Source organism: Hypanus sabinus, unplaced genomic scaffold (assembly GCF_030144855.1).
Source record: "Hypanus sabinus isolate sHypSab1 unplaced genomic scaffold, sHypSab1.hap1 scaffold_417, whole genome shotgun sequence".
In the NCBI taxonomy this organism is placed as follows: Eukaryota; Metazoa; Chordata; class Chondrichthyes; order Myliobatiformes; family Dasyatidae; genus Hypanus; species Hypanus sabinus.
The window spans coordinates 263,950-408,128 of NW_026781296.1; the positions used below are offsets into that span (position 1 = coordinate 263,950).

General features: G+C 43.6%; 1 protein-coding gene across 1 annotated transcript; it reads left to right on the plus strand.

Moving 5' to 3' along the window:
- The first annotated feature begins 22,065 nt into the window (after positions 1-22,065).
- On the plus strand, positions 22,066-93,508 carry LOC132388816 (NACHT, LRR and PYD domains-containing protein 3-like). The gene is given in 15 exon segments (XM_059961238.1): positions 22,066-22,215; positions 46,721-46,879; positions 49,266-49,285; positions 49,944-49,996; positions 51,491-51,568; positions 51,882-51,974; positions 53,104-53,274; positions 54,452-54,511; positions 62,742-62,828; positions 64,681-65,605; positions 65,607-66,344; positions 66,346-66,414; positions 68,162-68,332; positions 68,474-68,641; positions 93,352-93,508. Coding segments are annotated over 15 exon segments (3,099 nt in total).
- The last annotated feature ends 50,671 nt before the right edge of the window (positions 93,509-144,179 follow it).

The following is a 144,179-nucleotide window of genomic DNA, read 5'->3' on the forward strand; positions in this document are numbered from 1 at the left end:
CCTGGTACTGTGTTAGGAAACCGAGCGTCTATACATCTCTTTCATGGGCGGCGTTTACGATGTTTCACCGCATTTTAACCCCTTGTGTACCATTCTTTCTGATTTTGCTATTCAATATTCTGACTGTCAGGCGGATTCTAGCGGCCAGTCGAGCTCGTAGGGGGCTCCGGGGACAAAAGAGTGGAGAGAAAGAAAATGACCGGGAGATGGAGAACCGACGGAAATCCATCGTTTTGCTCTTCAGCATAACCGGTAGTTTCATATCGTTGTGGTTGACGCAGGTGGTGTTTTATATCTACGAACGGAGTTCAAAGAGTTTTGTTTATTCTGTCACAGATCCCCGTTACATCACAGTATATACAGCAGCAATGCTTCAGGTTCTCAGTTCCTGCACCAATACTTGCATTTACGCCCTGACTCAGAGCAAATTCCGTGAGGAACTAAAGAATGCGGTGAAGTACCTATTGAATCCGATTTTGAAACGATGAAACGTTAAAAATAATTCCTGTAAGTCGCTACCATTCAGTTGCCTCCATGCTTCCTATTTTCTGTTTATACTTTGGTGAAGGTAAACAATGTGATCAGCTGGGTTACAAATCAAACTCGATAATATCTGCTGATGCTCGTAATACAAAACAACACACACACAAAATCAGAGTCCCGATGAAGGGTGTCGACCCGAAACGACTAATTACTGTTTTCAAAGGTTCTGCTGAGCTCCTCCAGCATACTGCCTGTTCTTACTAAAATGTTTCTCTGGCGTCAGCCCTCCATTCGCACGATAATATTGTTGCTTGAAATAAAGCCTGAGACATGCAAGGATTTGTATTCAGACATTACTTGCTCGATATGACGCTCAACTGACGTCCTTCATTCAAGGGTTTACTCCTGATTTGTCGTTCCGTAGAGTCAATCCAGTTCATCTGAAGCGGGTAAAATCTGAGCGTACACGTGACCAATAGGCAATAGGAATGATAGTCGAAATTCTGAAACAGCGACACATGCATTAATGGAGCCTAAATTATTGGAGATAATTCTTCGGGACTGAATTGTTGAGTTGTCGCTGAAAGAAAATTAGGGCAATTCTATGGCTTTCTGTGGGTAAGTCGTGCCTTACGGACAACTTGATTTTCTTTGAGGAGGTGGCAAAGCAATTTCAGCTGTGGATGCTGGGTATATGCAATTGTCTGAGGAGCCTGACAAGAGTCCCCGTCACAGACCCATTCAGAATGTCACAAGGCCTGGGATGTATCAAAGCATGGCTGATTCGATTTGCAATTATTCTGCCCATGAGGCACCTACTGGTTATAGATGGAGCATTTCCAACAAATGTGTTATGGAGCCCTGCTATTTGTGATTTTTGTAAATGACTTTGAAGAGGAAGTGGATAGCTGGGTTACTTAGTAGCAGGATGGGGAACCACGTGGCTTAGCTGCTCCAGCTCGGGGCATTGGAATTCTTCATTCAATGACGGCTTCCTCTGGAAGGAGTCTGTGTGCACTCTGGGTCTCCATTCCCCGGCCAAATTTAAATAGAGTAGATTACCTGGTCATTACAGATTACCGAGCGACGAGGCTAGAATTAAATCGGGGTTGCTGGGTGCCGTGACTCACTGTGCCTGAAAGAGCTGTTTCCGCAGTATGCTTAATTAAACAAATAATAAATCAATAAATAATAGGAAGGTTGGTGGTGTTACGAATAGCGTAGAACGTGTTCCTAGGTTATAACCAGACACTGGCACGTTGCAAAACTGGGCTAAGAAATGGGAAATGGAGTTCCATCCGGGAAAATGTGAGGTACTACGGAATGAAAGGTCAAGCTGGATTACAGAGTACAGATGGCAGAAATCAGTCACAATATAGAAAAACGGGCGGGATTTGATCTTCGTGCTTTGGAAGCCCACAAATTCCTTAAGCTTTCCTCCTATGTTAATTGTGCGGTTATGAAAACTTTTAATGTGTTGGCCTGCATTATTCCGGGCATTAAGTTGTCAAGCCACGTGACATTATTACCAATCTGTAAAACTCTGATTCACCACACGGAATACAGACAGACAGACATACTTTATTGACCCCGAGGGAAATTGGGCTTCGTTACTGTCGTACTAACCAAGAATATTGAGTTCCCTTCGGGTCGCCTGATTATCGGAAATATCCACACGGAAATATTAGAGAATCCGCAAGGACCCTTTTCTTCCCGGGCGTCTCTAAAACCTGGTCGCTAGTCCTCGATGCCAGGCACCCAACACAGCACCGAAACAACTGTTGTTCTCCAGGCGCGTACGTCTGAGGATTGCACACTCCGTTCCCACCAAACCGGTCGAGATTAAGATATCTCTCCCGGCCAGGCTCTGGATTTTGTGAATCCTGTGTCACTTAGAGCTCATTGCTAGGAAGTTACAGACCACACATTGTAAATAATTAAAGGATGTATAAAATAAATATCAACTTAAATAAAATATTTCTAAATCCGATAAAAGCAAAACAAAAGACTAATTATAATTAAAATGACAAAAACGCAAACTTTGGAGCTCAGCTCGCCCATAAGTCATATGCGTCGATTGTGAGTAGTCTCCCGCACTTTGCTCCATCGATCCATGGTCATCACGGGATCGAATCTACGACCCGCTGTTTCCTCTTCATCTCACGATGATCAAAGCCAAAGGCTCACACCGGTGTCAGGCACAAAAATAATAATAATAAATAAAATAAAAATAAAAATAAAAAAAATCCATCCCCAGCCTTCCCTACTGATTGGAATGCTCACATTCCTCAGTATCGTTCATCTCTGAAAACCCAAACACTGTTTCTACAAAAGACCTACAACGTTAGCTGTGAAACCTTTACTAGGGAGTTACACTCCCCACAAGCTAAACAGAGTCATTTTCCCATGACTTTTAGATAATTGATCCCCCTTCATGAATAAGCCCGAGTTTGAAAGGAATTTCGCTGTGGCAGTCCTTCTGATCCAGGTGAAAATGGCAGTTACATACCTCAATATGAAGATTAGCACAACACACAGCTTTCCGGTGCGACCTTGTCCAAACTATCTGGGGAACTCCAGACTCATCATCTAGTTCTTCGGTCGCATTCCAGTTTTTTTTTTTCTGTCTACACGGGTTGTGTCTCTCTATCTGTTACTATCGCCTCCAGATAACTCAGGACCCCTTGTCGTTTGGCTCATCTCAGCTTCAGCTCCAGTTATTCTCCAGTCCAGTCTCCCGTAATTTTCGAACCGAAAACTTATCTGCCACTGCTAGATCCCGCCATTTCACCGGCATTAAAGTTGGTGGAGTTGGGAATCTCTTCAACTGTATTCACGGAGTTTGCAAAAGGCAGCATACCCTTTTGCCCATCCTCTGAATGGGCAACACATTCAGTAGTTCGGTCCTGCCCAGATCTTTTCGCTGCTTGCCCTTCGATTTCCCACGTCGCCGAAGAGTCCTATTACTGAGTGTTGGGACGATGTCAGTCTCAGGCTCAAAACGCACCGCTTGTCAAGGAGTCTGAAGGCGTTTCCGATAGAGAATCTTAACAGGCCCATTCCCATTCTGTGGTACACCCGGGAAACTAATAGGTTTAGCATATGACTCTCCCTCCACAGGACCCACCCGTGCAACGATCAACCAACTGACGCATCCCAGGTTAGCCAAGAGGACTCCGTCTCCAGACATGAGCTAGGAAAACCGAACCGTCTGATCGTAATTCTTTCGACTCCATCAATATTGCTTGGTAACCGCGACCTCCGCTAGTTCATGGGTCATTTTCAGTTCCTTCCAGATATCAGAGAAAAACATCAGACCTCTTTTATTGTGAAAACCCTACCCGCCAGTCCAGAAACAGAGGTTACGGTACAGCATCGCCTCGCGTCCAAACATCTGGTAAAATTGCGAGTACCTGGTAACTTCACTCACAGCAGTTGTCCAGATGCCAAAAATGTTGAATCCCACTGTTGTTCCAACTGATCTACAGAGTTCCTAGCGCGTGTAGTAATGACCGTTTGAAGCGCCTGGGCGAAGAATCACCCTAAATGTGAGAAGGGTTGTCCTCGACTTGGAGCTCTTGGCTGTCCCGCGATCGAAACTTAAGATCAGGGGTCACGCGCCTTTGTTGCAGCCCATAGACTTTGGAACAGCATTCCCCTACCTATCATATCTGCCCCCTTCATCGACTCTTTTAATTCCAGGCTCAAGGCTTACTTTTATTCACTAGCGTTTGACTCCTTCTGATATGGCTGATTTTTGGCTTGTGCCTCGGCCATTTTGTTGTTTCTTTTGTGCCCATAAGCTGTTTGCCTTGTTGGATATGTCTGTGTTTCTTGTATTAACGATATTAGATATTTGCTCTGACCTGTACAGCACTTTGGTCAACGTGTGTTGTTTTGAAATGTGCTATATATATAAAGAAACTTGACTTGACTTCCTACTGCTCTCCATCCTGGCACTTATCCCTGCAGGCGTTACAAGTGCCACATCAGCATCTATACTTCCTCCATCACCAACCACCATTCATTGAAATCTGTCCTTCTACGTCACACATTCATAACAGGTTCTATCGGTATGGCGACCCGTACATTGGTGAGTCCCAATGTAGATGTGGTGCGGCATTGTCGATCGTTTTCAGTCACCCTTTGCAATCCACGACCCTTGCACTGGCGAAATGACGCGTCAAAAATTCTAGGAATTCCTATCCGAATGCATAATAAGCCAGTCTATAATCATGGAATCCAGGCTGGTTGGTAAATTGAGTTTCAGACTGCCTTGTAATAGGAGGCACAGATTCACGGTGGAGACTTATCATATTTTATTCGGCAATGTGTACCGGGAGCAGTGATCGTCCGGACAGCACCCCCAGCGTCTGGAGCAATTACCACTTTTGCAGGGAAACCTCGCCACCTCAGAGATCCCATACGAGCCAGACGCATGTTTTGGCGAGAAATATATCTCCATCCGTCCCTGTTCTTCGGTCTACCACTTTTTCATTCGCTGCTTAAAAGGCTGCAATCGTACAGAAGTGAAGTTAATTGGTTCCATCTGAGGAGCTATTGGAGACAAATAATAAACGATGACTGGGTCACAACGCAGATATCGGAGAAGTAAATGAAACCAATACTGGCGTGGATGTATTAATCAATTAATCCGATGTATTGATTAATGAGACTGTTCGCTATAAAATAACAGTAGGAATTGACTGAACAGCTGTCACAAAAATGAGAAGCTGTTCAGATTTAGGGATGATAATAATTCACAAGAAAAGCTGAATAAAACGGTGAGACTGGCGCAGTCAGTCTCACAAATGGTATTCAAAGTGCAAGTGCGGAAAGCGTGTTTCAGCGCTGAGATCATCTCAAATGAGCCGAGGGCAACGCATCAGTAAGAGGGTCACACTGGATACAGGGAGACCGACGGCCGCTCATCGATACCAGCACCACAGTGGATACAGAGAGGTGAGACTTTATTTCCAATGATCCGAGAGTCGCTCCTCGGTACGAGATCCTCAATAGGCACAGAGTCGTTTACTGCAAAAGCAGAAAAAAGTGTGGTTGAAATGAACACATCCAAATCCACACACACTTAGATTGGTGACAAGGTCGAAAATCAGCAGACACTGAATGGAGAAATGCGACAGAGATTGTTCTGGAGTCAGAGATTAATACCGCACAGAAAAAGGCTGTGCCGTCCACATAGATCATCCCTCTGTGATCCTTCATTATGTCCCAGTAATCTGCACCCTCCTTCCGACTCTCATCCTCATACCTGGACAACCTTCACTGAAATGATATAATTGAATCTGCATCTACCACTTACGTTGGCAGATCCTTTCACATTCCTCGACTCTCTTAGCGTGTCAGCATTAGCACTTACCCCTCTTGTATATTCAACTTTCACCCCACATCAATGAAGCAGTTTTAGATTCACTCAGAGGATGTGGAAGATATGCGAGCAATCGCCCTTTCCGTAATTCTCACAAATGTGTATACTTCTATAAGATATGCATTCATTTCCCTGCCGTCAAGGGAATAAATTCCAATTCAACAGTTCCTTCTAATTCTGGTCTTCAGTTCCTGTATTCTTTTTTTCAGATTATCGGTACACGCATTGAAGCTAATTGACATTATAAAACGGTAGGTAGGTGGACGGAGCAGCCCACGCTATTGTATCTACGGCCTCACCAACGTTTTGTTCAGATTCAACATAACGTCCCAACTCCTGTACTCATGTGAAGGGCAATGGGATTAGAGCTCAATAGAAGCCGATCTTCCCGTAATGCTGCTTTCCTGGAATTATCGATCTGTATTCCCAGGTCTCCTTCTGCACGCTAATTTCCAACTATTCAATGGGCTTCTTAACCTGTTGTATCTATCCTCACAAAGAAGACGAACTCATAATCGTCACCATTAAATTCCATCGGTCATTGTCAACCCATTTTCCAGACAGTAAACATCAATCTACAAGCTTGGATACATTTTCCGGCTATGCACAATGCCTCCAACCTAGTATTCGTCCGTAATTCTTCTCATTCAGTTTCCTGCCTCTACAACTGAGTCATTAACATACATGATAAATCACAACGAACCAATCCCTGCAGTAGAATTGTCACAGTCAAAGAATCAGAGATCTCCTCTCAATCCGTCCACAAGCCGCATCTAAATTCGTGTGGGCCCGTAACATTTTATTATCAAAGGTCCCTGGAATATTGCTGTCAATCTCTTTAATATGCTCAGAAGAACATACGGACAATGTGTTTTATTGTGATGCAGGTCAACATTTGTTACTCTGACATTCGTCATTCAAAAGATTGGAAAAGAATACAACAAGCGACAGAAAAAATGAACCTATCTCCCCCTTCAATAAATTGTCCGCCATTTCACCTGCTGAGCCGGTGTCCCGCCCTCAATGTCAGAAGCGAATGTGGTTCAAAGAATGTGACAAAATACATGTTTGAAGTTGATTGTCCATGTTGATTTTTCAAGATAACTGTTCTGTTGGTAACAACAATGGTCAGAAAATGTCCTATTTCAGCGGCTGACGTCAGATAACTTGGAAAGTACATTCGTAACGTTAATGTTATCTTATGTTTAAAATTTATTAACGTAACAGCCCTTGGGGATACGAATTCATGGCATGGTGACAGAGGGAAAAAATACTTTAATGTAGTTGTTTGTGTCGCTGGCTGTCACTCCTGCGACTGATGCGATAAGCACACTAATTGCCTCAGTGGAATTAAGCTAAATTGCATATAACGCTGCCGCCAGTCCATATGAGTATCGGAACTTTCCGTGCAACTGAACGCTGCTTCTTATGGAATTTGGTTTATCCAGCGATTTTCTACATCGCGGCTATTTTCTATCCGGCAATCGTAGCGATCGGTGTCCCTGATAAGATACTGGAGCTGGTCACTAATTGTATGGTGCTGTCGTCATCTTGATTTCGATCCACTGCACTGTTTAGAGTTTTACTAAGCACAGATGTTACATTCGTCTGAAATGTGTTTCCAGAACTGAGGATTCAAGCATCTGATAGTTTTGTTATTCAGCTTCCAAATTGGTTCTATGTGATGTTTTTTACTTCTTTTGTCAATGACGTTGCTGCCGATATTGCCATAGTTCCATGCTTTCACCTTGCTCAGCTTTCTGAACCGATAGTGGTCGCATCTCCAGATCAGAAGCTTTTCCAATTGACCGGCCAGTCGGATATCGACAGACATGTCTGCTCGTCCATAATACGTTGAATTATAATTTATGCAACAAATCTCAAGATTTCACTACTAATAACAGCTTCAGCTATTTCACCTCAAATAATGGAAATTCTGTTGTTTACAGAGCGATCGAACTTCACAAGTACGGGAGTCGTGGAAATCAGATGCCCGGCTCTAATCTGTCGGAAAGTCGCCATCCCACTGCTAATTCTGTCCGTTATTGTCCAGCCGGAGATTACGGTCAGAATCCGCACAAATTGAATTTCTGTTGCTCACTTCCCAAAAAAATAAATCATACCCTCTGTAGCATTGGAAAACTGGTCGACATTCAGACATTCGCAGCTAACGATATTTCGGTGCTGATCTTTTTTTTCTCTCTCCAAATTTCTTGCAGTTAATTTAACGGCCATTGTGATCCTATCTCGGGGAAAATGCGGACTCTCCAAATGCATCACCCGTTACCTGGTTGGAATGGCAACAGCGGATATGATGGTGGTTATAGTTTTCGCTTTAGTGGAACAGACCAACAATATCTACATTTATTCCAGATCCCTGTTCATCTCTCCTGTATACGCAACGACAATTGCATTGTTTATTATGACGAGGGACTGTTCTGTTTGGTTTACAGTCAGTTTTACCTTTGATCGTTTCATCGCAATATGTTGTCGAAACTTGGGGAACGATTCTGCACTGAGAGAACAGCAACGGTGGTAATGGTGACCGTGGTTATAGTGAGCTGCGGGAAAAGTGCCCCGTTTTACTTTGCTGTTGAACCTTACGTCATCATTGACAACGTGCCGTGGCGTTGCGCCCTCACAGATGAATACGCTACTTCACCCGTGTGGAAAGGACTGGAATTACGAGATGGCATTTTAAACCCGTTGCTACCAATCGGACTAATTCTTATCGTCAATGGGTTAACAGTAAGACATATAATTGCGGCAAATAGAGTCCGCAGATGGCTTCGGAACAGCAGCGATAAACAGGAAGATACTGATGTGGAAAACCACAGAAAATCTATGATTTTGTTGTTTGCAATTTCAGCTAATTTCATATTGTTTTGGATGCCCTATCCAGTTCGTTCACTGAAATGGCAAACGGAAAATTACTATTACCTGGACAGGTATTTGAGTTCACCCGGTACATATACTACAGCAATTTGGGTACATGTTGCAAACTCTCAGTGTGTGTACCAATACTTGTATCTATACACTGACACAGAGGAAATTCAGACAAGAGCTGAAGGAAGGAATGAAGTATGTTTTTACGTTAAATGGACGTCTGTGTAGATAACGCCCACATCAATTGGAATTCAGCGGAGTTTTAGAATAACACAGTTGGAATAAATCATCAGGTTTGGCAAATACGTCATAAATACAAACAAACCTTTGACTGGTCATCCTGAAATGAATAAATTCCAAACTATCACAGAGACTTGACAATCATTCGGGAACCGATACCATGGCATGAAAGTCAGGACTAACACGCTCCAGGATAGCGTCTTCCACCAGGGCATCAAACTGATTAACTCACACTAATCTGAGTGTTTTTCTATCTTATACTGAATGTTTTATTTATTATAAATTCTTATAAATTACTAGGATTGCACATTGCACATTTAGAAGGAGACGTAACCTAAAGATTTTGTACATCATGTAAGAGAAGGATGTAAGAAATGAAGTCAAGGCAATCACAAGGGGAGGAATGACTTCCGGAATGTTGGGGGTTCATATGTTTCAAACTGCTCATAGCCGTATAATGAAGAGCAAAGGGAAAGCTTTTTAAACACAGGGAGAGTGGGATATATCACATCTGTGGAAAGAAAGGACGCTGTGGTTGGATTGTTGGTTAATAGACCGTCAGTGGAACTCGGAAGGGAAGAAACACTCGTTCGAGAGTATTCTATATAGAGTTCCCATCAACAAAACGGAAACAACACACAGACACAGAACAGGAGATAGATGTTGCATTGGTGCTTATATTAACACAGGCAACGTAAACTTCACTGATATTCATCTGCAATTCCTCTGTTTAAAAGGTTTAAATGTGTTGAACACTTACCCAATAGGCTGGTATATGTCTCGGGGAAAGGGAGATCCAACCACTCACCAACCCCACCTCCCGTACACGCAGGTGCTGTGAGAATCAAGTTTATGCCGCACGCACACACAAACAGTCTCAAACGTGCACCAGATACCGTTACAGAATACACTTTAAAGGTTTTACTAAAACTAAAAGAGTTCTATGCAATAAAGTATATATGAAGGAAAAAAAAAATAAAGCAAAAGGCGCCAACTGATCAAAGTTCAGTCAGTTTAGGGCACATTGTTGGAGCTCAAGCATCGAAACATTCGACTCCTCGTCACTTTCCTCCGACCTCCACGTCCTCGCACGTGGGACCACCCCCGGTGGTCGACCGAGCAGCGCAGCGCACGTCCACCTTCCTCGTCGTCTCCTTCCCGCCTCCCCTCAAAGGACCGAGAAACCCCCCAAGCTCACAGCCCCACAAGACTAAATAATGCTCCTCATTGGTCAACAAATGAATACAATCCCCATCTCAGCAAGTCCAAAGCTAAACAACTGCGAGAAAAAAAAAACACTTATTAGACATAAAAGCATTCCAACTGTAGAAAACCAAAGAAGCCATTTTGATAACATACACAGTATATTTTATATTCTCCCCCCACCAGCAAATGTCATGCCCTCATGACATTACCAGAGTTCCCCCAGGCTTCTTGCAACACACAAACGCCAACTCAGGTGCAGAAAGCAGCGACATAACTACCCAGAGCAGTAGAAATCACACTCGGTTCTCCTGGCACCACATACGTCAACCACTGGGGGGCGCCTACTCCTCTGAGATCTCCGTACCCCTTCTGCCCAGCCTTCCGCCTCACTGGGCTCCCTCTTCACCTGCGAATCCTCTGCCTCGGACACCACAGGTATACCTGTCAGATCCCCACTCACTCCCTCACGGGGGTCCCCCTTCACCTGAGAACTCTTTGGCTCTTATTCGGGTTCCACCCTCTCTCCGCCCAATGCTGGCTGGCTCCCCATCTGACCTTCAACAGCTTCCCTCCTCTCGCCCAACTCTGTAGAGGAAGGGCCAGGAGCCTTCTCTTCTGGTACTGAAACGCCAGCGAATGGGAGCAGAGGCCACTCATCTGAGTCGTCTTCTTCCGAATCGGTATCCATTACCAGGTTAGGGACCCGTCTCGGCTCTTCAGCAGCGGGCTCTTCCCTCGCTCCGTGCCCCCGGAGAGTCCTTGTACTAGGCACAGACTCGCTCTCTGGCTCCTTGTCCACCCGCACTGCTTGACCCAGGGGCAACTGGTGATTCCGATGGAGTACCTTGATAGGCCCATTCCCATCCTCAGGTTTCACCCGGTAAACTGGTAGATTCGGCATCTGGCTCTCTAATACATAAGGGCTGGCCGCCCATCGATCTGCCAACTTGTGCTTACCAGGGAGTACCAAATTCCATAAAAGGACCCGGTCGTCCGGCAATAATTGGGCAAACTTAACATTTTGAACATATCACATCTTATTCCTCTGATCTTGTTTAGGAGCCGCCGCCTCAGCCAACTCGTACGCCCTCTGTAACTCCCTCTTCATATCGGACACATACTTTAGATAGGAATTCCCGGGTAATTCACCCATTTTAGTCCCAAAACACAGTTCAATGCGCATCCCCGCTTCCCGCCCGAACATCAGATTGTAAGGCGAGTACCCTGTAGCATCATTGCGATTCCAATTGTAACAATGGACCAAATGTCCAATATGACTACTCCACTTATTTTTCATTCCAATCTCCAGCGTTCTGAGCATATCCAACAGGGTCCTGTTGAACCTCTCTGGCTGAGGATCACCCTGTGGCTGGTAAGGGGTAGTCCTCGATTTCTCAACCCCAAGCATAGTCAGTAATTCATGGATAAGACAGCTCTCAGAGCTCCGCCCCTGATCACTATGGAATCGCCTGGTAAGGCCGTAATGAACAAAATATTTCTCCCATAACACCTTCGCCACTGTCGTCGCCTTCTGATCCTTAGTGGGAAATGCCTGAGCATAGCGAGTGTAATGATAGGTGATGACTAAGACATTCGCGGTTTTGTTGGTGTCAGGTTCAATCGACAGAAAATCCATACACATCAGGTCCAGAGGTCCCGCACTCTGCAAGTGCGACAGTGAAGCCGCCGACGCTGGCAGGGTCTTCCTCCGGATGCAACGACTGCATCCCCTACTCTATTCCTCGACCTCCCCATCATCCGGGGCCAGTAGAACCGGTCTCTGAGTAATCCATAGGTCTTTTCCACCCCCAAGTGTCTAAAATCATCATGTAAGGCCTGGAGTACAGTCTGCCGATACTTCTCCGGCAGGACCAGATGCCAACGGCGGGGTTGGTCCGGAGGCGCCGTTACCCGGAACAAGATTTGGTTATTTAACTTTAACCGTGACCACTCCTTCAATAACAGAGGCACGGATGGGTGTTTCGCCTTTTTAGCAAACTCCACATCCCCCTACTCTACCGCTCTCCACACAGTGCCAAGACCCGGGTCATTCTGCTGAGCAGCTGCCACTTCCCCCGGACTCAGTTCTAGCAACTGTTCAGTCCGCAGTGCGGTCAGGTCGCAATAAGCTAGGAGTATGGCGTCGTCAAAAACCCCCAAATGGTCCACGGCTCGCTCCAGCTTTCCTCTTCCCTCGGCCTTCACGGTGAGAGCAAACTGAAACATCGCCTTCACTCCAGGGGCAGGGACACTCTCCCACTCCTCGTCCTTCTCCTGTTCCGCCGGCTCCCGACGTGACAAAGCATCCACATCGACATTCTTTCTTCCTGGGCGGTACCTCAGGCTGAACTCATATACCGACAAGGCCGCCAGCCACCGATGTCCTGCAGCATCCAGCCGAGCCGAATTCAAAATATATGTGAGAGGATTGTTCTTCGTTCTCACCTCAAACTTGGTTCCGTACAGGTAATCGCTCAGCTTGTCCACCACCGCCCACTTCAGCGCCAGGAACTCCAACTTGTGAGTGGGATAGTTTCCCTCAGCGGGCGACAAGCTGCTGTTGAAAAAGGCTACTGGTCTCAAAGCTTCCATGCTCCTGGTACAGAACTGCTCCTAAACCCTCTCGGCTGGCATCCGTGTGCAGCAATATGGTTTTTGGGGATCGGCAAACGCCAGCACCGGGTCCTGGGGCAGAGCCCTTTTCAGAGATCGGAACGCCTCTTCACATTGATCATCCCATCTCGAGCCACAAGGTTCCGCAGGGTTCCAGTATCCTCCAGCGTCCTGCCTCCGGTTCCCCGTCCACTTCTTCCCCACCGGGAGATAGCCACACAACAGCTGAGTCAACGGGTGACACACTTTGGCGTATCCTTTCACGAATCGGCGGTAATACCCACAGAACCCCAAAAATGAGCGCAGAGCGCCCACTTTCTGTGGTCTCGGCCTGGTGGTCATGGCCTCTATCTTGGTTGGATCACTAGCCACTCCATCTTGCGAAATGATATGGCCAACGTAGCTGACCGACGACTTGCAGAACTGGCATTTCTCCAGGGAAAGCTTCAGCCATTCTTCATTAATCTGGCTTAATACCTTTAACAGTCTCTCCTCATGTTCCTCCAAAGTCGATCCAAACACTATCAATTCGCCCAGGTACACCAACACCTCCAACAGATTAATATCCACCACAGTTCTCCCCATCAGCCTCTGGAAGGTGGCTGGGACCCCGATATGCCTCGGGGCAGTCGTTCGGACTGAAAGGACCCCAGCGGGCAGATAAAGGCTGTCTTCTCTTTATCGCCCTCACTCTTTGGGTTCTGGTGATACCCACTTCTTAAGTCCAGCACACTGAACCACTTCGCACCGCTCAGGCAGGCCAGCGCATCCTCGACTCTTGGGACAGTATATTGATCAGGGACAGTTCGCCGATTCAAAGTCCTGTAGTCAGCACACATGCACACCCTCATATTCTTCTTCCGTGACACCATTATTGGGGACGCATAAGGACTTCCGGACTCAGCTATGATTCCGGCTTCCTTCAATTTGCACCAGTGCTGCCGCACGTCCTCAACATCTGCTGGGGCCAGCCGCCGGGATCTCTCTCTCAGAACGTGGTGTCCCCCGTCACCCGGATGGTGTGGTGAGTTCTTTTGGAGCAGCCCACGTCAATCTCGCCCCGAGAAAAACATCCTTCCATCTTCAGCATCTTCTCCACTAGCCTGCGTTTCCACTCAGGCGACACAGGGGAATTCCCGAAGTTAAAGGCTTCAGCGGTCAGCTCCCTACGATTTTCCGATCCCTCCCCGTTAGGGGTCCTCACTGGTGCGCTAGATATTACCGTCACCGGGAACAGATGTGTCAGCGGCATTCCCCTCCTAAAGGTGATTTCTCTTGCCGTAGTGTTCCTGACACTTACGGCTATACGCCTCGCATGTACCAACCTTGGTCTCTGCACTTCGGGCCTCACCAGCGCCCCCGCAGGAAATAATGTCTCCCCTTCAAGATCGTCCGGGCGATTACGTATTAGCGTCTACCAGCAGGGCTTCCCCTGTAGGCACTCCGAGGAATCTGGGGGTCCCCATCACGAGTGCTACCTCCCCTGGTAGGATCACCGTGGGCATCGCCTGCGTACACCACACCGTCCCTCGTTTACACTCAGGGTCCAGCCCTTGGGGGGGGGGGCAACCTCTTCTTCCAATACCGCTCGAAACACTGGATGCACCGAGAGGGTCTCCAGAAAGTGCCCCCCCCCTTTCTCCTTACAAGCTCCCAGGAGCCGTCGCACAAAGGGGGAGTTAGTCCCCTCTAGGAGGACAGCGCCACCGGTTTCCAGCGGGTCAGGACACACCAACACCAACGTCTCAATAGCTTCGGACACTCCCACATCGCCCTCCGAGAACTCCAATCTCAGCGATAGGTACCCATCGTACGGGTAGTCACCCTCGCTCACATCCCAAATCTGCAGGGCGTCAAATGGAGTTACGGGCAAATGCTTTAAATATTTGTTGCAGAACGACCGGTACAATAAGGTCAACTGCGATCCCCTATCAAGAACAGCTTTCGCGCAAACTCCCTCTATCCGTAGACACTCACTGGCACGGGGTCCTACCAGCCCATCCAGAACAGAGGCGTGGGCACCCGGTTTCCCCTGGCTGATCTCTGGGAACGTGTTCCTCCAGAGGCTAAAGTCTGTTCCCTCACTGAGACTCTCCTAAGTTTCCCGACACCTCTCCTTTCCTAGCCGCAGGGGTCTTGCCTTCCGCGGGACTCTTTGTCTTTCACAATCCCACCTGAAGTGTCGCTCTTCACCACAGCTATAGCACACCCTTGGCCGCCCACAGTCCCGCCTGAAATGCCCCTCTTTCCCACAGTTAAAGCACACTCTGCCTGCCGCCCCTCCTCTCCCAGGACGGCTCCCGCTCCCAACCCACTGCACTGGTCGCCCCCGGGAGTGGGTACCTCCCCTGTCCTTCCCCTCCAGAGGGGGGTCTCTACTCTCCTGGGATTTGTCAGCCCTCCACCCAGCCACCACTTCCTGTATCGCTGAGGATCGCTCCCAGAAGCTCGAGCCCCTTTTCCGCCGCAACGCTCTCTCTTCCTCCCGCAACTCTCTAATCAGTTGCCCGAACGATGAAGGGGGACCTTTCCTATAAGCCTACGGGATAGTCCACGCCACCTTATCTTCCTTCAGAGAGCCACTGAATATCTGACTCATCCTCACGCTAGCCACGTCAGGCGCCTTCACTACCCCCCGGCGCCGTAACCCCGTAAGCATCCCCTCCATCCGAAATCTGTACTCGGAGAGTTTTTCCCCTCTCCGTTGTTCCAGGCGTTGGAACTCTGCTAAAAGCAGCCAGGCTTCCCCTGACAACCCAAACGCTCCCTCCAATCCTTCTATGCATTCCTCCACTGAAGCCCCAGGCTTCTCAGCTTTCGAATCCCGGAATGTGTTGCCTGCCGAACCCCTCAATCTTCTCACCAATCGCAGCCTCTTCTTCTCCTACGAGCCTGGCCACTCCTCTAACATCAAAGACGTCCGCTCAATCCAGGTCTCATAGTCCATCTTCCCGTCCGGAGTAGGCTTGGCTCCGGAGAACACCCCCAGCTTCAGCCGTGGCCTCTCGGACACTGCCACCAGGGAGTTAAGTGCGGCTGCCAGCTCCTAGGCTTCCCCCCTACCTGAGGGGCAGGGCCTCGTCACGCCTCCGTCCTCCGACTTGCCTTCTCTAGTGCCGGGCACCTCTCTGGGGGACACCTCTGGCTCCAGCTCCTCCTCCGGTGTCTCATCATCCTCATCCGCGGAGAGGGTGTGGAGCACCCACGGCCACGCCTACCCCGGAACACTGACCGTCGCTGGCAGTTCCAACGTAATGACATCAACACTTTTACGAACCAACACCCAGCTCTTGACCCACCTCTGGACTCGACCTCTTTACCACACCGTCTAGCTACTAATTCTACCTAACCAATACCTTTTAGAAAACATAACGCCTGCACTAACGCATCTCCTGAAACTCGAAAATCTACTCCGCTTACTACACAGGCATACTGCACTAGTAAATCCGCCAACTCGCACCAGTTAACAACCTTATCTCTCTCCATCTCCACACTGCTGCCTGCGCGATTCCACAGCCTTTGTCAAATTAATCCCGGACGAGCCCCAACAAATGTAACACACCCAACAGGCTGGTAAATGTCTAGGGGAAAACGAGATCCAGCCACACACCAACCCACCACCCGTACACGCAGGTGCTGTGGGAATCAAGTTTATGCCTCACGCACGCAAACAGTGTCAAATTCACACCAGACACCGTTATGAAATACACTTTAAAGATTTTACTAAGACTAAAAGAGTACTAGGCAATACAATATATTTGAAAAAAAAAAGAAAAAGCAAAAGGCGCCAACTTATCAAAGTTCAGTCGTTGGAGCTCAAACATCGAACCATTCGACCCCTCGTCACTTTCTTCCGACCTCCACGTCTTCGCATCTGGGACCACCAGGGTGGTCGACCTAGCAGTGCAACGTACGTTCACCTTCCTCGGCGTCTTCTTCCCAACTCTCCTGAAAAAACCGCGAAAATGCCCCAAGCTCCCAGCATCACAAGACAAAATAACATTCCCCATTGGTTAACAAATGAATACAATCCCCATATCAGCAAATCTAAAGCAAAACAACTTCGAGAGAATCATTTATTAGAGAAAAAGAAGCATTCCTACTCTTAACAAACCAAAGAACCCATTTTGATTAACATACACCGTCCATTGTACATTGTTATTTCAAAACTGTAAGTAGGCGTCCAGAACAGCCCACGATATTCTATCGACGGCCTCACCAACATGTTTTACAGCTTCAACATAACGTCCCCACTCGTGTACTCAGTGATCTGATTGAGAAGGCCACTGTGATCAGAGCTCAATAGGAGTCGACCTGCCCGTGACGCCGATTTCCTGGAATTATCGATCTGTATTGCCAGGTCTCTATTTAAATACTGCACACTAAAGTCCACATTTTCAATATGTGCACCGAAAACTGTTGTATCTTTCCTCACAACGCTGACCATCTCACATTAAATGTATTAAATGTCTGCCATTTTTCAGCCCATTTCCTAGCCAGTCAACATCATACGACAAGCTTGGGTAGAGTTCGTGGCTGGAACCACGCCTCCAACTTAGGTGTCACCCGCAATCCTTCTGATCTAGTTTTCTATAACGACATCTAAATCATTAACATGAATGTTGAAAAAAAAATAATGGGTCTAACACCAATCCCTGCACTGCACTTGTCAGAGTAAAAGAAGCAAACATCCACTCTGTGCTGATCGAGATAAGAAAGTTCGTCAATCCGTCCAAAAGCCGCATCGAAATTCCTACGGGCACGGAACAATTTTTTGATAATCGAAGGTCCCTGGAATATTAATCTCTATCTATTGTATATGCTCATAAGAACATACGTACAACGAGTTTTATTGTGATAAAATAATAAGCTGTTACTGTCATCAGCTATTACTGCGACGTTTGTCATTCAAATGACACGAAATGACTAAAACAAGCGACTGAAATCAATGATCCTATCTTTCACCTGCCGAGCTGATGTCCCGCCCTGAAAATCAGAAGTGAATGTGCCTGGAGGAAAATAAGTCTGTTTGAAGTTGATTGTTCATTTTGATTGTTCAGGATGACTGTCTGCATGAGACAGAGAATGAGATCACATGATCAGAAAATTTCCCAGTTCAGCCGCTGACGTCAGATGACTTAGAAAATACATTGGTAACGTTCGTATTACCTTTTGTTTAAAAGTTAATAATTTGTAACATCTCTTGGGGATATGAATTCATGGCAAGGTTACAGAGTGAGAAAACATTTCAATGTGAGAGTTTGTACTGCTGGCTGTCCCTCATGGGACAGATGTGATAACCACACTAATTGCCTCATTGGAATTACTCTGAATTGCATATAACTCTGTAAAACAAACCACCAGTCCATAAGAGCAGTGGGAAAGTTCCGTGCAACTGAATGCTGCATCTGACTGAATATGGGATATCCAGCGATTTATTACATCGCGAGTGCATTCTATCCTGCAATTGTAGCGATCGGTATCCCTGGTAAGATACTGGAGCTGGTCACTCTATGTGCGGTGCCGTCGTCTCCTAGCTTTTGTTCCGCTGCACTGTTAGGACTTTTACTGAGCACAAACGCTACCGTCATTTGAAATGTGTTTCCAGATTTGAGGATTCAAGCATCTGATAGTTTTATTATTCCGTTTCCATATTTTCTTTTTTCAATGCGATGTTTTTATTTCTCATTCTTTTGTCAATTACATTGGTGCTGAAAATGTCATAGTTTCACAGTTTCACCTTGCTCGGTTCGCTGAACCGATGTTGGTCGCTTTTCCAGATCAAAAGTGTTTTTTTTTTCAACTGAACGGCCTGTCGAATAACGGCACTCAGGTCTGCTCTTCCGTAAGCCCTTAAACTATAATCTATGCATTGAATCTCATATTTCCAGTACAAATAATCGCCTCAGCTATTTTAACTGAAATAGTGGAAAAGGTGCTGTTTATGGAGAGATCGACCTTCACCGGTAGATGAGTCGTAGAAATCAGATCCTCGCCTCTTAACTGTCGGACAGTCGCCAATGCACAGCCACTTCTGTCCATTATTGCCCTCCGGGGGAATGCACCGACGGAGTCCACACATATTGAATTTAAGTTTTATCACTTCCAATAATTATATACCATTCATAGCAATCAGACATTTGGAGCTACCGATAATTCTGTGTTGTATCTTTCTCTCCAAATTTCCCGTAGTTAATTTAACGGCGATTGTGATCCTATCTCGGGGAAAATGCGGACTCTCCAAATGCATCACCAGTTACCTGGTTGGTATGGCAACAGCGGATCTGATGGTGGTTATCATTTTCGCTTTAGTGGAACAGGCCAACAATATCTACATTTATTCTAGATTCCTGCTCATCACTCCTGTATGCGCAGTGACAAATGTATTTAAGGTTGCGACGAGAGACTGTTCTGTTTGGTTTACGGTCAGTTTTACCTTCGATCGTTTCATCGCAATATGTTGTCGAAAGCTACGGGAACGATACTGCACGGAGAGAACTGCAACGGTGGTTATGGTGACTGCGGTTATAGTGAGCTGTGGGAGAAATGTACCGTTTTACTTTGCCATTGAACCTTACATCATTATTGACAACAAACCGTGGCGTTGTGTCTTCACTGCTGAATACGCTACTTTACCCGTGTGGAAAGGTGTCGAATTACTGGATACCATTTTAACACCGTTGCTACCAATCGGCTTAATTCTTGTCTTCAATGGGTTAACTGTGAGACATATCATTACGGCAAATAGAGTCCGCAGAGGGCTTCGGAACAGCAGTGATAATCAGAAGGATACCGAGGTGGAAAACCGCAGAAAATCGATGATTTTGTTGTTTGCAATTTCAGCTAATTTCATCTTATTTTGGATACCATATCTAGCTTATTCCCTGAACTGGCAAACGGTAAATTATTTTTATCAGGACCGATATTTGAGTACCCCGCTATACATCCTACAACAAATTGGGCTCATGCTACAAATGCTGAGTATGTGCACCAATACTTGTATCTATACACTGACACAGAGGAAATTCAGAAAAGAGCTGAGGAATGGACTGAAGTATGTGTTTACATTAAATGGCCATCTGTGTAGATAACGCCCGCCTCCAATGGCAACTCAGCGGAGTTTTCGAATAAAACAGTTTTAAATATGAGTAGGTTTGTCATACTTTCAAACAATCATTTGCCTAGTCATCCAGAAATTGCAGACTCCACGGATGATAGCATATTTCCTGCAGTTAAAGTAGGAAAACTGGACAAACGTTCATTGAGCTGACATGATTGTTACATGTGTTCTAGTAGACTCCAATCTATCACGGAGAATGGACAGTGGCAATGGTGGGAATACTTCTGAACTTCCCCGGGTTCAGATGTTTCAAAATGCACAGAGTCCGGTAAAGAGTGCAAATAGAGTGTCATTGAAACACAGAGAGTATGACCGTAGCACAGCTGTACAAAGGAAACAAACCATAGAGAGATTATTTTTTGATAGACTGTGATCTCAGAAGCAGAAAGGGAGCAATCACTCTTTTGAGAGTATTCTGTGGAGACCACACACTCTGCCACCCTTTCAACAAGATACAATAAAACATGATTAAAATCGGGATAAGCGAGGAACATTTCGGGAGATAGATTTTGAACAGTGCCATATTAAGACGGTTCTTATCCCAGCCAAGCTAATCTGCATAATATTCATTGGCACGTCGACAGGTTAAAACACAGTGTGTTTTCAATATGACAGAATTTCTCAGTTGCTTCTCGGAAGGTGTCCTGGGATAAAAAGAGTGCATCCGAAAAAGAGAATTGTCCATTCAGGATCTCGTAACTTTTACTATAGCCTTACATGGGATAGAAGCTGATAGTATGGAATGTATTTAATTGATGCAATTAGGTAGGAACTTGGCAGCGCAATTTGGGAAACGGACAACTGTGTAGATAACGTCCAGGTCAAACTGTAATTCAGCAGAGTTTTTGATAAAACAGTTTTTTTTTAATTGAGTAAGTTTGGAAAATATGTCATGTTCAAACAATATATCCTTGGACATCCTGAAACTAATAAATATCAAACTATAACACAGAATTAACAATCATATGGGAAATGGTACCACAGCATAAAAAGACATGACAAACAGTCGCCGGGACAGTTTCATTCACCAGGCCATCAAACTGATGAACTCACGCTGATTTGAATGTATTTCTATGTTACATTTATTGTTCTATTTATTGTAGATTACTAAGATTGCACATTGCACCTTGTGACGGAGACGTAACGTAAAGAGTTTTTACTCCTCATGTATGTAAAGGATGTAAGAAATAAAGTCAATTCAATCACAAATGAAGGAATGACATCGGGTTTTTCGGGGTTCAGATGTTTCAAAATGGTCATAGTCGGGTGGAACAGTTCAAACTAAGTATCTTTGAAACACTGGGAGAGTGTTGTAGTATTACGACTGTGGAAAGGGGGGACACGCTGGGACTGTAAGTCAAGAGACTGTGAGTAGAACTCAGAAGTAGGACGGGAACAAACAATCGTTTGGTAGTATTCTGTACAGGGCTCCCATCAACTAAACGGAAACAAAACAAAGAGACAGTGAGAGATCGGGAGATAGATTATGGACAGGTGCCATATTAACACGATTGTCGTCAGAGGTAAGTTAAACTGCACTAATATTCATTGGTACTTCTTTTTATAAGGTTTAGATGTGACAGAATTTCTCGGTTACGTCCGGGAAGGACTGCTGGCACAATAAGTGGCAGGCGGTCTAGCGAACAATCCATTTTGGATCCAGTACTAGAAATTTAAAGGGATCAGCAAAGAGATCTCTCCGCGGGTCAGCATTTCAGGAACGATAGAGCAGAGTTATTCGATATTTACTTACACCTTACACTGAGATAGGAACAGACGGTATTGTAACTATTTAATTGATACTATTCGGTAGGAACATGGGAGCTGAATTTCGGAAGTGTTATGTTACTTCAAATAGACAAGAGAAATATGGAGATTGTTAATGGAGCACTTGAATGGGGTTCAGTACTGGCTTGCTTCATCGAGGCGGGGAACGCATGGCCGTGTTAAGTAGCCGTGGTTGATAAGAGATATGGACCATCTCTTCAAGAAGAAGAATGAATATGCTAAGGTTTGGGATGAAAGGATCAGACAGGGCTATGGAAAGTCACAATGCAGCCAGAAGGAATTTAACAATGAACTCAAAAGGGGACATGAGAAGGCCTGCGAGCCGCATTAAGGGAGACGAATGCCAGGAGATGACGAGGTCGAGAGAGTGGGCGAGATCAGCGATAAAGGAGGAATAATGTGCCTGGAGTGCAAGGAGGCAGTGAAGGCCCTTATTGATACTTTGCTTCTGTATTCAGCGGTGACTGCGACCTTGTTGAATGTGGATACAGTAAAAAAGGCAAATGCCTTTATCCGTTTTTTTTTTCTTTAGCAGATGTGTTGGGGCATGTAGATACTTAGAATTGCGAACTTGAAACTGGATAAACATGAATATCAGCCATTTCTCGGTGCTAGAAGGGAGATAATCCAGGTAATTAGAGAAAGCAAGCCGCAGAAGTCGTACAAGAGGTTTGGAGAATGGCAAATTATATTTCTTCGTTCAAGAAATGTAATAGAGATAGCTTGAGAATTACAGGCCAGTGAGTCTTCCAGCAGTAGTGGGTAAGGCATTGGAGAGGTTCCTTAGAGACGGTATTTACGGAGAAACGTATTCTGTTTTTGGATAGTCAGCATGGTTTTTTGTCCCTTATGAGCCTGAATGAATTAAATGTAAAAGTGAAAAGTAAGCAGCTGAAGTTAAAAGTGTCGGTGAGGGCTATATTAATCTTGTCAGGTGTTAGACTGGGCTCTCATTAGTACACGCATTTAAAAGTCATGTGGCCTGGGATCTTGTGAAAACTGGCTGCACAGATTCAACACTGGCTAAGCAAGGGAAGGCCCATGAAGTAATCGATGGAGTGTATTCTGCCTGGAGGACAGTGGCTAGAGATGTTCCGCAAGGAAGGTATAATCTTCAGTTCAGTTTACAACTTTATCTAGACTCTGCTATTACAGTGTTCTGAGAGACAGACATTAATTTGATAATCCTACAGGAATTGGGCAATTTATTGAGTTAGGGAAGATTTTGAAAGAAAAATACTGAATTCGGACTGAAACTGCACGTTATCTAAACTGAAATCACCTTTACTTATTTTACAGGGCAGATGCTACGATTACATCGAAACATTATTTTCCAATGGAACCCTGCAACTCAAAATCTGCATTTAACAGTAATCAGCAGCACCATTAGGTGTTCCCCAATTGAACCGGCCTCCCAGATTGTGAATTTCAATTTGACAATTCAATCCAATTTGTCTTAATATCAATTTAGCATTGAACGGCGGGTTTATCGTACCAGGAATAGTTAAACTTATATCTCGCGCACTTTAGCCTTGACTTTACATGGCCAAAGTGAATTCCGTGTCTCCCTCTGAAATCAATAGCACCGCAAACAACCGTAAGAACGCACTCTAAAGGCGCAGGTAAGGCATAACAAAAATCTGAGCTCGAACGTTCCTTACTTCATCACTGTCGCCAGTAACTTGGGTATATAAAATAAGCAGTTAATTGCAAGAGTGAAAATCCTTATCAAATATTCCAAATAACAAAGGGAAAAGCTGATGTAGATGGTTGCGGCCCCCATATACTATGACTTGATGCAATTTTGGAAACAGAAGCATCTCTGATATTCACATGTCCCTGCCAGTTTATTTGAACCAACGAAGCAGAAATTTACAGACAGTGAGATCCAATTCTGAAAGAAAGGATGGATTCAAATATATTTTGAATACATCCTAACAATCACACGACTGGACTGCCGTTGATTCAGGCATACATTACCATTGTTTCTCTTTGAAATGAACTCACAATTTTTTTATTACTGTGCAATATTTTATATTCTCAGTGCGTTTACACTTTAAACTCTCGCAGAGCATCATATCATTTTAAGTATTGAACAGTTAAGAAATAATGCATAATTAGAATCAACAACATTTAAGAAATCCTTCCGAGCGAAAGCAAAGAGACGCTGGTAGCTATGTATCGTACGCAAGTTAATATTCAACATATTGAAATCATGTCGTAAGCACGTGACCAAATTTCCAGCGACTTAAACCTGCTCTCACTTCCAGTCACTAACCGGAGATGGGATTGTTACTAAATGGATGATTACTTTTATAGGATCATGCTTAATAATCACCATTACAACCGTTGAAGTAAGAAATTTGGACACAGTATGGAGACCGTTGCCACACGGACCTCGAATCCGAACCTATGGTCTTTACATTCTTAGTAATAGTGTGAATGTATATTCCTTTAGTGTGATGCCTCCCTTATAATGGGAAGCAGGAACTTAGGATGATGGCGCCTAACGGAGACTGCTTTGCTTGCATCTTCGGGAAAAGCTCAATTTCTATTTTCAAAAACTCTTTAAATTCATTTACAGAGCTCTTTTGAAGACTCTGGCCTGGTGTTGCACTCCACAGAATCATGTACAACTACGAAAGGGATAGATAAGATAGTGGCAGGAAAGTTATTTCCACTAGTAGATGAGACTGGAACTTGGGGACCTCTCCTCACGATTCGGAGATGTAGATTTTGGACGGAGATGATGAAGAACTGCTTTTCCCAAAGAGTCATGAATCTGTGGAATTCTCTGCTCACTGAAGCAGTGCAGGCTAAATATATTTATGACAGGTTTGGATATATTTTTGCATAGTTGGGGAATTAAAGGTTATTGAGAAAAGACAAATCAGTGGGGATGACTCCATGGTCATATTGTCCATAATCTCATTAAATGGCGGAGCTGGCTTGATGGACCAAATAACCTACCCCTGCTTCTATTTCTTAAGTTCTGTTTTTATGTTTGCCGCTCATCTGGTTACATTCAGATAGCACGTCAAGCAGAATGCTCTGCTAATACCCAAAAGTAACTCTAGCTTTCCTATCCTTGTATTTTCGACAGAGGTCGAATGTTATGTCTATAATTCTGAGGCTTTATGATGCTGCTATGCGTTATGGCCTTTTGTCATGTTTGTATACAAACACAGTCCAATCAATTTCGTTTCCTCTGTAGTACCTGGACAGTGCATAGCTCTCCGTTGATCAGTTGAATTTAACAGCTCAGTAAGGTTGTCCCCGGCCAGTAATGTATATCATGATAAATATATCTCAGGTGTTGAGGCGTAAAGTATGCAGTGCATGTTATTTATTCTTTCAGATACTAGCCCCTGTTTCCTTCCATTGCTACTTTCGTTCTTGTCCCCAATGGGCAAGCCGGTGGGAGTAGCGGCAACAGTACTCGGTTCTTTAGTTTCTTCTGGCAGGAGATTTTTGGAAATGGGCTGCCTATCATCGTCATAATCAAACGGAGCTGCATCACTACGCCCAGCACAAACGTCCGATTTCAAATCTCGGGCTTGTTTCCCATTTCCCTGTCAATAGAGATGCGGACCCAGCGGCTTTTCTATCTGCTTTCGCCACTCAGTTTGATCACCAGTATTACATTTCTTTTCCGAGAATGACTTCGCTATTATGTTCAAATATATTCAAATCAGCAGAGATGTCATTAAATCCTTCCAGATCACTGCTAGATAATCTGCTTCCTATCGCACACTCCATTCTTTTACATGTTTTCTAAAACTGATTCAAATGCATTATTTACAAGCTCCACGCACCCACACTCCTGACAAATATTTTGCCTTCTCATTAAGTTTGCCAGCTTCTCTTCAAGAAGGGTCATCACTTTATAGAAACACGATTGCTTCTTCTGATCAATCGTTCTGTACTTCGGCTTGCTGCCGCAATTCAACCCAGTTCTCAATTAAACATCATTTTGCTCTGGCTTCGTTTAACTTCGTTGCCTCACATTTTCCCACGGGTAACCATCCATGTCGTTATCATAGCGTTTTTATTTGCCTTCATACTCCCGTGACCAACGATATTCCCACACTGAGGAGAATTCCGCGTGATCTACTTCTGCATCACAACAAATATGAAAAAAAGACATGAACTGAGTGCGATCATTTGGTTATGGGAGACTTTAATTTCAAAGATATTGAGTGGGTTAACCCAGTGACTAACGGATTACAAGGAAGTGAGTTCAGAGTGATTGATTTTTTTTGACCCTGTATGTGAAAGCAACAGGGGAGGCCTGACAAGATTTGAAATTATGTATAGAATTTTGAGTACGGAAGCTATTGTGCCTTCCGGAGCAAGTGATCCAAACATTGTTAGTCTCGAATTTGCTTTTCGGGGAGTACATCAATAAAAGCTAAAACTATTAAATTGCATTTCATTAAGGCAAAGCTTTGAAGATGCAGCTCAGAATTCAGAAGGTAAGCTGGAAGGAACCGCTTGATGTTGAGTCAGTTGAAGAAGAATGGGGATCAATTTAAAAGGGTAAACGTCGAGCCGGAAACGGTAAAACCTAAGTTCCTCAGAAGCAAAAAAGAAATTCCAAATTTCAAGTTTCAATAAAGTTCGAATTTCAAAGTAAAATAAATTGTTAAAGTACATATATGTCACCTGAGATCTGTAGGCATTTTTGCAAATCATTATAATGTAGTGTAGTCCTTCGTTAGTCTCGGTAGATCATGGATTTGCACCTTCAAAAGTTTTCTTTTTGTATTGAAGACCGGCAGTTGCCCAAGCTGCAAGTCTCTCCTCTCCACGCCTCCAAGTGCAGGGCATTAGGACCTATACAGCTTGGCACCGGTGTCGCCGCAGACTAATGTATGGTTAAGTGCCTTGCTCAAGGACAAACACATAGCCTCAGTCAATGATCGAAGTAGCGGCCTTCAGATAAATAGAGGAACACCTTAACCACTTGGCCACGTGTCAATAGAAATCTATAGACTAGTACATGGATGAATAAAGATATACGTAAAATATTGAAGAAAAGTTAGCTAGAGAAAAGTTAGTATTGCTGTAAACATTCGGTCAAATAAACATATACGAGCTGTAGCCGTGGGAAATTCAGATTGTCAAAATGCAGATTGTGAGGAATGTTGCAGGCAACCCTAAAAATTTACTCCGACGATATTTTTCCAATAACTTAGTAATAAAAAAAAATTCAAAGAACCGGTAACGAGTATTAGGAGTGATAGTTAGGTGTTAAATTATGCAGAGAAGGTCAAAGCCAATACTCTTAATTCATATTTGGCTACTGTATTCATCTGCGAAGATGTTAGCAATATGCCAATGCAAGAGAAAAAAATAAGGTTGGTTTTTACTGTTGTCTCAGCAGGGGAAGCAGCAGAGTAGACGTCTTTGTTTACAACTGTGTGGACTCTGAACTGATTCTTGCCCTTATATAATCTATTCACAGCATTTTAATGTCGACACGAGCAGCTTCAGGTAACGACCTGCTAAAGCTGAAAACATTCTGAAACAAGTGGTTATTCGATTGTCAAGTGCATGGAATCTGAACTGATTCTGGTTCTTGGGCAATGTAATCATAACAGCGGAATGCGGTTATAAGGAACTCCAGGTCAATGACTTGCTAAATCTAAGTTCATTCTCAGAGGAGTAGCTGTACTCGGAGGAGTAAAATGCCAGATCTACTGAAGAAGCAATCTGCAATCTCCTTTGTCTCTATTTGAGTAGCCTTATTTAACTGGTTTGGACCAGTCAGAGTTGAAAAAGACAAATACACAAGGCTGGGTTTAGACAACGTTGGATGTTGCCCTGTACAATGACTAGTAAGAAGGTGAAGCACTTAGGTCAGTTGACTTTGAGACAATAGGATTTGGATACCGCTTTTTCCGGGTAATAACTTTTCCATTCATTGACTGTTCATGGAGGGTTTGCGTTTCTAGTAGGGTGCACACAGGTGGATAGTTTGTGAAGCCACGTGCTTTTTAGCTGAGTCAATAAAAGGTACATGTCGGCATATGCAAGTCTCTGTGCCTCACTGACCATTATTACAAAGGGTGGTACTTTCAACAGAATTGGCGTATTGGAGGATGGGGGTGATCTGGATGATAAATCTGAGTGATCTCCGGGATATTTGAGTCGGTCCACGTGGGTGAGGTACAAAGACATCTGCGGTGGGGTAGCTAGCGGTTACTAACCCAGATGTTTAATGCAGGGAATAAGGAAACTCTGCAAGTCGGAAGGACTTGGATTGTTTTAATTCGAGGGGATAGATCTAGAAATACGTGTTGAGGAAGTTATCGCAATATGAGGAGTTTCTCTTACCCTGCCTCTGAAACTGCTGGGGATGCCCTGAGGAAAATCTTCCAAAGGGTGCTGTAAACAATTACAAAAGAAAACAGTAGCAGATGGCTGTCTAAATCCGTATTTTATAGTTACGACGCAGGTTAGAATCGGAAAAAGGAAAAGGAAGACAATATAAAGTGGAAGCCAGCGAGAGAGGTTACAGCAGGAAGTCCTAGGATGTCAACATAAAGCAGACGCCGAGCGAAATAGGTTAGAAGGAGAACACAAAATGTTTCAAAAGGAGGTAGAATATTTTTTTGGGAAAGGGTTACACGGTTTGAGAGGTATGGACTTGTTTCATATGAACCAGTTTCAGATGAAGTGTCAGAAATGACAAAGGAAAATGGAAGCTAGAGCAAGCAGGCAATCTAGCAAAGTGTTAAGTGGAAGGATTAGGGCAGGCGAAATGGAAAACTGTCCATCCAGGATCTTGTACCAGAAAATGAAACGGATCAGGTGACAGGTCTCTTCATTGGTCAACTATTGGACATTTTCTATCACCTTACACTGGGATAGGAGCTGATTGTATGGAACGTATTTAGTTGATTCTACTAGGTAGGAAGTTGGGAGCCTAATTTGAAAACGGAAAACTGTAGATAACGTTCAAGTCCAATTTCAATTCAGCAGAGTTTTTGAATAAAACACTTTCAAAAAATGAGTAATTTTGGCAAAAATATCACAGGTTTAAGCAATCATGTCCCTTGTCATCCTGAAAAGAATAAATTCCAAACTACCACACAGACTTGGCAATCATCCGGGAAAACCTACCGCAGCATAAAAGCCAGGACCAGCAGCCTCCGGGACAACTTCCTCCACCAGGCCATCACACTAATTAACTCACGCTGATTTGAGTGTATTTCTATGTTACATTTATTGTTCTTTTTATTATAAACTACAAAGATTGCAAATTGCACCCTGTGACGGAGACGTAACACAAATAATTATACTCCTCATGCATTTGAAGGATGTAAGAAATACATCAAATACATTCAACCAAAAAGGAAGGAATCAATTCCTGGTTTTCGGGGTTCAGATGTTTCAAAATGTTCATCGCTGGGTGAAACAGTGTAAAAGAAGTCTCTTTGAAACACAGTAAGAGAGTGATAGTATCACAGCTGTGGAAAGGGGGGCCACTGTGGTGGGATTGTGTGTTACTAGACTGTGAGCAGAACTCAGAATTACGACGGGAACAAACACTCCATCAACAAAAGGAAAACAACGCACAGAAACAGTGACAGATCGGGAGGTAGAGATTGGACAGGTGCCATATTAACACGAATTTTGCCTGTGGTAACTTAAACTGCACTAATATCCATTGACACGTCCTCTGTTTAAAAGGTTTAGGTGCGACAGGATATATCGGTTATGTCCGGGAAGGACTCCTGGCATAATAAGCAGGCAAGATGTCTGCGACCTAACCTTTCTAGTACTGGAAAATCGAAGGGATCAGTTAACAGGGCTCTCTGCGGGTCAGCATTTCAGAACGATAGACGTTTTTCGATGCTATTCGACGTTTTCTAATACCTTACACTGGGATAGGAACAGGCGGTATAGAATGTATTTTATTGATACTATTCCGTAGGAACCGGATCCGAATTTGGGAATTGATGTGTTCCTTCAAGTCTACAAGAGAAAATCGGAGATTGTTAAGGGAACACTCGAGGGGTTTCAGTATAGGCTTATTTCTTTGAAGCGGGGAACGAATGGCTGTATAAAGTAACCCTGTTTGATAAGAGATATTTACTAGAGTGAACATCCTTACCAAATATTCTAAGCCAGATATGAGTGATTGCCGCCCCATATACGACGAGTGATTGCGGTCCCATATACGAATACTTGATACAATTTCGGAAAAATAGTAAGCAGTCTCTGATATGCACATGTTGCTACACATTTATTTCAATTAATGAAGCAGACATTTGCAGACAGTAAGATCCATTTGTGAAAGATTTGATTCAAATATCTTTCCAGTACAATCCTAACAGCCATACGACTAGTCTTCCATTGATTTAGGCACGCATTACCACTGTTTCTCTGAACTGAACTCACAAATATTCAATGCTTGTGCAATAATATACATTCTCAATGCGTTCACAATTCACAATGCACAGCATGACATATATTTAAGTGTTGAACAGTTAACAAATAATCCGTAATTGGAATCATACAACATTTAAGGAATACTTTCGATTTGAAAGCGAAGGGACGCTGGTAGTTTTATATCATACGCAGATTAATATTCAACATATTGAAATCATGCCGTAACCACGTTACAAATCTACAACGATTTAAACGTACTCTCACCTCCAATCACTTACCAAAGATGGGATTGTGACTAAATGAACGATTTGTTGTATAGTATCACGTTTAATAATCACTATTATCACCGTTGAAGTAACAGTGTCACAGGGACGATGGAAGTGAACCAAAGTGCAGGACACCGGCACGTAGGTAGTATTAACAGAAGTGGGTTCAAGGTTATCAATTTCAAAGTTATCAATTATCAATATCAAAGTTGCATGTTGTAATACACCATGTAATACCATCCCCTACCTTGCCATTGACAACAGTCCCTTAATCCTAGCTCAGAAGTAAATTAGTGTATTTACTAATAGTTGCAAGCAAGGCCGGGGAATGGGTCGAGGGGAGCCAAGGAGTGAGAGAAGCTGAATCGGGGATCGAACCCGGGTCACGACAGCAAGACTCGGGAGTCTTTAGGCAGAGTAAGGATGTGGATCAGGGGATGTGCGTGGCCGGGAAAGAACAGACGGCGGAATGCCCTACTCCTATTAACACGGGGGAGAATGAATACAGGTAACCAGCGGGGGAACGGAACTCAGCATATAAAACACAATTCATAACTCGGATTAGTGGCAAACGACCGGCAATACTCAGCCGAACACGAAGACGACAAAACCAAACAGCGACGGACAATTCGCATCTTAACTCGGAGAAGCGGTAAACGGCTTTGTTCTGCAGCACCTAGACAGTGCACTGCTCTCCCGTGATCAGTTGAATTTAACAGTTCACTATGGTTGTCCACGGCCAGTAATCAATATCTCTCAGGTGTTGAGGCACAAACTATGTCGTGCATGTTAAATTGGTCTTTCAGATTCCTGCCCCTGTTTTTCTTCCATTGCTAATTTCATTCTGGTTGCCAATGGGGAAAGCGGTGAGAGTAATGGCAATAGTACTCGATTGTTTGGTTAAATGCTGGCAGGAGATGTTTGGAAGTGGGCTACCTATCGTCGTAACCTTGCGGAGCTGCTTCACTACGTCCAGCACAAGCGTCCTATTTCAAATCCAGCCCGTTTCCCCCTGAGTAGAGATGCTGGACCAACAACTTTCGTATCTGCTTTAGCCACTTAGTTTGATCGCCAGTATTACGTTTCTTTTCTGATAATGACTTCGGCATTCAAATATATTCATAATCAGTAGAGATTTTACTCAATGCTTCCATGTCGCTACAAACGAGTCTACTTCTTATCACTCTCTCCTTTCTTTAACAAGCCTTCTAAAACTGATTCAAATGCATCATTCTCACCTGATACTCTATTACATCATGGTCATTAGATAGTCACACAATGCCTACTAACATTATGTAACAATATGTTCTGATATCTAGTTACAGCGTGACCATTGATTGCAGGGCATCACCACTGATAGCGGCATTGTGCTGAAGAGCATTTTTTTATATATAAAGGGGATATTGATACGGTTTTATGGCCATGAATCTTGTTTCCGTTGTGTCCATCATGACGTTGGACAAGCAATGAATTTACCAGTATATTTGAAGATGGTTCTAAATAAGCAGTGACATTCTTTGTGTGAGAGTTTGTGGGACCGAATGTGATGACATAACAACATTGCAGTATTGGTGGAACTGGACAGGCAGAGACATTATCCATGTTGTCGGTGGTGTGTCAGAATAAACATTGATAACACCATGTGGTCTCTGATATCCCTATGGTCTGTGACAGTCCTGTTCATTACTGGGAAAGGAGGGAAAATAATCCCAATGGCCTCCTCAGCCCAGAAAGGGAATAAAATTATCGATCTCGTAAATGTAATCCTTCTCAACGTATCTATCTGTATATCTATCTATTAATGCAGATATCGGTCTACTTAAATGCACACATTGGCAATAAACTGAAAAAAAGAAACTTTCTTTGAAAGAGCCACGAGTGACGATTTCTATGGAGAATTCCTCGGCTGCAGCGGTAGCCATGACGCCTTATTTTTCTTGTTCTGACTTCGCTCTCCATGAAGCGTTGCTGAACCGCCTTCCTGGGTGTTGGATTTGTAGTTGATCTCATCCGCCGAGTCCAGGAAGTGGCTTCACATGCTGGGGTAGCAAATCCCTAACCCATGGGAGTTCCAGTCTGGCGGCTAACCTCACCTATTTAGGCCGCCTGTCGAAACGCCGGACCAGGGATTGCCACTGTCGGAGGCAAACAGTTACCTGGAGCCACCGGTAAAAGCTGGGTGTCAGGAGAGAGCGAAAAGTGGATGAGCGGCAGCTGGTAGAGTCCGACAAGCCCGTCACCAGAGATGCAAAGAAGACACTGTCTACAACATTTTAAAATGACAGGTCTTGGAGATTTTATTTTGGCATGAAACTTGAGCTGCTAATTATAGAAATATTAATTATTGATCTCTTTCATAGCATGTATAACGTGCTCTAAATAAGTATCAAATCTGATCGTTGGCAGAACACAATGGCACTCTGTTAACGGCAGGGAGTTTTTAAGCGGGTAAAATGAAGCAAATGTATATGTGTTCATGAGGGTGGAAGACCCACGTTTCACTGAGCCATTGGTAATTCAATACTGGCTGTAGTCGATGATATTTAGCGTAATACATGTATAAGATATTTATTTGACCATTCCAAACTCCACATTTTCTGGACGACAATGACATTCACCGGAGTCACAGCACTTGAAATTTCGTTGCAGAGTTGGCGGAACAACACTTGCTAGCACGTAGGCCCGTGTTCTAAGCTACCTCCCATTGAAGATCCAGAAAAAAACATCCGAACAGGCTTGAAATTTGGTGCAGTTTCCTTCATTCTCATTTACTTCAGATAGTAATCGTCATTATTTTGCAGGGGTTTTCATTGCATTTCCACAATATTTGCCTGACCTGCGATTGACAGAATGACATTATTACCCTGAAACGTAAGTATTTCTCGACATGAACATTTCACTTTCTGGAGAATTTACCCTTAACTTCTTCCAGCGTCACAGAAACATAGAAACATCGTAAACCTACAGCACAATACAAAGCTCTGCAGAACATGTCCTTACATGAAAAAAATACCTTGAGTTACCCATAACCTGTTTATCGGAGCTCCATGTACCTGTCCAGGAGTCTCTTAAAATACCTTATCGTATCCACCTCCACTACCGTGGCCGACAGCCCATTCCTTACACTCACCACTCTCTGCGAAAATAATTTACCCCTGAGATCTCCTCTCAACCTACTTCCAAACACATTATAACTTTGCTCACGCCTGCGAGCCATCTCAGCCCTTGGAAGAAGCCTCTGACTATTCATAGGATCAATGCCTCTCATCCTTATACAACTCTATCAGGTCACGTCTCATCCTCCGTCGCTCCAAGTAAAAAAGGCCGAGTTCAATTAACCTGTACTCATAAGGCATGTTCCCTAATCCAGGCAAAAATTCGTAAATCTCCTCCACACAGTTTCTTTGGTTTCCACATCCTTCCAGCTTTCCTCCTCTGTAAATTCATCCGTCTTCAACGGGAATCTTAACACGATACAATTCCCTACACGGCCCCCTGTCCGTCCCGCGGTTGCCGCAGGTATTATGTCACTCCCTTGTTCACTATCCCTCCCTACTGATCTCCATTCCGGCACCAATCACTGCAAGCGTTACAAGTGACCTACCTGCAGGTACACGTCGTCCCTCATTCCACATCGGTGAGACTCAATATTCTTTCCGGTATCGCATTGTGGAACACTATCACTTTGCATTCACCCTCCAAAATCGATGCTTTTTGATTTAGCGAATGAGCTTGTAAACATACCCCTGAGTTCCTATCCAGATAGATCCGCGTCCGGTCTATAGGAATGGAGATCAGTGAATACCAAGTAGATTAGCAAACCGAGTTTCGAACTGCCTTGATGAATAGATTCACGTTGCAGACTTGCTTTGTAAATCGCCTCTTAAAATATCCTACTTTTTTGTCCACAGACGAGGCGGAGGAAGAGTATGATGGGATATACCACACTTTATTCTTCAGCAAGCCAATGCGAATGTTGATGCCATCCAGCAAAGGACCCCGCTTCATCACATTTCATTCTGCAGTGTGTACGTGGACAGTGCTCGTCCAGGCAGCACCTCCAGTGTCTGAGCATTGACCACAGTTGCAGGGGAACTCGCCATCTCAGAGTCCCCGTGAGAGTCAGAAAACTGCATTGCCGAGAAAAAAAAGTCTCCGTCCGTCACTGTTCTTCTCTCCCTCTTCCCATTCGCTTCTTGAAAGACTGCAATCCTGTAGAAGTTAATCATTGCCATCGCAGGAGCGATTGGAGACCGATAATAAATGATACCTTGGTAACAACACACATATCGGAGAAATCAACAAAACTAGTGCGACGGTGAATATATTGATCAATGAACGGGATGTAGTGATTCATGGCGCAGTGCACAATAAAATGACGGAGTAGGATCTGAAAGGAATTGCTATCGCAGCAAATGACAACTGTTTCCGAGTTCCTGATAGAACATAAATTACAAGAAAAAAGGTGAATCACACGGCGAGGCTAGCATAGTCAGCCTCACAAATTGTATTCAAAGTGTGAGAGGAAAAGATATTTGAGAAATTCCCAGTGAAGCCGAGGGTCACACATGAGTACGAGTTCCACAATGGATACAGAGTGGTGAGTCAGCCCACGGTGATGATATCAGCTCCACGATGGATACAGACAGTCGTATTATCCTCCGGTGATACCTGATCCGCAGATCGCACATCGATACCAGTTCCACGATAGATAAGACGTGAGAGTGCACGTTTCACAGTGAATGCAGAATGGTGAGACTCTGTTTATCCAATAAACTGAGGGCCGTTCATAAGAACGAGTTCCACAATAGGCAAAGAGTAGTTTGTACAACAAACGAAGAAGGAAATCAGCTTGAGAAGTGAGCTTGGACACACCCCACTGTTCTGCTCATAATTAGATTCGTGACGAAAATAAGAAGACACTGAATGGAGTAATGGGACAGAGATAGTCAAGAAGCCACAGATTATTACTACAGAGAAATAGGCTCTGCCGTTCATCTAGGTCATCCCTCTGTGATCCTCCGCCTCGCCCCATATATCTGCACCCTCCGTCCCACTCTCATCCACGTACCTACACAACCTTCACTGAAATGCTACAGTTGAATCCACATCTACCAGTAACGCTTGCAGTTCCTTCCACACCCGCTCGATCCTCTGAGTGAATAACTTCTGCCACAGTACCTGTCTAAAAGACTCTTAAAAAGATCCTGTTGTATCTGTTTGCACCAACGCCACCAGCACTGCATTCCACGAGCATACCCCTGATATATCCACTGTACCAATTTCCAAGCACATTAATACTATCAGCACCGATAAGCATAAAGATACTGATGTGGAAAACCGCAGAAAATCTATGATTTTGTTGTTTGCAATTTCAGCTAATTTCATATTACTTTGGATGCCCTCTACAGTTCGTGCCATGAAATGGCAAACGGAAAATTACTATTACCTGGACAGATATTTGAGTTCCCCGGCAGATATACTACAACAATTTGGATACATGTTGGAAACTCTCAGTGTGTGCACCAATACGTGTGTCTATACACTGACACAGAGGAAATTCAGGCAAGAGCTGAAAGATGGAATAAAGTGTATATTTACGTTAAATGGTCATCTGTGTAGATAACGTCCACTCAAATTGCAATTCAGCGGAGTTTTAGAATATAACAGTTGGAATAAATCATAAGATTTGGCAAATATGCCAAAAATCCAAAACAATTTTTGCCTGGTCCTCCTGAAATAAATAAATTCCAAACTATCACAGAGACTTGACAATCATCCTGGAAACGGTACCACAGATGCCAGGACCACCAGGCTCCGGGACTGCGTTCCCCCCCCCCCACCCCCAGGCCATCAGACTGATTAACTCACGCTGATTTGAGTGTATTTCTCTGTTACACATTTTTTCCCAGTGGAACCTTGCAACTCAAGATCAGCATTCCAAAATATTCAGCAGCATCCTTTGTTGCTTTCCGAACGAGTCAATCTCCCAGAAAGCGAATTTCAATTCTCAATTCATGTACGCACAGATTGGTCTCATGTAAATTTATCTTTGAACAGCGGACTTGTCGTTCCCGGAATAGATACATTGATATCTCAATCATTTTAAGCTTGGGGATGGGGAAAACGTGTTCCCCTCTGAAATCAGTACCACAGCAAACAAACACCAGAACGCAATCGAAATACGCAGGTAAGGGATTTATTTCAACCAATGAAGCAGGCATTTGCAGACAGTGAGATCCTTTTGTGAATGAAAAGTTTAATTCAAACATCCTTTCAATGAAATGCTAACAATCAGATAGCTGCCTTCCCTTCCTTCACGCACGCATTACCTCTATTTCTCTTTCAAATGAACTCACAAATGTCCGGTCCTTGAGCAATATTTTACATTCTCAGTCCATTCACACTTTGAACTATCGCAGAACGTTTAAGTGTTGAACAGTGAACAAATATCTGTGGTTAGAATCATACAGCATTTAAGACATCCTTTCGAGTCTAAAGCAAAGTGCGGCTGGATCGTCCGCAAATCATTCTTCAACGTTTCTAAAAGATGACGTCACCGCATCACCAAATCTCCAACGGCTTCAACGTTTACTCACCTCCAATCACTGACCAATGATAAGATTGAGATGATATGAACGTTTTGTTGTATATTATCAGTTGTAATAAACCCCGTCATCACCGTTAAAGTAACAGATTTGTAACTGAAGCTGGAGGCCGCAGCTGACGTCGCGAAGGATGAATGGAAGCATTAAGAAATCAATGCAATGATTTATAAACGTGATTCGGAAATCCATACCGGCAAGGAAAACCAACACAGACCATCGTGCAAAGTAGTTTCCAAGTAGTTACTGAAAACGAATATTACGTAGGAATGGAAATAAGAATATAGCATGCATCAAATTTTCGAAGCAAGCATTGCCCACTGCGCCTGCTTAAAAAATCGGAAATCCGAATGAGAGTAAGCAGTGGGTGGAAACTTCTCCCGCTAACACAACAAAGACCAGAGTAAAAATCCTATTGGAAAGGATATTCACTTGCTGGGAACTACACCAGAGTATCAAACCGGAGCAAAGCACGCATTTCACTGCCCAGGTAACGCAAGATGTCATGGCTTTTTTAGGGATCACACAGAGATATCACATACCCTATAGACTACAGTCCATTGGAACTGTGGAAAGGATAAATCGAACACCAAAGAATATGATTGCCAAAATGGTGCAACAACATGAAGCAGGGCAGGTAGTTTTGCCTTTTGCGATGATATTAAGGAAAACGGTGGCAGCTTCAACAGGCTACACCCCTTATAAACTCGTGATAGGAAGAGACATGGGAGGTTCAGAGGTGTTGTTCGAATTGTGTGTGTTGCTTTGGATTTCCAGCATCAGCAGATGTTTTCGTGCTTTTATACATCAGCAACGTGGCCATTTGTCCGTTGCTAACACGACGTTAATTAGTCCATTGTGTGTCTGTTCGGATCTGTGTTTTTGTTTGTGTGTGTGTGTATATGGGTGCGTGTGTGCGCTCGCGCGCGTGCTTGTTTGTGTGTGTGTGCGTGTGTGTGTGTGTGTGTGTGTGTGTGTGTGTGTGTGTGTGTGTGTGTGTGTGTGTGTGTGTGTGTGTGTGTGTGTGTGTGTGTGCGTGTGTGTGTGTTCATGTTTATTTGTGGCCAGGAAGGTCTTGAAGCATTGAAGGCCATTTCAAATTAGGAAACCACAAGGGCAGAAGTTCGATGGTGGTGCACGTCGTTTATATATGTAACAAAGCCCTGAAATCTGTAAATGTGGCTGCTCCGTAATGAAGTCAGTCTTCCTCATTAGGGCTCCTGAATTATTTCCACTATATGAATCACTGCTGAGATAATGTCCAACAATTTTTGTGTAGTTGTCTTCAATCGGCCGAATGCTTATATCAGAGTCAATGGTGTTGAATTAGTTTGTTTCTTCAAGTAACTGTAACTAAGGAAGTTAGTCAGCGGTGCAACCATATCTCAGGAGACCGATACTTTGTGTAAATCAGGACCGCTTTGACTAAATCACCTCAAAGTGTCTTCCCCAGCTGTGAATTCGGGAGTAACAGAATTTATATATTCCCCCTGAAATGGTGTATCCATTCATCTGGCGGGTATAGGACGTTTCCTGTCCTTTTATTTCACCCTTTGGAACTCCCGGTAAACAGCAGTGTCATCTGTCGTTGGAGGGATTTGAAGTTTAATTCCAATGTTGTGATTGCTTCTGTCGCTGCTTTCCACTGTCACCTGTCCAGTCCCGGTGTCCTGGATTTCAGGAATGGAATGGAGACACCGGGAATGTGTATCCTGTGATCTGGATCGAAAACAAACTGCTGCAGTAGTTTAGCGAATCGGCTAACATCTTCCAGCTGTTTGTATTCAATTATGCGATGTTCGGGTTTCTGTGCTCTTTGGTCTTTTTGCAGCTGCACTGTATTTAGGAATATTGGGTTTACACAGCCCGCTGAGATGAAACGAGTTGTTTGTCTGCAGTTGTACTTGAGCGGTTGTAAATGAAACCATCTTTTGGTACTAGGAAGTTAGTAAATGTGAAGAGTTTTATTTTTCTCAACTTGCTGCTCCCTGTCTCTCTTCCAGCAAACTTGGTGGCGATTGAGATCCTGCTTCGGGGAAAGTGCGGTCTCTCCAAATGTGTCACTCGCTACATGCTGGGAATGGCAGCGGCCGATCTCCTGGTCGTTACCTCCGATCCGCTGCTGGAGTGGACTGCATCGTTTTATTTTCCCCGGTCATTCCTTTTCATCATTCCTGTGTCCAGTCTCAGTGGATGGTTGGTTTTAGCGAGCACGGTGATCTCTGTCTGGCTGACTGTTACTTTCACCGTCGATCGATTTGAGGCTATTTGCTGTGAGAAGCTGAAAGCAAAATATTGCACCGAGAGAACGGCGGCTGTGGTTATCGGGACAGTGAGTATGCTGGCCTGTTTGGAGAGTGTCCCCTGGGGCTTTGTATACGAGCCTTTGGTAATAATTGATGGTGTTCCCTGGGATTGAGCTCTTCCATCGTTTCGAAATCTGTCCCGCATGGGCAGCATTTCAGTTGTTTCGCACCATTTTAACCCCTTGTGTCCCATTCTTTCTGATATTGTTGTTCAATATTCAGACTGTCAGGCGGATTCTCTCGGCCACTCGAGCGCATAGGGGGCTCCATTGTCAAAAGAGTGGAGAAAATGACAGGGTCGGGGGGTTGAGAACTGAAGCAAATCCACCACTTTGTCCTTCAGCATATCCTGTAGTTTCATATTGTTGTGGGTAACACGGGTGGCATTTTATATCTATCAACGGATTTCAAAGAGTTTTGTTCATTCTGTCACGGATGCTCGTGACATCACAGAAGAGACTTCAGCAATGCTGCAGGTTCTCAGTTTCTGCACCAAAACTACTACTTACTCAGAACAAATTCCGAGAGGAACTAAACAACGTGGTGAAATACCCATTGAATCGGATTTTTATGAAGAGTTCGAAAACGAACAATGAGATGAACGGAGATACAAAGCAAACATGAGAAAAGTTTCAGATCCACGAAACACAAAAACAACACACACAGACAATAGACAATAGACAATAGGTGCAGAAGTAGACCATTTGGCCCATCGAGTCTGCACCGCCATTCTGAGATCATGGCTGATCATTCACTATCAATACCCAGTCCCTGCCTTGTCCCCATATCCCTTGATTCCCCTATCCATCAGATATCTATCCAGCTCCTTCTTGAAAGCATCCAGAGAATTGGCCTCCACCGTCTTCCGAGGCAGTGCATTCCACACCTCCACAACTCTCTGGGAGAAGAAGCTCTTCCTCAACTCTGTTTTAAATAACTGACCTCTTATTCTCAATCCATGCTGTCTGGTACTGGACTCTCCCAACATCTGGAACATATTTCCTGCCTCAATCCTATCAAATCCTTTAATTATCTTAAACGTTTCAATCAGATCCCCTCTCAATCTGCTCAATTCTAGCGTGTACAAGCCCAATCTCTCCAATCTCTCTGCGTAAGACAGCCCTGCCATCCCAGGAATCAACCTAGTGAATCTACGCTGCACTTCCTCAATTGCCAGAATGTCCTTCCTTAAACCTGGAGACCAAAACTGTACACAATATTCCAGGCGTGGTCTCACCAGGGCCCTGTACAAATGAAAAAGGACATCCTTGCTCTTGTACTCAATTCCCCTTGTAACAAAGGCCAACATTCCATTTGCCCTCTTCACTGCCTGTTGCACTTGCTCATTCACCTTCATTGACCAGTGAACTAGGACTCCTAGGTCTCTTTGCATTTCTCCCTTACCTAACTCGACGCCGTTCAGACAATACTCTGCCCTCTTGTTCCAGCTTCCAAAGTGGATAACTTCACATTTATTCACATTGAATGACATCTGCCAAGTATCTGCCCACTCACTCAGCCTATCCAAGTCTCTCTGTATTCTCCTAACGTCCTCTTCGCATGTCACACTGCCACCCAGTTTAGTAACGTCAGCAAACTTGCTGATATAGTTTTCAATGCCCTCATCTAAATCATTGACATAAATCGTAAAGAGCTGTGGTCCCAATACAGAGCCCTGTGGTACCCCACTAGTCACCTCCATCCAGTCTGAGAAACACCCATTCACTGTTACCCTTTGCTTTCTATCTGCCAACCAGTTTTCTATCCATGTTGAAACCGTGCCCCCAATGCCATGAGCTCTGATTTTACTCACCAATCTCCTATGTGGCACCTTATCGAATGACTTCTGAAAATCTAGGTACACAACATCTACTGGCTTACCCTCGTCTAACATCCGTGTTACACCCTCTAAAAACTCCAACAGATTAGTCAAGCATGATTTGCCCTTGGTAAATCCATGCTGGCTCGGCCTAATCCTATTTCTGCCATCTAGATGTGCCACTATTTCGTCCTTAATAATGGACTCAAGCATCTTCCCCACGACTGACGTTAGGCTAACGGGGCGATAGTTCTCCGTTTTCTCCTTCCCTCCCTTTTTGAAAAGTGGGACAACATTAGCCACTCTCCAATCTTCAGGAACTGATCCTGAATCTAAGGAACATTGGAAAATGATTACCAATGCATCCGCAATTTCCTGAGCCACCTCTTTTAGAACACTCGGATGCAGACCATCTGGACCCGGGGATTTATTAGCCTTCAGTCCTACCAGTCTACTCATCACAGTTTTTTTCCTAATGTCAATCTGTCTCAATTCCTCTGATATCTTATGACCCTGGCCCATCCATACATCTGGGAGATTGCTTGTGTCCTCCCTGGTGAAGACAGATCTAAAATGCATTAAATTCTGTTGCCATTTCCCTGTTTCCCATAACAATTTCTCCCAATTCATTCTTCAGGGGGTCAACATTGTTCTTAACTATCTTCTTTCTCTTCACAGAGCGAAAAAAGCTTTTGCTATCGTTTTATATTCCTAGCTAGACTGAGCTCATACCTGATTTTTTCTCTCCGTATTGCTTTTTTAGTTAAGATCTGCTGTTCCTTAAAACTTTCCCAATCATCTGTATTCCCACTCATCTTAGCCCTGTCATACTTCTTTTTCTTTAATGCTATACAATCTCTGACTTCCTTCGTCAACCACTGTGGCCCCTTCCCCCTCGTTGAATCCTTCCTTCTCATTGGAATGAACTGCATTTGCATCTTTTGTATTATGCCCAAGAATATCTGCCACTGCTGATCCACTGTCTTTCCTGCCAGGGCATCCGCCCATTTAACATTGGCCAGCTCATCCCTCATGGCTCCGTAATCTCCTTTATTTAATTGCAACACTGACACCTCTGATCTGCCCCTATCCCTCTCAAATTGTAGATAAAAACATCATGTTATGATCACTACTTCCTAATGGCTCCTTTACTTCAAGATCACTTATCAATTCCTGTTCATTACACATCACCAAGTCCAAAATAGCCTCGTTCCTGGTTGGCTCAAGCACAAGCTGTTCCAAAAATACATCCCTTAGACACTCCACAAACTCCCTATCCTGGGGTCCAGCACCTACCTGATTCTCCCAGTCCACCTGCATGTTGAAATCTCCCATAACGACTGCATTACCTTTAGCACATGCCAATGTTAACTCCCTAATCAACGTACCCAATATCCACGCTACTGTTTGGGGGCCTGTACACAACACCCATTAGGGTCTTTTTACCCTTACTGTTCCTCAGCTCAATCCACACAGACTCTACTTCCCCTATTCCCAAGTCACCTCTTGCTAAGGACTGAATTTCATTCCTCATCAACTTGGCCACCCCACCCCCTCTTCCCATATTTCTGTCTCTACGATAGCACGTATACCCCGGTACACTCAATTCCCAGGCCTGATCCCCTTGCAGCCATGTCTCCGTTATCCCAACAAAATCGGAGTTCCCCATTTTCATCTGAGCTTCAAGCTCATCTGTCTTATTTCTGACACTACGCGCATTCAAGTATAGAATTCTTAGCCCATTCCTCCTCTCTTTGCTTAAAACACTGTCTACTGTACCTAACCCAGCTCCTTGAACGTCCATCGGGCAAATTCCACCCTGAATTTTGATGACCTTCTCAAGATCACCCAAACCTTGTACACATTTAACCCCATGCACCTTCTGACCACCTCTCTGGATCTGGATCCCTGCCCCCTGCAAATCTAGTTTAAACCCCCCCGAGCAGCACTGGCAAATACTCTTGCAACAATGTTAGTACCCCTCCGGTTCAGATGTAGACCATCCCTTCGAAACAGATCCCAATGTCCCTGGAACAAAGACCAATTATCCAAAAATCTGAACCCTTCCTTCTTGCACCATGCTCTCAGCCTCGTATTAATGTGCATAATCATTCTATTCTTCGCCTCACTCGCACGTGGCACAGGTAGCAATCCCGAGATTGTCACCCTGGAGGTCCTGCCTTTCAGCTTCACTCCTAACTCCCTGAACTCTCTAAGCAGGACCCCCTCACTCACCTTACCTACATCATTGGTCCCTACATGGACCACTACATTTGGGTTCATGCCCTCACTCTCAAGAATAGCCTGCACCCGATCTGAGATGTCCCGGACCTTGGCACCAGGGAGGCAACATACCATCCGAGACTCCCGATCTGCCCCACAAAATCTCCTATCTGCCCCCCTAACTATAGAGTCCACTAAAACTATCGCTCTCTTCTCTTCCCTCCTCCCCTTTCTAGTTGAGAGTTCAACCTCTGTGCCAGAGGCAGGACCACTACAACTCATTCCTGGTAGGTCATCCCCATTATCAGTACTTATTGTTAATGGGAATGGCCGCAGGGGCGCTCTGCTCTCTCTGCCTGCTCCCCCTGCCTCTCTGGACCGTCACCCATCTGCCTACTTCTTGGTTTTTTGGTGTGACTACCTCCTGATAACTCCTATCTATCTCAGCCTCCACCTCCCGAATGATCCGTAGTTCATCCAGCTCCTGCTCCAACTCCCTAACTCGGTCTGATGGGAGCTGCAGCTGGACGCACCTTTTGCAGGTGTGGTCATCAGGGACAACTGTGTTGTCCCTGACCTCCCACATACTGCATACAGAGCACACCACTGCTCTGACTGTCTCCCCCATACCTGAACTGGATTAATAGAATAAGTCTAAAAAGCACCTAGTGACCTTACCTTCTTCCCCTCAGCGAGCAATCACACAAGCTTACCGAAATCCCCTTACGCCGAAGCCCACTTAGCCAAAGCCCAGGACTCTGCTTCCACGGACTTCCACAGAGTCCTGATGAAGGGTGTATGTCTCTGTTTACTCGTTTCCATCGATTTTACCTTTGCACAGATTCTCCCTCCCTTAATAAATTGAACGTTCAAGCGAGCCTGTTACCCCTGCTTCTAGGTTTTGACAACATTGCCTCATCCCTGAGTAAAATACCGTCTGTATCTAACACTCCTGCTCCCGTCATGACCCGTTCTTATCTGCACTCTCTTTTCCTCAACCTTCCCTACCTGTAGGTTCACAGTCCCTCTGCCACGTTCAACTGTCCTCCAGATAGAGAACGTTAACTGAGTTTTAGAATAGCAGGCACCATACGGTAAGAATGCAGATCATTACTGCAGCCGCTGCCAGAGCGGGAGGATGCACGGCTTCACAACATCTAGCACGATACCGTAAAGGCACAAACCTTTATAACTGCCGTCAGCATTGCTGTAAGGAGACAGGCCTTTACAACAGATGGACACACAATACTAGAATTTTAACTACTTTACAACTTAAACAAAATACCATCAACTATTGTTCGCGATAGGGAGAGAGCACATCTGTGCTTGAGCGCCAGGAGGGCGCGCAACAGTGAGCCGAAGTCAAAGACAGCAGGCGAGTGATAGCGAGAGAGAGGCAGATACAACTAACTCTATCAGGAAGGGGGTATGACAATATTCTCAGACGTGTGGATAACAAGGAGGAGGAGATTTCAGGACAACGAACAGTAAGTTGGATAAATCCTCTGGGGGATATCGTCAATGAGGCATCCGACGCACATGCAGGCAACCATGCAGTAAAAAATTGTCATCATGGTCAGGGCACACATAGTGAGCTGAGGGGACCAACCCAATCTCTAAAGCAATCTCTTTCTTCGCCTCTTCCCCCAGTCAGTCTTCCGGGACCCCAACCCTGGACTCTCGCTCCCAGTCTCTCTCGCTCTCTCCAGTGTCTATTTCCCATCCCAATCACCGCAATCCCTCTCTCTCCTCTGTCTCTTTCTTTCAGTTTTATTCCCCGTTTTCCCCACGTCTCTCTCCTCGATTCTCATTCTCCCAGCAGCTTTCTCCAGCATCGCTCTCTCCCCCTCCCTCTCAGCCCACTCTTCTTTCATTCTCTCTCCCTCCATCTCTCACCATGCCCTTCATGCTCCTCTAGTCTCTTTCCCTCCTACTCTCCTCGTCCCTCTTTCCCGTCTATAACTCACTGAATCTTTCGCCGTCAGACTTTGATAATCACGGGTAGTGATGAGCATTTAAAAAACACAGTAGGTTTTCTTAATTTTCATCTTTTCATAAACACTCTTGTTCTGCAAGGAATTAGAGATGGTGAGGACACGAAATTCATTTTCAGTTGCAGCGACTTAGGCAGATTGACTGGTGACGTCACAGAGGCATCCCTGGCGGTCGCTCGTCTCCGGCGGCCTGGCCAAGGCTGTGTCTTCAGATTTTCCCACCCTTCCTAAATGAACTGCACTGGGCACAGAGGTATTGTCACAACGATGTTTCCATGATGCATACATGGTTCCTGTGGAGTTACTCTTCCGATGGCCCAATTCAATCGGGAGCAAGAGAGGAGGCAATTTACAGGCCTGTGAGTGCGATTAGAAAGGGTCGTTCGAGGGCTTTCCGCTTTTGTCCTGCGGCCCAGTTGAATTGGGACGTAGAGTGGAGGCTGCTCTCGGGACCGTGAGGGTGACTAAGAATAAAGCTGCTCTCACGTTTTTGCGGGGTTTGCTTGCTGCCAATTAGAAAGTGAAAAAATATATAATAAAGCAGGGACACGCCGAAAGGCCATTTTGTGATTGGGCCAGTGCTGTTCATACGTCCCTCCCCACTGATCTCCCTTCTGGCACTTATCTTTGTAAGCAGAACAAGCGCTACAGCTGGCCTTAACAATTAGGGTCCCAAACTGCCCTTCCAGGTCAGGCGACATTCTGCACGTGCTTCCAGTGTGGCCTTCTGTAAGTCGGTTCGCGAGCACCTACGCTCTGTCTGCCTGAACCAGCGGGATCTCCCAATTGAATTCTACTTCCCATTCCCAATCCGATATACCCATCCATGGTCTCCTCAACTGTCGAGATCAGGTCACGGAGGAACAACACCTTATAATCCGTTTTGGTTGCCTCCGAGTTGAACGTCGATTTTTCAAGCACCCACTTCAACATTCCCATGAACTTACCCCTCTCGTATGTTATATTCTTGACCGCCTGTCCCCTTCCTCTGCTGCTCCTCCTCCACCCATTTTTTTCTTTCTCCCATGGCCTCCGGTCTCTTTCACCAATCAAATTCCCAGCTATTGGCTTCATCCAGCTTTCATCTATCGCCTGGCGTTTCTCTCTACTCTTTCCGCACCTTTCAAATCCAGTCCTCAGCCTTTATTCTCCAGTCCAGCCGAAGGTCTCCGGCCCGAAACGTCAGCTACTTTTATTTTCCTTAGATGCTGCCGGATCTGCTGAGATTCTCCAGCATTTCGTGTGAGTCTTGCTCGGATTTCCAATATCTTCAGGGGTCCTCTTTTTGGAGTGGAGAGGATTCATCGAGAACAAGCTTCATTCTTCATTCTTTCTCTGTTAGTGCGGATTATCCCCGTCAGTTTTTGTTCTCTTTTTCGGAGATGTTGATAGTCCGCAATTATCTTCCGGAAAATCAGGTCTTCAGCAGGTGCACCAAGCTGTATTTCTTCGTGCAAATCAATAAGGAACTGAAATTTCAGCTGGATGATCATCGGTTGATAAGGGACACTGAGGAGGTGATAGATAATGGCTGCAAGGAGGTGAGCACCCCAAAGTTTCAGGATGCATGCACCTGAGTGAGTGTCAGGAAGTGGAAAGGAAATGAGCAGGCAGTGACCTCCCTCGGGTTCAGGTATAACCCACCCCTTTTGTAGAAGAGATACCAATGATCCAGAGATTTAAACTGCAGCTTAATATCAAGAAAATGAATCTCGGGGTTGTACATGTTGTCAGATATTTACTTTGATAGTGCATTTGCTTTGAACTTTTACTTTGAAAAGAGAAATAATTTATGTTTCAACGTGTTTAGTTCCGCACTGCACAGATCCTCGATGGACACCGGAGGGACCGGCGGCGACGGAGCGCTGAGGTCATAGTTCAGCGGTGATGATAGTGGATCAGTTGTGATTCAGACGTGGAAAATAACTGAGAGGTCAAATGAACTCCTTTAAATTCAATAATCCCGCAGCAAGACAAATCCAGTGAACTGAATGTCCCGAGTTTCTCCATCACTTACTGAGGAGATGTACGTGTAAATGAAATATGACGGATGCAAATTCATCAGAAATGGCTGTAGAGATTTGTGACATATCACTAAATGTATATATGTGTGTGTGTGTGTGTATGTGTGTGTGTATATATATACAATGTCTGAAATACATCTTAGGGAAATATTTGATTGATGATGAACTTCAATAAAAATATATTCCAAAAGAAGATAAATGGAATATGATTGCTGCTGTGATTTGGTCACTGATCCAGGAAGTGAGCAGTCATCTGAAGGGGACGGGCGCTAATATCTTGCTGTCGCCTTTGACCGGTTGTTATCTCTGGGAGTTGATAATCTCAGCACAGGTGTGACTTTGACGATCACTGTAATCGGGTGTAACTGGGTGCACCTGTTGAGGATAGCTTTATTATCGGGATACCCCTGAGAGCAGGCAGCTGGCGCACAGTTAAATCACAAGAAGGGGAATGTCCAGTGTTCAGAAAATGAAATATGCATAACATTTCATGATATTTCACAGCGTCCTTCCTTCTGATGCCTCTTTGTAATACCTCCACAGCGGTCTTTGCCCTGAGCAATTTGAGCAAATTGGAATTTATTGTCTGACAATAAACTGGTTCCAAGGTGAAGAATAAATCAAAGCACCGAGAACAACCGAACAAAACCAAATGCAGGTTGCGAGTCCTCTCGGCAACAGATCGAATTTACTAGAGAAAACTTGGCCGTTGCTATCATGCACTGAATTAATATTTCTGACTCGGAACACATGTTACCAAGACTCATTCATGTAAAATGAGTATTTGCGTGGTTTGAGAAAAGCGTCATGAAACAGTGTAGGGCTCAGGATATAAAGGGTGAAGTTCAGGTTTTGAGTGTTGTGATCTGAACATTGCTCAGGCTGTGTTCACCGACCGTTCGGGTCTATATTCGCTGTAAAGCCGCTGATATCACAGTTCAGCTGTGATCATACAGAATGGAGGAACAGCACTGAGAGGCCCAATGTCCTGATATTAATTCAACAATACAGCAGAACATTCTGACACATAAGACACCCAGTTGATTTAATGTTCAGGAGTTTTCTATCGATCTCTAACGCGGTAGGTGTATGTGTAAAGTAAATGAGATATCAGGTAAATTCACAAGCGCGAAATGGTCGTAATTTGATAGGATTGCGGCTGTGATATGGTCACGTCTTTTCAGTATGTGAGCAGTATGTGAAGGAGAAGGGGGTTCATATTCTGCTATCGACTGTGACCATTAGCTATCTGCGAGGGATAGTAATCTCGGCATGTTTGCAGCCAAACTGGCCCATCACTCTGATGGACCACCAGCGGACACATGCGAAAAGGGGCTTTATAAACGGGCTAACCTTGAAATCAGTGTAGGTATAAGCAATGGGAGTGCAGTTAAGACTGGAGGAACGAAGAATCCAGTGTACATAACAAAATGTGTTCCAAAGGGAAAATATCTGTCCACAGCTCGCAGAGCTCTTCCTTCTGCGTTGCCTGCGCAGTAAACCCACAGCGGTCTTTGACCTGCGCTATCGCTGGAGTTTATAGTCTGGCAATAAACTAGGCCCAAGGTGCATAATAAATCAAAGCGCCGACAACAGCCGAACAGAACCTGGATGCCGGTTCTGATTCCCCTGTGGAGAAGATCAAATTTTCCAGTGTGTTACTAATTGCAATCGTGCATTGAAGTAGTAAGTCGTGCTGGAGCCATATGTTAGAAATACGCATTCAAGCAATGAAAATTATTGTACGGTTCAACATACGCATTGTGGAATAGGATGTGGCGTTATGTTCTGAAAAGCAATCGGTTTATGTTTATGAGCATGTTATCAACTGACCCTTGCTCAGGGTGTGTTCGCTTACACTTAGGGCACATAAAATTCAGCTGCTTCAATTTGCTGCGACCAGACTCAGGAGTTCAACACGAGGTAAGAACAGAGACTATACGGGGAAAAGTCATGGTGTTTCAATGCGCCCACTCGTCACGGCAGTCTGTGTAGTGTTGCTGACAAGTCAATACGGTCTCTAAAATTGCACGCCTTTATGGATCTGTGTTTTTTCTGTATGCGTATTATTTTAGTAATGACAGGGTACAGCTGGCAGTGATATTTAATATAAACCTTCTCCAAGTAAATCCACTGGCTGTTAATAAAAACTTATGGAAGTGAGCGCTTTACTATGTTCTGGACCTAATGAAGTGGACACTGAGTGTATGTTCGGGGCGTTATGCTGCCGCTGCCCGTCCACTTCAATGTTCGGAATGTTACGTGCAAAAATCATTTTCTGCTGCTTTCCTATCACACTGAATCAGCCTGACCGATCTCCTGGATCTCTCTCATTAGCGCGATGTTTGACCCACAGAATCGCCAGACACTGGATTTGATTTTTCTTGCTTGTTTTTCGCACAAATCTCGGTAAATGAAGTGAATACGTGAATGTCCGAGGGGCTGAACAGTTTCTGAGAAACTGGCGCCAACAAACATCCCACGGTCAAAGACACTTGGATCACATTTGTTCCCTATCTTGAAGAGAACCCTCGATATTTGTTGACCATGTCTGCATGACTTTTCTTTTGTTTGTTTTCAGCTGCCGCCACCTGCTTCGCTGGTATATATATCTACCTAATAAATTGGCCACTGGTAGCATTTCCAATCCAGGCAGTCCTCCCCCATCTCGAATATGTGCATTTTTGAGATCGAGACTTAATTATTGCCGATTCCTCTGTTGCCCTGCTTTGAAAAACATAGCAACTGAACGGTCCAATTCTGTGCGGGGCTGGGGCTGTCCGGGTGCGGTGGGTGGAGAAGGGCATCAACTGATAAATTCGTCTTTTTGTTTCTGATTATAAAATGAAAGTAATACTTACTCCGGAGTGCACATTTACCCACAAAACTGGTAACGGACTCAAAGGTATCCGAATGGGGAGACCCATTACAAGGTAGGTTACTGAGAAATATATATATTTTAGTCACAAAACAAGAGATCAGCGAGTGTTGGAAATCCCGAGCAACACACACAAGACTGAGCAGGTCATGTAGCAACCAGGCAGATGAAGAAGCAATCGACGTCCCGATGATACGTCTCGGTCTGAAACGTTGACCGTATGTTCTTCTCCATAGATGCTGTTTGATCTGCTCAGTACCTCCAGAAGTTTGTGTGTGCTTCTCTCTAACTTTCAGTCAAGTTTTTTCTATGAAATATAGTCATTTCACAGTGGCAAAAACAAACAAAGAACTGTTCAATAAGCTTCAGATGTTGCCGAAATATTGTCCGGAGAATTACGCTGACCACACGGGGACTTAAATCTATAATTTCTCTGTTGGGTTGCTTGTGAAGAGAGTCTCCCTTCATTGCTTGTGAACTGCAAGGAGACTTATTCACAGTACGCAACACCACAACAACCATTCCGAGGCAGCGCCCCACCCCTATCCCCACTTCGCGTGTCATCCTGATCCTCTGGTCAGTGATTTTATCAAGGACTGGTGACTGTCACTGAGCAGTCAAAGCGTCCTCTCGGGTGCAACGAAATGAGATAAGCGATGCATACAGGTAGCGCTCCATGTTACTGGTTTTGTACACACCCTAATAAAACGTCGAAATTTGTCGCATTACTGATGTAGAGTGGCATTCATATAGTCTTGTTTAATTTAGTAAGATATATTTTTACAGTCAATTGTAAAAATTTTATTCATTAAATAATTAAAATAAATCTTAAGTAAGGAAAATGCGAAATGTAAACGAGTATACTGGAAGTGTTCGGCAGATTCCGGTAACAGCTGTGGGCAGGTTCAATTCTGATTATAGTTCCTCGACCTGAAATATTAACACACGGTCTGTCTTTTTGAATAATCCCAGCATTTAAAATTGTTTTGAATATATTTTTGTCAATCTTGAATGTAACAATCTGCTGATAACCGGATGAAATGCTCCAATAATTCTTGGTCGCAATTTAGGGGCTGAATTCCAGCCAGTGAAAATATGGTGGTTTAAGGCAAGACAGGATTGAGCCGCTATGCATTGCCTCAAACGAGATATGTAATCGTCGATACTTCATAATTTTTTTAAAAATGGAAGGAACCTCTGAGAAACAGGGTGTTCGAGAAATGTATACAATTTGTCATTGAAATTTATAGATGAGCCGAGGTCAGTGAAAGTGTTTGAGCGCTCGCTGCTGGACCAGATGTCCTTTGAGCACCATAGCGCCACTAGAGGTAGGTGGGCTCAAGAGGTGCGTGTTTCCTTCTCTGGAACTGCAACCTGCATTGACGTTCTGTTGACTTGACAAGCCAGTGTGACACCTGACTCTTGATCCATGCCGCGGGATGGGAAGCTCATCCAGTAATCCGGCCATGGAGTATATTTCAGAAGTTGTATGATTGGTGTGTGCAGGAGGATCAGGCTGCATCATCATTTCATTGGAGAGGACTATGCTTATATGGCTGTATGTTCTTCGGTACGCATATCCGCTTTCTCCATTATACCTAAATTATTTCCTGACCCTACTCCCGGTTTTGTTTCTTGCAGGGAACTACAATCTGTTAACACCTGTCTTCACAATGGCTGATGCAGCTGCCGATGGACGAGAGTCAGTGGAATCAACATCAGAAAAACACCCGGGTACATAGCCATCCTGTCATTACCACCAAAGTGGCCAATCGTATATTTGATATCCATTCTGTCTCTGATAGATATTTCGCTACATCCTAGGTCAGTTTAAATCTGTCGCCAGCGTCTCTTCGAGTCTCACCTTTGCATCCAGACTTAGGTCATACTGAAACATGGATATGTTACATTATTTCCCTCATGAAAATGGCTATTCTGATTTGATCGTGCACTGTTATCAATTCAAGTGGTACCACCTGTCACTTCATCTGGTAAACAATCCATTTATGCCTACTCTATGTACTTCCACCCACCAATTCGTGTCCATATTGTTACTTTATCCACAACCCCTCGTGGTTTACGCTTGCCTGCTTATCTATGCTGTGTTCATTACTGAAATTCCTAATGGTCTATATTCTCTGGTCTCGCCTTATCTATCCTGCTCGTTGCATCCTCAAAAATATTCCAATGGATTCAGTCAGCGTGATTTCAGTTTCACAAAGCATTGTTGAATTTGTTAGGTCTTTTGAATTTTCTCCTGATACAACTTCGACAATGGACAAGAATTGTTCACACCACTGATGTCAGACGAAGCAGAATGTTGTTCCTAATCTTCTCTTTAACTTTTACATTTAAACGGAACTGTGTAATGTTAACTACCTCAAATCATTCCGATTGTCTCACTCTGCCTCTGCTTTAAGGTGCTTGGGTCACCATTTATAACAACTTTGGCCGTTGAAGCATGTAAATGCAGGTGGTATTAATGAGAATTGAGAGATACTAAAGCCGATCCAAGGTGCAACTCCAAGCTAAACCTCATGAACTACTCATACACCTCCAATTTCTCCACTCAGTAGCTAGATTACCAAAATGCAATGTTCCAAGGCTCAATTTACGACCCGATCTCCACGGGACGCCACTTTCAATTCATTAAATTTCTTGGAATTGGATCCATATTTCTCAGTGCCATGTCTTTCGCTGTGTAAGCCCTTCCCTGATTTCTGCTTTCAAATGGTTAAACCTGTGTGTGTCTATTCATAATTGTGTTTGGTAACATGGCGCACCGACCTTAGGTTCTAGATAGAAAAGTGCTGACCAATTGAGATTCGACAATGTCTCTATATTCCGTCGCTTTAATTCACAGGTCCGAGCTCAGGAATCTCCGAACTCCTGGCATACTGGAACGATTTCAAGCTGCTGCAGTTGATTGACTTCTACCGGGACAGGCTGGAGCAGGCGATCGAAGGAGTGGTGCACGGAATGAGCCTGGCGTTAACGTTCAAGGATGAGCTCAGTGGAGAGGAACATCGGGTAAGTGAGCAGGAGAATGGGTTTGAATTTTCACACGTCATGATTGTCAGAAATCTGAATCATCGGCAGTTAAAGTAGATAAATAGACAACTGGTAAATAAGTAGTGAATAAACAATAATAGAATTATGAATCTGAACCAATGATGGAAAAGGGATGAATATGTCCCCCAGTCTGGTGGGTTATTGTTTATTTTTACAGCGAGGGAAGCGGATAACAGGTGTATCGGCGTAACATAATAGATAATAAATGGAAATATGGTACGATATTTCAGTTTAGGAAGATCGCAGAGCGTGACCGCAGGATTTCGGTGAGAACCTGGGCATTATCGGCGGATGCGACAGGTGCTTGTCATTGTTCAAATCTGGGTGGAGATGCTTGTTTTATAATTTGTCACTGGAAACTGTTTCAGTCGTGGTATACTACCTTGCTGTGATGTAATCACTGATAAACCGCCACCAGATAAGGCAATGGAAAGACAGTAGGTGCCAGCCGCCATCATGTTAGACACTGGCAGACTGAGACGATTAATCGCATCATCTTTTCTGTAACTTCCCCGAGGCTGATCTCTCTGTATATATACATATAAAAAAAAAACTTCATTGACTTCTTCGTTCATCTGCTTTACAATAAATCATACTTTATGGTTTCTTCTTGACACTGTCAAAATAGATTAGGGATTACTTATGGGTTAGGAATCACGGGAAGGAAGCTGTCACGGATTAACCAGGATCCCATTGACTGGTGGGACATGTTCACGGAGAATGTCCCTCTATGTGCTCTGCTCTGAATGTACAGTCCATCTCCAGAGAGGATCGTCTTCCGGCCGTGTGATCCCGATAAAGAGCACATCATTTACTTCTCATTCTCTGTGAATCTGTCAGTCCCCAATATGTTCATTTCTACACTTGACAGAAAATCTCTGATCTCGCTGATAAGGGAGAGTGGGCGGACAGTTCTAAACTCCTCCTGAGCCTGGTGATTGAGAGAGGCTCCCGCGCCCGGAGGGTGATGTGGGAATCGTTTGTGAAAATGCGGAACGGCGCCCCAAAGTTGGACAAAATACTGAAGGAAATACAGGAACATGGTGCGATATCAGAGATTAATCACAATTTGGATATAAACAACACAAACTTAATAATTTGAGATATTTCATTTCACCAAATTGTTTAAATTTATACAGGGTGTGCACCGTACGAGAGATCAAACCCCAATTTACGGGAGATTCCCAGTCAGCTGAAAGGTAGGTGAAGAAACAGCTGTTTCCACCAACGGCTGATACTTGTGCAGGGCCGTTATGTTGATGAGCCACGGAGCTTTGAACAGGGAAATGTTGTCATTGTGACACAGCACATAGTAAGGCACATGGAAACATTGCCTCCAATGGAAAAGTTTTCAAAAGACATAATGAGCAACGAGGCAGACAGTTCGGGGCTTGGGAAATGTGGGGACTGCACGCTGGTGCCTGGAACTACAGCTGTCTCCACCGGGGTCAGAGCAGACAAAGGAGCGATCCGGTGGATGGGAAATCTGGGAAATCTCTGCACCACAAAGTGTCAAACCGCATCCTACCTGCCTCTTTCCCCCTTTCCCACTGCCGAACATCCCTCGTCCTAAATCATTTCTCTAAATACCGTCTGTCCGCACAGATCGTAAATTTTTCGAGTTGGATATCGATTGAAGTTCTAGTCACAGAGTAACAGCAACAGCTTCCCTTTAAATATAAATCCAGGCAATATTCCTACAAATCTGTCCAATCCCAAAACAGCAAATGTCACGCAGTCTGTTCGCATCTGCAGTCTCTTACTGCGAACAATGGACAGCCCATCGGGAGACAGTGTCAGTGACGGTGAGGAGCGGGGGAGGTGGAGGTTGAAAAATCCACAGAACGGAATTTCATGTCTTCACTCCGGTGTGTGATGAAAATTGTCGGAGAGTAAGAGCTGTCAATTAGATTAGGGAAACCCGGTGTTTTGTTAATGTGGCGAAAAACTAAACAAATCGATAAATAATGTTGAGACACCTTTAATTGCGCCAGACTGATGAGAAGCTCACTTCATTCATAAGTACATTGCGTCTGTGGAAATGGAGCCTTGGGCAGTGCAAGGGCTCTGAGTCTGAAAAGCTTCATATTCAAAGGCAGTACTGGATTACCCAACTGCACATTTAGCAGAGGAGAGAGCGAAGGAAAGACAGACATTGCAAAAGTTAGTAATCTTCCAGTAGTTTATGCTTTATCTGATCATTCGAAAGAGTTGATCAGACACCTGAGGAATCCCTACCAGTATCCTGGTTCAGCAACTCTCACTTCCAAGAACAATCCGTAAATGTGGCAATGTTCTTACAGGAACTGAAAGAGGGTAATCAAGAATTTTAGAAAGATCTCTCAGTCTCTGTCACTTCTGTAATAATTGTGTTGGTCCATATTCAGGTAACAAAACCCCTCAGTTTCCTTGCACCACTGATTTAGTATAGCTCTACAAATTGCTTGCAAAATTGTTCTTCAGTGTTCTTCACGCTTCCGGCCAAGGGAATGGATACGGCTATGGAATTCTAACACCTACTTAGTAACATAGAAATATAGAAAACCTACAACACAATGCAGGCCCCTCGGACCGCAATGCTGTGCCGAACATGTACTTGCTTCAGAAATTACCTATAGTTAAGCATAGTCCTCTATTTTTCTAAGCTGTATATACCTGTCCAGCAGTCTCTTAAAATACCCTACCGTATCCGCTTCCACCACCGGCAGACCATTCCACACTCACCACTCTCTGCGTAAAAAAACTTACAGCTGACATCTCCTCTTTACCTACTCCCAAGCACCTTAAAACTGTGCCCTCTCTTACTAGCCATTTCAGCCCTGGGACGAAGCCTCTGACTCTCCACACGATCGGTGCCTCTCATTATCTTGTACTCCTCTAGCTGACCACCTCACGTTCTCCAAAGAGAAAAGCCCAAGTCCACTCAACCAACTCTCAAAGGCATGCTCCCCAATCCAGGCACCATCCTTGTAAATCTCCTCTGCACCCTTTCTACGGCTTCCACATCCTTCCTGTAGTGAAGCGGCCAGAACAAAGCGCAGTACTCCAAGTGGGGTCTGACTGGGGTCCTATATAACTGCAACATTACCTCTCGGCTTTTAAACACAATTCCTCGATTGATGAGGGCCAATGCACAGTATGCCTTCTTAATTACAGAGTCAACCTGCGCAGCAGCTTTAAGTGTACTCTGGACGAGGACCCAAAGATCACTATGATCACACTGCAAAGAGCCTTACCATTAATATTATATATTGCTATCATAATTAACCTACCAATATAAACCAGCTCACGCTTAGCTGGGTGAAACTTCATCTTCATCTGCCACTTCTTCGTCCAATTTTTCATCCTATCGATGTCCCGCTGTAACCTCTGACAGCCCTTCACACTAACGCTCTCTCAAGCGTTATTGCATCAGCAAATGTATTAACCTATCACTCCACTTCCTCATTCAGCTCATTGATAAAAATCACGAAGTGAAGGGGTCCCAAAACGAATCCTGAGGCACAAACCTGGACACCAAACTCCATGTAAAACATGAACAGTTTACAAGCACACATTGCCTTCTGTGGGCAAGCCAGTTGTGGAACCACAAAGCAATGTCCCCTTGGATCCCATGACTTTTTACTTTCTTAATAAGCCTTGCATGGGGTACATTGTCAAATGCCTTGCGAAAATCCATTTTACTTTACATCTACTGCACTACTTCCATCAATGTGTTTAGTCACATCCTCAGAAAATTCGATCAGTCTTGTAAGGCACAACATGCCTTTGAAAAAGGCATGCAGACTATTCCCGACGAAGGGTCTCGGCCCGAAATGTCGACAGTGCTTCTCCTATAGATCCTACTTGGCCTGCAGTGTTCCATCAGCATTTTGTGTGTATTGTTTGAATTTCCAGCATCTGCAGATTTCCTCGTGTTTGCTGACTATTCCTAATCATATTATGCCTCGCCAAATGTTCATAAATACCGCCTCTCAGGATCTTCTCCTTCAACCTACCAACTCCTGAAGTACGAAACACTGGGCAATCTCAACTCCCTTTATAACCATATAACAATCACAGCACGGAAACAGGCCATCTCGGCCCTCCTAGTCCGTGCCGAACTCTTAATCTCACCTAGTCCCACCTACCCGCACTCAGCCCATAACCCTCCACTCCTTTCCTGTCCATATACCTTTCAAACTTTACCTTAAATGACAGAACTTAACTGGCCTCTACTACTTCTACAGGAAGCACATTCCACACAGCCATCACTCTCTGAGTAAAGAAATATCCCCTCGTGTTTCCCTTAAACTTCTGCCCCCTAACTCTCAGATCATGTCCTCTCGTTTGAATCTCCCCTACCCTCAATAGAAACAGCCTATTCACGTCAACTCTATCTCTCCCTCTCAAAATTTTAAATACCTCGATCAAATCTCCCCTCAACCTTCTACGTTCCAATGAATAGAGACCTAACTTGTAACTTTCCCTGTAACTTAAGTGCTGAAACCCAGGTAACATCCTAGTAAATCGTCTCTGGACTCGCTCTAATTTATTGATATATTTCCTTTATTTCGGTGACGAGAACTGCTCACAATATTCTAAATTTGGCCTTACCAATGCCTTGTACAATTTTAACATTACATTCCAACTTCTGTACTCAATGTTCTGATTTATAAAGGCCAGCGTTCCAAAAGCCTTCTTCACCACCCTATCTACATGAGACTCCACCTTCAGGGAACTATGCACTGTTATTCCTAGATCTCTCTGTTCCACTGCATTCCTCAATGCCCTACCATTTACCCTGTATGTTCTATTTGGATTATTACTGCCAAAATGTAGAAACTCACAATTCTCAGCATTAAACTCCATCTGCCAACGTTCAGCCCATTCTTCTAACCGGCATAAATCTCCCTGCAAGCTTTGAAAACCCACCTCATTATTCACAACACCTCCTACCTTAGTATCATCGGCATACTTACTAATCCAATTTACCACCCCATCATCCAGATCATTTATGTATATTACAAACAACATCGGGTCCAAAACAGATCCCTGAGGCACCCCGCTAGTCACCGGCCTCCATCCTGATAAACAATTATCCACCACTACTCTCTGGCATCTCCCATCTAGCCACTGTTGAATCCATTTTATTACTCCAGCATTAATACCTAACGACTGAACCTTCTTAACTAACCTTCCATGTGGAAATTTGTCAAAGGCTTTGCTGAAGTCCATATAGACTACATCCACTGCATTACCCTCGTCAACATTCCTCGTAACTTCTTCAAAAATTCAATAAGGTTTGTCAAACATGACCTTCCACTCACAAATCCATGCTGGCTACTCCTAATCAGACCCTGTCTATCCAGATAATTATTAATACTATCTCTAAGAATACTTTCCATTAATTTACCCACCACTAAAGTCAAACTGACAGGTCGATAATTGCTAGGCTTACTTCTAGAACCCTTTTGAAACAATGGAACCACATGAGCAATACACCAATCCTCCGGCACAATCCCCGTTTCTAATGACATCTTAAAGATCTCCGTCAGAGCTCCTGCTATCTCTACAGAAAATTCCCTCAATGTCCTGGGGAATATCCTATCAGGACCCGGAGATTTATCCACTTTTAAATTTCTTGAAAGCGCCAGTACTTCCACCTCTTTAATTGACATATGTTCCATAACTTCCTTACTTGTTTCCCACACCTTACACAATTCAATATCCTTCTCCTTAATGAATACAGAAGAGAAGAAATCGTTCAAAATCTCTCCCATCTCCCTCGGCTCCACACATAGCTGACCACTCTGATTCTCTAAGGGGCCAATTTTATCCCTCACTATCCTCTTGCTTTTAATATAACTGCAGAAACCTTTCGGATTTACTTTCACCTTATTTGCCAAACCAACCTCCTTTCTTCTTTTAGCTTTTCTAATCTCTTTCTTAAGATTCCTTTTACATTCTTTATATTCCTCGAGCAATTCCTTTACTCCATGCTGCCTATATCTATTATAGACATCCCTCTTTTTCCGAACCAAATTTCTAATATCCCATGGTGCTTTCAAACCTTTAACCTTTCCTTTCAACCTAACAGGAACATAAAGATTCTGTACCCTCATAATTTCACCCTTAAATCACCTCCATTTCTCTATTACATCCTTCCCATAAAACAACTTGACCCAATCCACTCTCTCTAAATCCCTTCGCATCTCCTCAAAAGTTAGCCTTTCTCCAATCAAAAATCTCAACTCTAGGTCCTGTCCTGTCCTTCTGCATAATTATATTGAAGCTAATGCTATTGTTATCACTGGACCCGAAGTGCTCCCCAACACATACATCTGTCAGCTGACCTATCGCATTCCCTAACAGGAGATCCAACACTGCCCCATCTCTAGTCGGTACTTCTATGTATTGTTGCAAAAAAACTATCCTGCACACATTTCACAAACTCTAAACCATCCAACCCTTTTACAGAATGAGCTTCCCAGTCTACGTATGGAAAATTAAAATCTCCCACAATCACCACCTTGTGTTTACCACAAATATCTGCCATCTCCTTACACATTTGGCTCTTCCAGCTCACGCTCCACATCAGGTGGCCTATAATACACTCTTATCAGTGTTACTACACCTTTCCCATTCCTCAGTTCCACCCAAATAGTCTCCCTAGAGGAGCTCTCTAATCTATCCTTCCAAAGCACCGCCATAAGATTTTTTCGGACAAGCAATGCAACACCTCCTCCTATGGCCCCTCCTACTTTATCACACCTGAAGCAACTACATCCAGGAATATTTAGTTGCCAATCACACCCTTCCTGTTTCACTAATAGCTACAACATCATAATTCCAGGTATCAATCCACGCTTTAAGCTCATCCAGCTTTCTAACAATGCTCCTAGCATTAAAATAGATGCATTTAAGATACTCTCCACCTCCTCCTGTCTTTTCATCCCTAACAATGCATTCAAATTTATTATCCTTTTCTTTCTTCTCCCCTACATCTTCGGGCTGAGCGCATCCCTTCTCCTTCAACTGCCTTTCCTCCCTCACACACTGTCTATTTACTTGCTCTACTGGTGAACTAACCTCCTCTCCCATATTTTCCTCAAATTGATTCCCGCCCCCCCCCATCTCACTAGTTTAAAGTCTGCCCTGTAGCCCTAGCAAACCTCCCCGCTAGGATATTGGTCCCCCCAGGATTCAAGTGTAACCCGTCCTTCTTGAACAGGTCACGCCTGCCCCAGAAGAGGTCCCAATGATCCAGAAACTTGATTCCCTGCCCCCTGCTCCAATCCCACAGCCACGCATTCATCCTCCATCTAATTCTATTCCTACTCTCACTGACGCGTGGCACAGGCAGTAATCCCGAGATTACTACCTTTGCGGTCCTTCTTCTTAACTGCTTTCCAAACTCCCTATACTCTCGTTTCAGGACCTCTTCCCCTTTCCTACCTATGTCATTGGTACCTACATGTACCACGAAATCTGGCTCCTCACCCTCCCACTTCACGATATCTTGGACGCGATCAGAAACGTCCCGAACCCTGGCACCAGGGAGGCAAATTACCATCCGGGACTCTCGATCACCTCCACAGAACCGCCTGTCTGAACCCCTGACTATCGAGTCCCCTATTACTATGTCCCTCTTTCTACTATCCCTACCCTTCTGAGCTACAGGGCCGTCTTCTGTGCCGGAGGCCCGGCCACTGTCAATTCCACCAGGTCGGCTGTCCCCCCCAACAGTACTCAAACATGAGTACTTATTGTCAAGGGTTACAGCCACTGGGGTACTCTCTAGTACCTGCCTCTTCCCCTTCCTGACCGTGACACACCTGTCTGCCTCCCTTGTCCCCGGTGTGACCACCTGCCTGTAACTACTCTCTTTCACCTCCTCACTCTCCCTGACCAGGCGAAGGTCATCGAGCTGCAGCTCCAGTTCCCTAACTCGGTCCCTCAGGAGCTGCAGTTCGGTGCACCTGGCGCAGATGTGGACGTCCGGGATGCTCGGAACCTCCAGGATCTCCCACATCCGACACCGAGAACAACAAGCTGCCCTCACACTCATACTTACCGAATAACTGACAATAGCAAGAACTAAAAGATAATCCTACTGTGCCCTCTTCCGCCTAAGCCCCCTGAGCCCAAGCCCTACCCTCTGCTCCTGGCTCACTCCGCTGCCCGCTTCTTAAGGCTGCGTTATTTTGATATCTTCCCGCCTTCCCAGGCCTCCGCACGTGCCTGCGCAGTCCCGCCTCTCAGAACTCCGATCTGAGACGCAATTGGACAATTTGAAAATGTCCGCCGCCGCACTTCCTCTCAAAGCCTCGCTGTCCTCTTCCAAAAGAGGGAATAAGGGAACAACATCTACAAACCTACAATCGTACCTGAACCTCCCCCGTCCCCATTGATGATGTAAAGATCGTCACCAGAGTCTGAGCAATCTCCTCCCTCGCCTCCCACTGTCGCCTGGGGTGCATCGCATCCGGTCCCAGAGACGTATCCAAATTGATGCTTTCCCAAAGCTTCAGCACATCTTCTTTCTTCATGTCTGTATGCTCAAGCTTTTCAATGGGCTGTCTCATTCTTACAATCGCCAAGATCATTTTCCGTAGTGAATACTGAAGCTAAGTATTTATTAGGAACCTCTGCTCTCTCCTCCAGTTCCAGACTCACTTTTCCACTGTCGCACCTGATTAGTCCTATTATCTCACGTCTTATCAACTTGCTCTTCACATGCATGTATAATATCTTGTGGGGGGAGAGGTCATTAATCTTACTCGCCAAAGCCTTCTCATGGCCCCTTCTGGCTCTCCTAATTTCATGCTTAAGCTCCTTCCTGCTAGCCCTATAATCTTCTATGTCTCTGTCATTGCCTATATTTTTGAACCTTTCGTAAGCTATTCTTCTTGACGAGATTTTTAGCAGCTTTTGTACACATTTGTTCCTGTCCCATTCGTACCGATTCGTTCCGATACCTATTCCTGTACCTGTTCCTGTACCTATTCGTACCCGGTTCTAATGCTGTGGGAAAGGAAATAGAATTGCGATCACTATCTCTAAAATGCTATTCCACTGAGAGGTCTGACACCTGAACAGGTTCGTTTCCCAATACCAAATCAAGCAGAACTTCTCCTCTTGTAGGTTTATCTACATATTTTATCAGGAAAGCTTCCTGAAAACACCTAGCAAACTCCACCCCATCTAAAGCCCTTGCTCTAGGGTGATTCCAATCAATATTTTGGAAATTAATATCTCCCAAGATGCCAACCCAGTTAATGTTGCTTCTTTACAGAATCTGTTTCCCTATCTCCTGCCCGATGTCCATGTTACTATTGGGTGGTCTCTAAAAAACACCCACTAGGGTTATTGACCTATTCCTGTTTATAACTTCTACCCACAGAGACTCAGTAGGCAATCCCTCCATGACTTCCTCCTTTTCTGTAGCCGTGCATTATCTCTGCTCAGCCGTGCCACACCCCATCTCTTTTGTCTTCATCGCTTCCCTTACTGAAACACCTAAATCCAGGCGCTGTAAGTAACCACTTCTGAACATGAAGTAGATACTCCCCGGGATCATTGAAGAACACCTTCTCTACTGGTGTGGCATTCTCGAATGTAACTGTTTCTACAATCCATGCTTTCCTACGTTCCCTATTGCACTCGAGGACATTGAGTGAATGAATAGTGGGAAAACATATCCGCTTTGTTTGTTGCCATATCACTACCGTTTTCCACACAACTATCAACACTCTAAGAAGATAATATAAACACTGTTGGCGGCCCCAAATAAATGGCGAAGACTAAAATAACATTTTAAAGATCCGTTACGCAGTAAACCCCTATATAGAGTATACCTGTTAACTGGAAAATGCCCACACACCTGGAAGGGTCCGAATGCGCTGTGAAACCCCGCACACCTCTGGCAAGATACAGACACACGGGTAGACACCACACACCCCTGACAGGGTCTGACACGCTGTGAAACCCCGCACACCTCTGGCAAGGTACAGACACACAGGTAGACACCACACACCCCTGACAGGGGCTGAGACGCTGTGAAACCCCGCACACCTCTGGCAAGGTACAGACACACCGGTAGACACCACACACCCCTGACAGGGACTGACACGCTGCGAGCCTCCTCAGACCTCTCACAGTCTACCGACATTCTGCGAGATGCCACACACTCCTGGCAGAGCCCTCACGCAAAGGGAAATCTTTTACCCACTTGGCAAGGATCTGGCGCACTCTGAGGTCCCGCACACTCCTGTCAGGATCCTGACTTACCGCGAGGTTTCACATTCTTCAGGCGCACTGTCACTGCAAGTAACTTTCCCACACTTCATCCACACTTCATCGGCTTTCCCCTATTTCAGGACGTGCTCGGGATTCAGTGGGAGAGGTTTTGGGAACAATGAACACAACTCAAGTCCTGAGATGGTTATGAATATGGAGCGGCCTGCAGCTTAGGTGATATACAGAGGGGGATGTTCAATTTGGGGAAGTTAGATTAATGGTAGGGGTCAGTTTGGGAGCACCTTTTATAAGACAAATTCCCATCTGGTGAAAGTCGATACATATCAGCTGATCAGAATTTCGAACAGGCATGGTCCAAAGGGGATTACAGTCTACTTTGTCAGCTTCCTGGGAACCATGAAGAGAGATGTTATGAATTAGTCTTATAGTGATATATATAATTTTTGAAGCTGAGGTGAGTCATTGAGTTGTGGAGAGTGAAGACGTTTCTTTACGAGTCCAGTGGTGCAGAAGCGGGTAAGGAAGTAGCAGGCGGAGATTAATCCCGAAAAGTGTGAAGTGTTGTACCTCAGGAGGTAACATGTATGGGGGATGTTTAAAGTAGATGTCAGACACTAAATTCATTGAGGAACAGAGGGAGTCTGGTGTCAATGTCCGTAGCTCAATGGATGTGACAACAAAAATAAATGAAAAAGACACGACCACATGTGCGGATGAAGCTTCACGTTGCAGATGTATCAGACTTTGGTTTGGCTGCATTTGGAGTATTAGATCAATTCTGTCACCCTGTTATAAGAAGGGTCTGGGGAACTCGGAGAGGGTGCAGACGGGTTTCACCAGATATTGCCGGGATTAGAAATCAACCTGCTTTCAAACTTGCAGTTCCATTTAAATAATGGATCTGTCGCATTCACTCTCTCCCTTTCTCCTGTCCTGCTGTGTATTTCCATGCATACTGTCTAGTGGACATGAGACTGCCGATCTGAAGGGTTACACAAGCTTTAGTGTGTGAACATACTCCGATGAATTAAATCGATACTAAAGTTTCGAATTACACTATTCTTGTAATACTGAGTTCTGAGATGAGGAATTTAACATTTTGACTATGTGTCTGTTCCCATTGAAGATGTTCAACAGAAACACATGGATACTCTGCGGGCACAAACTGAGACACTGAGAGTGAACACGATCCTGATGAGGGAGAAGGTGAAGGTTTTCCAGCTGGCTGATCGATACGCTGAGCTCACGGTCATTTCTACAATTCGTGATCGGAGACTGGTGGAACATGAACTACTAGCAAGGGGCAGAGACCACGAGCAGTGGAGAAAACAACATCTCTGCAGAGAGCTGGAAAAACTCCGGACTGATCAGTTGTTCCAGAGCAGCTTTTCCCAAAGCAAATACAAATCTGCGAGTTCGGCAGCATTAGCTGGAGTCCCAGGAATCGGGAAAACAACAATGGTGCAAAAGATTGTTTATGACTGGGCCACTGGGAAGATATACCAACAATTCCAATTTGTCTTCAGTTTCAAATTCCGGGACCTAAACTCCATTAACTGTAGAATAAACCTGAGAGACCTGATTCTGGATCAGTACACTTACTTTGGGAATATCCTGAGAGAGGTCTGGAAAAACCCAAAGGGATTGCTGTTTATATTCGATGGTTTGGATGAATTCAAACATAAAATCGATTTTTCTGACAGTCGGAGAGATACAGAACCCAAACACCAGTGCCCAGATCCCGAGTGGTGGTGTGAAGTGTCTGACATTGTGTACAGTTTAATCCAGGGCAAGCTGCTCCCAGGGTGTTCAGTGCTGGTGACAACCCGCCCCTCTGCATTACATTTATTGGAAAAGGCAGAGATCAGTGTCTGGGCTGAAATCCTGGGATTTGTCGAAGAAGAACGGAAGGAATATTTCATCAGGCATTTTGAAGATACGACAGTAGCAGAAGCTGTTTTCAAACACGTTGAGGAGAACGAGATCCTGTACACCATGAGCTACAACCCTTCCTACTGCTGTATCCTCGCTCTGGCACTGGGCCCCTTCTTCGCGAAGAGACATGGACCCGCAGCGAGTTCCCAAGACCATCACCCAACTATATTCCTACTATATATACAACATACTGAAAAACCACGGCTGTGAGATTGATAACCCACGTGATGTGTTGCTCAGGGTTGGTCAGATGGCCTTCAGAGGAGTGTTTGACAAGAAGGTTGTATTTAGAAATGGAGATTTGATCAACTACAATCTGCAGCCTTCCCAGTTCCTGTCCGGGTTCCTGATGGAGCTTTTGGAAAGAGAGGATTCTCCCCGTTGTGTGGTGTACACATTCCCACACTTCACTATCCAAGAGTTTGTAGCTGCACTTGCGCAATTTATGAATCCACATCCCGGGGATATCCTGAAATTCCTCACTGAAGCCCACAATACGACAGATGGGCGATTTGAGGTATTTCTCCGTTTTGTTGCTGGTCTCTCCTCCCCAATGACAGCTCGGGGCCTGGAGGAGTTTCTGGGTCCATTTCCTCATCAAACAACCTGCCGGGTGATTGACTGGGTGAAGGAGGATGTTAAACGCCAGAGTGGAAACACAAGGAGTGAAGCTGGTAAAAGGAGCCTCCTGAACACATTGCACTACCTGTTTGAGTCTCAGAATAGTGGACTGGCTCAGGCCGCACTGGGGTCTGTAGAAAAACTGTCATTCAGTGGAATGACACTGACCCCGATTGACTGCGCGGTCCTGTCTCATGTCATTGGACTGTGTGATACAATACAACACCTCGACCTTGTCGGCAGTAATTCAGTATGAAGGGATCCAGCGGCTGTTACCCGGGCTGCACAAGTGCCAGGAGTTGGGGTAACTTCACTTATTTCTCAGTCTGATCTGTGAAAGTGTTACATTCTGTTGTTTCAATGTAAAGGTAAATCAGATTATGAGAATTATGACAAATTGCGAGGCGATTGGTCAGTAATTCAAGAACGGAGAGCTCTGTGGTTTCGTGTGTAGGGATGTTGTAGACCATCAGATCAGCGAACAATGGCAGTTAGTGTAATGGTAGTAAATCACAAGAATGGCCGTGTTTCTCACTGCCTGTGAAACAACATTTGAAAATGTTCCTTCTCACAGTTACTGACATCGATTTACACCGACTGCTGCAGGTGTGGCGGATCTTCACGCCCTCTACCCGATGAAGGACAAAAAGGGTCAGAGGAGTGCCCAGTGAGAGGGAGAGTAAAACCTCTGAGGTTACTCTCCCCCCCCCTCACCGTGCGTGACTATCACGATCACCCTAACGGTGTGACTTTGCTCTGTCAGTTACCCTGCACTCGTGTGGATATCTCTTGTTCTGATTGTGGGGTTCAGTTCAGACCAAACCTCCACGTGTGATCTCAGTTAGCATCACCTCCTCTTGCTGAATCTCGCTTCCCCAGCTGCCTTCCTACTATGAGACCTCGCTTCACCTTCCCTCTTCCTCCTCAGGGGTCCATCATCTTCATACTTTTGTTTCTTCTGTGGGACCTTCTTTCTCTATTCCCCTTCCTCCTGTGGTACTTCTCCAATCCATTTCCCTTCCCCATGTGGGATCACTCTTCTCTACTCCCTTCCTCCTGTGCGATCTCTCTCCTCTATTTATCCTCCTTCTGTGAGATGTCTCTTCTCCATCTACCTCCCTCCTGTGGTATCTTTCTTCGCTCCCCCTTCCTCCTGCTGTATCTCTCTTCTCCATCCCTCTCCTGTGGTTTCTCTCTTATCCCTCTCCCTCCTGTGGAATCTCTCTTTACTACCCCGTTCATCCTATGTGGATATATCTACCACATCGCCCTTCCGCCTGTGGTATCTCTCTTCTCCATCTCTCTCCCGAGGTATCTCTCTTATCCCTCTCCCTTCCTCCTGTGGAATCTCTCTCCTCTCCCCATTTCATCCTATGTGGATATCTCTTCCCCATTTCCTTTCCAGCTGTGGTATTTCTCTTCCTCATCCTCTTCGTTCTGTGGAGATATCTCATCCCTATCTCCCTTCCTCCTATGAGATAACACTGCATGTCGCTTTTCCTCCACCATTTCCAATGGACATGTTCTCATTCACAACTCCTCCTCTTGGTGAAACAGTTTTCCTGTCCTTCAGTTCTCCGCCTTCCTACCCTCTCGAGTCAAGAACAGTTTTTTTTTCTAACCACCGGGGAATGAGGCGGAATTAGTGACATTCCGAGCTGGGCCGTGAGGGACATTGACAGTGACGGACTTTCCATCAGTGATTTACTGAAGTGTTTAATGTTTCATGAAATACCCGGAGTAGAGGAATTCCCTCAGACCCACTGTCTGAATTAATCTGCTCATCAACTTGTCTGTTTGTGTTTAGACTTGGGATGAATAAACTGGGAGATTCAGGACTGAAACTGGTGTCTGCGGCTCTGAAGAATCGGGAGTGTAAAATACGGACACTATGGTAAGTGTCAGACTGTGGGAGATTGTGTTTACAGTCACTGGGTGTCTGACACTGCACTTTAATGTGATCATTGATTGTGTCATTGGTATACACCGGGAATGTTTACCATCTCCTGACTCTGTGTGGCCTTTACCCTCACTCACTATTTCATTTCCAGGCTGAGCAATGTCGGAATCACAGACTCTGGCGCCGAGCATCTTGCCTCCGCTCTCAGTACAAACAGATCACTGACGGTGCTGAACCTGAATGAAAATGCACTAGGAGATTCAGGAGTAAAACTGATGTCTGAGGCTCTGAGGAACACAGAGTGTAAAATAGAGAAACTGTGGTAAGAATCAGGCTGTTGGAGATTGTCTTTACAGTCACTGAACATTAATGTGATCAGTAATTGTCTTATTGCAAAATATTAAAGATTCGTAGCATCGCCTGTTTCTTTGTGTCCTTCGACCTCACTCTCATTCATTTCCAGGTTGTATAAGGTCGGTCTCACTGATTCTGGTGTCGATTACCTCGGCTCCGCTCTCAGTGAAAATCAGTCTCTTACGGAGCTGGATTTAGGATCAAACTCGCTCACAGACCAATCTGCCCCCGTTCTTCGTCGCCTCATAATGGCCCTCCCGAGTCTGGAGCAGATCTGGTGAGTGATTGTCTTAAAATTCAATGTGATAAAATATCAGCGGATCCGCAGGATTTCGAATTATATTTGTCCGTGAATGTTGTTGAAACATTAACCCCAGTCCCCTGTTACTGACACTGTTCATTCTTTCATCTCTTCATACGGTCATCTGTTTCAGGCTGTGGGACAATCAGATCAGCAGGTCCGGGGAAGAGGAACTGAAGTCTCTGCAGGAACTCAAATCCGGACTGAATATGATACTGTGACCATCTGAATATGTGAACACCCCCGCCCACATTTTGACAGACTTTCCGCCGAACCCCTCCACCGCGGCTTTAACGGCCGCGCGTCAGTTTTAATTCCCAAAGTTTCTAACGGACACCGTCTCCAGAAGCACGCTCTGTGACGTCAGAGTCCGTTATAGAGGACGTAGTTCCACCTCCAGACAAGCGGAATTGCCTGCTAAGGATGTCCAGTTCGGAGGGCTCCCCCAAGTGATGCCCTGGGTTATTACGCAGACTGTAAGAGCCCAGTGGCAGTGCTAATGGGGCACCAATCCCGTGATGGGATTTATCCGGGCAGTGAATCCTTTTGCTCACTTTGCTGAGGACGTACATTCCGCAGTGTTGTTGATATAATGATGTTAAATAGACTAATGCCCGCACTTTTAAATTTAAACAGAAACTGCACCTCACATGTCCTTTAGAATTATCCCCATCTGATCTTAAATCCATGGCCCCTGTTGCTTGACATCTCAACACTGAGGAAAAGGACGCTGTTCATCGATAATAGCTCAGCATTTAATACCACCATTCCCACAATCCTGATTGAGAAGTTGCAGCACCTGGGCCTCTGTACCTCCTTCGGTAATTGGATCCTAGACTTCCGAAACCGGAAGATCTCAGACCATGCGGACTGGTGATAACATATCCTCTTCGCTGACAATCAACACCGGCGCACCTCAGGGGTGTCTGCTCATCCCACTGCTCTACTCTCTGTATACACATGACTGTGTGGCCAGGCAGAGCTCAAACACCATCGAGAAATCTGCTGACGATACAGCCATTGTTGGTAGAATCGCAGTTGGTGACGGGGGGGGGGGTGGTGCAGGAGTGAGATATGTCAACTAGTGGAGTGGTGTGGTAGCAATTACCTGGCACTCAACATCAGTAAGGCAAGAGAGTGGGCTTCAGAAAGGGTAAGACGAAGGAACACATACCAATCCTCACAGAGGGATCAGAAATGGGGAGAGTTAGCAGCTTCTAGTTCCTGGATGTCAAGATATCAGAGGAACTAAACAGTTCCCAACATATTGATGTAGTCATAAAGAAAGCAAGACAACAGCTATACGTTATTAGCGGTTTGACGCGATTTGGCATGTCAAAAATACACTCAAAAACTTCTACGTACCGTGGAGAGCATTCTTACAGGCTGCATCACTGTCTGGTATGGAGGGGATACTGCACATGAACGACAGAATCTGCAGAAGGTTGTAAATATAGTCAGCTGCATCTTGGACACTGGCCAAAAAATTACGCAGGACATCTTTAGGAAGCGGAGTCACAGAAAGGCAGCGTCCATTTCTAAAGATATTCTGATATTTTTTTCTCTCTGCTAGATTATGTAATGCATTGAACTGCTGTTGCTCAGTTCACAAATTTCACGCCACAAACCGGTGATAATAAAACTGACTCTGATTCTGAACTTACTGTCTGTCTAATATCTCTATGCCACTTATAAACTTAGAAACGTAATCAGATCTACTCTCAGCCTCATCTGCTCCAGAGAAAATAGCCCCGGTTTGTCTCAACCCCCATTATCGCGCATGCGCTCTAATCCAGGCAGCATCCTGGTTAACGTCTGCAGCATCCTCTACAGAGCCTGGACATTCTTTCTGGTATGGAGCCACCAGAGTGAAATGGTTTACCCGCTCTCAATCTGTCTTGCAATACCATGAGTACTTATCTTATTAAGCGGCCTTATGTGCAGTGCCTTGTCAAAATCCTTCTGAAAATCCAAATACCCAATATCCACTAAATCTTTTGCTGTTATTTCCTCAAATATCGCATGATTTTCCATCAAAGGGACAAATCACACTTCGGCCGAATTTATCATGTGTCCCTAAATCTCATCCTTCAACACATTCCTAACCATGAAGTTGGACTAATTGGCTTATAATTTCCCAGTTTACCCTCGCCAAATTCTTTAAGGAGGGGACTTACATCTGCAATTTTCCTCTCCTCGGCAATAATTTCAATTTCGAGTGAATCTTAAAAAAACAGCATCAATGCCTTCTCAATCTCTTTACCAATTTTTTTTCATTTAGTTTTCTACCATCAGACCTTTCAGCTACCCAAGTACCATCTCATTAGTTACTGACACTCTTCAATTACTGGCGTACTGCTGGTGCCATTTGGAGTGCAAACTGGTGCAACAAAATTATTGAGATCATCCCCATTTCTTTCTTTCCCCAATTACTACCTCGCTTGCTTTACATCCACTCTCTCCTCTGTTTTGCTCCTTAAATCTCTGGAAAAGAATAGACTTTTGTATACTCGAACACGGGTGGAGGTGAAAACGTGCGGTGGATCGAGAGAGCGAGCAGGGAGGGGGAAGAGAGCAGTGAAGTTGAAAGGGTGACGTAAGGCATGTGCCAGCTGATTGGCCCTTCACTCAACACTGGAATAGTTCCCAAACGACACGTACTGACCTGTTTATTTCTAATAGAACCGGGTCAGTCCCCAACTGGACCCCTGTCCCGCTCACACCTCAAAGCCCGGCGTCAGTCCCAAACTAATCCCACTGTCCCTTTCTCTCGCCAGAGCCACAAGTCAGTCTCCAAAGTTATTAATTGAGGTAAGTGGAATAAAGATGCTATAAGTCTTGGAGCATGGAATCGGGAAGGGATATTCTCCGGGGAATGCAAAAGGGAAATATGGACGCATTTCAGGCAGCACTTGCATGGGGTTCTGAACAGGTTTCTCCATTCAGGCAGAGAAAGGTTTGTGGTGTGAAGCAGCCATGGTTGACAAAAGATGTGCAACATCTGGCCAAGAGGAGGAAAGAAGCTGACTTGAGGTTTATGAAGTAAGGGTCTGAAAGGGCTGTAGAAAATTACAAGGTAGACAGGAAGGAGCTGAAGAAATGAATTAGGAGAGATAGAACGGTCTTCAGAATGTCTGTGAGAAAAACCCCAAGGCATGCTGCAAGTATGTGAAAAAGAGTATGACCAGAGTGAGGGCAGGGCTGATAGGGATAGAAGATGGAACATGTACCTGGAGTCAGGGGAAGTCGGGTAGGGTCTTAATGAAGCTACTCATGCAATATTCACCAGTCAGGAGGTCTTCCTGTTTATGAAGACAGTGTTAAGTGGGCAGATCTGCTAGAACATGTCAAGAATAAGAGAAAGGTTGCCTGGGACTTCTGAAAAAAATTGAATCGACACGTTCTCTTGAGTGGTCCGGATAACCACAGGTTACTGCAGGAAGTGGGTGAAGAGATTTCTGCACCTTTGGCAATGATCTTTGTGTGATCACTGACCGCAGAATTTGTGCCAGATTAGAGCGTGGAAAGTATTATCCCTCTGTTCAAGGAAGTGAGTAAGGAAACTGTGAAAATTATAGTCCAGTGAGTCTTACTTCAGCGGTGGGCAAATTAGAGACAGGATTTACGAGAACTTGGCGAAGCTGAATCTGATTGGGTAAAGTCAGTTAGGATTTATGAGGGGCAGGTCAAGTCTCACGAGTCTGGTCGAGCATATTGATAAAGTTAGAGAAGTTGATCTGGTATAAATGGACGTTAGTATATGAATGCTATAGATGAGGAAGTAGAAGGGAGGAGTTTGTAAGCTTGTAGATAATATGGAGGTTGTTGAAGTTGTGGATAGTGCAGAATATTATCATAGAATACAGCATCAGGATGCAGAACTGATCTCAGAAGTGGATGGACTTCAAACTCGAAAGTCGTGAAGAGCTTCACTCTAAAAGGACTAATTTTGTAGCAGAATGCAGTGCTAGTGGTCGGATTATCCGCAATGCAGAGGAACAGAGGCACAACAGGGTCCAAATCCATAGATCCCTCAATGTTTCTTCAAAAGGTAGGGTGGTTAAAAAGGCATATGCCGACCTTGAAAGGCATTATGTCGACCTTCATTCGTAAGGGTCTTGTGTTCCATAGCCACGAGATAATGTTGTAAATCTAAAATTCCTGCTTGGACCACACTTGGAGTGCAGTGTTTATTTCTGAGCGCCTCGTCGTAGGAGTTTTGTGGCAGCATTTGAGAGGTTGCAGAAGTTTACCAGGACGCTGCCTGTTATACAGAGCAGATCTTATGAGGACAGGTTGAGCACGCAAGGGCTTTTCGCTTTAGAGTGGAGAACGAGAACTGGCTTAATAGAGGTGTACAAGATGAAAAGCAAAGGAGAACAAGTGGATAGCGAGAGACTTTTCTCCAGGGTGGAAACGGCTGACATGATGGGGCGTAATTTTAAAGTGACTGGAGAAGATTAGAGGGGATGTCAGAGGAAGAGTGCGTGGAATGACCTGCCACGGGTGATGGAGGGGCAGAACTATTAGGGACATTGTAGTCTTAGATAGGCAGTTGTATGATCGACAAGTGGAGGACTATGTTAGAGGGAGCATCTATTTCGATCTTGGAGGAGTGTCGAAGGTTCGCACGTTCTGGGCTGAAGCGACTGCATTGTGCTGCAAAGTTTTATTGAATCGAATTTGTTGAACACTGAGAAACATATATCCAGGCAGATTAAGAAAGATGCAAAAACAATTGGGTTGCTGTCATGGGGGATTTAGACTTACCTACTATTACGTTTTTCTTAGTGCAACTGATTTAGAAAGGTCACCTTTTGCCAGGTGCATCCAGAAGAGTTTCTTAAATCAGTATGTGATTAGTCTAACAGGACCGGGAGCTGGTTTCGAGGAAGCAAATTGACAGGTCTGGTAACTGTGACAGAAGACACTGATTACGAATAAGCACGTTAATTATTTAATTACAAACAGTAAATGGTTCTATCAAACATCTATGTACCCCCCGCACCACCGAACACGTTACACAAGCTACAAAACTATATTCCATAATCAGATACTTCGTTAGAAATGTATATGGGCTCCTCGATAACTGCACAGATTGTCCCAATGTTTCTTCAGTGATGAGCACAACCTCAGTGTGAACACTGAGGATCACAAAGGACTGAACCTCCCACACCTGCTGTTCTTCTGTCCCTGAGATACCGGAAATCTGACACCAGCGCCCTGGCACACCAGGCAACCAATGGGAAGCGGCCGTTGCATCGTTCATGTGGGCCAATCGATGACCGCCACGGCAGAAACATCTATAAGAAAGCTGTAAACTCGGCCCTCACATGACAGGGCTGTAGAGGGTCTGGTGTTGGGTAATGAGCCCGGCCAGGTGATAAACACTTCACTGAAAGAACAGTTCGGGAACAGCGAACACAACACTTTAAGGTTTAACATAGCTACAGATCCCTTCTTGTTTATGCCATATACCTCAGACTTTAGATACAACAGGAAGTCAGGCCATCTGCAGAAATTTTCTGTGGGCTCAGAGCATTAGTTGGGTGTATAACGCGAGTATGGGACGATGGATACAGGGCCATGGTGGAGGACTTCCTCAAATGGTGCAAGCGGAACCATCTGCAAATCCGCATCAGTCAGACAAAGGAGATGGTGATTAACTTTAGGAAGACCAAGCCTGCATTGCTCCCTATTACTACTGATGGTGAGGATGTGATGTGGTGAGGACCTACAAGTGCCTGGGGGTCGAAAGATGTGAGTGGAGCACCAACACAGAGGCTGCGTTCAAGGAGGGACAGATTTGCCTCTAATTCCTAACGACTCAGAGGTCCTTTGGAGTATGCAGACTTCTCCTTCACATGATCTACCAGTGCGTTGTAACCAGAACTATCTTCTATGTAGGGGTGTGCAGGGGCAATGACGTCAACACAGTGATCCCAACAGGCTCAATAAGCTGATGAGAATATCTGGCTCCATTATAGGAGTTAAACTGGACTCACTGGAGGATGTGGACGAACAAAGGACCCTCAAATTGTGGCTATTCTGAACAATGTTTCCTGCCCCCTGCAAGCCACCTTGTCTGAAAAGAGGACCGTTTTCAGTAATAGACTAAGACAACTGCGCTGCTCCAGAGTGCTATATGAGGTCACTGAAATTAGTCAACCCGTAGCCAGGAAAGTGATAACTCACTCCTGGTAAACTGTTATTATCCTCTGTTAACCAGAATTCTGCTTACCAGACCCTGCTATTGCCGACACCCCGTACAATACTTCCATCACCTCTTACTTGGATGGTACAAACTTGGAAATCTTGTTAGGTTTGAATTGTAAACTTGGACATTTTATTTTAAAAGTTTTATTCTTTCTTACTTCTCTTCTAATATTTGTATATCTGTGAACTTGTAATGCTACTGCGGCACTGGAATTTCCTTCAGCATCAATGAAGTATCTATCTCTCTTTAAGGATATGCATGGACCTTGCGAGAGTGTAATAAACTGAAAAGAGTAAATTACGAGAACAATCGGCAGGAACTAGGAAGACTTAATAAACTGTTTTGGGGCAAGTCCACAACCAAAATTTGGAGGGTGTTTGTAGTCTAACTGCACTGAGTACAGGACATCTATCTTACAGTGTGAAGGAATGACAATGATCATAAACCCAGACAACTAAGGATGTCGAGGGAAGTCAAGATGAAAAAGGAAAAACATATGAAACTTCAGAAGCCAGAATCACACAGAGCCCAGGAGAATTGAAAAGAAGCAAGAACTCTGGAGGGAATTACGAAATCAAGGATGGGCCATGGAATGTCCTAGGCAAGTAGGATTACAGGCAATCCCAAGGATTCTACACATGCATTAGGAGGAGGAGGACAACTAGGGAGATGGTGGGACCTCTAAAGGATAAAGTGCAAATATTTGTTTGTATGGGAAGAATGTTGTTGAAGTCCATAATGAAAAACTTTCATCAGTACTTACCAATCAGAAGGAGGTAGAGATTGGGGAGATTAGTGCCAAGAGTATCACCATGTCAAAGCATTTGGAAGTAAAGAAGAAAGTAGTGTTAGGTCTCGTAAATAGCATTAAGCTGGACAATTCCCTAGTGCCTGATGTGATATAATCCAGCTTATGGAAAATGACAAGTGAAGAGTTTGCTGGTGTCTTTGCCAATGTCTTTGTGTCCGGCCTCACTACAGACAAGGTCCTAGAAGACTAGTGAATAGTTAATTTTGATCCATTATTCAAGAAGTAAACCAGGGTTAAACCTGAAAACTATAGACCAGTGAGTCTCAGATCAGTGGTAAGAAAGTTAATGCTGAAAATTCTTGCAGATTTATCTTTATTTGTAAGAAGCATGGCTTAATTAGGGAGAGTCAGCATTGCTTTGTTCAGGGCAAATCCAGACTCACTAACGATAGAGTTTTTGATGAGCTGACGAGTTGTAATGAAGGATGACTTATAAATGTTGATGGCATGTGTTTTAGTCAGGTGTTCGGTAAACTCCCGCAGGGGAATTTTATCCAGATTTAAGATGCATGGGAATTGTATTCAGAACAAGTTTACTAGGAAGTGGTTGAAGGATTGATTCTAACTGGAGGTCTGTGATTGTTGGGTTTCCAATGGGATCCGTACTGGGATCTGTGCAGTTTGTGATCTGTATAAATGACCTGGATGAAGATGTACATAGGTGCATCAGTAAATATGCAGATCATTCAAAGATCGCTGGTGTGATAGCATAGCTGACTTGCAAAGAATACAGAGGGATATCCTGTAGACCTGTTACACATGTGGGCAAAGAAATGACAGATGCAGTTTAACCCAGCCAAATTAGAAGTTTACACTGTTCAGGGCAAGACCCAAAATAAGTCTTCCACTTATCAAGTTTTGATGAATCGAGGGATCTCAGGGTCCAATTTCATCGCTTTCTGAAAGTAGCTACAGATTGAAAGGGTGGATAAGGCGGCAACTGGTATGCTTGACTTTGAGACCAGGCTCATTACACAACTGCCGAACCACTGCAGCTCTGTCATGTAAGGGGTGGGGGGGGGGGGTGGCGTTAGTTTCGTTGTTGATTGAAAGTCGCTTCTACCGTGCGGGTCATTGATTGGCCCACATGAATGATGCAGCAGCTTCTTCTCGATGGTTACCTGTTGTTCCACAGCGCCGATGTCGGATTTCAGGTATCTCAGGGGTATGATAGACAGTGTGGGAGGCTCTGCCCCCTCCTTCAATCCCCAGGCACTTGGGCTCACACTGAACATCGCTGAAGAAACTTTGGGGACATCTGCTGCCAATATGCACAGTCCCTTGTGCACTCTTAACTAATTCTCTGTTTATAGAGTATTTAGTTTTATAGTTTGTGTAGTTTGAGGGGTCTTAGATTATGCACGAACCTTTTACTGTTTGTGACTAATTGAGTATCTTCTTCAGAGCATTGACTCTGAAATTTTTAAATCAGGATATAACTGGAATTGCAAAGCACAACAAAAGAGAAATATATATTTTTTAAACTGACTGGTTTCATCTATCTGCACCACAGCCCTCATACATCTTACATCCATGTACGGATCCAAATTTCTCTTTAGAATAGAAACCAAGCCTGCATCCACCACTTCCAGCAGCATCCCGTTCCACTCTCACCAAAATCTGCGCAAAAACATTACTCCTCAGGTTCCCCAAAAACATTTCATCTTTCAATCTTTACCTACGACCAATACTGGGCGTGAGAGTTGAGGGGAAGACAAGGAGTAGAGAGAAGGTGGGCTGTGAGGGGTAAGGAGCACATGAAGGACAGAAGTTAGTGTTTATACTGACTATCTTTCAAAAAAATTAGTGGTCTGAACTTACTTGCTTCAAGCTTATGAACTGTAGCCTGTACATTCTCAAACATGCTCAGCTCTGACTGACTCTTTTCCTCAACAAGCCACTCCCCTCAGTCACCATCGATGAGATCATAAAAAAATCTAAAACGATCTATCAGATTGCTACTGTACCCCTTCAAACCTGAGCATGCTTCTCCGCATGTTCTCTGTCTTGAGGTCCAGTACTGGCCTGGTTTCCCCAATCCAGTTTCATGTTAAACGTGATTATCATCACTTTGGTCTTCCACTATAATTGGTCCTCCACACCCCAGCTGTTGTTTTGATGCCTGATGACAACTGCCACTGCGGCTTTACCCGAGTCCTTTGTTAAATCAACCCATAGGGTTCTCTACACTTCCTGTACCTATGCCATCACTATCTAATGATTTAATATTTCTTATGCAAATTGCCAGACCAACACCCTCTGCCTATTAATTTAACTTCCCTATGCACAGTATATCCTTGTACGTATCTGGGGGAAGCAACAGTGGCCGTGCATTTGACGAGGGACTCCACCAAACGCAGATTGAGAAAGTAAGGAGGCATGGAATCCATGGGGCTTTCGATCTGGCTTGCCCACAGAAGGCAAAAACTGAGTTGCAGATGGGTCATATTCTGCATAGAGGTCGGTCACCAGTGGTCTGCCACAGGGGTAAGTTCTGGGACCCCCACACTTTGTGAGTTTTTAAATGACCTGGATGAAGATGAGAGGGGATGGGTTGCTAAATTAGCTGATGACGTAAAGGGTGGAGGTATTTTGGATAGTGTGGAGGGCAGTCAGATGTCACAGCGGACATAGATAGGATGTTAAAATGGATTGGCAAGTGCCATCACAAAAGAGTGTGAGATGGTTCATTTTGGTAGGCCAAATATTACGGCAGAATATAGTGCTAACGGTATGAGTCTTGGCAGTGTGGAAGATCAGAATGATTTTAAGGGTCCGCGTTCGTAGGACACTAAAAGCTGATGCGCAGATTGACTCTGTGATTATGAAGGCATACGGTCACATTGGCCTTCATCAATCGCAGGGTTGAGTTTACGAGCTTAATGCCGAGAGGTAATGTTGCAGATATATAGGACCCAGGTCAGACTCCACTTGGAGTACTGTGCTCAATTCTGGTCGCCTTACTACAGGAAAGACGTGGAAACCATAGAAATGGTGCAGAGGAAACTTACAAGGATGTTGCCTGGATTGGGGAGCATGCCTAATGAGAATAGGATGAGTGAACTCGACCTTTTTGTCCTTGAAGCGACGGAGGATGAGATGTGATTTGATAGAGGTGTATAGGATGATGAGAGACATTGATCTTGTGAAAGTCGGAGGCTAGTTGTTCCCCACGGCTGAAATAGTTAGTACGAGAGGGGCTAGTTTTAAGGTGCTTGGAAGTAGGAACAGGGTTTTTTTTTTTTACGCAGAGATTAGTGAGTGCGTGGATTGGGCTGCTGGCGATGGTAGTGGAGGCGGATACGATACCGTCTTTTAACAAGTCGTGGACAGGTACATGGAGATCAGAAAAAAAGAGGGCTATAAGTAACCTTAGGTTATGTCTATGTTAAAGATATGATCGGCGCTGCTTTATGAGCCGAAGACCCTGTATTGTGCTGTAGGATTTCTATGTTTATGTTTCTATGTTTCCAACCGACAATCGCGCTGACACCCCCATATACACATTCGTTATCCCAGTGGAAAAAAAAACATCTTTTCAAACAGATCACAGAATAGCTGCCTTCATCTTACAGAAATAGAAAGGCCAAAGTTCAGTTTGTAGATGCATTTATACATGTATCTATAAATGAAACAATCTTGAGTTTCGTCACAGCTCCAAATGCACTGACACCTTGCAAATCCGTGTGCATTCAAATATTCGCAGACACACCCCAAAATCTGCGGACATCCCTATATCCGTGAACACCTCAAATCCGTGACCACATCTACAGAAACACCTGTATGCACATTTGATCATCCCAGCAAAAATATCATTTGAAACGGTTCAGAATGTAAATGTCTCCACCTTAAAGATACTGCAGGAACAACCTTGAGTATCTCTAAATAATACAAATTTGAGAATAGTCAAACCCAAAATCCACCGGCATCCATTAATCCTTGTGCACTTATGTGCGCGGACACACTCCTAAATCCCCAAATCGGCGCGCACTGTTCAAGTGCAAATCAAAATGCATACGCATCACCAAAATCTCTGACAGCTGCGCATGGACAATTGATTATCCCACTTAAAGATTCCCTTCAAACACTTTAAAAAATGTTTTTTTTTTCCTCCTTAAAAATAGAGCATGAATGGCGTTCAACGTTTAAAGTTGGTTTATCATCAGGGTATCTATATAAAAAAAAACATCCTTGAGTTTGTCACATTTCTAAATCAATCGACGTAAACCTTTCCATTCGCAGCCATTTTCAACACACACCTAAATGTGCGCACCTCCCCAAATCCGCACGTACCCTCAGCCCATGTGCGCAGACCCAAATCCATTTGCAGCACCCAGCAAACATGCAACCCAGAAATCAGTATGCACCACATAATACACTGACATCCCCAAATCTGTGTGCACTCCCAACTTCTCCAGCAGAGGTAAATCTGAGTACATGCTCATATCCACTGTCACCGCCAGTGCACATTAGATTATCCCAGAGCAAGAAACATTCTTATAATAGCTACTCTGAGCAATATCAAGGACAAAGTTCAAAATTCAAAGTGCCTTGAGATTCATCACACCGCAGATCGCCTGTAATCTGTGTGCACTCCTAAACCCGCCGACGCACCCGAATCTCTGTCCACTCCCATTCCGAATCCAACAAACTATTCAAAAACATACACCAAAATCTCTGCACACCCCAGGTCCGCGTGCATACATTTGGCATACAGATCCCTAACACTTTTCGCATCCACTAAGTACGATGCACCCGTATTTGCAGACGTATCCTTACCTCTATGAGCATCCCAAACCCGTGTGGACCAAATCCATGTTCACCCCCAAATCTGTGTTTTCCTCAAACCGGAATCAACCCCAACAGCTGCGTGCACACTTAAATCCAGCGGAAGCCCAAATACCTGTGGTCCCCCAAATCCTCAAGCAACCACAAATACGTCCACCTCAAGCCGGCTGATACCACGTGCCCTCGACACACCGCCATGCACATGAGATTATCGTTGAACAAGAATCATTACAGAGAGTTCATAAAATAGCTGTCTCAATGAAACAATATCGAGATTCGTCATTCATCCGAATGTGCGGGTACCGTACATGTGTGTAAGCGTGACAGAGCCACAGTCCCAAATGCGCATACACACCCAAATTCGTGTGCATCCCTAAATACGCCGAGACACCGCAATCTGTGGTCATCTACCAATTCGTGCGCATCCCCAAATCAAAGGGGTTGCGCATATCCCAAGTAAGTGCGCACCCCAAGCACGCTGATACCCCTACATGGGCAGTGGCGTACCCCAATGGAATAATCATTTAACACAGTTCACAAAATAGCTGTTTTCATTATAAAACCACAAGAGAACCGATGAAATTTCAATGTGCATTATTTATGAACGTATCTGCGAATGAAATCTTAACATACGTCACAAGTGCAAATCCAGTGACACCACAAATCTTTTCCGTTTTCCCAAATCGGTGTGCACCTTTATTTGCCTGACAATGCCCTGAAACTATGCAATCCGTAAATCAGTGCGCACCACAAACACACTGCCAACGCCACATGCATTATAGTTTAACCCAAAGCACAATCATTGCAAAAAAATCTGAAAATGGGTGTTTCGACATTAAAAATCCGCAAGCAGCCTAAACATCGACTGCAACGCCAAACCGGGGGACCCATGTCTGGGTAACTGCAAATCCGTGTGCAATCGGCTATTCGACAACAAACCCTAAACCTGCTAACGTCGCCAATTCCTTGTGCAACACCAAATCTGAGCACATCACCAAATTCGAGCAACCCAGAATCAAAGTACACCACGTGGACATAGACAACCCCACATGCACACTACTTTATCCAAAAGCAACTGTCGTATCAAACAGTTCACCAAATAGCTGCCCTCAACTTCAAGGTTCAAAGTTGACGCACACAACGCTGGAAGAACTCAGCAGGTCAGGCAGCATCCCTGAGAAAAGAGCAGCCAACGTTTCCGGCCGAGACCCTTCATCAGGAAAGGGGGGAGAGGGCCGAAGCCCAGTAACAGAGAAAGGGGACGGGATAGGCCCTATTGACAGGTGTATGCGGTTGAGTCGAATCCAGGGACAGACATAATGGAATGGTGAAGCAGGCTCGATGGACAGAATAGCCTAGTTATCCCCCCATGCCTTATTGTCTAAGGGAATTGAAGAACGGCAGGGCGGCGGCGGAGCAGCTACCAGACGTGGTGATGTGAAGGTAAGGAGATAAGATAAAGAAGCTATTGGAAATGGGAGATGGTGAAGGGGAGAGTGGACTTCACGAGACGTTTGAGAAATCGATGTTCACGTCACCAAGCTGGAGGCTACTCAGATGGGATTTCAGTTGTGTTTCCTGAAACCAGAGTGTGACCATATCGCCGCAATGGAGGAGGTGTGGACTGACATGTCGTTTTGGGAATGGGAAGTAGAACCAAAATTGATGTACACTGGAGATCCCGCTATATCCAGCGGACGGAGCTTCCAATTGGCTATACCATGCTCTTTTCCGTCTAACGTACTGTTTGTTATCATCAATTTGGGTTGCTTACGTTTTGTCGATATGAAACAATTGAATAACATACGGTTGACTTAATTCAAATTTTGGCTTCATTAACACTTTGCTGGTTTATAGTTGACATGTTTTTAAATTACTGAATTATGGGAGTGAATTAAATTAATTCATACAATGTTTCTTTAATTAAAATATATAGGGCTCTCTTTGGGGTTAATTAGCTCTACTTGACAGGAAAAAAAAACGAACAAGTGGTCAGCGATTTACTCCACAGTTCTGTGCACCACAGTTCATCTCAGCTGCTGGTGGGAATGCACAATTAAGTTGGCCTGCCAAACGCCATTGTTTGAAAATCCGCCAATTGGGACAATACGTCCGAGTACTGAGTATGACAACTGGGGGATCAGTTGACGAATAGGAGGAGCTGCAGCCTGGAAAGGAGATGCTGCTGCCGCCTTTGGTTTAGGCTCAAGTCGGGGCTTTATTAATGAACGGAAATATCCTGAATTTCGACTGAGTCACCACGTAAATAAGGGTATTTGTGCAGCAGCTAAATTTCCTCAGCAAATAGCCGAAGAAGTGAAATATCCGTTCCGAAATATTGAAATCAAATCCTGTTCCCGAGAGCTGAAAATATATGAAATTCACAAAAAATATTATCCGCAAGTGTATGAAGCTGCCGGACAGGGAAAAAAGAAAAACCATGAGACCTCCTCCTGCTCACGATCTCCGGATCACTCTGATTATCTTCGTTGTTCTAATCCCGTAACCATAAGCGGCCACTGCAATGGGAGAGAGAGGGAAAGAGAGAGAGAGAGACAGAGAGAGAGAGAGAGAGAGAGAGAGAGAGAGAGAGAGAGAGAGAGAGAGAGAGAGAGAGAGAGAGAGAGAGAGAGAGAGAGAGAGAGAGAGAGAGAGAGAGAGAGAGAGAGAGAGAGAGAGAGAGAGAGAGAGAGAGAGTGGGGGGAGGAAGAGCGGCGAGGAAGCGGGGGAGTAAGGGAGAGGCGGGCGAGGAGAGAGAGACAGAGAGAGGGAGAGAGCGCATGAGAATGTATCTTCAATCGGTTCTTTGTTTCCTGGCTGCCTGTATGGAGAAGGATTTCAATGTTGCATATAGAAAATATACTTTGAAAATAAATGTACTTTGAACATTTGAAATTTGATTCTGTTGTTTTTTAATATTAAAAGCCAATCATATCCCTTCCCACTATATACTGTTTTTGCAATTTATATGCCCCCAATTTTAACTGTCGTATCTAACCTGTGTCTTCTGCAATACTCCCAGGAATTCGAACAGTGACGTAATGGCACAGAGGTCACTGAAGGTGCACAAACTCTTCGACAGAATGAAGGCATCCAATGGGATAACTGTTTTTTGTGGCCGGGCATAAGAAGAGGAGAGTGAGGTTTAGTGGGGATCGGAGGAATTAATTCTTCTCAAAGTAAAAATCTGGAAAACAGAGCCTGAGCGGATTATGCAGACAGGTATTTAAGGACCATTTTCTTGAACACTTGAATCATCAAAATAGCTGGCAACAGACCAAATGCTGAATTGGAAGAGACAGATTTTCGATGATCAGCAATCACACGATGGGCTCAGACTCTGCCTTGAGAATCTGCAACAGAGAACTTCAACCGAACTGACCTGAAATATTCAAAAACATTGTCATGAATTTCTATTGATCGAGGGTAAAATAATGAAATATCATGATACATGGAAAGTGGTGAGGCATTGTGGATAATACTGGAGAGATTTCTGAAAGATTGATTAATGGATGGGATCAAACACTGTACAGCATGGAAACAGGCCCATCGGTCCATTATATGTGTGCGCCCACTATCAGATCTACCTATACTAATTAATTCCTTGCTCATTGAAATATTTGTGCAAATGCCTCAAGAGTTGTAGGGTCATAAAACACTACTGCATATAACCATGCACTTTATCTTACCTAGAACCCCCGACCTATTAATCTGTCAATTCCTATCAACTGGAGCCGATCCAACACTCTCTGAAATGTTGGAATGATACCCGCCTTCACCACTTTCTGTGGCAGCTTGTTCCACAATCTCGCCACCCTCCGATTAAAGAATAAACCCCTCATGTTCCTTTCTAACATTTCACCTTTCTCTCTCAGACTCTGGTTCTAGACTCACCCATCCTCAATGGAAATCCCGGGTTACATTTTCCCTACGTACAACATTCATAAATTTGAGTACTTGAATCAAATCTCCTCTTGTTCTCCTGTGATCTAGGGAATATTCACAACACGTTAAACTCTGCCCAATAAAGCAGGTTCTCAAGTCCTCGTATTATCCTTGTAAATTTGGTCTACACTCTTTCAATCTTCCTGATATATTTCCTATAGATAGGTGACTATAAATGGTCACCATACTTTAAATTAGACCTCACGAATGTCTCATTAAATGTCAAAGCAAAACAAACTCCCCAAGCCCCTCACTAAATAATTTGATTGACCAAATCTTATGTAGCAAAAGCAATCCTCCTCTTCCTCCATTGGCATTATACATCGTGTTCCCAAATCCCTCTGTTCCTCCACACTTTTTAATTCCCTGCGGTGCACGCTGCAAGTTTTATCCATGTTTTTCTATCCAAACACCACACACATTTTTGCATTAAATTCCACCTGCATGTTTACAACTGGTCCAGATCCCATTGCAGACTTTGATAACCTTTCTTCCTGTCCACCATACTCTCATTCTTGGTGTCATCCGTAAATACAGTAATCGAATTTACCGCATTGTCTTCCAAAGCATTGATACGGATGCCAAAGAACAGCAGCCCCATTATCCATTCCCACATCACAGCAGTAGTCTCAGGTCTCCAGTCGGAGAGGCGACTTCTACTGCCAGTCTGCGGCTTATCCAGTTAAGACAATGTCTTGGCGGGATGAAGAAAAAAATGAATTTTTATCAACCTACCATATGTGATAATCAATTGACTTAATAATGTTCATGTAGAAATCATCGTTTGCCTTTCTTTCATCAAGCTTTCCTGCAATTTCCTTAAAAAAATAATCCGCAGATTCACTACTACCTGGGAGAGGCAGATTCTCATCATCGCCACCGGAAATCATTTCCCCTGAATCTTGATGATATGTCTTCGGTCCAAAGCTTACTTACCAGTGGAAAGAATACTTCAGTCCCCATCTCATGAACCCGTTTCAGAAACGTGCATGTTTGGTAGCATTCCCTCAGTTTCTTAGTTTGAGCATATAAAATTTACCGGAGAAGATATGACTGATCTTAGATAGTTGATTGTGGGTAAATTCTCGGGCCCCGACGAGATGTATCCCGGGCTCTTGTGCAAAACAACAAGGAAGAGAGCTGGGGCAATGCCAGAGATTATTAAGCGTGCACTGGCTAGTGAACGTGTGATGTGTGATGTGCCACATGAACAGAAGATAACATGTGTGAATCAGTATTCAAGAACAGCAATAGAGAAAAAAAAACAGAAAATTATAAAAAAGGTTCGTTTAAAATTTTTCAATAAACATTAAAATTTGAACTACTGAATCACGGAACAGTGAGTACCTCCTTCATATTATCCATATCCAAGCAAATGATCCTGTTTTTTATTCTTCCTTAGTCCGAATTTCTAGTTATTCCCTTGCTCTTGATGTATGTATACAATATCATGAGATTTCCGTAGTCTATTTTAACATTCATATATCCCTTCGTTAGTTCTTTGTGGCTTCTTTATAATCCTTGTGCTCATTTGATCCTAATTTACGAAGCTTGACATTTCTTTCTTTTTTTGTTCTTCTTGGCTGAAATCACCACCTCCCTGTACATCCGAGGATCATTTATATTTCAATGTCTGTCCATCCTTCTCTCTGTATTCTGTACAATGATCTTTAACCACTCTCCGCATTTCTGATGTAGACTTGCCAGAAAAATCATTTTTCCCAATTAATGACTTTAAAAAAAAATCCTGCCTTGTGCCATCACAATTTGCCCTATTCCAATGTAAGACTCTCCCAGAGTTATCATACGTCTAGTTATCCTGATTCTGATGGATTTGTGGCCACAGTTGCTCAACTACTCACACATAGAAATTCATATTTCCCAACACCGGGTAGTAGTAGTACAATCTGATCTATTTGATTGGGTCCTTCGTATACTTGAGTTTCACTAAATAGCTCAGTAACTAAACCCGCAAATATGTTCTCCCTTGACTTTAGCTCTGATAGTATCCATGATTGGCTGAGCAACCACTCTCCCTCTCCTCCCCCCACCCCCGACAACTTTAAGTTCGTCTTTAGCTTTTCATGGAATTTAGAGCAATTAAGCTACATTTTTACACTTTATCGTAGATGGACATGTGCAGAATGAACCCCACACTCCAATATTTAATCATAGACAAACAAGTATAAAATGAACCCGCATTGGCTCACGGCCTCAGACCGGGAGATATAGAAGGAGTGTCACCACTCTGAATTGTGTGTGTGTGTGTGTGTGTGTGTGTGTGTGTGTGTGTGTGTGTGTGTGTGTGTGTGTGTGAGTGTGTGTGTGTGTGTGTCTGTGTGTGTGAGTGTGTGTGAGTGTGTGTGTGTGTGTCTGTCTGTCTGTGTGTGTCTGTGTGTGTGTGTGCGTGTGTGTGTGTGTGTCTGTGTGTGTGTGGCTGTGTGTGTGTGTGTGTGTGTGTGTGTATGTGTGTGTGTGTGTGTGTGTGTGTGTGTGTGTGTGTGTGTGTGCGTGTGTCCTTATTATTTCTCTTGACATTGCACTGTTTGTTGTGTTATACACATTGCATGTTCAAGTAACTGTAACTAAGAAAGTTAGTCAGGGGTATAACCGTCTCCAGAGACTGATACCCTATATAAATCACGGTCGTTTGGATTGCAGCAGTTCAGTATCAGCTGGAGCTGTGAGTTCAGGAGCAGTAGGAGTGAGATTCTAACTGAAATGGTGTATCTGGTCATCTGGCGAATACGAGAAGTTTACTATCCTTTTATTTCAGTCTTTGCAATTCCCGGTAAGCTACAGTGTCAAATGCCGTTGATGGGAATCGCAGTTTAATTCGAATGTTGTGATTGTTTCTGTCGCTGGTTATATTGCCACCTGTAGACATTTAGACATTGTTCCGTGCTGTATCCTCTGGAATCAGTCAATGCTATCTTATAAAGTCACTGAGGTGGCAAATGCTTCAATTGTAAACAGGCACATGGAATGCTGGGAGCACCGAGCCCCATGAAGCTTATATAGAAAGAGAAACCAGTTAACACTCGTGTTACGGGCCTCCCTTTGAGCGGGTCTTCGACATATTCTGTTTGGCCTAAATATGCAGTTACAGCATTTATTAAAAAAAAAAAAAATCCGTCCTTCGGCTGTTCTGTCGCTGGCAGGGATCGCCATGGAAGTTGATGATTGTCCGATGGAGGAATTTGGATGTATTCATTTCATCGAAAGGAGATGAGGAAGGCGCCGGTAGAAAATGTTCCATCCAGTATTGACTGTCAGTAGGCAGATAACAAGTTTTATCTTTCGTTACCCACTTCACAGTCCTTTCATCAGTTACGCACCTGCATTCAGATAATATTGTTTTTGCCTTGTTGTTTAAACATCTCTGTTTCCGCCAGCTCTCCGCCCTATCTAGACCATTCCAACGTTAAATGCAAAAATAAAATGGTATCTCAAACTGCGGCATTGTCTTTTGCTCAATGTGTTCGTAACTTGCTGTTCCTGTCTCTCTTCCAGCGAACTTGATGGCGATTGTGATCCTGTCCCGGGGAAAGTGCGGTCTCTCCAAATGTGTCACTCGCTACCTGGTGGGAATGTCTGCGGCCGATCTCCTGGTCGTTATCTCCGATCCGCTGCTGAGGTGGACTGCTTGGATTTATTTTCCCCGTTCATTCCTGGACATCACTCCTGTGTGCAGACTCAATATTTGGTTGGTTTTTGCCTGCACTGCGACCTCTGTCTGGCTGACTGTCGCTTTCACCGTCGATCGCTTTGTGGCTATTTGCTGTGAGAAACTGAAAACAAAATATTGCATCGAGATAACGGTGGCTGTGGTTATCGGGACAGTGAGTGTGCTGGCCTGTTTGGAGTGTGTTCCCTGGAACTTTGTATATGAGCCTAGAGAAATTACTGACGGTGTTCCCTGGTTTTGTGTTCTTACATCTAGCTATAAAAACTCTCCTTCATGGACGGCATTTGAAATGTTTCACCGCATTTTAACTCCCTGTCTCCCATTCTTTCTGATTTTGCTGTTTAATATCATGACTGCCAGGCGGATTCTAGAGGCTAGTCGGGCCCGGAATGGACTCCGGGGAATAAACAGTCGAGAGAATGTCAAGGACCGGGAGACGGAGAACCGTCGAAAATCCATCGTTTTGCTCTTCAGCATAACCGGTAGTTTCACATTGTTGTGGGCAACTCAGGTGGTATTTTATACCTATAGACTGATTTCAATGAGTTTTGTTAATTCCGTCAGGGATCCCCGTTACATTATACTAGAGACATCGGGAATGCTGCAGGTTCTCAGCTCCTGCAGCAACACGTGTATTTACGCCCTGACTCAGAGCAAATTCCGAGAGGAACTGAAGAATGCGGTGAAATACCCAATGGATCTGATTTTGAAATTCATTAATCGTTAGAAATGAATGCTGTATAGAATGAAGTTTCAGCTGCATCATGCTCAACATTATCATCCACCACACTCCCTCTCCCCCCCCCCCTCCAATTTTGGGTACATGGAAACAAAGTGATGAACAGCCTTACAAAACAAACAGGAGAAATTCTGCAGGGTCTCGGAATACTTAAGATCACACATATATCAGATTCTTAAAAGAGGGTGACGGCTCGAAAGGTTGACTGTTTTCTCTTTCAATTAGTTGCTGCCTGATCTGCAGAGTTTCTCCAGGCTTCAGTGTGTGTTGCCATAGAGTCAAAAAACAACCGTGTACAACTAATCCCGACGGTATTACTGACATTAGCATCCCAGAGAAATTCCCCTTGTTTCTGACCCTCCCCTCCGATTAATTTGAAGATTGAGGCGAAATTTTTACCGGTGATTCACCGTTCTTATGAAACTGCCTGATATTGACAGAGAGAAAGAGAGAGAGCGCGTACGACCGAGCGTACGAGCGAGCGTGCGAGAGAGAGAGGGGGAGAGAGAGAGAGAGAGAGAGAGAGAGAGAGAGAGAGAGAGAGAGAGAGAGAGAGAGAGAGAGAGAGAGAGAGAGAGAGAGAGAGAGAGAGAGAGAGAGAGAGAGAGAGAGAGAGAGAGAGAGAGAGAGAGAGAGAGAGAGAGAGATACATCACGCTACAGAAAATAGAAAGTGCGAGAGAACGCCAGTTTGTTGTTGGAGTGAGTTTATTTTAAAGCAGGGTGTGTAACAGTTACGGCAGATGTTCTTGAATCCCGGTCGAGTACGTCCCACGGTGGATCGCCCATTCTGGAGATCTGGATGAGAGAAGGGCAGGAACGGCAGCCAAACATTCCAGGTTTCAGAGGATTCACACAGTCCAAAGGGAGGTCGAAGGATTTAGTGGATTTCTGCTGTTGATCAGGCAGGATGTCATAGAGGCGCTTTCATCGCAGAGGCTCCATCAGTAATAAAAAATGGGTAGAGCTCAAGAATAAGGATGGTGAAATTGCTGTGATGTTACTATACTTAGCCTCCCAGCAGACAGCATACAGAGGAAAAGATATGTCGACAGGTTATCGCCTGACGTCAATTAGAGCAACTGTAGTTGATGAATAATCTACACAGATTCATTGGGAAAAGCCTAACCCCTAAGCCTTGGATGACGTTATTTGTTAAGTTTGTTCAGGAAGATTTCCCGAAACCTTATATAGGTGTCCACCAGGGAGGGAGACGCAGTTAAATTTACATTGTGAAATGAGCCTAGCGAGATTATTGGAGTTACATCTGGAAATATTTAAGTATTAAAATTCAGGCTGTTTTCAGGTCATCAATTTCATGGATGAGACAGGACCTTTGGTGGAAAAATGCATATTTGGGGAAGGCTATTTCAAGCAGAACTGGGCAAGAATCGGACGGATTCGTCTGGGTACCTATGTTACTGGCTTAGTGCATATCTGACATCTGAAAGTCGATCAAATTCAGAATGTTCCTGTTCCTTTGAGGGAGGTAGAGCAGGAAGAGGACATTCAAGAACTGTAGATGGTGACAGGCATTGTATTTAGTTAAACTAAAAGTAGGATGAGTCTTGTTCAAAATTTCGGAAGTTCAAATTAGACCGAGTCTTGGAGGGGCATATATGATCCAAGAACCAAGTCACACAGTCACACTGTGAATCAGGAGAAATAACAACGGACAGGAAATACCCTCATTGCGTGCGATTATCGGGGATACCAAAGTATTTTAGGCATAGATTGAAACAGCAATTTTCTGTGGAGAGCACAGGGCCACTCAAGGACAATGAAGAGGATTTATGCCTGTAACCAGAGTCAGCATGCGAGGCACAAGATAATTACTTTACATTCATTGGTGTTTACTTAGGAGAAGGACATGGAGAAAAGCGGGATCAGGAATGGAGTATGGTGATATTCTCAGCTTGGGAATATTAAATAGGATGCGGTGATGGGTAAACGGCATTGGCGGGAAATGCTGTTGGGGGTTTAGTCCTCCGGGGACAGACCAGAGGCAGCCAAAGATGCAGTGTGAATTGTCGTCACGGTCATCAGACAGGAAATCAGCCGAGAGGACTGTTTCTTGCTGTACTCTTCACTGTTTATTGTTCAATGATTTGAGGAACAGTGAGCAACGTATCAAATGAGCATGTGACAGAATTCTTATTTCTATTCCGTTTCTGGTTGTCATCTGGGACCACTGGTGCAGTAAGCGATCAACCGGAGCGTTCAACGACGAACGGGGCCGATACTTCAGGAGAATTTACCTGCCGAACTCTGAGAAGAGACTGGGGAAGGGAACTGGGAAATGTTGAAACAGGAGCTTATAGACCTCATAGACTAGACTTTATGGGTTAAATGGTCTACCCCATCCCACAAAGATCCTATGTCCAGTAATGGTAGCAAAAACTCTGACTGGTCTCCATGACACTTTTTATCTGCCATAGTGTATATAAGGTTCGTTTGCACGATAAGGACACACTGATATAAAGTCACTGCTACTGTATTCAAAGCACAATGAGCTGACAGGAAACGGCATTGTCCAATGAAGGCTTAGAGCAGCACAAAACTCTAAAATAAGAAGAGGATTTATCAAAACATGATGGAGAGCTGGGCAAACCTGGGCTTTCGCACTGAAAGGCTGACATAAAAAACTTCACCAGCACAGGCCTTTATGATACCAAACCCTGCAGTGCAAGAACACAGACGTTTACAGCAGTTGGCTCCAGACTAAGGACAGAGATCTTTGCAATTTTCGGCACTATACTGTAAGAAATTTTGATTTTACAACAGCTGGCCACGTACTGCAAGCGTACAAATCTATAAAAAATGGCACCGTACTGTTAGGATACAGATGCTTATGACTATAGCCCGCATGCTGTAAGAGACAGGCCTTCACAACAACTGGGCATATAAAATCCTTTATAGGCACGAAAATGAGATGGAAGGACACATGCTGACACTTAACTGGCTTTGTGCTGTGATGAAAGACCTGTATGTAACGCGCTGTAAGGGTTCACTGCTGATGCAATGACGTCTCTGCAGTGGCAGTGTTTGTACGCGTATTTGGAATGTGTGTCCTCCAATAAGAGTCTGCTCTTCCTCCTTGTGGCTCTGAGAGAAGGAATTTCAGGGTATTTGTCGGGGAAACTTGCAGTCAGTAGGCGCGAGTGGAGGGAAGAGGTAGACTGCTGGACGGAGTGGACTTGGAGCGAGGATACGAGGGTCCGCGACACTCGAGTTAGACCGATGGGGGATGCAGGGACGGAAATGTGAGCATTGGGCAGTTTTATGTGAACTGACGCATTTTTTTCTTGTTTTCTGGATCTTTACTAACCTATAACCAAATTTAGAATTAAAATGCTCAGTCTTTTAATTGCAGATGGTGCACTGTTTCTACTTTCGTGGCACTGATTTGTAACGGGGGAAGATATGACGCAACATGCATCCAAACACCATTACTCAAGTTTGGACCGGCCTCAAGCAGTCTTCCCCTAGATTAACCCGCTAGCCGAACCTGACGGTTTTAATTGTGAGGATATCGTTGTTGGATTGATTTCGGCAATGTGTGAATACCCTGAGCATTGAACTAGTTGGGTCGATAGTCGTACTTCGAATTGATTGCTAATTCGCCTGTTAAATACTGTTAAACTTGCGATAGTGGGCGGAGTTTTGATAAAATAGCGGCCTAGCTGTCGTCAAAGCTGATTCTTCCGTACGGGCTCTGCCATAACCCTGATTTTCACCTCTGCGTCGCTCTACGCAATACCGAGCATGCGTTGGTGTACGTCAAAGCGCTAGTTGGCGGTGGGGTTTCCATGCCGCTGTTTAGTGTTTCTTCCTGAGAGACATGGACGAGGAAATGCATTTCAAACATTTTCGCATGTCGGCAGGTAGATCTGACAATTTGGTTCATTTATTTCGCAACGGTGTACGCACCGCCAAAAGGCATGGCGGACAAAAAGCATCCGGAAATGCGTAGGAGGAAATGCGATGCTACCAAGCGGATCAATCACAGTTGTTGCGGTTTGCGTCGCCGTGACGCGTGAGTAGCTTTTCTGCACGTCACCCTACAGCATAGGGTACGGCACAAGTAAGGCGTAGGGTACGCGTCAACTACTGCGTCGATATGACGCACCAGTATAAATCAGCCTTAATACTGACCAGCACTGACGTAATGGTGGGTGAACGAACGGACCCAATCACAAGTTGGGGTTCCCACAGCTGGGTGTGGGAATTTCAAAGTCGTCATTGCTCCCCAAATTCGATCAATATGTGGACTTTGCAACGAGAGGGGAGAACGCGTTGGAGATCATTTATACAAACTTTCCCGACGTGTACCGGGCGGAACACCGCACCCACCTTGGTTATTCAGACCACATTTCTGTTATGCTAGTACCAGCATACAGACCGCTAGTTAGGCGCTCCAGACTAGTTCAGAAGCAGGAGAAAACCAGACCAACAGGAGCCATCTCTGTTCTTCAAGACTGATTTGAGCACACTGACAGGTACATGCTCAAGGAGGCTGCAACCGATGGTGACTCTGCCAACGTAGAGGAGTACACGGCATCAGTGACCAGCTACATCAGCAAGTGCATCGACGACGTCACTGTGGCCAAGATCAACACTGCACGCGCTAAGCAGAAGCCATGGATGACGGCGTAGGTGCGTGCGCTGCTGAGGACCCGCAAATACCATCCACATATTGAGTCTGCACACTGGAGCGATGCCCAGGAATGAACGGGGAAAATAAATCCAAGCTGTCCACCTCAGCAGCGGATCTGCAGACTTTCTCATGTTTTTCGCTGAGCAACCAGTTCATCTGACATTTGCTAGGCCGACCTTTTCCTGTCTACTTTATCCTTTCGTATTTGTGTTTGTGTGCGTGTGTGTGTGTGTGTGTGTGTGTGTGTGTGTGTGTGTGTGTGTGTGTGTCTTCGTTCACGTGTATGTGTGTTGGTCAATGTGTGTGGCCAGGAGGGATGTGAAGTACTGAAGGAGGGTTTAAACTGGGAAATCGCAAAGAAAGACGATAGGGATAGGACAGTGCTGGTGAATTCCTTACAGATGAATATCAATCATCAAAAGCGTGAACTCTGTGAACGTGGCTGCGTGGTGACAACACTCAACCTTTGGCATTAGAGCTCAACCACATGAGTGGAAAATTGCGAAGGTAACGCCCGCGAATTTTGATGCGCTTATTTACAATCAGCCCGGCATTTACATCAGAATCAATGGTGTGGAATTCAAGTGTTCGTTCTAGTGACTGTAACGAAGGAAGCTAGTCAGGGGCATAATCGTATCTCTGGAGACCGATCCTCTGTATAAATCGGGCCGTTTGGAAAGGATCAGCTCAGAGTGTCTGCCGGAGCTGTAGATTCAGCGCCCACACATTCTCACGGAAATGGTGTATCCAGTCATCTGGCGGATAGAGGACGTCTACTATCTTTTTATTTCAGCCTTTGGAATTCCCGGTAAGCCGCAGTGTCAGCTGCCGTTTCGGGGAAATGAGGATTAATTCCAATATTGTAATTATTTCTGTCGCTGGTTTCAACTGTCACCCGTCCAGTCCTAATACTCCAATGTTCAGGAATTGAATGCAAAAACAAGGAATGTGGATTCTGGTATCTGGATCGGAAGACCGCTGCAGAAATGTCGCGATTCCCCCAACACCTGTGGAACGCAACAGGTCAGGCAGTGATCTCCCAGCTGCCTGTATTCAATGGTGTTGTGATCAGGTCTCTGTGCTTTTGGTCTTGTTGCAGGTGAACTGCATTTGGTAATATTGTTCCACATATATTATAACAATTGATTCTCTACGTTTATTTGGGAGCGGTTGTCTGAGTTAGGTGTAACAATTAAACCATCGACTGGTAGTAATACTTCAGTAAATGTGTGCAGTTGCATGCTGTATCAGAAACATTGTGGATCTTTAATACAAGTCTACAATATGACTGAATGTGAAACAATTGATGGACAACACAATGAAGTCGTTGCTGAGCAATTACCGCCATCGACGTGTTGTTTCATATCTATCAGTACTGTGAGATGTCTTCCTTTTTGTCCACATCTGACCCTGCTACAAACATGGGACTACGACACCGAGCTCTGGCTGGACGTAGAGTTCCTCTCCCCGGCGGATTCTGTGGGAGGCGCCGTGTCTGTCTGTCAGGTTGTGTCAGACTGCGCTGTGTCTGATGGTATGTCGATGCTCTGTTATGAAGTCAGTGAAGATGCAGATGTGGGAACAGGAAACTCACCCGGGGAATTCTAGAAGCACGAAGCCCGAAGCAGCTTTTGTGGAAAGAGAAGCGAGTTAACACTCGTGTCAGGGGCCTCACTGAGAACGGTTCTGAGGAAAGAATCGTCAACTGCTTTTCCACAAATTCCTTTTTTACTTAGAGAAGCGTTTCCAGTTTCAGATTTCCCCTGCCACTTCGGTCATTAGTAAGGAATCTGTATTCTGATCATATTGATCTTATTTTACTGCATAAACTCCTTCTCTGTCTCCGTCAGCTCTGCGACCTCACTCCACCCTCCCACCGGTAAAGGCAACAATAAAGTGAAAACATGAAAGGATCCGCTCACACTGCTGCATTGCTCATTGTTCAGTATATTCCCTACATGCTGTTCCCTGTCTCTCTTCCAGGGAACTTGGTGGCGATTCTGATCCTGTCCCGGGGAAATGTGTCAAATGTGTCACTCGCTAATTGATTGGAATGGCAGCGGCCGATCTCCTGGTCGTTATCTCCGATCCGCTGCTGACGAGGACATCTCAGATTTATTTTAACCGATCATTCCTGTTCATCAGTCCTGTGTGCAGACTCAGGATCTGGTTGGTATTTGCGAGCACTGCGACCTCTGTCTGGCTGACTGTCGCTTTCCCCGTCGACCGATTTGTGGCTATTTGCTGTGAGAAGCTGAAAGCAAAATATTGCACCGAGATGACGGCGGCTGTGGTTATCGGGACAGTGAGTGTACTGGTCTGTTTGGAGAGTGTCCCCTGGGGATTTGTACATGAGACTCGAGAAATAATTTACGGTGTTCCCTGGTATTGTGTCTTTGCACCGTACTTCAAACTCTCTCCCTCGTGGGCGGCATTTGAGATGTATCACCGAATTTTAACCCCTTGTGTTCCATTTTCTCTGATTTTCCTGTTCAATATTCAGACTGTCAGGCGGATTCTCGCGGCCAGTCGAGCTCGCAGGGGGCTCCGGGTACAAAAGAGTGAAGAGAATGACAAGGACCGGGAGATGGAGAACCGACGCAAATCCAACGTTTGCTCTTCGGCATAACTGGTAGTTTCATATCGTTGTGGGTAACACAGGTGGTATTTTATATGTTTCAACGGATTTCAAGGAGTTTTGTTTATTCTGTCACTGATCCCCGTTACATCACAGAATACTCATCGGGAATGCTCCAGGTTCTCAGTTCCTGCACCAACACGTGTATTTACGCCCTGATTCAGAGCAAATTCCGAGAGGAACTCAATAATGCGGTGAAATATCCATTGAGTTGGATTTTGAAGCTGATGAAACGTTACGAATAAATGGTGTAAAGTATTACAATTCAGCTGCCTTCCTGCTCCCTATTCTCTTCTCCCACTTGTGGGTAAATTTAAACAATGTGATAAGCAGAGTTACAAAACAAACAGGACAAAATCTGCAGACGCTCGAAATACAAAACGACACACCCGAAGTCAGATCTGGGCCCGAAACGACGACTGTCTTCTCTTTTCAAAGCTGTTGAGTGGTCTGACGAATTTCTCCAGCGTTTTGAGTGAGTTGTCTTCGAATTACAAAGCAATTGTTTAAAGCTGTTCCCGATGGCATCACTGGGCTTATCGTCCCAGAGAAATACCCGTTGCTCCTCGCCTTGTCTTCCGATTAAATTGAAGCTTGAGCTGAATCTGTGTGTACATGCCGATCTGTGGGAGAGTTTGCGGAAGGGGGCAAAGGGAATATAGACTCGAACAGTTAAACGGACCCCGTCTCACAATGCTCCTGTGCCCAATAATAGTAACAAATTTCCTCCAAATCTCCAACAGACCTGTAATTCACCCAGGTGCACAAGGTCATTTTGAGTAATAACGGCAGATTTCTGTAAAGACACTCGTCCTGTTTTCTCAGCACAATGAGCTGCCAGAGCACAGCACCTCCCAGTGAGGGCACAGAACAATACAAAACTCTAGAACAACGCCAGGCTTTATTAAAGCACAACCCTGATGGGGCAGAGCTGGGCAATACCGGTATTGCACTATAACGCTGACATAACAGTCACAGTCAGCACTGTATTGTAAGGTCATAGGCCTTTATAATAGCAAGCACCATCCTGTAGGGACACATACGTATATTTACAACAGCTGGCTCCTGAGTTAGGTCAGAGGTCATTGCAATAGGCGGCACCATGCTGCAAGTAAAGTTGATTTTGCAACAGCCTGTCACGTACTGCAAGCCTACAGATCGTTAGAACAGGTGGCAAGGTGCTGTAAGGATACAGATGTTTAAAACTGCAGGCTGCATGCTGTAAGGAAATATACTTTCACAACAACCTGCATAGACCTGCAATTGTATACAAAAAGACCGACAACAGCCACGGGAATACACTGGGAAGGCAGAGATTCTTATTACACACCGACACCGAACAGCCTTGTGCTGAGTGATCAAAGACCTGGGCAATCCATGAGATGAACATACATTTAACTGTAATGCAATACCCTGGATCATATACTTTTTTACTGTGATGTTATTCTGTATTTATTTTTGTGCTGTTCTCTACAAGCTTGATTGGGTTACCCTTGGGGATAAGAGGTAGGAGAATTGTGTGCCATCCAATCAGGATGCGGGGATGGACGGTAGGATTCTCTGGTGAGGAACACTAAGTGTGGGCTTGGGGCTTTCGTAAAGTTGATGAAGAGAGAAGAGATCGTAGTACTCGACATGAATCGGGGTTGTGATTCGACAAACGCTTGAGAAAGATCTAAGCTGTTTCGGCGATGGGGTAACCGTGAGTAGTAACTTGTACGCAGCAGACCGCACATGATACACACGTTTCGTTCCTCCGTCAATGTGTAATTCATCTGATTGTCTCCGAGAGAGGTTAAATCTAAACAAACTACAGTGAGCTTCGAATTCGCCCTCGATTATTACGTAAAATAACAATTAATATTGCTATTATCGTTATTCTTTTGCTTGGCTTTGCTCAGTTTGTTGTGTTATACATATTGACTGTTTTGACCGTCCTTTTACTGCCGTCCTTCAAGGATTTTATTTTGTTTCTTGGATCCCCGCGGGAAAGTAATTCTCATTGTCGTACCTGATATATGTGTATAGATATTCTGTGATGCTAAATTTACCTTCTGCTTTCAACTTTGAACCTATAGGACCGCAGGCTATTTTCCATGCTGTACGACTTAAAACATTTGCGTTGCAAAACAAGGAAGAGTTGCCAGAAACAACAGAAAGTGAACATAATCCAGTCCGGAATGATTAATCCGATATTCTCAAATCTAGAATAGTGTTAAACACACGTTACTGAGCTCCCCGGCAGATGTATGCTTAAGAACGAGGGTGGAAAATGCCGTTTCAATATAGAGAACAACAACGTGTCTGAATGTCCCGGATGTCATTCTGTCCAAACAACAGCCGCTGCTGAGAATGTGACACAGACACTCTTCACCGAGGCCTCTTTCTCATCAAACACCGGAGCCCGAATCCCTAGTAATATGACCCGTGGTCCTGCTCTCGGTTGTGAGTAAAACTAAATCTTTATCTTAATCGCGTCTTTCTCATACTCCCAAATAGACAGCGATTTGATCGTTGCTGTAAAATGACAGTGATTGCATTATAAAAAACCGCACGTGACAAAGGATTGTCAGCAGTTGCATTCGAACCTTCGCCTCCAGTTGGAGAATAGAACACTCGCGTTTACTTGGAAGCGTCTTTCCCGCCTTAAGTCTGGCGGCTTAGACCTCTCGGCCACCCAGACAGTCCCTGCAGTGCCCTCTTCACATCGGTGATAAAGAGCTCTATTTCGGAATGGACTAAATGACGGCTTTGTCGAGAGGGTATACACACAAACACACACTACATCCTGGGATTTTAAATGTACTTGGACGTGATGCATTTTCTCAGGTTTCCCGGCATGTGCGGAATCAGAGCGTACAGCATCACAGTACTTGAATTGTGTTGCACACCGTTCAGACCATCCTCCATAGAAACGATGACGAGGATCTGTAGAGCGTGCAAAAGAGTATCACCAAGATGCGACCTGAAATAGACGGTTTGTGCAATAACGAAAGTTTAGACAAACTTGTTCTATTTCTCTGGAGCATCGGAAGTGAGGGGGATTCTGATAGACGTTTCTTAGATTTTCAGGAATAGATATTGGTAAAGCACACATAAGTTATCTCCATTCCAGGGTTTACATGTCTTAAAACGATCCCCGCTTAGGGCATACATTTCAACTAAGAGTAGCACCCTGGCTGGCCTCAGGCTGCTTTCGGCCCCGTCAAGCTGGATAATCAGCTTGAGCAGATGCTGTGTGATATTATTGAAAAATATACCTGACATAATCACTATATATACCTGAAATATAACCACTATGTACTAGCCTTTTACTACACTATGTAATCACTCCTATGTACTGAATATTACTATGTATTATTTTACTAGACACATTTTGCTATGTACTGTTTTACTAAATACCCTGTATTCGCTTAACTACATACTGTGGCAATTAAAGAACACCTGTTTAGCTAGCAGCACTAATTAGCTGAAATGTACTCCATGTATTATACTCAGCCTTTGTTTAGTATGAGATAGTGGCGGACAGGATGACACGAAGAGGAATGTAATGTGAGGGAGGTTGTCTGGAAAAAATAACCTTGGCCAGGAATGGGGCCGCAATGCGAACTGGAGAGAAATAAGGGTGGCGCACCGAGAGCTAGGCAAGAGCGATTGATTAGTTAATGTATTGTTACGTACTCGTGACACATGACAGTGGTAGTCTTGTCACGTGACTGGGGTTGAAGCTATACTGGACTTGAGGTATGGTCTTGTGATGGTGGTGTAACGTCATTTGCCCGCCAGTAGAGATCATGTGGCAGGGTTTTTTTTCAGGTTATTAAAGGTAGACCCCACCTGTGAGGAGGGGCAGTTCGTGGCTGGCTTTGCCAAGTTGACTTCATGCCACCTCTTGATTTAAGTGATGACGCAGTTTAGTTGAAGGATGAAATTTTTATCTAATGCCTAAAGTTTAAAAGGTCATTGCCGGCAGGTTGTTTATGATTCTGCTAGTTCGAGAAATTAGTGGAGAGTGAAGTTCGAAGTTCGGGAGTTAAAGATCGAGAGAATCGCTTTCTACGGTGAAACGGGTTTCGACCTTTGATCTTTATTTGGAAGGATTTTATTGACTATCTTCGTGTTAATCCCTGGGTTTTACTAGAAAGGACTGAAGATAGTGAGGAAGGAAAGGTCAGTGCCTTTAAGCCGTTCTGTTTCGTAAATTCTTCGTGGGAAGTTCGACGTCGGGGATCGAAGCCAAGCGACGTGCAAGAGAATTGAAATCGTCTTATAAAGTCTCTCCTTTTAAATGGACTGTGAGCATATCGAACTTTTGGCAATACCACTTTAAAGAACTGTTTTTGCAATATCGCTTTAAGAACTGTTTGGGCTGCGGCACAGCAGCTGTTTCCTGTTACGTTAGGGTTTGTTTACTTTTGGGGGGTTTGTTTTCTGTGTTTTATAAACGTGTTGTTTGTTATAAAAAAAACCCTTGCCGAACTCATGTATTTATTGTTGCCTGAAAACGTAACATTAAATATGGGGGCTGCGTCTGGATTGGATCGTTTGAGTTTAAATGCTTGCTAACTTTTGAATCGGTGTTTTGGAAACGGGGATTACTCCGTTCTTTTGTTTGATTGGCTTGTGCTTGGTATTCGGCAACGATGAATATTGATAAGTTTCTGGTTTCGCCAGGTGCGGAGTTGTTCGCAAAGGCGAAAAAAAAACTGAGGTATTTGAGATAGCTCGTAGATTGTAACTTAAAGGTATTTTGACGACCACAGAGAAAAATCGCGTCACACTATGTGGTCTCGGGTGTTTTTGATGATTCGGTTTTAGAGTCGTTTCCAATAAGTAATCTGGAGATGCAGTTGCAAATGGAACAAAAGAGGTTGGAACAGAGTAAATCTGATTTGGAGAGGTGTAAATTGGAGGCGGATCAGAAGAAGAGGCAATTTGACTATGCAATGGAGTAATTAATGTCTGGGAAACAGTCTTCTGGTTCAAGAAAACTGTTTGTTGCTAGTCAAGAAATTAAATTGGTCCCTCCATTTAGTAAAAAAGAAGTGGAAAGATATGTTCAACATTTTGAAACTATTGCTCGGATGTCAGAGTGGCCGAAAGATAAATGGGCAGTGTTGTTACAGATTGTAATTAAAGATAAAGCACGACAAGTTTACCCAGTTTTAACTGCTGCGCAAGCACTTCATTATGATATTGTGAAGATGCATATCTTAAACGCATATGAATTGGTCCCAGAAGCTTATAGGGAAAGATTCAGAAGTTTGAAAAAGTCTGTGGAAAACACTTATGTGGAATTTGCCTATGACAAAGCTATGCGTTTTGAGAGATGGGTTTCTTCTAAGAATGTAAATAGGGACTATGATACATTGAGAGAGCTGATTTTAATGGAGGAATTTAAAAGAAGCATTCCTGTTGAAGTAAGGACCTACTTAAATGAGAGGGATACTAGTAAATTGCAGGACTGTGCTAGATTAGCTGATGAGTATGTTTTAATCCATAAGAATAAATTTCCTCAGAGCAGAAATTTTAAGAGGAAAAATAACATGGAGACTCAAGGTGAATCGGAAATTAAATCAGAGGTTAATGAGAAAGGAAAGCCTGTGAAGGAAAGACAGTTTTCTCTTACTTGTAACTATTGTAAGAAGCCTGGCCATGTAATAGCTAACTGTTTCAGATTGAAAAAGAAAGAGAAGGAAGCAGTTCCAGATGTTTGTGTGCAACATACTGAAGCACCTGTAAAGTTACAGGGTTTGATAAACACAAATGAGGCTTTGTTAGAGTCTGACCAAGTTAGAAAGGGATATGATCATTTTAAAACTGAAGGGTTTGTATCCTTGAAAGAAGGATCTACTCTGGTGCCAATAGGAATACTTAGGGATACTGGTGCTTCTCAATCACTGATGTTAGACAGTGTTTTGAAGTTTAATGAAGAATCTGATACTGGTGAGGTAAATTACATAAGTGATTTTATGCCTGTACATTTAAAGTCAGGATTAGTTACAGGATTTGTTAAAGTAGGATTAAAGCATAGCTTACCTGTGAAGAGTATTTATTTAGTGGTAGCTAATGACTTGGCAGGTGGACAAGTTTTTCTGAAGTGCATTTGACAATAGAGTAGGAGGAACCAGAGTTGAATTCTAACACAGATTCTTCCTGTGTTGTGACTAGAGCTATGCTAAAAAGATTGATGCATAGAATGAGGTTGTTACTCCGGTCTGTTCAAGTCAGGATTCGTGTTTTGAGGATGTGTCAGAGACTTTCTTATATTCGTTGTTTGAACAAAATTCTGGGAGTAAGTCTGACTATAAAGATTTATATCTGTCTCGGAAGGAGATGAGAGCAGAGCAGAATAGAGACTCTGAGTTTATAAAATTAAGAGAGCAGGCTTTAGTAGATAGTGAAATTGATAAGGTGCCAGTTGGATATTACTTGGAGAAAGGAGTGTTGATGAGGAAGTGGAGATCGCCTACAATTCCTGCAAGTGAGGATTGGAATGTTGTTTACCAGGTAGTTGTTCCGAAAGTTTATCGAAATGAGATTTTGACTTTAGCTCATAGTGTGCCTTTAGGTGAACATTAAGGGGTAAGGAAAACTGTGGACAAGATTTTAAAACATTTTTACTGGCCTGGACCAAGAAAATATGTGGCGATGTTTTGTAAAACGTGCCATACTTGTCAAATTGTGGGTAAACCAAATCAGGTTACACCAGTAGCTCCATTACAACCTATCCCAGCATTTGGTGAACCACTTTCTAAAGTTATTGTAGATTGTGTTGGTCCATTACCAAAGACAAAAGCTGGTTATCAGTATTTGTTGACTATCATGTGCACTTCGTTCAGGTTTCCAGAGGCATTACCACTTAGGAATATAAAAGCTAAAACTGTGACAATGGCCCTTATATTTTTTTTTTACTTATTTTGGATTACCTAAGGAGATACAAACTGATCAAGGCAGCAATTTTATGTCTGGATTGTTTCAACAGATAGTTTATAAATTGGGAGCTAAGCAAATCACTTCGTCCGCATACCATCCAGAATCGCAGTGTCTTGGAGAGGTTTCATTCTATCCTCAAGAATATGATTAGGACATTTTGTGTGGAAAATGAAAGTGAGTGGAATGAGCGAATAAACTTACTTTTATTTGCAGTAAGGGAATCGGTGCAGAATTCTTTAGGTTTTAGTCCATTTGAACTTGTATTTGGGCATAGTGTTAGAGGACCTTTAGCTTTATTGAAAGAACAGTGGATTAGTAAGGAAGTACACACTAATTTGTTGGACTATCTTTTGAAATTTAATGACAGGTTACATAAATCTTGTAGCTTAGCTAAGGAAAATTTAAAGTTGGCTCAGGAGAAAATGAAGACTTGGTATGATAAAGAAGCTAGGATGAGGATGTTTAAGCCTGGAGATAAGGTGTTGGTTCTTTTTCCAGTGCAGTCAAATCCTTTACAAGCTAGATTTCATGGGCCTTATGAAATTGTGTCTAAAATCAATGATGTGTATTACGTGATAAAAACTCCAGATCGTAGAAGGTCAGCACAACTTTGCCATATAAATATGATAAAACCATATTTTGAGAAACAATCTGATACTGTGACTGTTGTGGTTAGCGAGAATGAGTTTGATTTAACTAGGAACATGATAGATGATTCATCTGACTTTCATTCTAAATCCAACATTGTTTCTGTTAGGTTACCAAATTCAACCATTCTGGAAAATATTGATGAAAAATTAGCACATTTACAGTTAGAGCAGAGACAACAGATGAAGGAGTTGATTTTTAAATATAAGGAGTTGTTTCCAGATGTTCCGAGAAGGACTACTATAGCTTCACATGATGTAGATGTTGGAGATGCCAAACCTATTAAGCAACATCCCTATAGGATGAACATGGAAGAATGTGAACTTGCTGAGAAAGAAATTGAATATATATTAGAGAATAATATCATTAGATATTCTAACTCGAATTGGAGTTCGCCATGTGTAATGCTGCCAAAACCAGATGGTAGTATTAGGTTTTGTACGGATTATAGGAAGGTGAATGCTGTAACGAAAACAGATGCATATCCAATTCCTAGAGTAGATGATTGTGTAGATAAAGTTGGAAAAGCAAAGTTCCTTACAAAGATTGATTTATTGAAAGGGTATTGATGTGTTCCATTAACGGACAGAGGTAGACAGATTTCTGCATTTGTATCTCCATCTGGGTTATATGAGTATAATGTTTTTCCGTTTGGGATGAAGAATGCCGCAGGTACTTTCCAGAGGATGACTAAATTTGTGATTCAGGGATTGAAAGATACTGATGCTTATATTGATGATTTAGTGCCAGGAAATGATACTTGGGAAGCACACATTATTGCGATGGAGAAATTGTTTGAAAGGCTTTCAAAAGCTAACTTAACTATTAATTTAGCTAAGAGTGAATTTGGACATGCCACTGTGACTTACCTTGGTTATGTTGTGGGCAAGTTAAGGTAGCTCCTGTTCAGGCAAAAGTTCAGGCAATTTTAGAGAGTCCCACTCCGAAGGGGAAAAAGACTCTCAGAAGGTTTTTGGGAATGGTAGGACATTATCGGAAATTTTGTAAGAATTTTGGTAATGTTGCCCTTCCATTAACAAACCTTCTGCGGAAGAATGAGAAGTTTGTATGGACGGTGCCTTGTCAAGAAGCATTTGAACAATTGAAATCAATGATATGTCAACAACCTGTGCTTAAGGCACCTGACCTTGGGAAACCTTTTTCATTGGCTGTGGATGCTAGTGATGAGGCTGCAGGAGCAGTATTAATGCAAAGGAATGAGGGTGATGAGGTTGATCATCCAGTAGCTTACTTTTCTAAGAAATTTAATAAGCATCAAAGAAACTATTCGACAATAGAGAAAGAATTGTTATCTCTTGTTTTAGCTTTGGAATATTTTGAGGTATATGTTAGTACAACTCAAAAACCACTTATTGTTTACACTGATCATAATCCGTTAGTTTTCCTGAGTAAGATGAAAAACAAAAACAGAAGATTATTACATTGGAGTTTGATGTTACAAGAGTACAATATTGTGATAACTCATATTAAATGTAAAGATAATTTGGTTGCTGATTGTCTATCTCGATGTTGAATGTACACTGTAATTTTTTTTGGAGTGTTTTTTTCAATTGTAACACTCCTACTGTATTGTGAGTTATAAGCTGTTATATGATGGTATTGTATATTGTGTATGTTATAAAATTTATACCTTTGTTTTTCTTGTAAGCAATTGTTAAAAAATTTTGTTCTTGTCAGAACAAAAATTTTTTTTTGGAGGGACGTGTTACGTACCCGTGACACATGACAGTGGTGCCCTTGTCATGTGACTGGGGTTGAAGCTGTACTGGTCTTGAGGTGATGGTCTTGTGATGGTGGAATGACGTCATATTCCCGCCAGTAGAGATCATGTGACAGGTTTTTTTTTCAGGTTATAATAGGTAGAACCCACCCTGTGAGGAGGGGCAGTTCGTGGCTGGATTTGCTAGGTTGACTTCATGCCACTGCGTGTTTTAAGTAATGACGCAGTTTAGTTGAAGGATGAAGTTTTTATTTAATGCCTAAAGTTTAAGAGGTCATTGCCAGCAGGTTCTTTATGATTCTGCTAGTTCGAGAAATTAGTGGAGAGTGAAGATTGGAAGTTCGGAAGTTAAAGATCGAGGAGAATCGCTTTCTACGGTGAAACGGGGCCGTCCTTTGTTTGATCCTTATTTGGAAGGATTTCGTTGAATATCTTCGTGTTAATCCCTAGGTTTAACTAGAAAGGATTGAAGGTTGTGGAGAAGGAAAGATCAGTGCCTTTAAGCCGTTTCGTTTCGTAAATTCTTCGTGGGAAGATCGACGTCGGGGATCGAAGCAAGCGACGTGAAAGAGAATTTAAATCGTCCTGTAAAGTCTCTCCTTTTAAATGAACTGTGAGCATATCGAACTTTTGGCAATACCACTTTTAAGAACTGTTTTTGGAATATCACTTTAAGAACTGTTTTTGGAATATCACTTTAAGAACTGTTTGGGCTGCCGCTCAGCAGCTTTTTCCGGTTACGGTAGTGTTTGTTTACTTTTGGGGGGTTTGTTTTCTGTGTTTAATAAACGTGTTGTTTGTTATAAGAAACCCTTGCCGAACTTATATATTTATTGTTGCCTGAATACGTAACAGTACTGACGATTAATATTTTCCTGTGGAACATCCAGGCAGAGTAAATTCTATCCACTACCTCATCGGTCTTCCCTTTTTTATCCAGTTCTGAATCTATGCAGCCAGATTTCACTAGATCCCAGGCCACCTGATTTTCTGGAAGTGTGCACATTCGGGAACTCAGTCTAATAGATTACACAATTCATATACCCCACATCGAATCTTCTGTTTCATCTCCTTAGTTTTTACTGTTTCATGGGATTTATTCAGGCTTATTAGGGATACAAAACCATACTGACTATCTCCAAAAAGAATACGGTTCTCCATAAATTCCGCCTCAAAGAAGCCTTTCCAGTACCTTGCCCTATATTGACTCACTGACCTGTAATTCTCAAGAGTATCTCTATTGCATTTTTTGAACAAAAAAGTACATCTTCCATTCTCCAAATCTCCCGTACAACTTATAGTAGCCAGTGCTGACGCAAATGTAATGTCCAAAAGCCCAGGAATATCTCCGCTCGCTTTTTCTAATTACCTGGATTACATACCGTCTAGCACCGGAAACGGTTTATATTCATGTATTTCCACTTTCTACCTCGTAATTCTAAGCATCTGCGTGCCTCAGCACACCTGCCTTTTGTCGCTGTATTCATCAAAGTCTCACTCACTGGTGAATACCGAAGCAAAGTATCATGAAGGATTTTCACTGCCTCCTTGCATTCCATGCACGTTTCCTTTTTTTATCTCTTATGTTTCCCACACTCTCTCGCATCATACTCCTGTTTGTCACCTACCTTAATTCGGCCCTCCCATGCCTTCTCATTTCCCCTTTTAATTTTTCTAAATCCGTTATTAAATCCCTCCTGGTTACATTGTGAATTTCACGCCCTGCTTGATCGTTTCTTCCAGAGCATCAAGTATGTTTCTTTCTTCTTTTTGGAGAGCTGTTCCATATCACTTTTCAACCAGGGTTACTTTACGGTGCCATCCCATCCCCGCCCCAATGAAGCAAGCCAATGCTGAACCTCAATCTAGTGCTCCACTAACAGTCTCCATATTTCTCTTGTGCATTTGAAGGAACAAATCGCTTCCCTAATTCGGCTCCCACGCTCCTACCCAATAGTATCGAATAAGTACATTCCATATTGTCTGATGCTATCCCAGTGTAAGGTATGTGGAATAACTGTGCTCCATTGTTCTGAGATGCTGACACGCGGAGATATCAATTACCTGATGAATTTCACTTTCTAGTATTAGCACAGAATGTACTGTTCACTCGTCCGCCTGTCCGCTACTTCTGCCGGGTCACCTTCCCGTCCACAACTGAGAAATTCAGTCACATCTAAATCTTTTAAACAGGGGAATTGCCGATGAATATCAGTGAAGTTTAAGTTGCCTGTGACGACCGCCGTGTTAATATAAAAACCGTTGGAAAATCTATGTGCCGATCTGTCACTGTCCCTGTGTGTTGTTTTCGTGGTGATGGGAGTTCTGTACCGAATACCCTCAAACGAGTGTTTGTTCCCTTCCAATGTCTAAGTTCTACTCACAGTCGATTAACATACTATCCCACCACAGTGCCTTCCCTTTCTGAAGCTGCGATACTGTCACACTGTCCTTATGTTTAAAAGGCTTTCCTTTTACTCTCTTTTACCCGATTAGGAACATTTTGAAACATCTGAACCCCGAAAAGTCCGGAAGTCATTCCTTCCTTTGCAATTGAATTGATTTTATTTCTTACATCCTTCACATGCATGAGGAGTAAAATTCTTTAGGTTACGTCGCCATCTCAAGGGACATTCCGCAACCATAGTAATTTATAACAAATACATCAATAACTATAACATAGAGATACAATCAAATCAGCGTGAGTTCATCAGTATGATGGCCTGGGGGATGAAGCTGTCCCGGAGACTATTGGTCCTGGCTTTTATGCTGCGCTACCTTTTCCCGGCATAAGATCAAAATCTATCTCCCGATCTGTCACTGTCACCGTGTATTGTTTTCTTTTCGGTAATGCGGTTTCTGTACAGAAAACTTTCACACGAGTGTTTCTTGCCTTCTTACATCTGAGTTCTACTCACATTCTATTAACATACGATACTAGCACAGTATCCACCCGTTCCGCAGCTATGATGCTATCACACTGTCCCTGTGGATCAAAGGTTTTCTCTTTACTCTCTTTTGCACGACTTTGATCATTTTGAAATATCGAACCCCGAGATTTCCGGAAGTCATTCCTGCCCTTGTAATTTACTTTATTTCTTACATCCATCACATACATGAGGAGTAAAATTCTTTACATTACGCCTCTGTCTAAATGCGTAATGTGCCATCCTAGTAATTTATAATAATTTATAATAATTAGAACAGTCAATGTAACAAAGAAATCAACACATGTCAGCATGAGTTAATCAGTCTGATGGCCTGGGGGATGACCCTGCCGCGGAGGCTGCTGATCCTGATTTTTATGCTGCGGGAACGTTTCCCAGATAATGGTCAAATCTCTCTGATAGCTTGGAATTTATTCATTTGGGATATCCAGGCACATGATTGTTTGAATTTATGACATATTTGTCAAGTGTACTGTTTTTTTTAACTGTTTTATTCTAAATAAAACCCCAAATTGCAATTGGGGTGGGCGTTATCTACACAGATGACTATTTAATGTAAAAACATACTTCATTCCATCCTTCAGCTCTTGTCTGAATTTCCTCTGTGTCAGTGTATAGATACAAGTATTGGTGCACACACTGAGAGATTGCAACATGAACCCACATTGCTGTAGTATATATACCGGGGAACTGAAATATCTTTCCAGGTGATAGTAATTTACCCTTTGCCATTTCAGGGAATGAGCTGCATACGGCATCCAGAATACTATGAAATTAGCGGAAATTGCAAACAATAAAATCATCGACTTTCTGCGGTTTTCCACCTCGATATCTTTCTGATTATCGCTGCTCTTCCGAAGCCCTCTGCGGACTCTATTTGCCGCAATTATATGTTTAACTGTTAACACATTGAAGACAAGAATTAAGCCGATTGGTAGCAACGGTGTTAAAATGCTATCCAGCAATTCGATTCCTTTCCACACTGGTGAAGTAGCGTATTCCTCTGTGAGGACGCAACGCCACGGTATGTTGTCGATGACGAGGTATGGTTCAACAGTAAAGTAAAACGGAACGCTTCTCCCGCAACTCACTAAAACCACTGTCAACATAACCACGGTTGCTGTCCTCTCGGAGCAATATCGCTCACGCAGCTTTTGACAACATATTGCGATGAAACGATCGAAGGTAAAACTGACCGTAAACCAAACAGAACAGTCCCTCGTCACAACAAATAACGCAGTTGTCACTGCGCATACAGGAGTGATCAGCAGGTATCTGGAATAAATGTAGATATTGTTGGTCCGATCCAGTAAGGCGAAATCTATAACCACCATCATATCTGCTGTTGCCATTCCAACCAGGTAACGGGTGATGCATTTGGACAGTCCGCATTTTCCTTGAGATAGGATCACATTCGCCGTTAAATTAACTATAAGAAATTTGGAGAGAGAGAAAACAATCAACACAGAATTATCGTTAGCTGCAAATGACTGAATGTCCACCATTTTTCCAATGCTACGCAGGGTATAATTTCTTTTGGAACTGAAAAACAGAAATTCAATTTGTGTGGAATCTGTCTGTGCACACCGGCTGGACAATAATGGACAGAATTACCAGTGGGTTGGCGAATTTCCGACAGATTAGAACGGATTACCATGTCTGAAGTACCGGTGAAGATCGATCGCTCCATAAACAACATTATTTCGATTATTTGAGGCAGAATAGCTGAAAGATTTATTTGTTGAGAAATCATGGGACTTAGTGCTTAATTTTCCGTTTTATGGAAGAAAAGATCTGAGTGTCAAGCAAGGTGAAATTATGGAAGTATGGCAATATCGGTACAAACGTCATTGACAAAAGTAATAAAAAGCTTCGCACAGAGAAAAAAAAATATAGAAGCTGAAAAACAAGACTATCAGATGCTTGAATCCTCAATTCTGGAAACACATTTCAGACGAAGGCAGAATCTGTGCTCAGTAAAAGTACAAACAATGCAGCGGAACGAAACAAGAGACGACGGGACCATACATATAGTGACCAGCTCCAGTACATTACCGGGGATACCGATCGCGACAAGTGTAGGGTAGAAAACGGCCGCGATGTAGTAAATCGCTGGATATCCCATATTCCGTCAGAAGCAGCATTCAGTCGTACGGAATTATCCCGTTGCTCATATGGACCGGTGCCAGACTTTACAGAGTTATATATAATTCAGAATAATTCCACTGCGGCAATTAGTGTGGTTATGATATCTGTCGCATGAGGGACAACCAGCTACACAAACAGTTACATTAAAGTGTTTTTTCTCACTCTGTCAGCGTGCCATAAATTCGTATCCCCATGGGATGTTAGAAGACATTAACTTATAAACAAAACAAAATATGAACTTTGCCAATGTCCTTTCCAAGATACCTGGCTTCAGCTGCTGAAATGGGACATTTTATAATCAGTGTTGCTTCTAACGTGTACAATAATCCTGAGCAATCAGCATTGACAATCAACTTCAAACAGATTTATTTTGTCACATGCGGCGGAGCACATTCGCTTGTGACATTGAGGGAGGGACATTAGTGTGGCAGGTGAAATGGAGTATACTTTATTGAGGGGGAAGATAGGGACCTTTTTTTCTGTCGCTTGTTCTAGTCATTTTGAGTCGTTGGAAAATCGAAATTCACAATGTCACATGATGACATGTATCAAAATAAAACACATTGTCCGTATGTTCTTCTGAGCATATGGAAAAGATAGAGAGTGATATTCCAGGGACCTTTGATAATAAAAAGTTACCGACCCAAACGAATTTAGATGTGGCTGGTGGACGGATTGGTTGACCTGTTCTCGATTAGCAGAAAATGGATGGCTGATGTTTTGATTCTGACAAGTGTACTGCAATGACTGGTGACAGGCAAGTTGTTATTTCTCATGTAGCTGATGACTTAGATGTCGATGGAGAAAACTAAATCAGACAAGAATTTGGACGAATCCTAGTTTGGAAGCGCTGTTCCAGCCAGGAACTCTATCCAGGCTTGTTGCTTGATGTTGACTACTTGGGAAATGTGCTGAAAAAATGGCAGATGGAATTTAGTACAGAGAAGTTTGGGGTGTTCTGCTTTGTGAGGAATGACAAAACACACTAAGGCGCACATATTAAATAGGTGGACTTCAGTGTGCGGTATTTAAAAAGAGACCTGAATATACAGATCGATAACTCCAGGAAAGCGGCGTCACGGGCAGATCGGCTCGGACTGAGCTCTCATCATATTGGCCTACACAATCAGATCACGGAGTATACGAGTTGGAACGTTATGTAGAAGCTGAAAAATACTTTGGTAAGGTCATAGATAGAACATCGTGGGCTTTTCTGGCCTCCGACTTACAGTTTTGAAATATCAGTGAGCTTAAAAGAGTGCAGCGATAATTTGAAAGTCAGGGTTGAGAAATGAAGCAGGGTGAATGCACGCAGATTTTCCCCATCCAGGGTCTATACTATAGACACTATAGAGAGGGTGTGTGGATACTAGAGAGCGAGTGCAAAGGAGATTCACAATGGTGTTGCCTGGAATGGAGGACGTACCTGAGGAGAACAGGTTGAGTGAGTGCACTTGGCCTTTTCTCCTTGTAGTGAGGGAGAATGGGAGGTGACCCGATAGAGCTGTATAACGTGATGAGAGGCGTTCATCGCGTGGATTGTTAGAGCTTTCTCCACCCAGGGCTGAAATGGCTAACACAAGGAGGCCAAGGTTGTAAGGTCCTTGAAAATAGGTATAGAGGGGATACCAAATGTGAGATTTTCACACAGAGAGTGGTTTGTGTATGTGCTGAAAACGGATACAAAAGGGTATTTTAACAGCCTGTTAGATAGTTACATTGTGCTTGAAAAAGTAGAAGGCTATGCCCTCTGGAAAGTCTGGGGGGTTTCTAGAGTAGGTTACATATTTGGCACAACTTTGTAGACAGTAGGGCCTGTAATGTGCAGTAGATTTCTATGATTTGAATGGAGTTCTTAGTTTTGAGGAGAAAGTTAAAATGCAGCGGTAAGTGGTTGATTCAATTGCATCATTACAGTGAAAGTTGTGTCGGTTCGTGGATGAAAGAGGGACGGTGGGTGCAGATAAATTCAGGGGAGACGGACGACCTAGATGGACAGAGGTGCCTATTTCTCTGCAGTAATAGTGTGTATCTTCTTGGTAATATGCAGTAATATTGTGCATCTTCATAATAATGTGCAGTAATAGTGTGTATCTTCATGATAATGTGCAGTAATAGTGTGTATCTTCATGATAATGTGCAGTAATAACGTGTATCTTCGTGATACTCATGATACTTCAGAGGGTGTGCTCAAGCTCACCTTTCAATCTCATTTCCTTCTTCTCCTGAAGTACAAACTACAAACGTACTCTGTGCATGTTGTGGAACTCGTACCGGTGAGCGGCCCGCGGTTTATTGGAAAAACAGTCTCACCATTCTGCACCCACAGTGAAACTTGTACCAACGTGTAGCCCTCGGTTGCCTCGTGAAATTCTCACGTCTGTATCTATGATGGAAATGTTAACAATGTGCGGATTTGTTATCACAGGAGGATGACTCGCTTATCTGTATAAATCGTGGACTGGTATTAATGTGCGATGTGCAGGACTGTTATCATCACTGTGGGCTGCTCACCACTCTGTATCCATTGTGGAACTCGTACTGATGCGTCGCCCCCGGCTGCTTTAAGAATATCTCAGCGCTGATAAAACGCTTTTCCCTCTCATACTTTGAATACGATTTGTACGGCTAACTGTGTCGTCCAACTGTGTGGTTCACATTTTCATGTAAATTGCTTTCTATCTATAACTCGGAAACAGTTGCCATTTGTTGCGACAGCAATTCGTTTCAATTACTACTCCACCATTACATTGTCCATTGCGCCATCAATCAACACAAACATATAAACATAGAAAATAAGTGCAGGAGTAGGCCCTTCTGCCCTTCGATCCTGTACCGCCATTCACTATGATCATGGCTGATCATTCAACTCAGAACCCTGTATCTGCTTTCTTTCCATACACCTTGATCCCTTTGGCCACAAGGGCCTTATCTAACTTCCTCTTAAGTATAGCGAATGAACTGGCCTCAACTGTTTCCTGTGACAGCGAATTCCACAGATTCACCACTCTCTGTGCGAAGAGGTTTTTCCTCATCTCGGTCTTAAAAGGCATATGAAGAAAGACTGGATCAACTAGGCTTATACTCACTGGAATTTAGAAGATTGAGGGGGGATCTTATTGAAACGTATAAAATTCTAAAGGGATTGGACAAGCTAGATGCAGGAAAATTGTTTCCGATGTTAGGGAAGTCCAGAACGAGTGGGGAAGCCTTTACGGAGTACGGATGAGGTCCTGAAGAAGTAAATACAGAGAGTTAATACAAAAGTTAAAAAGCAAGGGTGGTAATCTCAGGATTGCTGCCTGTGCCATGAGGCAGAGGGTAGGAACTGGAAATCATGGCAGTTGAATGGGTGGCTGAAGAGTTGGTGCAGTGGACATGTGTTCAGACTTCTGGAACATTGGGATCTCTTCCGGGAAAGGTCTGACCTGTACAAAGTGGACCGGCTGCACATGAAAAGGACAGGGACAAATATCCTGGCGGCCAAGTTTGGTAGAGCTGTTGGACAGGGTTTAAACTAGTTTGTCAGGGGGTGGGAATCAGAATGTGAGTGCAGAGATTTGGATACAAGGACAAGGGCATGATACTATGTGTTCTGAGTTGGTGAGGAAGGCCAGGCTGGCGATAAAGCAGAAATGTAGCCACAGAGGGGTTGAAATGTGTCTATTTCAATGCTGAGGGTATTAGGAATAAAGTGGATGAACTTAGAGCATGGATCAGTATGTGGAGTTATGACACTGGCTGTTACTGAAACCTGGCTGGAGGAAGGACAGCATTGGCTGATGGAGGTATCGAGGTTGAGGTGTTTTAAAAGGAATAGGGTGGGTGGGAGGAAGTAGCAGTACTGGTCAGGGATAGTTTCACGTCTATAGAAAAGGGAGGACGCTACAGAGGGAGTGTCCACTGAGTTGGTGTGGGTGGCAGTCAGAAATTGGAAGGGAACAATCACGTGTGTTGGGAGTAGTCTATATGCCACCAAATAGCCCTCAGGACACCGAGGAGCAGATAAACAGGAAGATTTTAGAATGGTGCAGGAAATACAGGGCTGTAGTTATGGGTGATTTCAACTTCCCTCATATTGACTGACACCACCTGACTGCAATGGGGATAGATAGGGCTGGATTTGTCAGGTGTGTTTAAGGAGGATTCGTGATACAGTATGTGCACAGGCTGATGAGAGGAGAAGCCATACTGGATCTAGTTCTAGGTAATGAACCTGATCAGGTGGCAGAGCATGTTGGTGAGAGAGACCTCAATACCCTTAGCTTCAGTATTGCTATGGAAAAGGATAAACAGGTAATGGGAAAGTGCTTAACTGGGGAATGGCTAACTGAAGGGATGAGGCAGGAACGAGTGGGAGTAAATTGGAAACAGATGTTCAAAGGTGAAAGAACAGAATTAATGTGAAGGAAGTTTAGGGAACACTTGTGCTGGGTTTAGGATAGGTTTGTCCCACTGAGGCAAGTAGAAAGTGGTAGGAAAAGGGGACCGTGGCTGACAAAACATGTGAGGCAACTCGTCAAGAGAAAGAAGAAAGCATATGTTAGATACAAGAAGCAGGAAGCAGGAGAGGCTCATGAGAAATATTGGGTAGCCAGGAAGGAGCTTAAGAAAGGATTTAGGAGAGCTTGAAGGGGGCATACGAAGGCCCTGGCGTCTAAGATTAAGGAAAACCCCAAGGTATTCTATGCGTATGTGAAGAGCAACGATGACAAGAATGAAGGTGCGCCCGCAATAGGATAAAGAGGTCAACATGTGCCTGGAGGTGCAGGAGGTTGGAGAGTTACTACATGGATACTTTGCTTCAGTATTCATAAGTGAAAAGGATCTTGATCAGGGTGATGTCGAAATAGAACAGGCGTATGTGCTGGAGAATGTGGAGATTAAGGAAGAAGTGTTGGATCTTCTTAAAAACCGCAAATCCCCAGGTCCGGACTAGATATACCCCAGGTTGCTGTGGCATTGAGAGAAGAGATCGCTGGAGCAGTAGCTATCATTTTTGAATCCTCTTTGGCTGCAGGGGAGGTGTCGGAGGATTGGAAAACGGCTAATGTAGTTTCCTTGTTAAAAAAAGGTAACAGAGAAACCTGGTATAGACCGGTGAGTCTTACGTCGGTGGTCTGCAAACCATTGGAAAGGATTCTTAAGGATAGGATCTACGAGCATTTGGAGAAGTACAGTCTACTCAAGCATAGTCAACATGGCTTTATGAAGGGAAGATCGTGCCTCACGGGCCAATTGAGTTTTTTTGAAGAGGTAACAAAATAAATTGATGAGGGTAGGGCGGTAGATGTCGTCTACATCGATTTTAACAAGGCATTTGACGGGGTCCCCCGCGAGAGACTCGTCCAGAAAGTCACGAGGCATGGGATCACTGAATCCCTGCTGTTTGGATAAAAAAAAATACTGGAGGAAAGTTGGAGTTAGTTGTGGAAGGAAGGTATTCCGCCTGGAGGTCGGTGTCTAGTGGAGTGCTGCAAGGATCAGTCCTGGGACCCCTGCTCTTTGTGATGTTTATAAAGGACCTCGATGAAGACGCAGGAGGATGGGTGAGTAAGTTTGGGAATAACACGAAGATTGGAGGAGTTATGGATGGAGCTGTAGTTTGTCGAAGGTTACAAGAGGGTATGTACGGGATGCAGAGTTGGCCAGAGTAGTGGCAGATGGAGTTCAATCCGATTAAGTGTGCGGTAATGCATTTTCGAAGGACAAACCAGAAGGCTGAGTACGGAGTTAATGGTCGGTTACTTAAGAGTGTGTATGAACAGAGGGACATTGGGTTTCAAATCCATTCATCCCTCACGGTCGCTGCACAGATTAATAGAATAGTTAAGAAGACCTTTGGGATCCTGGGCTTCTTTAATAGGGGGATTAAGTTCAAGAGTAGAGAGGTCATGTTGCAACTCTACTAAACTTTAGTGAGACTACACTTAGGGTATTGTTTTCCATTCTGGTCACCTCATTATAGGAAGGATGTGGAAGATATGGAAAGTGTGCAGAGGAGACTTACAGGGAAATTTTCTGGATTGGAAAACAAGTTTTATGAGGCATGGTTAGCAGAGCTGGAACATTTTTCTTTGAATCGTAGAAGGATGAGAGGGGTCTTCATAGAGGTCTACATGATTATGAGAGGCATAGATAAGTTGCTAGCCAGTACCTGTTTCCCAGGGCACGAATAGCAAACACCAAAGTGCATACATACACATTTATGTTAAGGGAGAGAAGTTTATGGGAGACATCAGGGGTATTTTTTTTACACAGGGGGTTGTGAGTGCCTGGAATGACTTGCCAGGGATTGTGGTGGAGGCTAAAACATTAGGTGTATTTAAGAGCCTCGTGCACAGGCAAATGAATGAAAGAAATATATGGTTTGGCTCAAAATCGAGCGCCGAAGGGTCTGTATTGTGCTGTCAAATCCTGGTGTCTAGTGTCTTCTAGTTGCATTTACAATCCGTGTCCACGTACTTGCCATTGGTGCCTGTTAGTGCCCTTGGAATTCTGGGGCTTAGTAATTGGAAAAATATGAGTTAGGAAAATATTTATACAATGGATTAAAACCTTGAATACTGATCCTCAAGCTAAAATAGGTACATATGGTCAGATTTCAACACCATTTTGCTTAACGAGGTCAACTAGACAAGATGCCCATTATCACCTGCTTTATTTGTATTGACAATAGAACCATTAGCTGAATTAATTAGAACAGATTCAGACATTAGGGGCTTCAGAGTTAATCAAGAAGATTATAAGATTAATTTATTTGCTGATGATGTTTTGATTTATTTAACAAACCCATTGCAATCTTTGCAAAGATTATCTTTTAGATTGGAAGAATATTGGAAAGTATCAGGATATAAAGTAAATTGGGATGAAAGTGAAATTTTACCCCTTACCAAAGGAAATTACAATCAATGTCGATTAGTAACTCAATTTCGATGGTCAATAAATGGATAAAATATTTAGGTATTAGAGTTGATAGTGATGTAAAAAAATTATATAAACAAAATTATTTGCCATTATTAAAAAAATAACAGAGGATCTTGATAAATGGATGATGTTACCAGTAACATTAATAGGTAGAGTTAATGCTGTAAAAATGAATGTATTTCCTAGATTGCAATATTTATTCCAAACTTTACCAATACAATTACCTCAGAAGTTTTTTTCAAGAACTGAATAAATATGGAAGGAAATTTCTTTGGAAAGGAAAGATGTCAAGAATATCATTGGAAAAATTGACATGTAAATTTGATTTAGGAGGGTTACAACTTCCAAATTTTAAGAATTATTATAAAACAAATCAACTTAGATTTATTACGTCTTTTTTGATGAAGAAAAAACCTGGCATGGATTAGAATAGAATTAGATAAGATAGGAGAAAACATACCAGAAGATTTTATATATAAATGGGAATCCAAATGGATATGGGGGAAAAAATCTCCTATTTTAAGACACTTGATTGATTTATGGAATAAGGTAAATATGGACGATGAGATAAATCTTTATTAGCAGAAAGAACTTTAATTCAAAATAGGCTTATTCCTTTTACAATGGATAATAAACTTTTACATATTTAGTTCCAAAAGTGGATTAAATATATAGGTGATTGTTTTAAAGGAGGTATATTGATGTCCTTTAATCAAATAAAAAATAAACATAAAATATCAAACAGCACTCTTTTCTGTTATTTTCAATTAAAGGCTTATTTACGAGAAAAGCTGAGTCAAACAATATGGATGCCAAAACCTAGTGAAATAGAAATATTAATTCAAAAAGGAAAAAGTTAAAAAATTACATCTTGTATGTACAATTTGATTCAAAAACAGACAATTAAATCAGGAATTCATAATTAAAGACAAAACTGGGAATCTGATTTGAATGTTAAAATTGATGGAAAAAGTTGGTCAAGATTATGTTCTTTCTTTTTTTCTTTTTAAATCTTTTTATTAATTTTAAACAAACATAAACAAAACGTAAGTACAAAGTATTTGAGAGTACATAATTATTAGTTTGAATAGACATTCATATAGTAATAAAATTATAACCTCCCAAATTCATAACATTAATACACAAAAAGATAAAAAGAGAAAAAAGAATGAAAAAAATGAAACCCCAAAAAAATAAAATACAATAAAAAAAATCTAACCAACATGGGCCATTGAATAATGTTAAGTATGTATACAGAAGTGCCAATAACTCCGAACCTCCATCCAAATGTCCTTGTCCTTGTTTACAAAATTATTGGAAAGATATTTTCGGTATTATTTCAAGAGTTTTAAATATCAATCTCCAGCCTCATCCTTTTACTGCAATTTTCGGTATACCAATGATGGATAATAACCGTTTATCCGCTTCATCTGAACGAATGATTGCATTTGTTACATTAATTGCTAGAAGGTCTATTTTATTGAATTGGAATGAAATTAATCCTCCAAATGTATTTCAGTGGTTTTCTCAAACTATCTCTTGTTTGAGTTTAGAAAACATTAGAAGTGTGATTTTTGATTCTTCAGTTAAAGTTGAACAAACTTGGAGACCATTTATTCAACATTTTCATATGATTAAATTGTCTTTTCCTAAACCTTATTTTTATTATCCTTTATTATTTGGATGATTATTTTCTGATAGTATGATAAATACAATAAATGTTCGACTTAGATTAATACAATATAATGTTTACATCAATTATATATAACACCACAGAAAATAAGTAGATTAAATTCAAATATGTCTGGCCAATGTTTTCGATGTAATCAAGAAATTGGTACTATTTTACATTCTACTTGGTCTTGTTTTAAAATTCAACCATTTTGGATAAATCTGAGACTTTTATTGGAACAAATTACTGAAGTACAACTCCATATAGTCCAATATTATTTTTATTAGGAAATATTGAAGGGACAATACCGAAACTTGAATTGAATAAGTATCAGAAAAAATTATAAAAATTGCATTGGCAGTAGCCAAAAAAGCTTTCGCAGTTACTTGGAAATCTGAATTATATTTAACTATGAATCGTTGGAATAATGAAATATATACTTGTATTCCACTTGAAAAAATTACGTGTAATCGAAGAAATGAATATGATATATTTTTGAAAATTTGGCTCCCATACCTACAAAAGATAGGATTAAATACATAGTTCCTTTGAAGATAAAATTATAAAGTAATTGGGGAAAGTAAAAATAAATATTAAAATTATTTTGAACTCCATGAAGCATGTGGGGATCCTCCGATATCCAAGCAATCTTTCTCCTCTTTTTTTTTTCTTTCTTTAGATAAGGGTTAAAGGGGGTGGGGAGGGTTAAGGAGAGGGGTATTAATATTATTTTTATTTTTCTTACTATTTTATCATCACATTTATTCTTTGTAATTTTCTAAAAATTTAGTAAATTAAAATAAAAATCCCAAAGGTGAATGCAGATTCTTGAAGCTTGGCTCGTGGAGTTCATGCAACCTCTTTCGCATATGGGAGGTAAACGATTGGAAGACGGCACTCAATGCACCGACAGGGTGGGCGCCTTGAGTGCCTGATCATGCCAGCCAGGCTAATGAACGCACTAGCTGTTTTCCAGGCATTTATAAACGACATGTTCTTGATAATGGGCTTTAATGCAGCCTGACGATTTCTGAATTTCCCGCAACCACATTATCATTTATTTGGGCTTCATCATCTCTAATGGTACTCACAAGAGGGACCCTCATAAGATACAGGCAATTGGACATTGACTATCACCATCCATTGTGAGTTTGTCAACTGTTATCTAAAGTTGAAGAACAACTTCAGTTCAGTGGTGGCTCCGCTGACGGCTCTAAACAAGAGATCCAATGTCCTTTTGTATGGACTATCGAGATAGAGGCTACTTCGCTTAAGGAGTTGTCAGGCTGTAGCCGATTTCAGTGATATGTGTACATGTACTCAGTGAATGAACACTCTCCCTCGGCTTGCACTGTTTCAAATCGACATTCCTTTAAAAACACTAATACACAGAATTAATGCAGAGAGCATGCAATAGTTTTATTTGAGAAGCAGCGCAAAGGTTTATATTATGGACCTCGGTCCACATACCATAATTGGAAAAAATGGGGTTCTATACAATTGACAAATGATTACAAACATTGAAAAGAAAACATGAACATTGCAAATGAAAACCAGTCTGGAGTAGTTACTTTTACGTTGCTACTGCGTGACCTCATTATGTTAACAATGATTCCTTATCGCCTTCCTAAACATGGGTCTCAGCGTCGACTTATAATTGGTAAACACATCCTTTGCCATGACGCTCGCTGATGGGTTGAAGATCAGAGTGAGCATTCACAGTCGGGAAGGAGAGGGCAGTACTAAACTTCCAGAACGCCGGAACAGGAGATTTTTGGCACAGTGACTGATGTGACCAGTGGATTTGTTTCTCACTTTGAGTCCCTACAGACATCAAAGGATCTGGTGTTGAGAGGGTAAACTGCTTTAAGTTCCTCGGCATAAACATCACCGAGGATCTCACGTGGTCTGTACATACCCGCCGTGTGGTGAAAAAGGAACAACAACGCCTCCTTCACCTGGGACGTTTGAAAAAGTTTGGTATGGGTTCCCAAATTCTAAGATCACTCCATAGTGGCACAGCTGAGACCAGCCTGACTGGCTGCATTACTGCCTGGTATGTGAACTGTACTTCGCTCCATCGCAAGACTCGAACATCCCGGCGCCTCTGTACAATAGGAAATACCTACTATTCAGGACGTATACAAAGACAGGTATGTAAAATGAGTCCGAAGGATCATAGGAGACCCGAGTCATGCTAACCACAAACTGCTCCAGCTGCTACCATCCGTGAAACTGTACCACATCATAAATGCAGCGACAAGCAGGCTCAGGGATATCTTCCTCCAGGCCATCAGACGGGTTAATTCATGCTGACGCAACTGTATTTTAACTTATTATTGGCGTACATAATACTGGTTAGAAATTACAACAATTGCAAGTTGCTCATTTAGATAGAGACGTATCGTAAAGATTTTTACTCCTCATGTATATGAATTATGACCCGAATACAGTCAATTTAATTCAAATAAACAACACAAAATAAAGATAGTGAAAATAAAAGTGGACTTGCAATATTAATCAAAGACTCTCGAATCTGATGGGATTTGCCTGAGGATAGAGAGGCAGAGATGAGATTGCTGGATCACAACCAATGTATCAATACTCCGGATCGCCAAGGATACTACGGGACACGGGGATAGCTATGCTGCTCCATCATGCAGAACGGAAATCAGGTAAAGCCTGATTTAGCCTGATTTAACTCTAAAGTTACTCCTACAGATTGTGCGTTAATCTTCAGTGCTTTGGGAGTCGTTGCGTTTTTCAATTGTTCCAACAAAACCACCATTTCCATTGCTGAATCATTGACTTATAACGTGAAAAAATAATGGATCCCAACACAGACAACTGTGAAACACTACTGGACGCCGCCTACCAGTCAGAAAACGCTCTATATCTTACTACATTTTACCCCCAGCCAATCAGCCACTGCTTCGTCCATGCCAGAACCTATAGTGTTTTATCATGAGCGCGTAGCTTGTCAAAGAGCCTCATGTGTGGCACCTCCTCAAATGCTTTTGGAAAATCCAAGTGAACAACGCCAAATGATTCTTATTTGTCCCGCTTGTTCGCTGTTCAATGATTCCAACAGATTTCTTAGGCAAGATTTTCCCTGGATGAAGCCATGCTGACACCGGCCTAGTTTATCATGTGTCTCCAAGTACACTGAGACATCATCAGTAATAATTAAGTCGGATATCTTTCAAACCCCTGTGATCAAACAAAATGGCTTAGATTTTCCTGTCTTCTGTCTCTCCCTGCTTGAAGAGTGAAGTGAGATTTACAATCTTCGAGACTTCTGGAAACATTGCAGAACCGAGTGGTTGTTGCAAAATCATCTCTCATACCTCAACCACGTTTTCAGCCAAATCTTTCACAACTATGGGGTGTACACCGTATGGACCATTATATCTACATTCAAATATTTGAGTTACTGACTAACCTTCTCTCCCGTCATGTAACTTCACACTTTCATACCCCTGACTCCTGAAATCTCCAACACATTGCTGATGTCTTCCACAGCAAAGACTCATGCAAAATATTTATTTAGTTCGTCGGTGTCTTATGGTCCCATCTTGCTTCATCTCCAGCATCGTTTTCAAGCGATCTGAAATCCAGTCTCGCTATTGTTCTTACTTTATATATATGAAGAAGATTTTGATATCCTTGCTAATATTATTCGCTAACTTACATTTGTACTCTATCTTTCCATTCATTATGACTTTCCAGTTCTCCAACTACCTACTAATCTTGCTCAATTGTACGCCCTCTCTTTGGCTTTTCGTTTTCGTTTTGAAGTCCCGTATTAAGACCATAAAACCATAAGATATAGGTGAAAATGGGCCATTCGACCTGTTGTGTTTACCACACCAGTCATGAATGGATTGATCCAAATCTTCCAGTCATCCTCACTGCCGTGTCTCGTCACACCATACTTTTCAATGCCCTATGTAATCAGGAACCTATCTATCCCTGCCTTAAATACATCATATGGCTTGGCCTTTATAGCCATTCGTGTCAACAAATTCCAGAGAGTTACCACCCTCTGACTAAACTAATTTGTTCTCATCTCAGTTCTAAATGGACGTTCTTCAATCCTGAAGTCGTGCCCTCTTGTCCTACCCATGTTTACCTGGCTTCACCAACTTACCTGTAAGTCGATGAGCTCTTATCTTGCTAAGCAGCCTCACGTGTAGCAGCCTGTCAAAGGCTTTCTGAAAATCCAAGTACACCACTTCTACTGTACCTCCTTTGTTTACCCTGCTTGGAATTTCCTGAAAATTTCGCAACAGGTTTGTCAGTCAGGAATTTCCTTTCAGGCTTTAGCCTACCTTACCAAGCACCCCCCCCCCACCCCCGGTACTCTCGTCCCTTTCAATCGATTCCAACAACATTCCAACCACCGATGTCAGGCTAATTGGTCCATAGTTTACGTTCTGCTGCCTCCGAACCGTCTTAAATAGGGGACTAACATTTGCAATTAGAAACTTTCCAATCATCCGGTATAAAGCCAGAATTCATCGATTCTTGAAAGATCATCGTTAATAGCTCTGCAATCTCTCCAGCTACTTCCTTCAGAACCCGATGTTGCATTTCATCAGGTCAGGAGATTTATCCACGCACAGACGAGGAAGCGTCCTGAGCACCTTCTCAGTCGTAATTTTCCCTGCACAAATTTCACTTCCATGACACTCTTGAATGTCCAGTTTACTTCAGGCGTCTTCCACTGTGAAGACTGATGCAAAATGCGCATTCAGATCCTCTGCCATGATATTCGGCATGGTGGTGTCATCTTTAAAATATGTTTTCTTCTTTGAGATATATATATATATCTCGTGCCTTCCGAATTGTTTCCCTGTATTCCAGACTTTGCAGTTCAGCTGTCATCCCTGACAGTGCTTTTTTTTTCCCTCAACCAATTCCGGCCAACTCTTCACTCATGCCTCTCTAATTCCGTTTTCTCCACTGATACATTTGGCTGTAGCTTCTTCTCAAATTTCAGGGAGAATTCGACCATATTATGATCACTTTCCCCTAAGAATCCTGATAGCTCGAGCCCTCTTATCAATTTTGGTATATTGCGCATCACCCAGTCCAGAAGAGCCGATCCATTGAGCTCAAACACGAGTGGCTCTGAAAAGCCATCTAGTAGATATTCTAGAAACGATGGATCATGTAATGAAGCACTCACCTGATATACACCAATCTACATGTCTATGGAAGTTCTCCACGTTAGTTGTAACATGGTCCTTCCGGAATGCTGATTCTACGTCGCGTTGTAATTTGTAGGGCACATCATTGCAACTGTTTGGGGGTCTGTATGCATCTCCGAGCAGTGCCTTATTTTACCCTTACAGTTCCTTCGCCCTATCAAAAATAATCCAACACCATCAAACCTGTGCCCCATTTCAAATGATACCATGATGAACCAGCCGAGCGACACCGCACGATCTGCCCACTTGCCTATCCTTTCCAGACAATGTGTACCCTTGGACATTGAGCTCCCAGCTATAATCTTCATTCATCCACCATTCAGTGATGCCTACAACATCAAATCCAGCAAGCTGTAACTGTGCTGCCATTCATCTAACTTATTCCGCTTTCTGCACCGAATCCAACAAAACACTTAAAGTCCTGCATTCGCCATGTTCTCTTTTGTCGCGCCATCCTCAACAATTTGATTCCTGACATCGTCTGAGGTCTTCCCAACATCTGTCTGAGCAACCTCTCCTCTACGTAACTGATCTTGAACTCTGATTCCTATCTCCCTGCAACTCCAGTTTAAAACACTCATACAGCATTAAGGAAACTTCCTTCTAGGATATTCGATCCCTCTTGTTCAGGTGAACACCATCCATTTCACACAGGATCGTTTCTTCTTCCGTCCATGTAGGAGAGCCCTCTTGATCCAGAAATCTTATTCACTCGGCCCTACACCAAGTCAATAGCCAAGTATTAAACCGTATAAACTTCCTTGTTCTTGCCCTACTAGTATGTAGCAAACTTGATATCACAATCTAGGACTCCCTAACTCCCTGAAATCACTATGCACTACCTCGTCAATCGCCATACCTATTCCATTGACCACATAGAACACGACATCTGGCTGTTCAGCCGCCCATTTTAGAATGCAGAGGACCCTGATCCTGAGAGACTGTAGGGAATACTCTATCCGGGAAACTTTTTCTTGTCCACAATCCTACTTCCTGTTTCCCTAACTAATGAATCCCCTGTCACGATAGTGCACCTTTATTTCCCCTTCTCCTCTGAGTCACAGAGGCAGACTCAGCGCCAGAGACGAGACCACTGTAACATTTCTCTGTTAAGACATACCCATCGAGTATCCAAAGTGGAATGCCTTACCCCGTCTTGACGGTCATCTACTTTGTGTTATGCTTCTGGGGTGTAACGTCCTCTCTGTATTCCCTATCTCCCACCCATTCAGCCTTCTGAATGATCCGGATTTCATTCAGTGCCATCTCCATCTCATTAATTCGGTTTGTTAGAAGCTGCAGCTGGATGCACATCTCGAAGTTGGAGTGGTGCCGAATCTAGAGGTGTTACTGCCTTCCCACATCCCACAAGGGGAGCATTGCACAATCCTCACTGACATCTCGACATAGCTGAGCAGGTACACAGAAGGGAAGTGAAAATAAAACCTCGAGCTTTTCTTCGTTTTGCTTTTGCTGAGTCAAAATTCCGTTCGTTTTAATCTCGAAGGGCTAAACCCTTAAGTCCAGCACTCCGACTATTGTCACTCAGACGATACCCGCTGCGCTTGCCCCTGCCTTCTTTTCGTTTTATCTTATTAATTAATCCCAATCGCCTATTGGTCACTCATCAAAAATATATTACCCTCGAGCGAACCGCTCCTGCGTTTATTCCCCTTGTGGTGAATCTGATTGAGGCCCTGTCTACTCTAGATCGGGCTTTGGTCAAAACTTCTTTACGCTGCCACGACCCCTCTTGCATTTACTTTTCGGACGATGGACTTCTTGAATCCTTTTCTCCAATCTGCCGATGCCCGGATTGGCCACAGGTCAAATCTTCATTGACTATATTGATGATAATGGCAATTGGAGAGTTCCTATCACCAGATGCTCAGTTCGTTCTTTGAGATGAAATACGAGTTTACGCAGATTATTAGGTGGTAAAGTACCCTATGACCTGCTTGACTTTATTGGTCCTGGCACTGTCTTCAGGGTTTGTAAAGCTGTTTCGAAGATTTCTAAAACTCTCTTAGGCCGTGTTTGGAGTGTTGTATGCAGAAATTCTGCTTCATTGCAGGCGCTAAGTGGACGATCTGGAGAGGATGAAGAAACAATCTATCAGATTAGAGGATGCGTCTCAGTAGGACATGTTGAACAAATATGTCCTGTTCTCTTTGGAGCGGTAGATGCTGAGTGAGCGTATAGTGAAGTTTTATTACCAGAAAATAAAAAAAAACATCCGTTTTGCTCACTGTGACGGAATGCGCACTAGATGCATGCATTCAATGTGAAAGTAAACAAATTTAAAGCAGATCTCCGAGACTGATTTTCACAGCGAGTAGTGAGAAAAGTGAGAATTGTCACTGATACTGATCCGGGGAAGCAGATTCGCCGAATAAGTAAGTGGGAGAGACAAAGCTGATTGCGAGTATGCACATTAACCGTAACTTATTTTTTGCAGACAAACATTGAAGTACGCGACTAAGCGTACAGGAACAGGTATTCATCTATAGCGCACTCAGTTATTATTGTTCCGTCACCAAATGTCCAACAACAAACCAGCATCCTGGTGCCCCGGAACGCCAACATGTTCACCCAAAGTGTAGCAGATCCGCTGCTTCCTAAACCTTATCGACCAACTGTTTAACATATTCCTCGTGGTGAATTGTCTTCTTCGACTCGTCAGCAATGCAGCTCGGTGCAGCTGTCCTTACACCTAACAACACATGTGACTCTTTTCTGTGTGAGCACGTGATCAAAGGTCATCCGGTTCAGCAAGGCAACCATTCCAATAGCCACTTTTCTCCGTCTACCGTCTGTGGCTTGGGTCGCTTGGGATAGAGTTTCACTTCCTGGTAAATTTATACGCCCATACTTCTCAGCACAATCGCACTGTGATAACGTCCAGTAGTCACTGACCACACTTTTACTGAACATCGGCAGAAATTGGTCATGTCTCTATTTGTCAATGCCCTCTCCCTTGCAAAAAATAAAAATACTGATAATACACAACTTACAAGCTGCAAATCAATTCCTCAAGTGTGCAATCACTACTTATATTTATAGCACTCTGCACAGCGGGGGATGACTGATGTATTTTGGACAGAATTTGCATACATCATCTCGTTATGGGCTTGAACTTTCCGGCTATACAGCTCAGAGCGGAGAGGCGTGCAGCCAATATGACAAAGATTGATCAAAATAGCCCTGGAACTTAAAGGTATTAAACCACGGCATGTGTTCTTACTTTCGTTATGAAATCTGTAGTGACCCGGCGGTTAAGGAGAAATATTCACTCCATTATTTTTATCACCACATTGGGCATATTATATATATCGAAGCTCCGGCACATTCTCATTTGCGTATATCTAAATGAAATTCGGTACAGTTTATTTGCAGGTCCTATTACAATCTTTTATTTAGTCAGTCCGCACGAAAATAAGTCTGGACACTGTACAGTGGTTTCGCTGATTTTCAATGAGGAAAATAGGTGCAGCTTGTGTTCAGTTGAGGCACATAAAGAAAACCACCGGGAGACATAAAAATGCCGAGTTTTCATGACGTACACCTTTACCCAACAGATATGGTATTCTCAGATGTCTCACAGCCGGAATAAAATAGTAGACATAGTTTCTCAAATGCAATGTGTACACGTAAACATATGTTTACCATATTAAACTATTGAAGAAAAATATGCTGAATGCTGCGAATAAACGTGCGTGTATATTTGCTGTTTCAATCGGGCTGTGTAACAGCAACAGGGGAGAATTATTGCACATCAGTAATCAGATTAATTACTGTCAAGATGAGACGCTGTTAACCCGTTATAGTTCGGCACTTGTAGAATTACAGAATACACGCAGATATATTTTGAGTACAATAATAAAAAAACAGTTTATTTTTCCAAAAAGGTTTTGAACTAATTTGTAAATATTTCTAGAAATAGATAAAACATTGCAAGGAACGGAATAAAGAGGTCTTTGCAGATGGACAGTCATGTGAAACACAGCAGGATGAATGTGCACAGATATCCACTAAGCACACTCACGGACATCTGTCTGAGTTACTGGGGAGCCAATACCCAGATTTGGATTGGACGATGGCAGTTCTGAAGCAGACACATTGACTGTAATGCTGAAAGGTCAGAACGATTGCAGGTTTGGTTCATAGTTCATAGAGACCCATCCGTTCAATAAACAGTATGGTCCGCGCTTTGCAAACATGTCACTGACCACGCTGATGTTATCACTGCATCTCTTGAACGATCACTGAGCTGAAATGATAATATCACTGCTGGCCACGTTAATGGCGTAATTCCTGATCCTACTGTCTGTCGTTAACCCTACTGATATTGTTGTTGCTTCTGAAGCCTCAGCTGATCAAAGTGATGATGCCACAGCGTAGCCTGGTCAATCACTGACAGTATTCCTCAAACAGGCACATTTTTAATGACTCCTCTCTCTACAAAATTCAGCTGGAGATTTATCCAAGTCCTTGGGTTATCGACTCACTCAACTGATAGGCCAAAGATTGATGAAAGGGACCAACTAAGTGCTGCCCTTTATTCTGGATATTACTCTTTTTATTTGTGATCGATGTGGACAGCGTTAACATTACTGCCCTAAACGACAGAGCAAATGAACCGGATAGATAACTATTCCCAATGCTACTATAATGCAGCCGTAGCCTTATCTGAAATGCAGGATCACTGCATATCCCGTACATCGGCTTTGACCTTAAATGTGAAACTGATGTATAGTGATCCTAATGTCAGTGGACCCCAATCTGTCAGAATGAGGCTGGTCTCGTGACTTGAATATAAGTTATTACATTACAGATTGGAAATAATTTTAAATGAGCAACAATGGATATAACGTTTCATGAAAGATCGGACGGTGGAGCGAGCTGATGAAACAACGCAATAATGTAATCTCGATTGGGGAATACTGGTCAATTCAACTACAGTTTCAGCACAGGCAATGATTCGAATGCTTAAAAGCAAGAGATTCCGCAGATGCTCTGTACCCGGAGCAACATACACACACACACACACACAATACTGGAGGAACGCAACAGGCCAAGCAACATCTATGGTAGCGAATAAACAGTTGACTTTGAAGCTTACTGACATTTTAGAACGGTAGTTATGGGGCCGAAGCAGCCCACAATATTTTATCTACGGCCTCACCAACGTGCTGTACAGCTTCAACATAACGACCCAGCTCCGGTAGTCTGTGAACTGACTGTGAAGACCATTGTGAATAGAGCTCGATACGAGCCGATCTGCTGTGACGCATTTTCCTGGAATTATCGATGGGCATTTCAGGGTCTCTATTCGCACACTAAATTCCACCTATTCAATGTGCTTATTAACCTGTTGTGTCTATCCTCACAATGCAGACGACCTCATACTTGTCTCTATTAAATTCCTCTTACAAACTGTGGCAACTGTGGCGACTGTGGAAGAAAATTAAGCCTGAGTAACAAATGTTAACAAACTCATAAGAATAGCAGGACAGCGTATGAAGCAACTGGGTTCTGCCTGTCCACTGATACGATATAGCAATACCTTCGATTAGAAACGAAGAACTGATAAAGCACGGATATAGTAAATCATGTTAGTAATGGAGAACGGATAAGATGTTATGTGTAAGGAGGAACCGATTTTCTTCAAGACGTCATGACCAACAGCTTGGTGTCTTCTAATTAATGGGGAGTTTCCCGCGGCATCCAAGGCGACAAGACTGTCGGCATGGTTTGTTCTGATGATTAGGGATCTGTTTCGGTGTGCGGGGTCACAACGTCTAATTTGGTGTAAGGAGTACCCTTTGGTCTTCAAGATGACATGACTAAACTCTTGTTTTATTATAATTAACGGAGAGGCTCATTCATGCTTCAAGTCTACAGGCAGGACAGCTTCGTTTCTAATTAGTGGGAGTCTGATTGTCTAAGTGCACAACCTGTACTTCATCCGAAACGTTCACATTTAATTCAATGTTTTGTACCTGTCAAATGGTTCCATTGAGTACATATCTACTGTAGACGCGCCTTTAATTGATAGGATACCTGGGATGGGTCAGACAACTTTGTTGGAACAAACTAACACACACAACTGGTAAATAGAATAATTCACTAAATTAATCACAATCTGTCACCGCGGGGACTGGACTTGTCAGACGTAATCGGCTTGTTTAAAAATCTTAAATTTTAACTCTATTGAAATCCGTCCCTGTGGGGTAGCTAACTGGTATTTAAAATGCCAGGGCTTAGCACTTTATTCGCAGAGATCGTCTGTAGCATTGGAGGACAAATAACGGGATACAGAAAATGTCTGAAATGTGGGTTAGGTACAACAGTTTGCAATAAACATTGTACACGTTCATTGCCGTCATTGGAGATCCTGGTGAGTGAGCAGAGCAACTCTTGTTTGGGCTGTCCGTGTGTTAAACAGAATGAATCTGTTTATGATCATTTTGCAAACTTTCAGCTTCATGAATATTGCATCAATACCCATTGGTGATGACGATCCTGTCTGTGCAACATTCTGAATTTTCACACTTGTCGTGACACTTACCGCCTGTCTGTCCTGTAACTGACGGGACCGAGTTGAACGTTATTCTGGGCGTCTGGTTGCTGTTTTCCCTCCGAGATCCATCGTTAACTGGAGCTTTGCTTCGACCTGAAGAAGGGTCGCGGCACGAAGCGTGAGTTTGTTCCATTCCATGGTTGCTGCCGGACCTATTGACTTGCTCCAGTATTTTCCGGGTGTTGCTCCCTCTTTCTCCCGTCAGGGAATCCGGTCCCATCAGTGACTGGAATCGGGATCATCACCAATGGTTGTTGTTCATGAGGCTCTTTTTTTATCCCCGACCATTCCTCATACGTTGTCATATTTCCACACTGCTGAAGGCAGTTCAGAGACACTGTGACCGTGTCTGATGTTACATTGGCAGCTATTTAACGGCTCCTGAAAACCCGTCCCGTGTTAATTCCCGCAGAATGTATAAATGTGTTCAATAATGCCGAGTGTCTGTTATCTTCTAACCCCCCCCCCCCACCACCACTCTAGTGAATTTAGTGGCCTTTGTCATCCTCTCTCGGGGAAAGTGCGGCCTCTCTACCTGCACCATTCGCTACCTGGTGGCCATGGCAGCGGCGGATCTAATGGCTATAGTGATAATGGTAATTTTAGATAAAATTAACGATTTTTACATTCCGTTGAATTTTCTGGACATCACCCCTGTGTGCGGTGCTATCGATGTACTGATGTTCACAGCCACAGACTGTTCTGTCTGGTTCACCGTCACTTTCACCTTCGATCGGTTTGTCGCCATTTGCAGCCAGAACCTGAAAACAAAATATTGCACCGGGAAAACTGCGATTATGGTTTTAACAATAGTCGGTGTACTCTCCTGTCTGAAAAATGTTCCCCGCTTCTGCACTTTTGAACCCAATGTGATCATTGACAGAGTACCCTGGTGCTGTGTGGACATAGGCAATTATTTCACTAACCCCGGATGGGTAGGATATGATTCGCTCGATACGGTTTTAAATACGCTCGTCCCTTTGGCAGGGAACCTGCTGCTGAACGCTCTGACTGTTCGGCACATTTTAGTGTCCAGTCGGGTCCGTAAGGGGCTGAAGGCTCAGAGCGATGGGAAGAACCGCAGTGACCCGGCGATGGAGAGCAGGAGGCGGTCTGTAGTTTTACTCTTCACCCTCTCCGGCAGCTTCATCCTTCTGTGGATGACAAACTTTGTAAATTTCATATATTATCAAGTCTCAGGAAAAGGATTAGAATTCAATGACTCGGAATTGATCTTTCACTACGTCGGGTTTTTGCTGAGGGATTTCAGCTGTTGCACGAACACATTTATTTAGGGGTGACTCAGTCGAAATTTAGGGAGCAGGTGATCAGCGCGGTCCTCTCGGTGCTTCATTTCATTAATAAAGGCGTGCCCTGAGCACAAGTCAGACGCCGCCGCTGTGTCTCCCGTCCGGGCTCCAGCTGCTGACATTCACAGTCTGATCCCTCTGGTGTTCCCGGGCGCATTCTCCCAACGATCGGCAGCTGCGGGGCATGCGGTACTTCGGTTGATCGCATCCCTTAAAGCTCTCTGAACTACATCCCTCCAGTGTCCATTCTTCCTCATGCTTTGTCCTATCTACGATAGTACCCTCTCCATACCACTTTTCCCCTTCAGTCTCCCATTCTGTAAGAGGATCCACTGTATCCTCCCCGAGAGTGAAAGACCCCTAAATTTGATACCCGCCACTTGCGGTGGTGTAGAATGTGAGTACATCTAGCAAGCAGAAACATTCAGGATTACAGAAAATCCATAACTGAGAGATATAAAAAGAAGGATTATGCATCGGAGCCTTTTTATACATCCTCTGATGCCTGTACCTGTAACAGCCCAGGCGAAAATCTAACTGTTTTCATTTTACTTTTGAGTCGCTGGGCTGTCCTCCACCGTGATTGAGCTTCCGTCGTGACCTGTGAATCCAGTCGGGCGTTCCTTCTAACACTACTGCAGTCTTTGCCACCAAAATCCTGTACTTTGTAACGATTTCACATGCACGTAGTCTCCTGTTTTGAAGGGATGAGTATTCTCCACAAACACCTCCCCCCCCCGGCTCCCACGGCTGAGATAATTCAGCTGCTAGTTGCCCCTCATTCAATCATGTATTGTTCCATTTGAATTGTTACCTCATCGTCCACAACAGTACAATTCCCTGACATGTTTCAGCCTATGTATTTTTATTACTCCATTCGTTCTATCCACTGAATCCGAGGACTGGGTCTGATACGGCCGCCTAACGCTGGGCTTAATTATTTGATGAGTTTACCTGTAAATTTAGACTTTCAGTAGCTATTAAATTTATCTGCACCCCAAATAGGGAATAACCTTATTCTTCAATGGCCTGACCGCCGTTCGATTATCATTCTTGCTGGAGGGAAAAGCCTCCAAAAACTCCACCTATCTAATATTACCAGCAGAAAATTTTACCAGGTAAATGGTTACGGATGTAATATCACTGCAGTATCAGGTACGAATTAGGTGATGACCCTTGGGCAAGGCGGCTGTCGGTCCTTCAACAGCTGTCCAACCATAGATTCTGGGTACTCCGGTTTAAAGAGAGATTTAAATGTCAACTATACATGGGGTAGTGAGTACTGCTTTCCTCAGGAAACGTTTCACTCTTTCGTTTGCAGATCACGTTCTGTGGCTATACACACTATTGCAAGGTTTACCCTCTCTGATACTGAAATTAGCTCTTCCTATCCCTCATAACAATTCGCGCGATGTCTATAGTTCTGATCGGGGCCTGAGTCTCTAGTCGCAGCAGTACCATGCAGAGCAGATATTATTTTGCAGGTGCACGTCATCCAAATATCCCCCATCATCTGCATATTGCCATTGCCTTCGATAAGTTCAAATAACTGTCAGGATTCAAAGCTATTAAGGGCCTCTTGATGTTTTGGGTGGTCTGTTTTGAAGCATTATAGTACATAGCTCCGGTAGTCTATTGTCGGTGATTGTATGCACGGGTAGAGGACCACTTTACTCATTGAGGGGAATTCCTGCACTAGGTTCCTAAGTATCCTTTGATCGCCAGTGAAATCGGTAGTGATTTCTCTCTTCTTTTGCTAACACCTAACAATGTCCCCAAAATCCGCGAGAATGAGATATTTTACTGTGTCTAACCAATTGTTCTCTCCATCTATAGGTATACAGTTTGGTACACCAACCCACAGAATCATTGTTCCTGCATCGATGCGAGGGAAACTGGCTCCTCCTCAGAGCCATTAAGTCCCATAAATCACATTAAGCATCGAACACACTTCGTAAGGTAGCGGGTGAATTAAATCAAAGGTCTTAACCAACCATTCTTGGAAAGGGGCTATTTTTTGTATTAGGTAGGGGGTTCCATTTATCAAGCTTTGTATCTTTATCACGGCCAAGGTTTTTAATATAGCCACTTCTCCAATCATAATCCGGGATTGCAAACCCAACCACCAAGTGGAGACAGCCGGCCATTTTCCATCCTTTGTCTTGGATCGGGATCCGCTGGTGGGACTCCGTTGAATAATCTGCCTCCTCCCTGCCTGCCACTGGGTAATGTGGTTCTGACGCTCGTACCTTTTTAACTGCCCCTTGTCACAGATGGGTCGCCCCTGCCGCTCTCTGTCACAATGCAGAAACACAGCCACAGCAATCTCTATTATTTCCAAATCATCGCAGTGCTAGGAGAAGCAGGTGGGAGAGCTATTTGACTGAACAGTCCAGTGCGAAAGGCAGTCGGAGCCCAGGGCCCCGATGGACGTGCCTCTATCTTCTAAAGGCCCGGGCTTTCCGCTTTCCTTGGTTATACACTGGCGTAGGAGGCAAAATATCCACTCGCGTCAATGATTCAAATAATTAATAAATGTAATATCTAATCTCTTCTCAGAGGCGGTCGCTGTGTTTTCCATCTTGGCACTAACGAACTGGCATTCGGCAGAGAATGTGGCAGAGGTGAGGATAAACTTGGTTTATAGCCCGAGAGAATAACAGCTCAGGAACAACTCCTTCAGCATCTGTAGCAGGAAGTCCATTCATCAAGGTAGCTTCCCGACATCGTGAGGTCCACACCTTTATTCCTCATTTCCCTGTGTGTTTCATAGGAGTTAGCAAAGAAAGTGAACGAACACCAACTGTAGAAGCAGTCCATGGGTAAGTTAGTAAGACATTTGGCGAAGGCCCAATGCTTAATTCAACTGGTTCTATGCCATGGGGTGATGATCAAACCGACAAGGGACAGGAGCAGAATTGGGGTAAACATTTCATCGAGCTCCTCAGCCTTTCTTCGTCGAGCGTTCTATTCCACAACCAGAATATCCTTCGTTTAGCCGGAAACCGTTAACCCCACACCAATCAAATATTTGCTTCAATGCATGCAATGGGTTACGCTGCACTCCTGCGGCATCAAATTCGACTCACATTTAAATAAATGCCAGCATTGCATTTGTCTTCGTTACTATCGAATTAACCCACAAGTTACCTTTCAAGGAATCCCGTCAAAGACTCTTAAGTCCATATACATCTCTCATTTCTGAATTTTCTTCTCAGCTGGAAATTTTTCTAAACTTTAATTGATCGTATACCCCACACCTCAACACGTTGCATTCCATCTTCCCTACTTTGCCCACTCGGTCAAACTGAAGCCCTACCGGTGGCACTACTTGCTTCTGCAAGTAAATTCTGCCCTTCTGAATCTCATCCATTGGCTGACTCTCCACCGTTATAATTCTCATCTACCAGTAGCTCCCTGGCTGGTCTCAGCTTCCCCTATATAACGGTACAACATTAGCTATCTCTTGGCATTTCAATTCGTTATTTTTGATAAGGAAGGCGCAGAGATCTCTGCCGAGGTCGCAACATTGTGTGTTCTTCTTTCCCACAATATCCTTGAATAAGGATGGAGAGGATCTGGGGACTTCCATGAAGAACTCCAGCACTTCATACATTCTAATGTTGAATTGCCTCAGATAACACTGTCCGCTCCAGGGAACTCACAAACTATATCCGTCTCACGAGTAACTATAGAGGAGATGTATTAAGTTAACACTTCGATATTTTCCAATGGCTTTACACTTTGATCATCCCTGAGGCTAACGGTATCTATTCCACACCTACACCCTATGGCCAAGCATGAAGCCCATGAAGTTGCCAATTTATCCCAAATATACAGTACCATACAAACGTCATGGGCACATATATGTATCTGGAGTGTCAGGAACCTTCGCACTGTACTGAATTGTCAATGTTGAGAGGAAAGTGTCTTTGTAAGTCTGTCGCGATCTAAACAGGATGGGAAAAGGGAGGGTGAAGCGCCGCATGAGGGATGAAGGGCACGTGGCAGGAAATCACGCATAGAGTGCACCCGCAATGAAACAGACCTTTAGGCCCTTCTAGTCAATGTGGAACAGTTTTATCTGGATTCTACTGACTAGTTACATTAACCTGCACCATAGCTTGCACATACCTTTTATCCATCTTGTTACCCAAATTTCTCTTTGGTGTGTAAATCAAACTGGCATCCAACACTACCGCTGGCAGCTTATTGCACACTTCCGCCAACCTCCGAGTGAATATTTCCCCTTCAGATTCCCGTAAAATATATCACCTTTCACACTTAACCAATTAATACAGTGAGGGATAAGAGGGAATGTATTGCTGGGAAGTGAAGCCGAAAGCAAAGAGAGAAACAGAGGTGGTGTATACATACTACATTTCAAAAAAAGTGTTCCATCTTATTGCTGAAAACTTACTACCTGTAGCCTGAACATTCTCAAACAAATTATTGTTCTAGATGACAAGTAGGAATAATCAATGTAAATTTCATTATGAGAGTATATATATGTCAGCATATACAACCCTGTGATTCTTTGTCCTGCGGACATACTCAGCAAATCTATAGATTCCTAACGTTAACATGATCGATTAAAGATCACGAAGGGCATAGAAGGGATTTTTCACTCGGAATATAGTTAAAATCTGGAACACACTGCCCGAGGTGGTCGTGAAGACTAGTTACTGCACAGCATCTATGAAGTGGCTGAACATTGAATCTGCCGAAGTACAGTCGGCTATGAACCAAGTGCTGATAAATGGGACCAGTGCGGCAGTGAGTGGATGGTCAGAACAGGTATGGCCGACAAAGGCCTGATTCTATGCTGACTGATTCACCACTCCAGACAGGCTAAGTTTACAATAGTGACACCGCAAGGCATTGATGTCAACCTGAAATAAACCAGACTGCACCCGTTCGTCACACTGCGAATATGTGTTTCTGTCGACGTAACCTAATCATGCTGTTTATATGTCTTCAATTATTGTTACTTCCTTACGGGCAAGTTAACCCACTCTCTGTGTCAGAATCAATGATTACATCAGGACCACAGATGAGTGTATTCATCGCTGCACATTGTAACTGGAACCATCTCACTCAGGGTCTGATGGAGACACAACCCCTGCCCTCTGGACATGTGATCATATCTCCCCTGCTTCTAACATTTCTAGCACACCCAGAATGGTTTTATGATTCAGTCTTAAGTTTATGGTACATTCAGCTCGTCGTCCGAATTGACAAACTATGTCTTCCCACAGATGGTTCCACTTGTTGATGTGTCCTCTTTCCTACACCTCCTGAGAAGCTGCAACTCTAGATGAACTACTCACTTGCAAAGATTGCTTATACTCGTGACACAGGAAACGACATCCCTGCCACTTATCCGATACCCCGTATGAATTGTTCATCTCCGGGTATCCGCCTGCTTCATTCTCCTCCTCAACAAACGTCTTTCCTCAGTCACCATGCAGCGATCATATGTATAACAACCAAAACGATCCATGGTAAAACCCCGGTACCCCTCCACTGCAGACCAGTGAAAACTGTCTTTCCTCATCCCCTTCTCGTTTCCCTATTCCCTTTACCGTTTTCAGCCGCAGATACGCTACCAGATCCGAATCTGCTGCAAGGTGATTTAATACCATAAGACAGAAGCTGAATAAGGCCATGTTGTCGATTGAGTCCACTCTGCCATTTCATCGTCGCTGATCCAAGATCGCACACAACCCCATAAACCTGACTTCTCCCCCGTATCATTTGGTGTCCTGACTGATCAGGAAACGATGTAGTCCGGACTTAAATATACACAAGGATTTGGCCTGCATCTCAGGAGGCCAGATGATTTTACTCCATGGCTAAAAATAAGTCATCTTTACCTTTATCAAAAGGGGATCGCGCCTGATTTTTGAGGCTATGCTCTCTTGTTCTCTCCATATCAAGCCCTTTCGGCATCCGGTAGATTTTAATGATATTGACACTCCATCTTCGAAATATCAGTGAGTACGGGTCTAAATGTGCCAACAGCTCCTCCAATGTTAGCCTCTTTATTCCTCGTGAAGCTCCCCTGGACTCTGTCCTTGACGGCACATACCTTCTGAGATATGGAGACCAAAACTGTTGACTATACTCCAACTGCAGCCTGACTACCGTTTTATAAATGCTCAGCATTATTTCCTTGCTTTCGTATTATATACACCCTAAAATAAACGACACGTTGCATTTGCCTTCTTTGCCACAGACAAAATAGTAAGTAAATCGTGTGAGAGTCTTGCACGAGGATTCATAAACCCCGTTGCACTTATGATGTTTGAACATTTTTGCCCATTTCGATAACAATCCGCACTATGATTCCTTTTGCTATATATTCTCATATATTTCCTAACACTGCATCTCGTCAGCCAATTTTTGCCCATTCTTCGAATTTGTCGAAGTCCTGCTACAATCGCATTGCTTCCCCGGCATGAATTGCCGTTCCTTCTATCTTCATACAATGCGCAAACTTTGATCAAAACCATCAATTCCATCATCTTTGACAACAAATGGAAAAAGCAGTAGCTCCAATTCTGACCCCTGAAGAACACCACTAGTTGCCAGCAGCCAACTTGTATTCTCACACGCTCCCTCCTGTCTGTCAACCGTTCTGCAACCCATACCGGCATCTCCCCTGTAACACCATCACAATTTATCTTCTTAATCCGCCTCACACGTGGCAGTTTATCAACCGCTTTCTACTGCCTCTCCTTTGTCCACCGTGCTAATTACTTCCTGCTAATTATTCTTGAATTGTCTTGAGAGAAACCACGCTGTCTTTGACTTATTATTAGTCTCCAAGTACCTCGAAACCTTATCTTAATGATAGACATCAGCAGCTTCACCACTATTGTGTTAAGGCTATCAAGTCAGTAATTTCCTTTCTCTTGCCTTCCTCACGTCTTAAAGTGTCGAGTGACATTCGCAATCTTCCAGCCGTCTGCAATCATACAAGACTGAAGTGATTTTTGAACCATCCTGACAATGCATCGGTCTCAGGACTCAACCTATCAGCAACCTATCTCCGGACTCTGGAATGCAGCCCATCAGGCCCAAGTGTCATGTCCACCTTCATTCCTTTGCGTTTGCCTCTCATATTTTCATTTGTAATTGCAATGACACTCACATTTGCTCCCAGATGTTCACGGAACTTTGGCACACTGCAAGTACATTCCTCTGTGAAGACAGATGCAAAGTATCGATTAAATTCATCTGTCATTTCTCAGTCGTCTATTATGACCTGTCCAGGATCATTTTTCCAGTTATACAATATCAACTCTCACGTGTCTTTTTCTCTTTATATAACTGGAAAAGAAGGTTTAGTGTTCTGCTTTAGATTATTGGCTAGTCTACCCTTATATATCATCTTTTCCCTTATTATAGTTTTTTAGTTGCCTTTTGTAGGATTTTTAAAGTTTCTACATCATCCAATTTCTTACACATTTTGCTACCGTATATACGATTTCTCTGCAGTCCTTAACTTTCTCAGACAGGGTTGCCCTCTGCTGGCATTTGAGAACTTCTTCTGTTCGACATATCTAACTTGCGCCATGTGAACTACTCACAGAAATTTCAGCCAGTATTCCCCTCTTCTCCACCTGGGAAAGCTCCTCTTTCATGCTTAATATTTTTTTTTTCCCATTGGCATACAGACACGTGTTACTTACGCTGCTGTCTCTCAAACTGTAGTCTGATTTCAATCATATTACGATCACTGCCACCTATCGGTTTATTTACGTTAAGTTTCCTAATAACCGTCTGGATTATTACACAACACCTAATTTAAGATACCGTTTCACTTAGTCGGCTCAAGCACAAGCTGCTCTAAAAAGCCATCCGGTAGGTATTTAACAAATTCACTCCCTGGCGATCTGACACCAACTTGATATTCCCAGTCGCCTTGCATATTGAGATCCCCCAATACAATTGTGTAATTATCCTATTACATGTCTTTTCGAGCTCCCTTTGCAATCTCAACACCACACTTTGGTTACTATTTGGAGGCCTTATATGTTTCTCTTTTTTTTACCCTTGTAATGTCTTAAGTCCTACCACTAAGATTCGCCATTTTCTGACTCTATGTCACCTCTGGAGATGTAATCTCTGCGCTTACCAACAGATTCACAACACTGTCTTTGCTTTCCTGCCTGTCCTTCCGGTACAGAGTATATCCTTTGATGTTAAGCTCTCAACTATAACCTTCCTTCAGCTTCGACTCATTGATGTCAACAATGTCATAGCAAAAAGAAAAGTATCAATAACAGCGCTCAGAGTTCGTCCACTTTTTGTAAGAATGTTACGCGCAATTAAACACGACACCCTGAGTTCTGCATCCTTCGCCCATTTGAATTCTGTGTCTGCGGTAGAATTTAAATATTTACTCTGTCTGTATTTGTATTCATTGATCGATGTGTCCTTTCTTACATTCATGTAACACCCATCATCTACTTTTAGACCTTCCGGGTCATCCAGAGCCCAATCAGCATGGCTCACACCACCGCCCCCTTGCCGTATTACTTTGAACGACTGCCAGCAGCTCTAGTAAATCTGCCCACAAGAATATTTGCCCTCTTGGACTCAAGAGCAACACCTCCCTATGGAAGAAGTCCCACCTGCCCTAGAAGTCTTCCCAATTATCCAGAAATTCGAATCCTTGCCCTCGCTCCAATTCTACAGCCACGCAATAATCTGCCACTTAATTCTATTCCAATCCTAGGTGTAGCGGTTACAGGCTGTAATCCCGAGATTTCTGCCCTTGAGGTCCTGCTTCACAGCGTCCTTCCGATCTCCCTATATTCTTCTTCTTTCAGGACCACCTTCCTTTTCCTTACTAAATCGGTGGTACAAATATGAACCAGGACTTCTGTCTGCTCACACTCCATTTTCAGGACGCGTCCAGAAATACCCTGGATCCTGGCACCTGCGAGGCAAGCTGCCATCCGTGTTTCCTTTTGGCGTTAATAGAATCGCTTATCAATCCCCCTGACAATAGAGTCCACTATCATTGCTGCCATCCTTTTCAGTTACCTACCGTTCTGAGCCAGAAGGCCAGATTTAGTCACGTCTAATCTTTTGCTTCCTCCCCTTGAATGAGGAAGTGGAAGGATGGGTTATTAAGTTTGCTGATGACATAAAGACTGGGGGTGTTGTGGATAGTGTGGAAGGCTGTCGGAGGTTACATCGGGACATTGATAGAATGCAAATCTGGGCTGAGAAGTGGCAGATGAAGTTCAACCCAGATAAGTGTGAAGTGGTTCATTTTGCTAAGTCAAATCCGATGGCAGAATATAGTATTAATGGTAAGATCTTAGCAGTGTGGAGGATCAGAGTTATTCTGAGGTCCGAGTCCATAGGACGCTCAAAGTAGCTACTCAGGTTGACTCTGTGATTAAGACGCTGCATGGTGTATTGACCGTCATTAATCTTGAAATTGAATTTATGAACAGACAGATAATATTGCAGCTATAAAGGACCCTGGTAAGACCCCACTTAGAGAACTGTGCTCAGTTCTGGTCGCCTCACTACAGGAAGTATGTGGAAGCCATAGAAAGGGTGCAGGAGAGGTTTACAAGGATTCTTCCTGTCTTGGGGAACATGCCTTATGAGAATAGGTTGATTGAACGGGCCGTTTCTCCTTGGAGCAATGGAGGATGTGAGGTGACCTGATAGAGGTGTATAAGATGATGAAAGGCATTGATCGTGTGGATAGTCAGAGGCTATTTCGCGGGCTGAAATGGTTGTCACGAAACGACACAGGTTTACGTTGCTGGGGAGTAGGTACAGAGGTGATGTAGGGGTATCTTAGTTTACTCAGGGACTGGTGAATGCGAGGAATTGGCTGCCGCAACGGTAATGGAGGCGGATACAACAGTGTCTTTTAAGAGACATTTGGATACATGGAACTTAGAAACATAGAGGGCTATGGTTACGCCTAGTAATTTCTAAGGTAGGGACATGTTCGGCTCAACTTTTTGTGCCGAAATGCTTGCGTTGTGCTGTAGGATTTATATGTTCTATGTTCTATATTATTTGTACAATCCAGAGTTGCTGTATATCTATTAAAACATATAGTAAAATATTGTTATTAACCAGTGTTTTGCAGCTACTAGTGATCCAAATTAAAATTGGTATAACTTTATATGCAGCAGAATCCGGAATTCACTGGTACGTTTGTCCTCAATCAGTGTTTAAAATGCAGATTGAATATTTTTTAAAAAAAAAATCAGCATAAGAACTGTTAGTGGTAATGTAGGCCATTTCGTCGAGTTTATCCGCATGGGCAGTATTTGTAATTAAGGAGCATCAGTCCGATGCCAGTAAAAGTAAACCAAAGGATGAACATTGTTTCGAAAGGACATGCAAGAAGGCGGATTGGACGGCGTTGCTCTGTTGGTAGAAATTAAGTCAAATCATTAGAAAGGTTGTGGTTGTGGTGACTCGAGTCCGCAGTGATCCTACTGGCCCCTCTTACACACCTGCCCTTGTAAATGTCCTGAGTCATGGGGAATTCACAATACAGATGCCCTGGACTGTTTGCACCACTCTCTGCCGGACCCGGTGACTAAGGGAGGTACGGATCCATACCAGGAGATGATGCAGCCAGTCAGGATGCACTCAGTTGTGTCCCTGTAGTAAGTTATTAGGATTTGAGGGCCCACCCTAAACTTCCACAACCGGCTGAGGTGAAAGAGACGCTGCTTTGCCTTTTGACCCGACAGCTGGTGTGTACAGGCCACTTGAGGTTCTCGGTGATGTGGAACTCGAGGAACATAAATCTGTTTACCATCTATCACAGATCCATTGATGTCAATAGGTGTTATCCCGTCTCCATTCCTCCTGTAATCAACAATCAGCTCTTCTGCTTTTGCGACATTGAGGGAGAGGTTGTTTTCTTGACAACACTGTGTCAGAGAGATGACTTCTTCCCCGTAGGCCACCTCCTTAACGTTTGAGATAAGAACAATCAATGTCGTGTCGTCGGCAAATTTAATTAGCAGATTAGAGCAGTCCGTGGCGACTCAGGCACGTAAAGGAGGAGACTCGGTACGCAGCCCGGTGAGGTGCCTGTATTGAGAATCTGAGAGTTGGAGGTGAGGGAGCCCAATCTTACAACCTGCTGACGATCTGAGAAGAAGTCCAGAATCCGAGGTCTCTGAGCTCCTAATCGAGCCTGTATGGAATTACTGTATAGCTTTGAATGCTGAAGAACTATCCAAGAACAGCATTTTCATATAAGTATCTTTCTTCTCTAGATGTGCAAGCGCGGCTTGTAGAGCAGTGGCTATGGCGTTGTCTGTCGATCGGTTGTGTCTGTCGGCGAGTTTTAGGGGGTCCAGGGGGTTAGGGGGTCCAGTTTGCCAGCTGCAGATGTAATCCTTGTACAGCGTCTCAAAGCATTTGCTTATTAATATTCTGCATAAATATTCTAAAGGAAAGACGACACAAGCGTAGCTAATAGGAGAAGTGAAAGCCAACATGGAAACCAAAGAGAGAAAAATAATAGAGAAACTGAGTGGGAAGTTAAAGGATTAGGAAGCTTTTAAAATACTACAGAAGGCAACTACAAAAGTCATTAAGACGGTAAAGATGGAATCTGAAAATAAGATAGACCATAATGTTAAAGAGGATACCAGAAGTTTCCTCAGATACATAAATTGTAAAAGAGACGCGAGAGTGGATGTCGGAGCGCTAGAAAACGATGCAGGAGAGGTATTAATGGGGCACAAGGAAGTGGCGGACGGTGAGTACATATTTTGTATCAGTTTACACCGTGGAAGACTCTAGCAGTATGGTGGAATTTCCAGGAGAAAGGGGTCATGAAGTTTGTGAAGCTGCGATCACGAGAGAGAGGGCTCTTGGGCAGCAAAAAGTCCTGA